This window comes from Colletotrichum fioriniae (genome assembly GCF_027942845.1).
Source record: "Colletotrichum fioriniae strain IMI 355084 chromosome Unknown scaffold_6, whole genome shotgun sequence".
Classification (NCBI taxonomy): Eukaryota; Fungi; Ascomycota; class Sordariomycetes; order Glomerellales; family Glomerellaceae; genus Colletotrichum; species Colletotrichum fioriniae.
Genome location: NW_027076842.1, coordinates 1,908,381 through 2,038,499, shown reverse-complemented (window position 1 = coordinate 2,038,499; position 130,119 = coordinate 1,908,381). Strand labels below are relative to the sequence as shown.

Sequence of the window (130,119 nt, the reverse complement as noted above, 5' to 3'; positions counted from 1 at the left end):
ACAATGCTGCCTAGGGAAACCCAATGCTCGATTGCGTCTCTTATAGAGCCAATTTCCAGGGCTACCGTAGTGGCAATGGTCCAGAGACAAGAAGTCACAAAAAGAATAGCGAGGTCTAGAACGTCGTCTGAAAACACAGACTGTTGCATCCGGATCAGCGAGACTTGCGGCCGGGGCAAATCAGTCGACGCCATTTTGGGGTGTGGTTGTGCCGACGTAGTACTCAACGCGGGATAGACTTTCTATTCGCGCTTCTAGGTCGTCTTAACACAGGGAATAACGCGGTATACACCCGTACAGCAAATGAAACATCGTTGAAGCCCGACCTTGTGACAAGCCAGGTTGGAGGAGCCTAGGAATAAATCGAGATTCGCCTGTTGCAGTTATCAAGCTTGTAGACTCTGGTATATCGCTGGGAACTTTCTCTCCAGGGAAACCAGACACGCATTTGCCGTCGCGAGACAGCGTATATCTCAGCCTGCAGAGTGGCAATACCACTAGATATCTTGCCTTTGATCTGGAAAGATCGACATTGGTAATAAGCGCCGCAATGGCAGCTAATAGGCGCGCGTGCGGATAGATGACTGTCTTTCAGCTCAGAGTTCATGTCCGGCCGAGGACTGACTATCCTCGTACACAAGCTAGGTGTATAGAGTGCGTACATCGCCACATTGCGATGTACGCATTTCCATCGCACGCCCAGCTGTCGGTCAAGACGTCCTTAAGACCGACCAGTCAACGTGCCATTACGACGACATAGCATAGACGATCGTTGGCAAATACCGCGAAGACGGGCAACCGGGGAGGTTTTGAGATGCTGCTCCTTCAGTGCGTGTTTCCAGGGGACAAATTGCGCTTGTAAGGCATCATTGCGTCAATGGCGAAGAATATAGCCACCATACAGTCGTAGATGCTGTATGACAACCCCGGCTTCGGACGCTTGCATATTGGACGCACGTTGCCCTCTCTAAGTTCAACGGGTGATGAGGTCACCCATTCCGTTCCAGACTTACTCTACGACATGCTGTATGTACCATGCTGGAGTACATCTTCCAGACCCGACAGTCAGGCCCAAAATGCGGCACGTAGGGACACATCGGTACTGCAGCGAGTGAGTCATCCAGTAAATGTTCAAAGCCAGTTCCACAGAATCTTGAGCACAACCGAACCGCTGAACGACAACGGTGATCCATCCCCACGTTGATGAGATGTTCCGTATAATCTGCCATTCCTGGTAAGGTCTGCCGACGGCCAAGCGCCGGGTAGTGGCCCGAGAAGAACGCCGATCAAGGAACGCGTACGAGGAAGTCAGAGGAAGTATCGCTGCCGCACTGATCGGCAGTAACTACTGATTGATAGTTTCCCAAAGATTGATATTGCCTATGATACCTTTAGAAACCATGTGCAGACACTGATAGAATCCTTGCAATATGACTTTAAGAGTATGAGGCGCCGCATAATCTGGGCCGCAGGGTGAGGTCGATTAAGCACAAAAACTGTGTGGTAGACCAACAGTCCCCATGGCGCCGGAGTCGATGCCATCTGGTCGCCTGTCCCATAAACGAGATGGAATCTGGATGCCTGATTGTTCGCCCTGCACCGTATCACGGTGAAGTGCGCGTTGGGCCGCCACTAGACCCTGAAAACGCAGCAGCAGTAGATAGGGGCGGGACTTTGCGCCGTCCTACGGAGTACAGCATCACTTGAACAGACTTGTCAGAGAAGACCCAGAGCAACAATGAGATAGCACGTGTTGGGTGCTCAAGATCTGTCGTGAGCAGGGCCGATTCTCGGAAGTGGTGAAGCAGTAGATCCAGCGAATCATCATCTGACACACGGCGGTGGTCCGGAGCCAAGATGACAGCAACCCGCTTAAGCGAAGGTACAAATGAATTTGGCAGAAACGGTCTCTGCGCAGACGCAGGTTCGGTCATTCTGCTGCAAGTTCGTAAGACAAGCGTGTCTCAAACGCCTGCAGATGGGGTTGCAGGCGCTGGATACTCTGCACTCTGAATTGGGATATTTGACTTCGTCATACTGAGCTGTCAAGCCGCACAATGAATCGAGCATTGTGGGATTTCCATCGCAAGGCCATGAGTACTGATAATTGCAACCGCATAGCCTCAGGACTGCCTTGTAGCCTTTGCAAATCGACGCAAATCAACGCCAGAGCTGGCATTGGCCTCTAGATCAGATGCATGCCGAGTAAATAGGGGTTTGAAAGTCTTTGTGCCCCAGACAAAGATGCAAACTAGGCAGCATGCACGTTGTTACCAGGTCCCAAATCCCAAGAACGCCTGCCGAGTCGGAACTGCAGGAACTCGAGCCTGGTACCAGAGGACAGCGAAGCGAGAGCGGGCTCTGGGGCTTTGATCGTGACCGCCTGCTCCAATGAATCAAGTGCAGCATGCAGCCTCGACTCTGACCAATTCGTGGGGCTGACTCGGCCGTTGGGCATCAGCAAGGGCGCTCAAAAGAAGAAGAGGCAGTAAATGATGCGTCACGATGTTGTTATTGGAGCATCGAACAGGGCTTTTGAGATGAAATGCGGTTCTCAACGCCGCGGCCGCTGTAGGCGAAAGGGAAGTCGGTGTCGAAGAGGGCCGTTTCGCAATCCTGAAGCGTTACGCAAGAGCCATCGGCACGTCTTCGTAGCACGATGAAGGCAGCCCTAGAAGCTCCCAAAGATCCCACCGCCATCGTCATCCCAGGCCAGCTGAGGACGAGGTTGCGGTGTGTGAAGCGGCAGCATCGTGGGGAAAGACGGCGTAACAATGGCGGCTGGCTGTGGCTGACGAAGGAGGGAGCTAAATTAAGCGCAAAAGACCAGGCGGCCAACAAAGCTGGTGGGGTTCGTCAAAGATGGTCCCTGACTCTCTGGGACTGCGGCGTGCCTCGTGCTCCGTATCGAAATGGAGACGACGCAAAACTAAAGTAGGATAGATTGACCTTTGTCAGACGCCATGGCAGCAGCCACAGTCTATCCGTACATACAGACTCAGGCGTCCAAGTGCGGGCCGGTCTGAGGGCTGTGTACGCGGTAAGCGTTGCTTGTGAACCGTGGGGTACAGAGCAGCACGATGTGTCATCCGTTCCTTCTGTGATCAACAGGTTGTATACCTGAGCTGGACTGGACTGGCTGACGCATGGATACGGCTATGCAGTGCAGTGGCTATCGACGGGAATTCTAGAAGGCCTGTTTAGTCTACACGTGTTGATGGGGTCGTATGGGGCGCTTGAGGGTGGCATCGCGGATGTGACGACGGGAGGCTGTCGTCAATTGGGTGGCGGGTCAGAGGGGCAAGTCGAACGTTGCGCCGCGATGAATTCATTGCGTGAGACGGAGTTGGACGGAGTATTGCGTAGTAAGACGAAGGTCGCTGGTGGCACGTCACCTAGTAACTATCTGGAAATCCAGTGAGTGGTGCGGCGTGGAGTTTGAGGGGAAGACGAAGGGGTATTACACAGAGATAACGGCGTTGCCAGCGAATGAGGAGAATATGACGGAGAGAAGGGGGGGAGGTGAGGGAAAAGAGGACGTTCTAGATGCAGGTCGAAGTCTCGGGAAGTTGGCAGGCAGGGAATCATTTCCAAGCCGGAGGGACGAAGAGATCCAGGAGGCAAGGAGGGTACGCTGCCTTGACTGCAAGTCGACGAGTCCAGACTGGCAGACGGTGACCAAGAAAACGGGAAGCGATCCGGGAAGGCCCTCGCGTGCCGATCGTTGAAGCAACGGATCAATCAGATGGGCAGAAAAGAACAAGCCAGCAGGAGGAAATTCTCCCTGGTGGACGGACGATCCTCGCAAGATGATTTGGTCATTTTGCATTCTTTTTGGGCGAGTAACAGCTTGACTCTGCCGGCGATTCCCTCTTTCCCTTCTTCCGTATTCTTCCCGCTGTACTAGTTAGGTCATCAGGTATGACATTTTCCCATCAGCCGCGCGAGCAAGCACTTTTGATGACTGGGGATGGACTTATTCGGATAAGGTCCCTCCCTAAGGTAATATTTGATGACACGACACGTTCATTCAGGCTTTAGTCGCCGCCCAAGCCACAGCAGGCGGCCCGCGAGGTATTGGATCATTGGCGGCCGAGAAAAGAGACCAGCTCCGTGAGGGTCCGGCCAAGCAGGCACGCAGGCAGGAGTGAATGTTTTCGGTCACTGCTGGGATATCTAGTGGCCTGGAGACCATCCGAAAGACCGCCTTGACTTTTGGGACCCAAGCCAGCCTGTGTGCCTGTTTCCAGCCGTGAGTTTCAATAGCGATGACTGTGACTTTCCACTCAGCCACGAGAGGCGCCAGCTGGTCCAAGAAGAAGTGACTGTATTCGTAGTTGTGAACATGGGGGAACGTGGGTTAGACGTGGCGGTCGTCGGGCTGGAATCGTTAGCTTACAAACAGAGTTTTGGGGGGCTTTTCGATCAAAATTGGTGGGCAAGCCGCAAACCGAATGTTCCCGGCCTGTCTTGCGGCCTGCCTGCGTCTCCAGCGGGAACGATACCAGGAATAAGCTCCAAAGCAGGTCTCCATTCCGACCATCCCAGCGGGACACTTCCCAAGACTCCCTCGGTCCCTCTAAGGTATCCTTGAAGTGAAGAATCTGGGTGTGACTGTGGGCTCCGACCCTTACTGCGTAGAAGTTAGCGGGCAGACGGACAGGGTCAAGGTCTCTAGGAAACATGCCACCGGAAGCTAAAACCGCGAGACCTGTCGTGCCACCCTGGCTCCCTTTCGAGCAATGCTGCGAGACGTATTCGCTGTCGGGTGTCTTTGAAATCTTCAGTGTTGGAGTCGCAAAAATGGTGACAGCGAGAAATTTGCAAATGCGACACGGCGCCTTATTCGTGGGACATTGTTGCTCCCCTAAATCTTCCTTCGACCAGGCCAGAATCAAAAAAAGCCTACTCACTACGTAAGTACGAAGTAGAGGTCACAGGCAATTCGTACCGTATCGGGCAGGGAACATCCCACGGCGGGCCCCCGTTCCTGCTTTCCCCGTTTCTTGCCCAAGACATCCGTACCTTCCATACCTTACGGACACCTTATTATTACTGAGAGTCTGAAGAAGGAGGACTGAGAAGGCCGAGAGACCGCTGGCTCCTTCCCGGTGTTTCTTTGCCCTCGCTCGGCCGGGTGACTTGTCTGCATTGCAAAGCCAAGCCCTGCGAGACTTCCTCCCATCTTTTCCCCCCCACACATGCAGTGCCTTCGTGTCTCGTTGTCGCCAAAAATGGGGGAGGGAATAAGAAAAAGAGCAAGATAACATGGTACATGACAGAGTAAAGGTTTGTGAGGGTTTGTGTACTTGTTGCCATGTCACTACTTGACCGTTCCAAGCCCTCCTTCACGCCAACTCGCTCGAGGATGAGGCACAGAATGACTTGTCGATGACTTGTAACTCATCGTCGCCTTCGTTCACGCATCCACATTCCCCAAGAGGCAGACCGTCCGTCCATTTGGGCGACTCACGCCTCTGGCGGCGACCTACCCTCTCGCCAGCCATACGGAAAACCCTGTCGCTCTTCTCCCCTCTCCAACCCATCCATCCCGTCTTGTCCAATCTTTTGGGGTTTCTGAGGGAGAAGACCACACAGCAGCTGGCAGTGGGCACCGTAAGGCATCTCGGGTCAAGCAGGGGGGATGGCAAGTACTTCTGAGTTGTACCCAAGGGAAGGTAGCAGTGCAGGGCCTGTAGTTCCAATTCCAGTCGTGTGGTGTCGTACCGTCTGGGGTCCCTCTGCCGCAGTACTTCACTACGTACCTCAGGTACCCAAGTACCTTACCCTGAACTGGACGACTTTCCCCGTCTCTGCCGTCGCTGCCTCTGCCATCTCCGATCCCCGTCCTACGTCTTCCCTGCCCGTCCGCGCCAGAGCTGCCCACCCTCCGTTAAGAAGCAAACCACCTCCCACCCGTCGCGCCCCGACCCCCAGCATCACGTATTACTCTTTCCGTCTCTGCACTTTTTTTAATTGCTCTCATCGGATTGCTCTCCTGCCTGATGGCTATATTCTTGCACTTGTAACATATCCACCATCTCTCGACCATACTCACTTTTTAATCACTCTCACATCTCAACTCCTTTCTGCTCCCAACCGCCTCGGAATCATACACCCCCTGCTTTATCCAACCGGCCCCATCGCCTCAGGTCCTCATCGGAAACCAACACCCTGGCTTCACGTCAAACACACGTTATTGCCCAATCCTTCACCAACCTGCACAATACTTCACGCCCTCTTCCCCCAATCTCTAGAGCCCAATCTTCCAACTCACTTTCTCAGAGGCCTTGGTCCATTTGGATTATATGAAGCCTTGCTCCCTCCCCTAGCAATCCTGGCATACAGACACAGCTCTACTACATTGTATAACTCCAACAACACTCCTCTCTCAACCTCGAGTCTCCCCTCCGGCTCATCCATCACAACACACAATCATACATCACCATGTCACATTCATATCGGAAAAACAGCTCCAAGAGCTCGACAAGTAGTCGAGACTTTCGCAGGAGTAGCGAATCTTGCGACTCGTACGAGACGTATGAATCACAGAGCACAACACCTACTTCTTACTATGCGAGCACCGAAGCGTCGTCAGTCAAAGAAGCTAGAACCGTCTCTAACAAGATCCCGCCTGTCTACGAGGAAGACATATCCCCTTCCACCAGTAACTGTTTGAGATCTTCCGTCGACACTTTCGACTCAAGTTTGGCTTCGGACGACGAAGATGAGCTTGAGCTTCAACGGGAAGCCGAACTAGACAACTTCGACAAGCACCGCGATATCCCGCCTTTGCCCACCTACTACCGCGATATCATCGACACCGATGTCCGGCCATCCACACCCCAGGACTTTGGCAAACTGTTCCCGTCCATGAACAGGTTATCTATTTGCCACGACGAATTTACCCCGGACGGCAATATGAATCTCAGAGTAGACACCGTCGCCCCCGGTCGCCGCCCCTTCAACATCCAGCTCTTCCACCTGCGCATGTACGACCTCAGCAAGCGTGAGTTCTCGCTTCGACGTTACTGCCGCGACTCTGGCCGCGAAGTCTGCAACTCCAAGCGCAAGTACGTTGAGGAAAACAACCAAGAGCGACCAACCCTCCAGCGATCCGTCTCAAGCGCCATCAAGACCCTCTCCATGAGAAGACCTCCTCTATCGCGCACCAACTCGGGCGGCTCAATCTTCGGAGGCAAGGGCAAGAACGGAGCTTCGCAACGCCCACAGTCCAGCTCCTCGTCTATGCGCACTTTTGGCGACGAGGCGGCAAGTTTCAAGCGTTCAGCCTCGTTTGAAACGAAATCCAAAGCTCAACCGGTTCCCAGCAACACCATGAAGCTCGAGTTCTCCAACTATGCGCGCGTCGACGTGTCACGCCGCGGCGGTGCCAACAACAAGCGCTACGAGTTTGACTGGTGGGGCCACAAATACCAGTGGAAGCGTGTCACTGACAAGAACCTCGGTGTTGTCTCTTTCCACCTCGTAAAAGACGGCAACAACGACGCCCGCGATGCCGTTGCGCACATTGTCCCCGAGACACGATCGCCAAACCAGGTCATTGAGGATGAAAGTGCCGGTGGCTGGGTGCCCCCATGCCACATGTGGATCAGTGACCGCAGCGTTCTCGATGCCGTCACCGACGTCGCCGATGTGATCATCGCCACTGGCCTCATGGCCCTTGTTGACGACTGCATCAAGACCCGCTGGCAAACGAAGAAGTTTACTCGCATTCCAGTACCCATGACCTCCCGGTCTGTCGACGTCGAGCATGTAGGCCCAAAGGCCTTTATGCAGCACCTTTTCCAGCGCCGCCCTTCTGATCAAGCTTCAAGTCCGTTGCGACAACGTCCGATTTCGACTTATTGAGATGAAAGCAGGAGGCGTCATTTTCTGATCAACTCTTTTTTCATTATTGGAAACCAAAAAACCACCACTTTATTACGGAATTTCCATTCATCTCTTGCGGGGGAGAAAAAAGAACCAAAAACAAGCACATTTTCGGATGGAAGCTCCAAATCGACTTGAGATCGAATTACACAGACTCCAAGAAGGGAGCAAAACACGAGCAGCGGATTATGCGCAGCACATACAGAACAGAATAGCACACAACACACAGATGACAGCAATGTGGATATGATGGGCAGGATACGGTACCATGGGGACAATTCCTCCCGCTCACAGCATGGACTGGAATTGCGTTTTGGACTCCCCCTTTTTTGTTTCTTTTTTTCTTTTTTCCCTTTGGAGTGTGTGCATTTATCTCTCTGTATGTATTTCCTTACTTTTTTTCCTTCCATGGAAGATGCATCAAACAGGCGCTGGATTGGAAACCCCCCAAGAGCTGGGATGGAATGGATGAATTGGATGAATTGCGAAAGCAAGCAAGCAAGCCCTGTACGAATTGAAACGACTACCTTCGAAACCTCATCCTTTCTGGATTAGGTATTTCGAAAATATGAATGAAGGCACAAAGATGCATCATTGCCCCGATTTTGATCTGCTCAAACTACCTCATTGTGCATGGCTGAAGACCAACAATGACCATGGACTATTTTCAACGCCCAGTGCTAATGCTCGATGCTAAGGAAACATGGGAGAAGGAAGAAACCACCCTCACGCAAGCCTGATTACACGATGGACAAGAACCCTGAAGCTTTTTCGTCGTGAGTGAACGAGTGGTACCTATCGTCAATGTCACACCACACAACTCCACTCCCCATCGTGAGATTTCGGTACGACGCCAAGTCCCAGCTGGGGGGAAGTGACCCGAGAAAACCCCCCCACGCAAACTACCTCACGACACCGGACCTGGCGACACCAGCTCCGCTCTGGCGTGGCCCATGACGTTCCCCCCGGTCCGTCCCGCCGGTAACCAAAAAGTGCTGGCTGGGCCCCGTTCGGCCGGCCGACTGACTGAAATCACCCCACCTCACCCCACAACCGCTGCACGAAACACGGTTCTTTTTGTCAAGGTGAGAAGGGGAAAGAGAAGAGAGAATGGGAAAAAGAAAGGCGTATTGTGGAAAAGCTCGCTCTTCCTCGCTTGACGAGCCGAAGAGGAGTGACATCTCACCACCACCATCGTAGTTTTGCAAATGTCCCCCCCTTTCTCCCCGCGCAGTGCGATGAATGGGTGTTTTGTGTTCCCCGTTTTTCTAGGGCGATTTGCAAGATTCGGATTTATGACGGTATGTCCCTTTCCATCGTCGTGCTACTCCTCCCATGCTTTGACACCCTCGTTTGGTGATCCTCATCGGATTAGGGGTATCTCGAGGAGCCTGAAAGGTTCCACGAAACCTGCTGCCCTTTGCTAGGGTGGCACTAGGCTCCATTCATCCCATACGTGCATGTGTGTGTGTGTGTGTGTGTGTAGGTGCGCATGTTGTTGCAAATGCTCGCTCTTTCTGCCAATATCCATCCGCCGCGTTCAGTACTCACTAAACACGAACCCAAAATCATCCTTCCTCTCACCAAACCACCCCGCCAAATCAAGCTTCATCAACAACCTCTCCACGCCACCGACCCTTCGCGGGACATACTCCCCTTCCTCCCTCAGGACCCCTTCCTCGCCGCCCTCCTCCTCGTCCGCAAATGCCGCCGGGTCCGCCTCCAGGCTCCGCAACGCGGCAATCACGTCGCGGATGCCGTCCTTGACATGCTTCTCCACATCGCGGATGGCGGCACGGACCTCCTTCTCCTCAATCTCGAGGTCCACGAAGGCGTCGACGACGCCCGCGTCCGCTTCGAGGTCCATCGAGGTCCAGACGGCGTGGAGACGCTGCGTCAGGGCGACGAGGTGGTCCGTGTGCGTGAGGAGGTTGTACAGCGGGTCCGTGTAGGTGGGAAAGGTGAGGAGAAGGCGGGTGGAGAGGGCGCGGAGGTAGGCTCTGTGGGCCGTGGCGAGACTCTGGGGGTCGTGAGTCGTGGTGGGTTCTGTTGGTTTTGGTGACTTGGTTGTTGGTGTGCTCTTTGCTAGCCAGATATCGTCGTCGTCTTCGTCTTCTGCCTCGACTTCTGCTGTAGGTTTCGATGCCGCCTTGGTTAACGAACCAGGAGGCCCCATCTCAATGCCGTCCGTCTCTTTCTTGGGAGCCAGCCAGTCGTGAAAGCCGTCCCATAGCCCAGCCACTACTTCTGTTTGCAAGTATGCCTCCGTCTCGGAGAGAAAGAATAACGCAGAGCTGCATGTCACCCAGGCGCTGCGCAAGGCATTGGACCGCTGCGTATAGCGCTGACGCAGTAGTATCACCTTAGAGCGCCCTGCTCGGGTGCTTCCGGCGGGTGGTCCCGGGGGTGCCGGATGATGGCGGCGTAAGGATGTGATCTTCCACAGCTCAGTGAGACGAATATGCGCTCGGCGGATAGAGAGGAGGTATGAGTTGATGGTGGAATAGATCTGCAAGTCGGAAGGGGTAAGGAACATGTCCATGGGCGAGGGAATCTGCATAGTCAAGACGACGGGGACTGATAAAAGGAGGTTGCGGAAAGGGGTCGTGGCCAGGGTCTTCGTCGTGGGCCGTGACACGCTTGCTTCGAGCTTGAGAGGCACTGCCGGCTTGGACTTTGTGAGAGTCAACCGCAGAAGCTCCCGCGCTATCTCCAACCCCTCGTCTTCGTCAGCGTGTTGCCCCTGCATCAAGCCCATGGCCGCCCAGGTCTTGGCCAGCACGGCGGCGACCTCGCCCTCTTTGACAGCAAAGGTGCCAAGACCTTCTCGCTTCTCGTACGCGAGATTGTCGGATCTCTTCCATCGGCTCCGCAGCTTCTCATCAGCCTGCTGCGTCAGAGCCATGGCGAATTCGCCCCGGCCAAGGAGGAAGAACTCTCGCAAGACCTGGAGCGCCTCAACAACTTTGGTGAGAGGCAGGAGCTTGAGCAAGATCGTCCGTGAGAGTGTGAGGCGAATCGAGGTAATGGCGCGCGAGAAGCTCGCCGTGTGGAGAGGGTAGGTTAAAGCGGATAGCTCTTTTAGTTGTGAAGACAGGTGATCGAGGCCTTGTAGGCCAGATTCGACGCTGCCCTTGACACGGACGTGGTTGAGGGACCTGCCGATGAAGAGCATTGACGATGCCGTTGGTAGGGTTACAAAGTTGGGTAGAAAAGCCGGCACCGAGATGTATTCCTGTCGCGGTCAGTCACGAACCTCACATTGATCCATTGCCGATGACATACCTGGTCACCTCCCTCCGACTTCTGCACGAAAAAGTCCTCCCCTCCAAAGGTCGGCAATCGTCCGTAGAGGATCCAAGCAGAAACTTGCTTCAGCCACGCCGTCTCTGCCACGGACACGAGGCTCATAGCCGTCCTTTCGATGTCGACATAACCGCTCTGCAGCTCACTCCTCAGCCTGTCAATCAGCTGTGCGCCGCGACACGTTTGCCCTTGCTGCTTCTTCAGCATGAACTGTACAATCTCCCACAACCATTCCATCCGTCTCGTCCACTCGGAAAACTCCCCCACAACGGCCGTCAATGGCACAATGTTGTAGGCACCGACAAGACTCGAGTCCTTGCGCAGTATCGTCTCCTCGACATCGAGGACCTTGCGCTGGAAAGCGGCTAGGTGGACGGACTGTATCGCGGTGGCCGTGGCGCGGCATATCGTAGATGGGTGCTCCGCGGCGATGGGGGCGGTGTAGCTCTGCAGTTTGACGTGGAGGTTGCTCAGGTGGGCGGCGGTGACTAGGAGTTCGCGCTCCGGTGGTGAGATTGCCGTTGATAGCGCATTGGGATCTGAGTTGTCGGTTCGGAGGAGAGGGGAGGGGTGCCCAGAGAGGGCGAGGAGGATTTCGTGGAGCATGCCGGCTGTTTGCTTCTAGCGAGGGAAGAGAATCGAGGTGTTAGTCGAGGGCCAGGTACAGACAGGGGTTCGATCATGAGTTGAAAGCAAGAGACAAAGGAGAGGAGGATGTGGCACATTTCACGTGGTTGCGGCGGCTTCTTGGACTTTGACTTTTCGCCAAAGTCACGGAGAAGTAAGATGAAAGCGCCTAATAGCTCGAAGCGACACATTTACTCGTTTCTCGGTGAATGGAGGTTGGCAACACGGCGGAGAGGAAAATCGCCGGGTGGGTGTCGTCCAGGATCTGGCGGGATGGCGGGGCAGGTCGGCGGGAGGAAGCAAAAGACGGGGAGAGTTGGGCTGCGTTGCAACAACAGGTGATGTATGGTTGGCAAATGGATAAATTACCTGATCTGTTTGAGCTGCATAGAACTAAGGTATCGTAGCACGAACCCAAAAGGAAATCCAATATCTCTCACTTTCTCAGACGGGAACAGGAGAGCGCGAGCCACAACAAAACAGCACCGACGTCAAGGAGGCTCCATGCTGAAGGACTGATCCCTTCCAATATCACAGTAGTCGCATTGATGGAAGTGGGCGTCGGGAGGAAAGCGCGATTTGACGCGACCGGACGGGCTAAAGTGGCTACACTGAGACAGTGAGACCCGGCAAGGCGTTTGCGGGTCCACGTGACCAGATGTTTATGGTTATGTAATCGCCGATGGCTTCCGGCACACCAGCACCTGGCGGCATTGAATGTGTACTCCGTCTTACCCGTCCAAGGCTTATCCCGAACGAACACTCTTCAGCCAGGGTGGGAATTCTCTAATTTGCAAACGCGGCCAGTACACTCTAATAATGGCTTGTAGTTTCTTTGATTGGGCTACCTAGGTTTCGTTTACTCGTATTGAATACGCACTGGTTGGACAAAACTGCACTGTGGCCCACCATCCATCCCTTCGTTCCAAGTCTTTCAACACTGCACCCAGTACCTCTTAAATGTCCTCGAGTCCCATCTATTTCATTCAGAACAATTATCTTCCAATGCACACTCACGGCCTTTTGCCAGCTGGCTGCTTGCCATTGCCCTCATACGCCGTGTACATACTGGCCGTATCACTCTGGTCGTCTTTGCGAGTTTTCTGGTCCTCCAGGTAACCCACTGCTCCGCCATCGCCGCCTCCGACGATGATCTGTCCACCACCCTTTACCTTACCGACGACCATACCCTTTGCTACGCTCTTCAGGATTGCTCTGCGGGATACACCAGTCACATCGATGTACACCAAGCCAACGTTCTTGAAGCCGCCGCCAATGTTCCTGGATACTTGGCCAGCTTCGGAGCCCCAACGGTGCTCCACCATCTGTGACACACTAGACGAGGTGCCAGTCAGCAGATTACGTCCTGCTTGATCGATGCCGTCCGCAACAGTGTTGAACGCCATCAAGCTTCTGTTCAGCAGGCCAGGCTTGTAACCCTCAATGGGGTTGCCATCCTTATCGTATCCTCTTCCACTGCCATCCTTCTTTCTAGCCAGGGTGGCGCCCAGATTTTGGGCCACTTTGCCCACCGCACCAACCGTGGTCGCCGACAGACCAGCCGCCTTGGTGGAAAACTGGTTGATGCGTCGTACACGGTCGTGCGCGGCAGGAGTAAATGTCACGGGTTCGGTCGTCGCCTTGGTCTTCTTTGTGAAATTGTCGGCCGAGGACTGCAAACCCTTTGTGATCAGATCCGACGATGTCACAATGAGTCGGGACGCTTTTGAAGCGTTCGACACCAAGAACGACTTCTTGTACGATGGGTGCATGATCATCTCGCGATATTCCTGCGACACGGGCTGAACGGTAATGGCTTGGCTGTTGTCGGCAGGGAGTGTAATCTCCACCGGATCTAGCATGCCATGTGAGTCAAGCTCGGCCGAGGTGCCGCCAAACTTACCTTTTGTTCCAGGCTTGACGCCCAGCTCCTCTACAACTTGGTAGTTCTCAGTCAGCTCCCCAATGACACTTCCGTCTTCTTCGTCAATCAGGACAATCCGGCCGCCATTGTGCTGGGAGCTGTGGGCTCCCGGAGCATAGCCCTGTCCGGGCTGGTAGTCGGCCGGGTTGTAGGCGGGGAGGCCGTCGGTGGCGGCAGCTCTGGACTTGGCAGAGGGACGATCGGTAACGGGGTCATCATAGGGGTATGCGGAGGCCGCGGCGGCAGCTTTGGCCGATTTGGATGAGGTCTTTGGTGGCGGGGCTCGCTCGAGGAAAGCGGTGCATTGCGCAAGGATCGTTTCGAAGGTGTCGACATCCTCCTGCAGTCCTTTCCGGCTACCAGTGTCGGGGAACTCGATACGAGTGAAAGCACCACTGTCTGGTCCCAGATCCCATCTTGGAATGAGGTAGCTTGTCGGCGGCTGGTGGTAGATCTGTGTCGTCGCGGGAAGAGGAAGGTCGAGCTCGGGAGGTAGATGAAGGTGCAAGTAGAAATCTTCGGCGGGGGAGTCTGCGTCGGTGAACGGTGAAGACGTCGGTACCATCAACAGCGACAAGGTCTGGGGCCCAGCGGGTGTGAGGGACTCCTCCTTGCCATTGGAAATGTGGAAGGCTTGGACGCCGTTGATTGCGTACAGGAGCTTGGGGTCCTGGTTTCAAGGTCAGTGAGGGCGGTCGCAGTATTGTCTCCATCTTGGAGGACATACGTTGTGTCCCGAAGCCATGGTGAAGAGGGGTGCGCAAAAGAGGCGCAGAAAGTTGAGATCTTGGTTACGTCAGGTCGGGCCTCGTACAAGATGGTTGCTTTTGGATGGTGTTGTCTCGAGATGCGACTGGCGCGTAAATGTCGTGGAGAACTTTGGTGAGAGACCGCGGGGTCCAGAGAGTCTAAGGGGCTCGGTTTGCAAGTGGGAGAGAGCGTCTGCTAGGGAAGTTGTTGAAGCGAGTTGCGGTCCGGAGGATTAAAGGTCTGGTTGGTAGGTGGACGCCAGCGATCAGACAAAGTGACGACTGCGTAGGGGAACTGCAATAGCTATTCGCCAGCAGGAAACCTCTAAGCAGGAATCGCAAGGAACGGTAAAGGTGAGTGGCACTTCGGATGGTGCTCTGAGACTTTGTGACGACGAGCCGGGTTCTGTCTATTCAAGGACCGGGGGTGTAGTGAGGGCGAATATGGTTGGATTGCAGGTGTGTCGCAACAGCTTGCATGGCGCTTAAAGCAGCTGTTGGTGGTGGTGCGCCGTGCTTTAGCTTGGTGATGGCGCTGGTGCGTGCCCGAGAGGCCTCTGGGCGGCGAGCGACGTCATTGGCCACTGTTGACTTTCAAGGTGTTCCCAGTCCTTGCACCCAACGACACCTTGTTTGATGGGAGACTCGACGACAAGTGATGGACCCCTTTTCGCCCCCCATCCACTCTCTCTTCAGTGGATTCGTCACTTGAAGTTTGATTGTTCAGTAAGAGGGGTTGAAGTGTCGATTGCTTGCACAGCCACCTTGGATGCTGCAAAAGAGGCGGGCATGGCGGGGTTCCAGGTGCTTGGAGGAGGAGGTGCAAGACTTGGCAGAGGGAACCAGCGACTTGGGAAGCTCTGACCACCTTTTGATGCTCCTTCCAGCGGCTGTCACACGCACTGACACACCCCCATGTGCTTTCTGGCGCGCCCCACCCGCTCATGGTTGATTGTACTGCAATGACGAATAGTCAAAGAGAAGCAACCCATGGTGAAGGAGACAGTGGCGGCATCAACACCTTCGACACAGCTCCAGCAGTATGCGTCACCTGATTGGCCAAGACTTCCAGAGCCTCAAATTCTTGTCAGCTGTGTTGAACAGAGAGACTCAGGAACTTGACCTACCCGTAGAGCATGTGACCCGAACCACCACCACCAGCTACGGAGAACAGCTTCACCCAACATGAACTGAGCCATACTGGAAAACAGACATAATCTGAGAGGGCCAGAACCTGCAGAAGACGTTAGCTGCGTATTCAGGTAACCAAGAGCAAAGGTAAGGAAGCCATACCACTGTCTTGGTGTGCCAGCTTGCAGATAGCCATCCTCAGACTTAGACTTCAAGAGCACGGATGAAGAGACGACTTCTCGTCCCGAAGTCCAGTCTGGCCCGGGGTATTCGACGATGATCCTGATGTTGGCAGGCTTTCTGGAGACAGTCCGGGAGGGACCGACACCACGACAGCCAGTAAGGATAGTCATCCTACAGCGTCCCATAGATGACAAATCTTCGTGTTCAGACTCTTGACAAGGAAGTTGTTGAGACGAAGTGATCAGTCGGTCATCTGGTGGAAGACAGGCTCGTGGGTCAAAGTCATGACGGATAGCTTTGGCAATGACCTTGGACAAGCCGAATAGAGTACAATGACTTCGTCACGACACATGGGCCGATGACATGAGAAAAGCCAGTGTAGACGTCTTGGTAGAAGACATCATGTCGTGAGATGTTGTGACAGGAAGCGTCATGATAGGAGACGGCAATGACGAAAGATGTTGTGAGAGAAAACGTCGTGATGGAAGACCCATGATGGAAGATGCTGTTGTGCGAGATGCCGTGATGTGTGTGTTTCGATAAGAGACAGCCATGACGAAGAATGCTTCTTTGAGAGACGGCGTGATAGGGGATCCAGGCTGAGAGATGATAATGTACAAGATGCCGGGAAGACGCAGTGATGGGAAAATTCGTGATAGGGGATAACCATGGCAGGCGATGTCTTGACCAAAGACGTCGTCCTAGAAGATCCTGTGATGGAAGGACATACGGTAAGAGATCCATGATGGAAGAGGCTGTCATATAAGATGCCAATGCGGAGGATGTCGTGAAGCAAGATGTCGTGAAGCAAGATGTCGTGAAGCAAGATGCCGTGATGTAAGATGTCGTAAGAAAACATGTCGTCAAGGAAGCTCCCGAGAGAGCACATAATTTGTAAGGTCCCCCGCTGGAGCCCAAGGACCGGGGCGTCGGAGATTGTCGGGTGAAGGTACCGTCGGGTAAGACACCTTCTGTGAACCACGAAGGGTTCATCAGGGCAACGTCCACCTGCACCGCCCTGAGCGGCACAAGGCTTCGGAAAGCCCGTCATTTCTCGTAGAATTGTCAAGATAATCCCCTTGAAGACCTCCTTCAGGGCGTCCTCAATGCCCTTCTTGAAGGCCTCCAGAAGCGCGACCATGGCCAGACTTGCCCATTCGTTGACTTGGGGGCGGAGTCTTGTCCAGCCACGTCGGAGAGATTTTTGAAGTATGATGAGAAAACAGAAGGCGACCGCGACCGGTACCGCGAGGATGACGTAAAGGGGGTCCATGTTGTAAGTATAGGTGTAAGTGTGTATCGCTATGCGGCTCGCTTGTTGTATTCGGTAGTGAATGATAGACGACCTCCCTGGAGAAGAAAAGAAGAAAAAGAGAAGAGAAGAGAGGGGGGGAGAGGATGGGTAAATATACTGGTCAAGGGCTTCGTGGAACAGAATCAGACCTTCCGACTTTGAGACCCAGGGATGCCGCTCCCTACTTCCAATATTCTGAACTGATACAGTCTGGCTGGTACTGCTGCTGGGTCCTGCTGTTTTGACGCGGACATTGCAGGTATCTAGCCGTTAGAGGCAGTGACTGACCATGTCATCCCTTCCGCGACTTCTTCTCAACATGCCTGATGGAGCAAACATTCGGCAAGGACTCATCGAAAGGTATGTATTTTTGCTCAATATCTGCACATTCATTCCGGATGCATATAACTAAAGCATGGTAGTTGCCTAAACCTCTGGCTATGATCATCTGGAGACGACTGCTACTTCCACGGTCCGCAGACGTCTGCGACAACTGCGATTTGCGACATGTTGACACCTCTTTCCCAGCTCCTCGTGTCCGACACGGTTCAGCTGGCATTCGTGCCGAGCCTCATCATGGTGAACGAAAGGTATACAGTACCTTCCCTCTCGTCGACCCCGGCAACAGCATCCCTATCTTCATCTGGGCAGTGACGTCTCGGCAATGGCTATTATATCGACGAATATCACTGATAGGTCATGCACGCGATCCCAATTTATGGAAGCAGGGACTTTATCACACAAACTAGAAGAAGCTTCTCATTCATCATAACGTTATTTGATCTTCCTATTACTTTGATCCGCATGAAATCTTCGTAACTCTTTGGTCTTCCCCAGAAGTTGTGAGTGCAGAACAGCCGCAAGTCACAAGCGAATGGAGTACTTCGTTTTCTTGTTCAACCCCTTTCCCTGTAGTGTTGGTGATATCGCCCCTTTATCAGTCCCTTCCATCCCTCGCATGATGTCCCTCCATCAGCGGGCTTTCGTTGCCCTTATTGTTTTACCATTCGTCCTCTTCTTCCTCTTCCAATCGCGAGCGAGCTAACACGGCGAACGCCTGTATGATACATTCCAGCAGGATCAGCCAAACTATTGATTGCACTGGATTATCGTAGTAAGACTGCCCGCTGAAGAACGTGGGAACGAGCGACAAAGCCCATATGATGCAATGCTCCAAGGCGGTTTCCGAGTCTTCAATGCCTCTTTCTCTTAGAGCGAATCTCGTAGAGGCTAGAGCGCGAAAATCATGTATGGCATAGTGTAGAAAGAATCCAAAGATTTTCCACCCATCATACTGCCCAAGGATACCTCCACAACACCCCTTGCCGTATCTGCGCAGGACCAGCCTATAGTTTGGCTCTTGACCAGGCGTTGTGCCGTTCAGAAGATCCAAGCCGTGGATGGTTCCGTTGTTGCCAGCCTGTTGCGTGCCAAAATCTTCAATACTGCCGACGTCGTAGACCTGGGTGTATTTGGACCAGATAAATCCGTAGGGGTCGTGGCCGAGTGTGCGCCACGGCTGCTCCTCGGCGTCGAATCGAAGCACGAGGAGCACGAGGGAATAGTCCATGATGCCGAGGAGAACCATTCCGTATAGCTCGCAAATGATACGCATGCATTGGTTGATGAAGTAGTAGTCTGATAGTTTGCCGTCGTATGCATCGATGGCACTCTCTATCGCGTCGAAAACATTGTATATGTACATTTTGTAGGCGATATAACTGTATTTTGCGAACTGAAGAGTGAGGGGGCGATGTGTTCTAGGATTGGTATGTGTTTTGAAGATAGGGTGATTGAGAGAAAGGACGACGAGGACAAGATGAACGAGTAGAAGTTGGGTGATGAGACGGTGGGTTGGATGTTTAATAGCTGTCAAAGCAGGAGAAAGACCATAACGGTTCACTAGGGTAAACTTATAAGAACAGCTTGACTCGACACATTCTGGCTGGTTGACATCTTGTTATAGGTATCAAAAACATTATCTCCGAAAAGGTTTGAGTACCTGTTTGGCCGGATTTCATCGTTGTCATCGAACCTTGGTAATTACACTTTCTTGTCATCAACGGTCACATAATCACCCCTGAGGGGCCCATCTATTGAGACAACCATCGCGGTGAGGATGTTCAAACCATCGGTCACGAAGTATCGGAGCAATCTTTCCTATTCCACAAGATATGGCACGGCATAGAAATGTGCGTCCCGGTGCCTAGGCGTGGGGGCTGAAGACGGCAATTCTTACGAACCGAAACGCGGCTGCTAGACGAACATCTTGTTTGTAGCGGTTCAGTTTGGTGTAGAGAATAAGGCGGTTTTACTCCTGTTGGACAATCTACTTCGCTATACACGGGGTATCTTGCCAGCATCGAGCTGGGATCCATCTATGAAATTTTTCGTGTGTATGGAAAGCACGGAGAGCACTCGCCCTCACTCTGATGTTTGTCGTTAATGCTCGTACTGTTTACGAATAGCTCCTAGATAGCGATGTGTTGGGTTTCACGGCACTTGAGAGCTAGATCGTTTAGAGTTTCCAGTGAAGCCACCCACCGGGAGAAAAGAGCCATGAGGTCGAAGCCGCAAAGGAAAGCAGAAGGCCTAAAGGTTAAAGGCTTTGCTGGAGTTCCTGGAGCTTCAAACGATGAGTCACTAGCGCAAGATCATTGGTCGCTCGGTAGGGCGTCCTCTTGGTGAAGGTGCCGGACCGAGACCCTGGTCCCCCGTGAAATCTGGGCCGGTTCTAGCGGGAGACGTGGACCACCAATTCATCCCGGACAGGCCATGGATTATGCCATTGGATTTCGATGTTGTTGATATCTGTGCAGTTAAACAAATAGATGCTACGCGTATGCTATTTCATGAAGATACAACATGGCGCACAGAAATTTTGGCACTTTGAACGAGAGTGAAGAGGCAGCATGGACACGGACATAGCCAATGTGCCCTCGTTCTCTCGCACCGTTCCCAAAACTTCAACGGGGATGCTTTACCAGACTCATCGAGATCAATTGGAGACAAAACACACAATTCACAGAGCTTCGAGGAGCGTACCATACCTGAATCACGGAGCGACGTCAGAACTCACCCAAAAAGCTCGGTGACACTGACACCCGCTTCTACTCCCACATCCCGAAGAGCAAGATGCAACCTCCCCAGCAAATCAGGACCCGTCACTTCCCAAGCATTACCCATCTCCCGTCAGTGCTCAAAACATTTCGCAGCAGCATTGGGCCAAACAGGGTCCTGCATTTGCTCTTTCTTTCCCACGAAGCTGAAGAGGGAATGTCGTTTACGCGGCAAGTGGTGGTGATGGAAAGTGGAAACGATCAACCGACCCGTCCGGGTACTCGAAACCCTCGGGAGCCCCCAGCTCTTTCCCAGTACCAAGAGCTTAGTCCCAATTCTTGTACCTTAAGGGTCCAAGCAGGAAGGAGGTTGAGGAAAATAAATAAATGCTTCGAGGACCCCCTTCCTTCTGCGTTTCTGTTTTCAAATGTCTTTGGCAACTTTGACCCGTGGTCTTGGACCAAATTTCCAACCCATATCGATTATTGGGTAAGTCGTATAGACGAGTTATCCTGCCAATTCCAACATCGGACGCAGAACTTGCACAACAAGTCCTGGAAATGGCCTAGCGGCATTTTTATGCTCCCCAGCTTGCATACAGCTCGCATTACCCCCTCCATTGAGCAGCACCCTCACAATCAGCGGCACGCGACCCTCTCAGCAGCTCCTCTAGGCTCCAGCGACCTGGAAAGGCACAGCTCGCACCGGTCATCGGCACAAGCGTTCCCCGGCCGAGCGAGAAATGGTCGGAATTACAGTGTCTCCCTCGGCCGGCACTGCAGCGGCAGCGGCAGCGGACGTGCTCGCCAAGGTTTGGAAGAGGGAATGAGATGACAGCTTATCCAGGGAGGAGAGGGGGGTTTTCTGCACTATTCGGAAATTGGAGTAAACGAGATAGAGGGAGATCTCAACAAGTGTTAGGATCACCGCCACAGCTTTCTTCGCCTCTCTCGACAATTCCTCGTAGTGCAATCGAGAGCTTCCACTCGTTTTTTCTTCCACACCCATCCCCGCCTCGGCAATCGTTCAACCTCGGAGAAATTGAACATAACACACATCGAAGAACGGAGAGATAAGCTCAAAGTCAAATTCCGAACTTGACAAGCAACTGTAGCGACAATGGCTCGTTCATGGAAGCCAGCCTTCTGGGCTCTCTTCCTGCTCGTGCAGCTCGGCCTCGCCTCCACCGTCGCCGAGAAGATTGGTCTCACGAGCAACCCCGTGGCATCACTCAGCCTCGAGGAGATTGACGAGCAGCTGCAGGTAAGTGCGATGAGAAGAAGATGAAGACGAAGCCAACCCGATTGGAACGCACGGGAGAGCTCAGAGCACCGAAAACCATCAGCCTAGAGCTTCACAACTGACGATACCATCCCAGCAATGCTCAATAGTCCAATCCCTAACCGCCTCCAAACTCGCCTCCCTCTCCGAAACCCCATCTCTCCTCTCCCGCGCCTTCGGAACCCTCTTCCCCGGCTCCCCCGCCGTAAACGCCCTCCTCGCAACCCTCTACATCTCCGGACCCCCCAACTTCCTCCTCGCCCTCTGCCCGACAGACATTGACCCCTCCTCCCTCTCCGTCATGGTCGCCTTCGCCGTCGGCGGCCTCATGGGCGACACCTTATTCCACCTCCTCCCCGAGATATTCCTCGGCGAGGACGAGCCCGAGCGCGCGCGTCTCGTGCTCGTCGAACCGAACCGCAACCTGCTGCTCGGCGTCGCGATCCTCGTCGGCTTCATGACGTTCGTGGCCATGGACAAGGGCTTGCGGATCGCTACGGGCGGGGAGGGCCATTCGCACGATCACGGTGGACACGGGCACTCGCATGCGCAGGAGCATGGTGAGGCGAAAGCCGAGGGCGTGTCGTCTGCCGTGGAGAAGGCGGGCGAGGTCACCTCGCGCAAGAAGAAGGCTGGGACCGACTCCGGATCTGGAGCCGACGGCGCCATGGACAAGGCGGAGAAGGAGATGAACCCCAGCGTGAGACTCGGAGGCTACCTGAACCTGATGTACGGCATTCCCTAACCTACTACTCGGCCTTCGGGTGCGACTCTGCTAATAATTAATTATGTACTGACTTATATTCCACAGCGCCGACTTCACGCACAACATCACAGACGGCCTCGCCATGTCCGCTAGCTTCTACGCTTCCCCGACCATCGGCGCAACCACCACGGTGGCCGTCTTCTTCCACGAGATCCCCCACGAGGTCGGCGACTTTGCCCTCCTCGTGCAATCCGGCTTCAGCAAGCGCGCCGCCATGGGCGCACAGTTCGTCACGGCCCTCGGCGCCCTCCTCGGCACCCTCATCGGTATCGCCGTCCAGGAGCTCGGCGGCAGCGGCTCCGGCTCCGGCGAGGGCGGCATGCCGCGTAACGCGGGGCTCTGGGGTACCAGCTTGGTGAGTAAAACCTGCTCTTCTCTCTCGTGCAGCTAATGTCAGTTTGGCGTGACGAATTACAAAGTGCTGACGATGATCTGATAGACCTGGGGCGATTTGCTTCTGCCCTTCACCGCGGGCACGTTCCTCTACGTGGGCACCGTCGCCGTTATCCCCGAGCTGCTCGAGACGGGCCCGAACAAGATGGCCGAGCTTCGCAAGACCCTCGTTCAGTTTGCCGCCATCGCTGTCGGTGCCGGTATCATGCTGTACATCTCGTGGCATGACTAGATGATGCACCCTTTAAATCGTGCTTGAGATTTGCCCCGTGCACACGTGAACATGCTCATGTTAGATGAGCCCTGGTTGCTGGAAAAAGCCAAAAAAGCCATGTAGACTATATAAAGACAATAGACAGAGCAAGATGCTCTGCCACTGTTAGATGAGTGGGATTTCTCGAGCCAGAAGTGATGTGAAACCAGCCGTCGCCATGACTGGGTTAAGCTTACCTCTAGAGATAATTCAAGCGGTAATCTGGGTATAAGGTAAAGTAAGCTGGACAAAGGGGGGATGACCAACTCCAACCAAAAACGGCGCATTCATGGACAGAGACTGTCCCAAACGCCATTTCCAACAACTCGGTTGACGGATCGTCTAGTCCTGACCGCCACCTGACCGTCTTTGGTAGAAGTGCGGGCGCAAGAGAAAGCATGTGGCGTCGTCGCAAAGCTGGGGTAAAGAGAAAGTAGATAATGTAGAGGAACATGTCGTCTTCGACTACATACCTACTGAAGCAGAAGGGGAAGCTGAATAATACACATACACACAGTTCCCCACGAAGGAATAAGCTTGCTTAAACCGGGGTAAGAACTACCAGTGTTTGCAGTCTAAGCTTACCTGACCACTTTGCCATCTCCCTTTCACAGGTAGAAAGTGGTCAGTGGAGGCGTGCATGATGCAATTCCTGGGCGGTCTGAAAGTTTGCGACTGTAGAGAGCACGTAATGAGCTTGGTGAGCAAATGCCACGAAGGTTGACGCAATACAGTCCCAGTGATGGTGTCTTGGGTCACCTCAGCCCCGAGGATTATAATTTCCGGTATAGCAAAGACGGGAATTATTCATCATGGAGCTTGGTCAGCTCTCATCGTCTGGATTGGTTGCCAATAAACCGGGAGATGCCCAAGTGATATGTGTGTTTGTCTACGGCCTGTCCACCAGCCTACTAGTGCAATAGCGACTTTGACATGAGGCGCTGTACAGGGCGCGGTGTACATTAGTGGTAGGGCGCCTTGGGCGCGCGAGTCAATAAGAGTCTTGGGCTTGGCCTCCAAAGTTTCTACTGCGTAGACCTGCGTGTGGGTGCATGGCCATGTGTGCATGACGCCTTTTCGTGGTCCGGGAATGACCTGGAATCGAAAAAGGCTGTCCCAAAGCCGTCGTCTGAAGCATCTCCCCGTCCCGATTGGAGGCGGAATCCCATCATCGTTGGCCCGCTGGGTTCTGGCCATAGACGTTTGGCGATGAGGCCATGTGCGGAAGGGCGGTTAACGGGAGTGTTAGGTAATACTTCCGGACTCTCGTTCCGGAGCGTGGGATGTCTCCAGTGCTGTCCATTCAAAGGCGCATCGTGGGTCCTTTTCCCTTGGACAGATGGCGCTTGTGGCACTCCACTCTGCGCAAAAGAGGCAACAAATTACTCGTAAAATTTTTCTCGAAAAAAACTTCAACCACACTGTCCGACTGTCGACATCGCAAATACCCATGTGCCATCGTAGACCGCGGCCATCCACGGCTCGTTTGCCGTCGGCTCAAAGTGGATATTGTGCTTGGGATATTCGTGGTATTGCACCATCGTCACAAACACCCATAATCCACATCAAACGAACCCACAGTTGTCTCCCGTTGTTCTCAAGCATGCCCGTCCAACATTGGCCTGCTTCCCGTATGCACCCCTGATTTGGGTCAGTCGATCAGAACCTCACGGCGGCTCTACACTAGCTGCTGCTCACAAAGGAGCCGCACAGCATGGCCATGCAGCATTGCAGGTAGTGATGCGCCGCAGGCTGTAACCTGAAGAGCCCCATTCTGTTCCGCGATGGAGCCCCAAGTTGTCCTGTCTCAACCTTTTCAAGATCCGCTTGCTCCCGTGCCTTGGCCTGACGTACTTGGCTCGTTCCAGCCTTCCATCCAGGCGTTCCATGCATTCTAGCGTCATCGCCCCGATGGATCTCATCAGTCATAAGCTCACCATCGTCGTGCGGCTGTTGTTGCTTGACATCCAATTGTGCTCCTGGTAGGCCGCAACGTGGCCAGCTGTACTCTTCGGGGCCTCTCCTGCAGTTCCCGAACTGGTTGACGATTCGTGATGTGACAGTAATGGCTTCTCTCTGTTTGTTCTTTTGCATGTTCCATATGTGTGTGCATGTGTGCCATCCAATGGTCAATGCGGCCACTACCTTGGCGAGGCCGCGAGTGGCCATTCGAGACCTTTGAAACTTTGAAGGCGTGGGATCGAGTGTAAAATTTTCACTTCACGATGGTCATGGTCGTAGCTCTGATGGATCTCATTACTTTCGGCGTCCCCTAACGTTAAGAACTCGCGAGGCACGCCCCCATAAGCGCACCCTTGGGATGGATCAGGGCAACCTCCAGGGCCCCAGACCACCGGGGGATCCACCGGCTTGACAGAGCGCATCGACCGCTAACGGGAGGCCGAACCGGGTGGCCGATGTGCCTCCGCCGCGGGAGTCCACTTTCGACCGTGTACGTCAAGGGGACCCGATGGCATGGATCTCGTGTAATGCCAGCAACAGCCGCCAGGCACCTAAAGGCAAAGCGCCGCGCCCCTGGATGGATCTCATTAGACATCGATTCCGTGTACGTAAAGCCCAGCCGGTTGTCGTGTGTTTTTGCGAACTTTGCAATTGAATTAGTTTTTTTTTCTCATCCACGTCGTTTGTCCACTGGATTGCGATATCCACCTCGCGTGTGTTTGAGGGTGAAAACGACTGATTCGAGGTAGAGGTACTTGCGATACTTGTCGTACCTGTTGTGTGTTCGTACCCTTTGTCAGTCTACCCAGGCCGCCCTTGTTTATTCGACAGGCTTGTAATTTTCAACCAACGGCACACCTGCTTCCATGCTTGAAAATACGCCTGGTGCGTGTGACTGGGTATTGCAGCCATGACGAAGTGAAGTGCTAGGGGAGGAAATTTCCCACCCTTGCCTGCAGTCATCGTGGAGGGTGGTAGAGCGAGTTCAAGCTGTTGATTGGGACAGCGGTGTCGGACTGGCGACGCGATTGGGGTTGATCATTGAAGACCAGCGAACTTGACAAGACTTCTCCTCGGCAGCAGGTTGAAAAGTGTACCAGTGGCTGCCCGGCTGTGGTTCTCCTGCTGTCTCGTGCGTCTTATCACAGCTTGGTGTTGAAGGAACCTAGTGGCAGGCCGCAGGGAGGCAGATAACAGTGTGACAGTTTGGACGTTGGCTCGCTGCAGCCGTTGGCAGATTGCTGGGGTCGCGGATCTTGAATCCCATGATTGCTCCCCGCGTGCCCGCATCATCCTCGGTTTGAGTTGCTTCTTGCGTGGTGTCGCGGGGGCGGCTCTCTTAGCTCTATTCTGATTCCCCATTCCCCAGTCTGGAGATGGCAACGGCTGGAGTCTGGCACGGCTCCGATTGAGCTCCGAGAGCAGTGGTCCGCGACATTGCAAGTAAACATTGTTGTGAACAGATGCTAGTGCGGTCTTTGTCTTTTGCGTTAATGTCATCCGGTAGGGCGATGGGAGATTCGGCTGACAATCTCTTGGTGTCGGACGACAGCGTGACGGCAGTAGGGCGTATCGAGCCATGTCAGTGGTCTGAGTATGCATGAGGGTACCGGAAGCACGATAGGTTCTCGGCCAAGGTTGCAGCCAAGTGCTTGGGCGGGCTGCGGGTTGTTTACACTGTTTTTGCACAGACGTTGCCCGTTGTCAATTCGAGTGTGGGATCGGCGAGAGACTTGAGCTTTCACTAGCTGGCTGGCGCTGGCGTCACAGTCATCAGGGTCGAAATCGATCCGTCATGTCAGCAGACTGACTGTACCAGAGGCTTGACCCGGGTTCCGTTGGCGATGGTCGGGAATCCGAGTGGGTAGAGATGCATGTCAGAAGCATCGGCCGGCAAGATGAAGGTTTCCCTTGATTCAGAAACTATTGAGGTGCTTCTTCTCGTGCCTTACCACCTTACCAAGCATCAGAAAGTTAGCACCAGGCGGGAACTGCTGTGTCGTTCTTGCCAAAGTACCTTAAGGTAAGGAGCACCTGCCGATCATCGGCGCCGTGTTGTAGTGGAGGAAGGTCCAGTCAAAGGGTCTTGCTCGGTTCTCGTCATTTTAAAGCGGGTCCTGCGCCTTTCCACGACGTCCAAGTTGACATGATGACTCTTTTGGCGACCAAGTGCGACACGCTAGCAAAGTTGAATCTGAGATTCCCAGTCTTGGATTACCAATCTCAAAGAATTCTAAGCAGCCTTTAATTTTGAAACGGCAGGGAGAGACAACATAGACACTGCTGTTTAATGTACCTTAACTTGTGAGCCTGGGGTTGGATGCGTCTTGCATGATCTTCATGGCATCATTTGGGGCATTGGAAATCAGGGTCTGTTGCAGTTGAATCCTTCTCTGTGCAACAATGGATTTTAATGTCGAAACATTAGTGAGCTGAGGTAGGTAACATACTTTCAAGAGGTATTCAGTACTAAGGTACCTAAGTTCTAATGAGAAACGGTGACAAGAAACCTGGATGGCCCAGAGAAGTTGCGGAGCAAAAGACGGAGTCATAGCTGCCATTCACGCCTTTCACGCCGTTCTGTCGCAGCTGGCGACGTTTTGAGGGTCGGAGTCTCGGAGTCTCCACCGACCTTACCTACCTTAGTTTACAGTCACACAGTCCACAGAGGAGTCTACAGAGGGAATGGAAGTCGGAGGATGCCCTGCAACACCGCTGGGGATCTCTTTAGCGTATTGTTGTATAAGGTAAGCTCGACAGGAAGGGCGTCACTTGTCGAGACCAAGCACCCAAGCTCGTCTTTGGGAGCGCCAGTCATCCGCCATGCCATCCACCATTCTAGTGGATCCCATCCTTCAGATTTTGTCTTTCTGCTGTCCTCTTCTCCACTTTTCCACCTTCCTTTGCACGCTGAACACACTGAACAACCGGTCAACAGCAGGTTCAAGTTCCCGTCTCGGCCACTGCCCGCCCATGCAACTGCAAGTCTCCCGCCCGGGCACCTACCTGCCACCCACCACCCACTCTCAAAATGTCGGTACCTCATCCGAGTACCTCGTGTACCTTGGCCAGGTACCGGTACGTTTCCCACCTCCCTCCATCACGCAGGCTGAGGATGAGGAGCCCGCCCTTTGCAAGTGCGAGAGGAAGACGTCGACGGTGGAGGGTTTACAGGTTGTTTCCGGCCCTGGCGTCTGCTGCCATGGATCTGCTCAAGTCGACAGGAGTCGAGTCAAACAAACACGCTGCATTGCACTCCTGCCCATCCATCTACTCCCTTCCCATCCTTGACTTTGACCCGACCTTTAAAGAGACACGCCTCGCCCACCCTTTTGTCATGGAAATGTCTATATATCTCCGTACCACTCACAGGCTTTCAACTTGGTTTCATTACCATATCGTCACTCACAAGACTCCATTTGGTTCCCATCTAATACCTGGGGGATATTCACTCAAGCCTTCGTCTACATACATATAAGCTACACCCCACCTCGGGGACACTTCCCACCATCGTCATCGTCACACCCAACCAGCTCCATTTACCATCAATCAGCCAAAATGTCGAGCCACAGTGACATGAGCTCGGTCATCTCCTTTGCCCGACAGCCTGCTTCCACCAGGAAGCAGAGCATCGAGGTCAAGATCAACGACCACTATAGCTCCAAGGTCTACACCTCGGGCAACCCCATTTCTGGAGAGGTCACAATCACGCCTAGCCATGATAGCCGATTCGATTTCGTTCAGATCATCCTCATCGGCATCTCAAGGACTCGCCTCGATGCTGTTCAGATCCCTCAGCTCTCTTCTCATACCTTTCTGAAGCTCGAGATGCCCATTCCCGCTTCCACCTACCCCGTACCTCGGATTTTCGAGGCCGGCAGGGCTTACACCATTCCCTTCAACTTTGTCATCCCCCACCAACTGACAATGAGCGCCTGCACTCACAAGGCTCAGTCCGATTACATCCAAGACTACCACATGCGTCTGCCCCCGACCATGGGCGGCTGGGAGAGGGACGACATGGCCCCTGACATGGCTCAGATCCAGTATGTCATCAAGGCCCGCGTTGTGCGACAGGACGAGCTTGGTGGAAAGCCGATTAAGGTCATGGAGGACGCCCACCACATCAAAGTCCTCCCTCGATCCCCCGAGGACCCGCCTCTGAACATTACCAAGCAGGACAAGAACTACGCCCTCAGCAAGACCAAGACCATTCGCAAGAACATCTTTTCCTCCAAACAGGGCACTGTCACAGCTGCAACTGCTCAGCCTGGTGCCGTTTACCTGACTGCCGACGGCCGCGGAGCCTCCGAGGGCTCGGTCTTGGTCAACCTCAACTTTGAGCCTACCTCTGCCGATATCCTGCCTCCCAAGGTCAGCACTGTCTCGGCCAAGATCCAAGCTCAGACCTGGTATGGCGCAACGCCCATGTCGTCGCTCCCCAACATGGGAAACAGCCAAGAGGCATACGCCATGACCCAGCAGCTCGCATACCAAACCTCCGTTTCCCTCTTCTCGACATCGGTCGACAAGGTTGCTTGGCGCCAGCAGCTGGCCTCCACCGCCCGCCGCGATTCCGGATACTCCAGCGATGGCATGCGCGAAGGCAGCCCCTCCGACTCGGACAGTCAGCGCCAGGGCAACAGCCGCCGCTCGAGCAAGGACCGCTCGTCTCCCATCTTCCACAAGGCCGCTCTCCAGATCCCTTTCAAGCTGCCCACAGCCCGAAAGACCTTTATTCCGACCTTCCACGCCTGCCTCATCTCTCGCACCTACACGCTGCAGTTGACAATAGTCGTTGGCGATTCCAAGATCAACTTGAACATTCCTCTGCAAGTCGCCCTCGAGCCGCCCATGCAGCTCGATTCGCTTGACATGGGCCTTCCCACCTTTGAAGCTGTGATGGCACAGCAAGAGGAGGCGGATGCGGACGCTTTCCTCCAGCCGAGATTGTTGCAGCAGCCCGCACCCGAATTCCAGGGCACTTCTGTGCTGCCTAGCTATGGAGACTTGTCTGCAAGGGGGCGGGGCGAGGTCTCTGCGGCTTGAGCTCTTGTTCTGCGTTGACGAATTACGACTTATTTTGGATTTGCGTGCGATATCCCTTTTCATCAATTTCCTTTGTTCCTTTGTTTCGAGGGCGACGATACCAGTAGAGAATCGAGCTGGCTGGCAACCGGAGTCTTGGGCACTAAAATTTGGGACACTTTGACTTGGAGATTTTTGTTGTTGACTAGGAAATTTTGTCTGTTGGAATTGAAGATACCCAAAGAGCAAGAGGCAAATTGGATAAACACATCAATACTTAGTAATAATTTGACAGAATCACTCAAATCTGGGCCCTTCTTTGATAACCTAAGTCAATTGTTTCTCCTACAACTTCATGAGGCCTGACAACATTATTTCATACTGACTTCTTGAAGAAAGAAGCTTGTCTTCTCGCGTATAAGAGAACCACACATAGACTAAGGAAATCAATTAGGAGATTGAAACTGACCTCAACGCATAGGGCCTGATTTTATTCGGATCCGAATAATGCCTTAGCCTCACACGGCGTGTTTGCCACGGGTCGTACAGTCCGTACGAAGAGGTCAAACCCCGTCTTCAGACCGAAATGCCAAGTGAAGGCTGTCCGGGGCAGTGTGGCACCCGGAAGGCGGGGCGGGATGATGGGGCGGAGGTAAAGGGGCCCGGCACGGAAGGACACGGGGCCGGAAGATATGAAGGGGCGGAGACGAAGAGGGGAGAAAGGTGCCGCCGTGCCGTGCTGGACACCCAGAAAGTTCTAGGCCCATTGAATCGTTTTCCATTTTCCCCTGTTGCTTCTGGTGGTAAGATTGCGGTGGAGTTTTTGGCTGCTATCCCGCTTTTGTCCTGCTTTTTTGCCCCAGACTCTCAGCATGATTTTCCCAAGAAGCTCGGACTGGAAGGTCACTGGCCAAATGAGGGGATTGGGGATTTGGCGAGGAAAGGTGGGGGGTTGATTATCCGGCACAAGCTGGCAAACTGACTGGCAAGCTGCATCATTGCATGCTATAACCCCGTGACATTGGGAATGGAGAAAGATGACGATATATGGGTGGTCTTAACATCCGGCCTGTCACTGCTCAACAGCCCACTCTCCCGATGCTGTTTGTTCGAGAGAGGGAGCGATCGTCTACGAGACAGAAAGTGGTTTGTTCTTGTGTTTCTATTGATAGTATCTTGACTAAGGGGAGCGGTAGCCGCGTAAACTGTCCACACTAAATAAGATCGATCGTCTGCTCCCACATGGCATCGTTTCTAGTGCGGTGACTCCGCGATTCGGAGGCTTGCAAAGCTGAGGGTGAGGCTCAGGCGTAAGTTCTGGGGGGAGGTAAGCTGTGCACAAATTATAACCACCATCCCTCTTCTTGAGTATGAATATCCTATTCTGTAGAATACTACGGATAGTAATGCACGAATCACAACTACACGTGACGACGCCGACACCCCTTTCATCTTGGTTGCGACCTGCCCCAAAGAGTGAACACCCCCCTCGTGTCGGTTGGATTTAGCTTCCCCCAACAGCAGATGTTGATTGGTGCGGCGGGACAGCGGGCGGCGGCAGATATAGGGGTTGGGGCGCACTTCCGTGAGCAACCTACATATCTACCTGCAGAAATGTCTGTACTACCGCTTGCGATTGTGGGATTGGGCAAAGAGTCTTGGAAAGAATTTCAAGGTACGCATACGGATGGGGTATTGGTGAATTGCGATAAGCCTTCCCGCTCATGTCTTGCGCTTCCCATTGAGAGACATGTTGGTCTTGGCAGGCGCGAGATAGGAACTGAAGCGCGTAGGAGAGCGTGCCTACCTTACCTTACTTTACATTAGAAGTACATAGCTACAGATATCCAATGTAAGGCGAGGCAAGTACCGTCTGTGGAAGAGAAGAGAGGGGAAGAGAGGTTTCCCCCCCAGATGCCGCATGGGGACTCCAGTGAGGGATGGATGGCACTCGACGGCCGCGATGCTACGCTGGAAGACGGCATCTCAGATTGAGGTTGAATGATTAAAAGCAATTTATGAATTACTCCGGGCCTCTCTCTGATCGATGCTTCACATCACCTCTCAGTGGACTCGTAGAAGTGGTCTTGAACCGTGCGCCCATCATCGATCCCCAAAAGACCCCCATCCTGACCATCCCGACCATCCATCCCCATGCTCGCAGCCCGTGTGCTTGCTCATGCCATGCAATCCCAGTGAATCTCCCATTTCCATTCCCATTCCCATGCTCTCTTCATCTCCTCCCCCCTTGTGAACTGGTCTTATTTCCCGCCGATTCCGTCCCGTCCTCCATCCGCCAGCTGCATCCCGTCAACGTCCTCGGTTTCTTCCAATTGCCTCTTCATCCCCTCCCATCCCCCCTTCCATCTGGAGTGTGTCTTTGTATTCCTCTTGTCCCCTTTCCCCCCCGTGCTGCGTGCATCATTTACCGCCACTCAACCTGCCTACTTCCAACAACAACAACACCTCAACTCGCCCTCTCATCCTCATCCTTTCTTCCAAGGTTGGACCCCGTTTCGAAACAAAAACGATAACGGCCGACGGCGGGCTCGCTTGCGTCATTTCTCAACAAGACGGGAGAGTTCTAGATTTCGAAGCTTGATACTTGACCATTTACCTTTAGACTTCTTTCTTGGGTACTTGGTACCGATTCCACTCGTTTCCACCTCAGCTTACCTCACCTCACGTTACCTTTTACCACCCCGAGATTCCTCCTCTTGCGATCCTTCGGGGCCGGCACATCTGCGCAGCCCAGTCCGATCCAGTTTATTTTTTGGATTCCGCCCTCCCACCCATTTGCGGCGGCGGCGTGGCGCGGAGAGAGACACCGTGCAGCCACGGACCCTCGACTGAACCTGAACGCGACCGGACTCGTCTTACCTTGATTGCGTTCCTGACTTGGCTAATTTTATCCTCCATTGCCCTTCAATGCCCTCCAAGCCGGAAAGGTACCCCAATTAAACCACAACCACCATCACAGAGGACAGGTCGCCCATCTTACAAGGACACCTCTCTTACCACTTACACAAGCTTCGCCGAGACGGTCTATGCGGATATAATTCGTCGACGACGACGACAAACTCGCAAAGGCCGAACTAAATCACGATGCGACAGGTGCTCAAGGCCGGCTTGGGGTGCCTCGTCTCCCTGTTGCTCGCCGCACCAGCCGACGCATTCTACATTCCAGGTTTGCCGCCCTCAGAAAGAAGCCTCCCAGCTCATGATCTCAAACACATCTCTCTTGCTCGAGCAATTGCCCGCTGACTATACCTCGGAATTAAACTATAGGCTGGTCGATTAAGAGCTATAAGGACGGCGAGCAGGTCCCCTTACTCGTGAACAAGGTCTACTCCGACAACACCCAGCTGCAGTATGCCTACTACGACCTCCCCTTCGTGTGCCCGCCGACGGGCCAGCGCAAGCCCGGCACGGGACTGCTTAGCGGACAAAGCATCCCCTTGAACCTAGGCGAGGTCCTCCGTGGCGACAGGATTAAGACATCCGACATTGACCTGGTTGTCGGACAGGACAAGCCGTGCAACTTGCTGTGCAACCGTGAGATGAGCCGCAAGGACATGCGCCGCGCAAAGGACATGGTGCACGACGGCTACGTTACCGAGTGGATCGTCGATAATCTCCCCGGCGCCACGAGCTTCGTCACCGTCGATAAGAGCCGCAAGTACTATGCTGCCGGCTTCAAGCTCGGCTTCACGGATTACTCGGCCAGCAGCGGCAAGCCGCGCTACTTCCTCAACAATCACCACACCATTGTCATTCGCTGGCGCAGAGCCCCCGGGAAGGCGGGTGAGCGCGGCGGCAAAGTCGTTGTCGGCTTCGAGGTGTACCCCAAGAGCATCGGTCCCAATAACAAGCGCGACGAGAATGGGTGCCCTGCGGATTTGCAGAATATTGACCAGAATTTTGAGCTCTACCTCGCCCCGAATAAGTCCTCCGAGACGCCGAAGCAACAGCAGAACCTCGACTCCTCCTCGTACCACCCCGCTACCGACGACGACGAAGACCTCGCCGACGACGGCGCCAAGCTGACCGTACCCTACACCTATTCCGTCTATTTCCGCGAGGATAACAACGTCGAGTGGTCGCGCCGCTGGGATCTGTACTTTGTCAACCAAGAAGAGGGCCAGAAAATCCACTGGCTGGCCATTGTCAACTCGCTCATTATCTGCGGTCTGCTCACGGGCATCGTCCTAATGATCCTTGCGAGGACGATCCGCTCCGATATCAAGGGCTACAAGGAGGTGCCCCTCGAGGATGGCAAGCCAAAGCTGAAGCGCAAGAAGACGGCCGGCAACAAATCCCCTAGACTCTCCGAGAAGACCGGCGGACTGCTCGACCAGGGCGCCGGAATTGACGCCGAAAACGACGCCGACGTGTCGTCCGACGAAGAGGCTCTCGAGGATGTCACAGGCTGGAAGCTGCTGCACGCCGACGTCTTCCGAACGCCCCTGCACGGCTACCTGCTGGCCCCGCTCGTCGGCTCCGGCATGCAGCTGCTCTTCATGGCCATCGGTCTCGTCTTGCTAAGCGCCCTCGGCGTCCTTAACCCTAGCTTCCGCGGCGGCTTCATCAGCGTAGGCGTCGGCCTCTTCGTCTTTGCCGGCCTCTTCTCGGGCTACTTCTCCGCGCGCGTCTACAAAACGTTTGACGGCCAGGACTTCCGCAAGAACGCGCTGGTCACCGCCGTCCTCTTCCCCGGTCTCCTCTTCGGCATCGTCTTCATTCTCAACCTATTCGTCTGGGCGCAGGCCTCGAGCACGGCCATCCCCTTTGGCACCCTCGTCGCCATCATCTTCCTCTGGCTCTGCATCCAGGTGCCCCTCGTCTACGCCGGCTCCTGGTTCGGCTTCGTCCGCAGCGCCAAATGGGAGCATCCGACCAAGACGAGCGTTGCGCCACGCCAGGTGCCCCGGCAGGCGTGGTACATCAAGTCGTGGCAGTCCGTCCTGCTCGCGGGGCTGATCCCTTTCGCGGTCATCTTCATCGAGCTGCTGTTCGTGTTCCAGTCCGTCTGGCAGGATAAGAGCGGCTACTACTACGTCTTTGGGTTCCTGGCCGTGGTGTCGGTGATATTGATTGTGACGATTGCCGAGGTGACGGTCGTGACAATTTACGTCCGGCTGTGCGCCGAGAACTACAACTGGTGGTGGCAGTCGTTTGCCGTCGGCGGCGGAAGCGCCGTTTGGGTTTTCTTGTACTGCGTGTGGTACTACTTTTTCAAGCTGCACATTACCGGTTTCGTGAGTAGTATGCTGTTCTTCAGCTACAGCTTCATGGCGTGCTGTGTGTACGGCCTCCTGACGGGGACGGTCGGATTCCTGAGCGCGTACGCGTTTGTTCGGAGGATTTATGGGTAAGCTTTCTTCCTTAATTCACTTCCCGGATTTTTACGTTGAAAACGAAGCTGACATCGTGTGGACAGAGCAATCAAAGCAGACTAAACCCCGTGGAGGGTTCGTCATCGTCAGTTTAATGTTTTATTTTGGACAGCGAGGTTCCCTTAATGTTTTGATTCTCGACACGAACGAGAGAAAGAATGGAAAGGGAAGGAAAGGAAAGGAAAGACGAAACGGTGGGGAAGGCGCTCATTAATTGCATTGCCTGGCGGCGTCAAAACAAGTTTTTGGGGAAGGGGAAACAAAGAAGCCCAATGGGGTTGCGTTGAGGCTTTGGCTTTGGGAGGCGTTTTTATACTGGGTGGTTTAGTGTGTTCGTTTTTCCATCGGTCTCTCTGTCTCTATTTCTCCCGTACCATCATGTGGAAAACATTAGGCGAGAGAGGCCGTTGGAAGACGTTTTATCGCACATGAAGGACACATCAAGAACAGATTACCACGGCCAGGAGGCTAAAGTGCGTTTTGTGTTTGAAAGAGTTTGCATGGTTTTGGGGCAGAGGTTATCAAAGTATAATTATATTCCGCTCCGTATGAAAATATGCTCTTTGCTAGTTCTGTGTGAGTGGACTCGTGAAGTGGGAGTTGGTGTTATTGTTGAGTCTTGAAAAGAAGAAATCGGTGCCAAATCGTAAAGTCGCCCCCTCCAGTTTCGAACCGATACCTCCGCTGATAGTTGAGACTGGAAAACAGAAAGGCTGGGTGGTACGCGTGCGACGTTAAATTCTGAAATTGATTAGCGATGAAAGAACTGGTAGAAAAGAGAGAAATGGTATTCGATCTGGAAGGGAAAAAAAAAGATTATTTGGAAAGCGAGCATGGCTTCGTCTTCTTCTTCTTCTTCTTCTTCTTTTCTCACGGCCCACCAAAATAGAGATCAGTCTTGGGGAATCTTGTAAGTAATATCTACGGGATTGCTGCCTGGTCTCGTTCCCTTATGATACCTACGTGGTACACACAAATCAAGGCTAAAACGGCTGGGGAAAAATGGAAGGCAAACAAGAAAAGGATGCATATGACACGATTGCCATGTCCAGACTCCGTAGAGGCCGATGAGCTCTCTTGAAGGTGCCGGTCATGATCCAATGAGACGTGATGAGGGGAACTGGACCTGCCATTTTGAGCGACGAGATGCCGATGGTGTCAGGCAGGCTGACAGGCGCCCGGGGGAGGGGGCGTTAAGTAGGGATAAATGGTGTAGGGGTGGTTATTTGATGCGGCGGCCGCTGCTTTGCTTTGTTTTGATGCTGGGACCGATGGATGTGATTCAAGTCCATCCATGGCTACACTTCAACGACGGCGTCTTGTAGGATAGTAGGCTAAGTACCTGCATAGCACCGCAGGTAGTGAAATGAGTCGATATAAGGTTACTCATGTGATGCAGAGAAAAGATGCGGTTCATACACGACAGTCAGCGACAGGGGTCTCTAATAAACAGATATGCCCCCAAGACGGGTGATTTTAAGCAAGTGGGATAAACTAGACATGGCCCTTCCCATGAAAGTGAGAAGCTTGGTTCCTTAAAACGCCAAGCTTCTACAAGGGACAGGGAACTAGATGGGCGGGATGCAATGGGGGAGGCGGCTCATATTACTACCCTTGGGACCGCATGGATATGAAACTTGGAAGACGTCTTTAACGAATTCTCTTTTGGATTCTCTTATCAGGAAGGCCATTTCATGGTAATTTGGTCTTCATATCTAAAAGGAACTTTGGTACATTGAAGTTTGGGACTTTGGTTTAAATTCGACCTGAACCGACGAGGTACTGACGGGAGTGGCGTCAATAGGTAAGGTGCTTAGGATGATTTACTGGGCTGCTTGCTTCGGCCGGCAACCCCATTCCGCATCCGCTCCCGACGTTTGGAAAGGTCAATTTGGAGTCCCCACTTTCCGGTCCCGAGACCGGCAAAGTTGTCCGAGAGCTCGCTCTGTTGCTTGGGACTTGATTCTTATGCATCTTACAAAAGTGCGGCCTTGTGAAAAGGCAATGCCCAAGAGAGAGAAACCCTTTTGAAGGGTATTGAGCTAACAATGACGATCATTTGGGCTAGGCCTCGGATTTAGTTATCTTACCTGATAAATGTGTCAGTCCACGGGCCGGCATGCAAAACCCATGTCGGATTGAATTGCAACACTCTGGATGCCGCTTTCGCAACCGGTGACCCTTCCCACATACGGTGCCCCCATCTTATTAGCTGCTAGCATTCTTGCCAGTCCAGTCATCATTCCCGCATTCTCAGCAATCGGCCCCTCCCCGTCACAAACCACACACCCCCGGATGGATGGACGAAACGAACATTTGAACAATAAGGATGAACGCATCCCAACTAGGCCCTGGCTGCCTAGCTGGGGTGCCCCCCCGCTCAGCGGAAGGCCTCAATTGACCGTTTCCCATTTGCTCGAGAGCTGGTGCACAGCCTAGAAGACTAGGGATCCCCCCTGTCTCGCCGTATCTTATCGACCTTTCTTACGAATACAACGTCTCGGGATTCTCTTTCGTCCTTCTTGCTACGAATACCTTCTTGACAATGTTTTGATATATTTCTCTGCTCCCTTCACTCTTTTTCTGTTGACTTTTTTGGTCTTGGCTTGCATACTGGCTTACTTGTCAGAAGGGAGACGAAATCCTCTAGCGAATTGCAATCCTTCATTTCAAACGACCATTTTCGTCAGGCTTTCACTCATGACACGCGGTGGTGCTTGCAGTAGTCGTCACGAATTATACATCGAGAGAAGCGCCAACAGAGACGAAGTTGAGGTGGCGACAACACCTCTCTTGCTGCGCCCTCCCCGACGATGATGGATCTCATACCTCAGCGGGTCTTTGCGCTCGCGGCTGAGGCGCGACTGCGGTCCCAGACTTTGCTGGCGACTGCTCAGAGGTGAGTTTCACACAGAATGCTTGACCGCTACATGGCCATGGAAAGGGAAACGTTGCGGGTTTAGATATGGGATGCAAAGACTACTACCAAACAAGTCTTATGAGGTTCTTTTCCCGAGCTCAATTCCAAAGCCTGCTGAATCTATGTCATCAAATGCTTTTTGCAAATATCTTGCGTGAGGGCGCGTAAGAGCGTGTGGTTGACAATTCCAGTCTATCATCCATTGCTCCAATGTATGAGTAGACGTTGAGAAAAGAAACATGACTAACAAACCCCCAATAGCCATGCAGAACTACCATGGATCAACGACGTGACCCAGCTCGCCGACTCAGGATACCCCCAAGCCCTCGTCGTCATCATCTCTGCGCTCTGGACTGCTTCACGCCTCATCCAGCGCCGCAACAAGCTCTCGTCATCATCTCAAACCACCACAACAACCACCACTGTCCGCGCCGCCAGCATCAGATGGCCCTGGGAAATCCTCGCCCAGCTCGTCCGCGCCGCTACTCTAGCCTTCCTCGCCCTGGCGGCCGCCCACGGCCAGACAACCTGGCTCAACGCCCTGGTCGCTGCCTACGCCCTAGTCCTCGGCCTCTCGAGGCTCGTCAACAACCTCGAGTGGCGGCACGTCGCCCTACACCAAGTCAACTTCGCTCTCGGCCTCGAGCTGCTCATCTTCGCCGCTTCGTCCGCCCTGCCCTGCATCGAAGTCTCGTCCGAGTGCGCCCTCGCGGCGGCGCCTGTCAAGGGGGGCCTCGCGAGCTTGGCCGCCGCCGTGATTCTCTCCGTCATCACGCCTAGGGAATGGGTCCCTCCCTCGTTCGCGAACGACGTGCCCATGCCTGAGGACTACGAGAAGCGCGGGCCCGCGCCCGAGGAGACGTGCAGCTGGGCAAACTACTACCTCACGTTCGAGTGGCTCACCCCCGTCATGTGGAAGGGCGCCCGCACCGGCGAGGTCGTCCTCGAGGACCTGCCCCAGCTGCCCTGGTACGATGAGCCGCTGCTGCTCCTCGCGCGGATCAAGAAGGCGAGGGCCAAGGGCGTCACGACGACGTGGACGCTCTTTTACCTGCTGCGCAAGGAGGTCAAGCTCATGGCCTTTTACATCTCCTCGGCCTACGCCTCCGAGCTCGTCGCCCCCTACGGCCTGTACCACCTCCTTGGCTACCTTGCGGACCCCCAAGGCGCGTCCGTCAAGCCATGGCTCTGGCTCGTGCTCATGTTCTGCGGCCCGCTGTCGCGCTCCGTCCTGTTCCAGCAGTACGTCTTCACGTCGACCCGTCTGGTCGTCCGTCTGCGTTCCGCGCTGACGCAGGAGCTGTACCACCGCGCCATGGGGTCCATGGAGCTCGAGGAGGATATTTTCGCGCCCAAGCCCGACGGCGCCGGGGACAAGAACAAGGACAAGGATAAGAAGAAGAACAAGAAGGATGAGGAGGCCGGGCGGTCCACGACGTCCGCCGGTCGTCTGGCGAACCTCATGGCGGCTGACGTGCAAGCCATCTTTGGCGCGCGCGACGTTGTCATGGCCGGGACAGGCGTGCCCGTGGGCACTATTCTCTCCGTCATCGGTCTGTACAGGATGCTCGGATGGCCTGCCCTCGTGGGCACGCTGATCCTCCTTCTCGCCGCGCCTGTGTCCGTCACCATCTCGCGGCTCATGGGCCGGCTGACGCGGAAGGCTCGGCGCGCGCAGGACGCCCGCATCTCCCTCGTCTCCGAGTACCTCGCCTCCATCCGCGCCGTCAAGTACTTTGCGTGGGAAGACGCCATCATCGAGACCATCGAGGACGCGCGCGCCAGCGAGCAGCGCGACCTCTGGCGCGTGTCGCTGTCCTTTGTCATGCTCAACCAGATTAGCGCCCTCGTGCCCTACATCTCCATGATTACAATGTTCTCCCTCTACGTCGGCGTCTGCGGGCAGCCCATGACGGCCGCCACGGCCTTCACGACGACGTACCTCGTCAAGCAGATCCGCCGTAACGTCGGCCAGGTCGCCTTCATGTCGCGCCAGATCACCGGCGCCGCCATCGCCATCAGCCGCCTCGACAGGTATTTTGCCACCACGACGCCGCTCGACGAGTACCCCGAGGGCCCCCTCCGCATCCAGGACGCCACCTTCCGCCGCAACAAGACGGCCTCATTCCAGCTCAAGGACCTCTCCATCGACTTTGCCCAGGGCGGGCTCAACGTGGTCTCGGGCGTCAGCGGCAGCGGCAAGACGACGCTCCTGCTTGCGATTCTAGGCGAGACGGTCAAGGAGAGCGGCACGATCACGCGGCCCAAAGACGTCGCTTTCGCGTCGCAGACGTCGTGGCTGCAAAACGACACCATCAAGGAGAACATCCTCTTCAACAGCCCCCTCGAGCCCGTGCGCTACGACGTCGTCGTCAACGCATGCTGTCTCCCCGTCGACCTGCGGGAGCTGGACGCCGGCGACCAGACCGTCGTCGGCGAGAACGGCGCGTCCCTCTCGGGCGGCCAGAAGGCGCGCGTCGCGCTGGCTAGGGCGCTGTACTCCAAGGCGCCCCTTCTGCTCCTCGACGACATCTTTTCGGCGCTCGACGCCAAGACGGCGGCCTCACTTTGGGAGCGGTGTTTCTGCTCCGATCTGTTGAAGGGTCGTACCGTGGTCCTCGTGGCGCAGCAGCCGTGGGTTGCGGCTCAGGCTGACGTCGCCTTGACTCTCGAGGATGGTGCCGTCAAGCACGTCGAGCAGAATATTGGTGTCGTCAGGCACCCGGTCGCTGTCGCCAAGGATATTGAAGGTGAGAGCAGCACCGAAGTTTCCGACAACTCGGACACCGAAGTCGAGACGCAGACGGATCCGCTCAACGACACCAGAAAGGTCGCAGTCGATAAGGGGACCAAGGATGTGGTTGCTCAGGAGATGAAGGCCAGTGGCAAGAGCGCTCGTTTGATGTGTAAGTGTAATCCCCTTACAGCCCTCAAAGGGGTAAAAGCTGACAAAGTTACGAAATACAGTCTTCAAGTACATGACCTACTTTGGAGGCCCAGGCTACGCCGTGTTCTGCATGTTCCTGATGCTCCTCTCCCAGCTCTCCGTCATGGGCGGCACCCTCTGGCTCTCGGTCTGGGTAGACGCCTACGACAGGCAGACGGCCGTCGACATCGCCTTCTACCTCGGCGTCTACGCCGCCGTCACCGTCACCGAGTCGGTCCTCTACGCCGCCGTCTTCCTCGTCTTCGAGAACGGCGCCTGGCACGCCGCCCGCAAGCTGCACAACGACTTCATCCGCGCCGTGATGCGCGTCTCCCTAAGCTGGTACAAGCAGACGCCCGTCGGCCGCATCATCAACCGCTTCTCAAGCGACATGTCCTCGCTCGACCTCAGCGTCAGCCCGCAGCTCCGCGCCTTCCTCGAGAGCTCGTTGGCGCTCGTCATCCGCATCTTCGCCATCAGCTCCATCATGCCGATCTTCATCGTGCCCGCCGCCGTTGCGTCCACGTGCGGCCTTGTCGTCGGCGAGATCTACACCCGCACCGCCGTCACCATCAAGCGCCTCGTCGCGAGCTCGCAGTCGCCCATCTTTTCGCAGTTTGCCGACACCCTCGCGGGTCTGCCCATCATTCGCGCGCGGGCCGGGATGCCGGATACCTTTGGCGACAACCTCGCGGACAAGCTCCGCGTCTGGTCTCGGGCGGCGGAGGCGCACTTCAACTGCAACCGGTGGGTGGCGATGCGCGTGGATGTCATCACGGCGCTGGTCGGCTTGAGCGCGGGCATCATTGCCGTGTCCAAGGCCGGCCTTGTGGGCGCCGGCCTCGTGGGTTTCTCGCTGCATAATGCGACCGGTTTGAGTCAGACTATCCTGGGTCTCGTCCGTAGTATGAACGATCTCGAGGTTGAGCTGCAGAGTGTAAGTTGCGCGCGTCCCCTTTGCCCCCTTTTCTTTGCAATTATGAAGCCCTGGTGGCTAACATCAAAGAACAGTTCGTACGTATCAAAGAATACGCCGGTCTCGACACCGAAGAAAAGGATGACGAATCCTACCCGGAAGAAGGCCAGGTTGAATACACCGACACCCCGACCCAGGTCATCCCCAAAACCTGGCCCGCGACGGGCGAAATCGAGTTCCGCAACGTCACCATCCGCTACGACCAAGACGGGCCCAACATCCTCACAGACGTCAACCTCAAATTCCGCGCCGGCGAGCGCGTCGCCATCGTCGGCCGCACGGGCAGCGGCAAATCCACGCTCGTCCTCTCCCTCCTCCGCTTCACGCACATCGTGTCGGGTCAAATCCTCTACGACGGCATCGACATTACCAAGATCCCGCGCCGCCGCCTCCGCGAGGCGCTGACCATCATCCCGCAGGAGGCCGTCCTCTTCAACGGCACGCTGAGAACGAACCTCGACCCCACGGGCAAGATTGCCGAGCCGGTGCTCGAGAGGGCTCTTGAGTCGTGTCAGGGGATCGCCTCGTTCCAGTACCAGCCTTCTTCGGACGTGGATACCGACGCGGACGCCGACACGGCGTCAGTGGCGGTGCGGGACGATGACTCTTCGAAGTTGGCGCTGTCGACGGTGGTGAATGCCAAGGGTGAGAACTTCTCTCACGGGCAGCGCCAGGTTCTCTCGCTGTGTCGCGCGCTGGTGCGGGGCAGTAGGCTGATGCTGCTGGATGAGGCGACGGCGAGTATGGATTATGAGACGGATAGGGGCATTCAGGCTGTGCTGCGGAGGGAGGTCAATGGCGATGGTGACGGCGATGATCGTACGCTGGTCACGATTGCCCACCGCTTGCGGACGATTGCGGACTATGATACGGTTGTTGTCATGGGGGCTGGACGGGTCGTTGAGGCGGGCCGGCCGGTGGAGTTGTATAAGGCGAGGGGCGTATTTTATGACATGGTTCACCATAGTGGTGAGAGGAAGGATTTGGAGGAGCTTTTCGAGGGTGGGAAATGAGTGAAAAGGGGCTGATGGAGGTCGTTCCGCATCTGGGCGCTTGGAGACGCCAGTCAGAGACTCGGATATTGATGTATTAGAACAGCATGTTATAGATTGTGTGCCAGCCTGCGTGTACTTTTGACATCTGTATTAGAATCCTGTACACAAACACATAGAAAGAAGCCGTTACTTGTGTTTCGTATCTGCTGGTAGAAGGGTGAGATCAATAGAGATCGAATATGTTGGATGGTTCATTTGATCACTTACTTGGACCTCCGACATGAATGGCATTGTTAGCCTATGCCTAGGGCCTGAGTCCAAGAGATCAGACTGTACTCGAGCTCGTGATTCGTGGGTATTTCATAGCACCATCTGTCTCGGTTCTCCATGGGCTGCGTCAGCGCCCACTTCATTGACTGGAGCTTGACCAGTCTGACCATCTTCTCTGTTTGTTCTGTAGACCGCGGATGGGAGGTAGACCCTAATTACCTATTGAGTTTTCCGTTGCTGTTCTCTTCTATACTGGACGTACCCGTATAACGAATAACCAGGACGGAATCAAAACTGACAAAGAAGGAAAAACTACTTTGAATTATAACGCCAGACGATATTCCAAGACGCGAGGCTTAGATCCTTTCTACACTCTATCAACCCATTTTATCCTTTATCGTAGTAAGAGTAGTGCGAAATATCGCAACTAAACCGGCGGCTCTTATAAATGGCATTATCGCAATCCTTCTGTATGAGCACAACTCATTGGAAGGGTGGTACGACCCAGATGGAAATGCCTGGTTCTACACATCTTCAAGTAAGAGAACAACCTTCCGAGTTGGGACCTTAGCATAGCACTCAAGTTAGGAGAGGCCACTCCTATCTATGACATTCTAGCCGATGACCTGAACATTCTTGAGGAGGGGAACTGAGGCTTTCTAGATTGGTAGGTCTGGGAGGGTAACCTCGTAAATCGTCATGGTTTCCTTCAAGATGGGGCCACGTGTTGTCCTTATCCGATACGTTGAATATTAGAATCGTTTCCCAGTTCGATTCCCAGTCCGAAAGAATAACTAACAGTTCGAGAGAATAACTAATGACTTAGAGTACGCCCAAGACCCAAATCTAGAAGCTTGATACGTCCTCAGCTTTTGTCTCGCATTTAGAGAGCGCAGCAAGATTATCATAGTTGATATATGTGTTAAGTCGAAGTCATTCTAGACACCCTTGTTCCCATCCCGTCATTCTTTAGGCCGAACGTAGTATACAAAGAATACGTGGGGAGGCACGTCAGGACGGGCGGATCGCTGGATATCTCTTTGATGCGAAGGCTGAGGAGTTCGGTCCCATGTACCTTACCTTAGGCTAGCCACCAAAGCCGGACTATATGATGCTTCAGACAAAAGACCGTTCAGGCTACATACCCCACTCAGTCCTGAAGAGGCACAATTCACTGTGGCATGGCCTCTCTTTTGTAAACGTACCTACCTGTGGCTATAGGTAAACTTCACATGTCAAATTTATCAAAATTTGTTAGTGGTAATCAGCATCAAAGCTACTCATTCTGCTTGGCATTTCCATAATCATTGGCCCTGCCACCTCCATCACTCTCACATCTTATAAGCCACACCCGACTCATGCTCCATCATGTCAAAAGTAGGCTTCCCCGAAAACCACCCGGCCACGTCGGACCCGATAGACTTGTACGTAAACTCGGCATCCTCCTGATCAATCTTGACCGTCTCGTGGCCCCTACCCCCCGCCGCGGCGTCGGCGAGCAGCTGCTGGTGACAGCATCGCTCAAGGCTGAGGAACCAGTAGACGCAGCTCTCGACGCTCTTGCCGCAGGTGATGAGACCGTGGTTCTGTAGGATGGCGGCCTTCTTGTCGCCCAGGGCGGCGGCGATGCGCAGGCCTTCCTCTTTGCCGAGGACGATACCGCCGAAGGAGTTGTAGAGAACGACGTCGTTGTAGAAGGCGCAGGTGTCCTGGGTGGTGATGTCGAGGTTGCGGCCGAGGGCGGAGAAGGCTTGGCCGTAGAGGGAGTGGGAGTGGGCTACGCAGTTTATTTCGGGGCGGGCTTCATGGACTGCGTGGTGGATCATGTATGCTGCGAGTTTACGTTGTCAGCTAGATTCGTCGAGAAGCGACTTAGGAAGTCGGTCTGTCCTTGAGGGGACGAACCGGCGGTGTTTAAGAGCCTGACGGGGCCACCCTCGACTACTTCACCATTCTCATCTACGCGGATGAGATCTGACGCTTTGAGTAGTGGCCAGGGAACGCCAAATGGGTTTAGCCAGAATGTTTGCGGCTCAACGGGGTCCTGTACTCAGGTTTTTGTTAGTCTACGATACAGGACTATTACCAGTGTTTTCTTATACGGGAAGAGGCGTACCCTGACTGTGATGTGGCCAGCGACGCCAGCGTCGAAGCCGTTCTTTGCGAAGATGCGGAAGCCTAGGGCCAGACGCTCCTTGAGGTGCTGGCGCTGCTGGTACGGATCGTCAAACTTTTGAGGGCGGGGGAAGCCCTTGGTCTCTATGGTCTTGGACTTGTCTTGCCCGGGCTTCTTTTCAGGCGCAATGGTTGAGCTGGGCAGGACGCCGTTGCCGTTTGTGTGTTTGACGGCGGAGGCGTCCGCGTGGGGGATCTGGCTGACTGAGGTTGATGGTGCCATGGTTTTCTTCTATTGATGAGGGATCACTTTACGGAATATGTACGTGTTGTGTTCTTTCAATGGGGATAGGCGACACTGCCGGAGATCGCGGACGTGGGTTTGAGCTTTATATGAGTGAGATGATGTGTGAGAGATGAGTGTAAACTCGCCACGCGAATGTCCATCCGAAAGGTTCGCATATAAGCTTTAATGCGGGATAGCTAAAGCTTCGGTTGCCGATACCCCAACCCCAACTGGCATATTTGGGGGATTAACCTCCACATCACTAACAGAATGGAACAGCAATCTGCAGTTATCAAGAGGGAAATCAAGACCGAAGCTGCTAAGAGTTGGCCACGCCCTCCCCCCCTCGACTACCGGTACTCGGGTCCCGAGGCAAACCCCGCATTATACGATGCATGCCTCGGTGCCCACCTCCATGTAGCTAAGGTATCCAATAGTAGTTGAGATATTAATACGTCGGAGAGGACCACTTGGTTGTTTAGTGGGAGAGAGCGGAATGGGCTCCGCGACGGTGATTAGAGGCCCTTGAAAGCGATGAAAGGCGCACGATTTACTTTTTGCTGTTAGGCCCTGTGGATGTCACGGATCTACGAGGTGCAGACTTTCAAGGATTAAGCTTGGGCTCTCGGGTGTAGAGTAATCGGCGCCGCGTTTGCGGTCTCATTCCGTGGAGGTGGACTGGTTGTGTTCACATGGAAAGCAGCCGATATCGCAGAAAATACAAATAGCATCCCAAATGCCGACGATGGGAGGATGATGAGATGAATGGTAACCTCCTTAGGTATCTTGAAAGACTTGTAGGCACACTGATGATGAATGCGGGACGCTTCTCAGCGTGCTCCAGCGGGCTTCAGCGGATACAGGCCGAGCGGGGGCCGGGGCGGACCCCTGAGGCTGCAGGGGTGCGATGCGGGGTGATTAGATGCTCCCCATACGTGCCCTCTGATTGGCCAATCATCTCTCATCGAGGGGCTGGCCGCATGTTGGCGCATTCCGCCCGAACCTCCAACGTTTTTTTTTCCCTCTGTTGCTCTTTTTCTGGTGACGGCAAAATTTCACACCGCGCGACACCCTACCCACCAACGCTGATAGGATTGGATTGCGAGTCTCACCTCTGAATTTCCCTTCCTTCCAAACAACCCACGCCGTTCGCAACCCATATCCCTCCACGCACGTTTATTTTAATTCCTTTCCTCTCCGCGACGCATCATGGGTCGCAAGTTCAGAGTAAGTTTTCCGGTGGCTTTCGATTGACTGCTGTTGCCTGTTCGCGCGTGCTGACAATCATTCCATCAGGGAGGCAAGAAGGGCAAGTCCCGCGGCGGCAGCAACGCTGAAGGCGGCGGTGATCGCGGTCGCCAGCCTCGCAGCGAGTCGTGGCAGAACTACCCTGCCGTCAAGAAGGAGAATGAGAGACTCCAGCGCTACTACAACACCATTTTTGGTCTCTCCGAGGAGGAGCAGGGCCCCTTCTGGGATGCCCTGCGCAGAGATCTGCCCAACAGCTTCCGCTTCTGCGGCTCCAAAGGGTAAGGCACCAGTCACTTGATGGGAATCAAGCATGTCTTCTAGTCTCGCGCGACCTCAACTGACCCGAAATCCAGCCACGCCTTGGCCGTGAAGAAGCTGCTGCAAACCCGATACATGCCCGAGATCCAGAACATCCAGCACGCCGATGGACGCACCGTCGAGCCCCCCAAGCCCTTGTCTTGGTACCCCAACGAGCTCGCCTGGTGGATGACCACCCCGAAGAACATTATTCGCAAATACCCCCCTTTTGCCGCCTTCCAGAAGTTCCTCGTCTCCGAGACGACCGTTGGCAACATCAGCAGACAGGAGGTCGTCAGCATGATTCCTCCCCTCTTGATGGACGTCTGCCCCGGCATGACCGTGTTGGACATGTGCGCCGCGCCCGGCAGCAAGGCCGGTCAGCTTCTCGAGATGATTCACCAGGGCGAGGAGGCGAGAGTCAGAAAGGTTCTGCGCGCCTTTGCCAAGGAGGACGGCCTCGACCTCGGCGACGAGACGGAGGAGGAGCGCCAGGCTGACCTCTCGGCCGACCCCTCGGACTCTGGCCGCACCACCGGCCTCCTCATCGCCAACGACTCCGATTATAAGCGCGGCCACATGCTTGTCCACCAGCTTAAGCGTCTCGGATCTCCCAACCTGCTCGTCACCAACCACGACGCCACTCAGTACCCCGCGATCAGGCTTCCCCCGAGCCCCGAGACCCCGACCAAGCCTCGATACCTCAAGTTCGACCGAATCCTCGCCGATGTGCCGTGCTCGGGCGATGGCACCTTAAGAAAGAACATGAATCTGTGGAAGGACTGGCAGCCCGGCAGTGCGCTGGGTCTTCACGTCACCCAGGTCAGAATCCTGCTGCGGGCGCTCGCCATGCTCAAGGTCGGAGGCCGCGTCGTCTACTCCACCTGCAGTATGAACCCCGTCGAGAACGAGTCCGTCGTCGCGGCCGCCATCGATCGCGCCGGTGGCCCGGACAAGGTCGAGATTGTCGACTGCAGCAACGAGCTGCAGGGTCTTGTTCGCGCTCCCGGTATGAAGAAGTGGCAGATCATGGACAAGTCTGGCAGGCTGTGGAGCTCCCAGGCTGAGGTCGATGAGTGGACCAAGAACAGCACCGAGGGCGTTGCTCCCGGAAGACTCGTCGAGACCATGTTCCCGCCGTTGGAGGGCAGCGTCTGCACTGACCTGCCTCTCGAGCGCTGCATGCGTGTCTACGCTCACCAGCAGGACACTGGAGGCTTCTTCATAACCGTTCTGCAGAAGAAGGCCGAGGTCAAGATCCGCCCTGAGGACCAGAAGCAAGGTGACGAGTCTACCAAGTCAAACGGAGCGACCGCAGCCGCTACACCCGCCGAGGCCACGCCTGCGACTGAAACTGACAACGCCGAGACGAACATGGAGGTTGATGTCCCTGTGAAGACCGAAGAGGCGGTCGAGGCAGCCCCCGAGGCAGCTCTGGAGACGGCCCCTGAGACCACCACCGAGGCCACCGAAGAAGTAAAAAGTGAGGAAAAGGCCGAGGAGGCAGAGCAGGATGCTACGAACGGTGTCAAGCGACCGAGAGAAGACGAGACGGCTGATGGCGAGACCCAAGAGACCAAGAAGGCCAAGCTCGAGACGACAACACAGGAGAAGCCCAAGAACTCGAACCGCAACATCCACGGCCGCGTCGAGGAGCCGTTCAAGTACCTGAACCCTAAGCACGAGGTCATCAAGAACATTCGCGACTTCTACCACATCTCATCGCGCTTCCCCGACGACCGCTACATGGTCCGCAACGCCACGGGCGAGCCCGCCAAGGCTGTCTACTACACCTCGGCGCTGGCGCGCGACATCCTCACGGAGAACGAGGGCCGCGGCATCAAGGTCATCCACGGCGGCGTAAAGATGTTTATGAAGCAGGACGCCCCCTCGGCCGAGATCTGCCGCTGGCGCATCCAGTCCGAGGGCATGCCCATCCTCCAGGGCTACGTCGGCGAGCAGCGCGTCGTCCGCCTGACCAAGAAGGAGACGCTGCGCCGTCTGCTGATCGAGATGTTCCCCCGCATCGCTGACGGTGAGTGGGAGCAGATGGGCGAGATTGGCGAGCGCGTGCGCGACATCGGCATGGGCTGCTGCGTGCTCCGCGTCGAGCCCGACGGCTCCGACCCGGCCTTTAGCGAGCGCATGGCTCTCCCCTTGTGGAAGAGCATCCACTCGCTCAACCTCATGTTGCCCAAGGAGGACCGGACGGCCATGCTGCTCCGCATCTTTGACGACACCACCCCGCTCATCAACAACAGCCTGCAGAAGCAGAGGGCGATTGACGAGGCTGCCAGGAAGAAGGCGGCGGCGGAGGACGCCTATGTCGCGGAGAAGGAACTCATTGACATTGAGGACGCCCCCACGCCCGAGGAGATGGATCTCGAGCCTGCGCCTGCTGCTGCTGCTGCTGCTGCTGCCGAGGCTGAGGATGCCGACGCCGCTGCTGTCGCTGCTGCTCCTACCACCGAGGAGGCTTAGAAGGCGAACTCGGATTCGAGCGAGTTGGACCTGGACGCCCTGTTGGAAAGAAAGGGCAAGCGTGCGGCGAAGCGTGCGAGAGCCAAGCGCCGGGGCGTGGCGGATTATGCGCAGAAGAGCGTGGGTTTGGTCATGCGCGCTGCGGTGGAGGGAGGATGGCTTGTCGCCGATGACGACTGTGAGCCTGTCCGTGGATGTCCTGCCTAGAATCACTGAAGTATCACGACACCTGAAATCAAGGGTAGAGAGTACTCGGGGATCATATAAGATGGGAAGATGGAGAGAAGCAGAAGAAGGGAAAAAAATGTATGAGTACATGAAAAAATTCATCGAGATGGGCGTTTTGCATTTTGCACAGTCTAGAGAAAAAAACAGAGAAGTCAAATCACAGAACCCAAGGGTTGCCTTTTTTTACTCGTTACGCATTTCGGAAGTTGATGGAAACCAGTCACTCTATGTGCAAATTGACTTTCGAAATTTTCCAGTTCCATCTGCTACGTTACGATACTTACAACTATTACAGTACCCGCACTCGAATAACCACACAGAAACACAAGTTGGATTAAAACCTGGACAAGAGCAATAACAAAAGACCAACCTTTCGACCACAATTAAATCTCTAAATACTATAACAAAAAATGTATGAGTGCGCTTCAATCGCGGACGGGAATTGAGCCCGACGTGGCTGACTGGGAGTTAGTGACGATGTTCGAATGACGAACCATCTTCCGATGATGGTAGAAACTGTAAACTTACGGGTCGAACCCACAACCTTGAGATTAAGAGTCTCACGCTCTACCGATTGAGCTAGCCGGGCAGGCTTTGTATTTCTGGTTGGTGACGAGGAGGGACGATGGGAAGGTCTATGATGCGGGTCGAAGGAAGGCGAGGAGGTGGATATGATTATGGTTTGTGGGTTCGGGAGTTGGATCTCTATATTTTTTTTTATCGGAGGGGGAGGAGAGAAAGTAAGGGCACAATGGATTGAATACAAAATGTGTTGGGGAATCTTAATATAATAAGAGAAGCATGTGAGTACCCGGGTTTGGGGGGGCTGACGTTGTCAGTTGCTTTTAAACATGGAAATGTTATCACTTGTATAAATCGATATCGTCTTGCGAGACTTGTGCACGCGCGCGTGGCTTACATTGTGATTGAAAGTGAATCCATTCAAGTTCCCTCAAGAGCTATGCTCGAGTTTTTAATGACCCCTGAGTTGATGCAAATATACTGACAGTATTTGTTTCGCCGCTTTACAAAAGAAAACTTTTCGGTATGCAGATGATCTAGCAACACTCCTCATCAACGTGGACCTTGCCACGTGTGCTGGAGCTCTTCATCTCCTCGGCATTAAGCTTCTTAAGGATCTCGGGCTCGAAGCCGGCAGCGGCATAGGTAGCATTATCCTGGTCCAAGTTCTTGCCATTTGACAAGCCATACTCTGGTGTCGACGAGCCGTTGGACGAGATAGTGTCGTCGCGGGTAACGGTCTGCTCGACGCCGTTCATGTGCTTGCGAGATTCGTCCTCCACGGAGGAGCCATTGATCGTGTAGCCAGTATCGCTTGCGTCAACGTAGGCCTCGAGCCCAGCACCCTGACGAGGATACTCCTTCATAAGGTCCTTGTGCACCTTGAGGGCGGCGCACATGTCTTCGTGGGAGACATCGTTGAGGAACTCGCAGTTGCCCAGAGGTGAGGGGACGGCAGCGCGCAGCTTACCGTCACGGGTCTTGAGGATGGCAGAGGTGGCCTTCTCAAGCATGTCCTCGTCAAACAGCGGGTGGTCCATGGAGAGACCGGCGCGGGAGAAGAGGTTCAGCAGGCGGCGGTGCTCATCCGAGGAGAGCTTTCCGAGGACGTGAGCGAGAGTTGCGGAGTAGGCCATGTCAATAGAGATAGCGTGGCCGTGGCGCAGGGGCACATCAGGGGAGAGCTCGTGGAGAGGTGACCAACTGCGCGTGGGGGGTTAACTTCTAGTCCACTCGTGACGTATGCAGGGCAAAAAGTTGACTTACGTGTGGCCGTATGCAATGACACGATCAAGCATAATCTCGTGCAGGTTGGGGGTCTCAAGCTTCAGCATCTCGTGGATACCATTGCGATTGATCTTGTCAGCTGCATCCCTGACCTCCTTGCTAGCTCCATCTGTGCGACCGAAACCAGTCTTGATCAGCTCCTCACAGAAGCGATCCAGCAGGTCAAATGTCTCCAGATGGGCGCAAGTAGAGATCTTGATCAGCTCGGCAAAGCCATTGCGGATCTGTGCGGTGGGAAGAGTTCGCAAGAAAGTGAAGTCGAGGAATGTGTGGGTTGGTGCGTGGTATGCGCCCAGACGGTTCTTGTAGTTGCCGTAGTTGACAGCGACCTTGATGGATACGGAAGCATCGATCAGGCCAATGACTGTTGTGGGAATGCGGATGAATGGCGTGTTGCGGCGGTAGGCAGCGCATGCGAAGCTGGGTTGTGTTAGAAGTCAAGCAAGTCAGAGGACCTCCTGTAAGGAGACATACCCAGCAACATCTGTGACCAGACCACCCCCAACAACAAGAACAGGCTCCTTCAATTGGTGTTAGGCAGCTTCGATAGCTCGAATGAAGACGAGACACTAACCTTGCGGTAAACACCAAACTCAGTCATAGAATCGACGATGCTCAGTAACGTCTCCATAGACTTGGCCTTCTCACCAATCATGGTCTTGTGGATCTTGAGCTCAATGTTGTGGTGGTCAAAGTACTCCTTCATCTCCTTGCCGTAGATGTTGAAGATGTTGAGGTCCATGACAGCCAAGCATCGCTTCCAGCGCGAGTAACAGTCGGCCAGCTGGCTGTTCTGCTTGTTGAAAACGCCATCGAGGAACTCGAAGTCATACTCGATCTTCTCGTAACCGCAGACGGAGAAACCCTTCTTGGTGGGCTCAACCGTTGCCTTCATGTCTGATGCCATCTTATGAAAAGGGAGAATAGGTATTGATTCAGTCGCGCGATTGCACAATGGGAAGGAAGAAAGTGCGCTTGTCAAGATAAAAGACCTCGAGAGTTGTTCAGTGAGATGAGAGTGAGGATGAAAGAAATGTGCCAGAGAGGTGCTTCCAACATCAGGCTTTTGAATGAATTAAGCTCCCCATAGCAAGAACTACGAGACAAGACCGCAGCCGTATGAGATACTTCTGGTTCCAGTATTCAATACTCTTTCGGCGAATGTCAAAGCCCGGAGAAATGTCGACGAATTGTCGACATCATCACTTGCGCCTCCAACGCTCACCTAGGCCCACTCCAGCTTGACCGACTCCTCAAAAGAGGATCAAGTTACACAATCCCAAGGTAGACGAAAGCAAGTCATCGGGAGACGACCAGCAAGGGTAGGAGTCAAAAGGCAAGACCCCGGCTTGTCCCGGGCGCCTAAGCTTAGAGCTACGCTGCTTTACCTTTGGGTACAGCAAGCTGGCGCAACGCGGTAGTTGACAAGAGAGGAGAAACGGTGACAAGTACATTCGACTCGATGTTGCCGTCAAACTTTGGTGGCACAAGCGAGTTACTAGTACGGACAAGCTTTGATGGGATCGTCCTCGTTTGATGCGCGGTTTTTTCCACACAGATCTCTTCGTTCCTCTCGTATTACGGTTGCTGCGTGACGGCAACGTGCAGAGGGAGTGTCGTGATGCTCATGACATTTGCCAATGGAGCTACAGCTTCTGGCCCCGGAGACGTCTAGAAACGAGGCCTGGCGTCCGTTCTGGCGTTAGTTCCGCATGCCACAGGCTCTCTGCGTGCTTGTTGTGTCACAAACCAATGCGGTCCGCGGGGCGGGAAGATGGCGTGCTATTGTCGGAGCGCCTTCCGATGTTCCCCATTTGCCGCTTGTCATGTCAAGCAAAACGGCAAACAGGACGAGAGCTAGAGAAATCCCATGTTTCAGTCCGAAAAGTCGATTCCGTCATCGACATTCGATAATTCTGTTCTGCGGTAGGAACGCGAAGCCAAGCGTAGCTAGAGCAGGCTAGCTACGTTGGCCATCAGAGACAAGCCCAGGCCCCAAAATGCTGATTGCCTTTGCTCCCAGGAGATGATCGACACGAGTCGTGAGATCTAGATCTCGCACGTGGGGAAGAGGGGGGAGGACAGACCAGGGGGAGACAACCCTCCGGCGAGCCGCATCGGGACCTCGACAGCTTCTCGTTGGCTGGGGGAAGAAGAGCATGCGTTGAGGACATGGATGCAGTTTGCATTTCTGGTTCATCGGATTTGTTCAAATGCTGTCAAGCGTGGGAGCCTTGGATCGGATGAAAGCATCAAGTCGCATGCTGGTGTTGGATCAGCGGCGTCCCTCGCCTCGCCTTGCCCCCTCTGGATTCGCGCTACCGTTGGCTTGACGCACCTTGATTGAGAAAAAGGCCAAAGGCAGTTAAGACGTTTGGGAAAACCCCGCAGTCGGCCGAGAAAAGCTGGCATGAGCTGAGAAAAGGCTGCAGTTGGTGTGCAGTCGAGAAAGCTCGAAAGCAAAACTCAATTACATCGTCGACGCGGTTGATGAGGTGGTATGCGCGTCATGACTTACCGTGCCCAGCCAACTGCCCCTCTCCGCGTACCACTACCCGCAATCGTCGCGAAAGCACATGATTTTGTATTCCCGTACTCCCGTTCTCCTGTACTGATGAGGTACCTTTGTATCTGTCCAGTATAAGGTAGGTAGACACGTACCGCTTCTGCCATTTCCAGGAAAAGGTAGGTACATACCGCATTCTCCCTCAACACATTACGGAAGCTGCGAATCACGATCTCGCGGGATGGCAAGGTCCAGCCAGTTACCCCGCCATGACCCGATTCATGTCTCTCTCTTCCTTCTTCGGCCTGAGCTACATAGGTACCATGTGGCGCCTTGCCTCAAGGCAGCTTTTCAAAGAGCCAAAGGCATGTCATGGATGATGGCTGAGCCTTCTTCCTGCTGCTGCTGCTCCTGATGCTGCTGTGCTTTTGCCCGGCAATTTTTGCCTGGCCAATTCGATTTGGAAAGATCGGAGGAGGGAGGGGCAGCTCCACAGGGGTGGAGGGGGAAACGAGAAAGTTGGGGGTAGGAGGGTGTGGAAAAGGTGGTCAAGCTCGCCGAGAGCTACGGTTCCCGTCAAATGTACCTGCTATGCTCGGAATTCCTTGCTTGCGCGCGACGGAGGCGGCGTTTGATGGTTTAGGTGGTGGGAAGGTCTGTTTCATCCATCGTGATGATAACTAGACCAGCGGCCCTTGGATGAGCTGCCTGGGCACGCGTTCTGTTTTGTTTTCCCTTCCTTCTCGCATTCTTCCTAGTACTTTGTCTACATAGATCTTCCTTTCCAATTGTGGTGTACCAAGTGCCCAATAACTGCAAACGATCGGTGATTCTCGTTCCTGTTGGCAAGCACAAAACTCCAAGATGCCTCACTTTGACGAAAGCAAGGCATACGCCGTCCAGGAGGAAGTATTCTTCGACGACGGCCGCGAAATCGAACTCCTACACTTTGTCTACAGCCAGCCCAATCTCGATGAGATCCGCGGCTCGCCCGAGGGCGTGTTGAAGGCGATTGACGACTTTGGCCGGACCAAGAAATACCTGATGAACGTGGGCGAGGACAAGGGCAAGATTGTGACAGACTTGATCGCCGAGGTCAAGCCCAAGGTAATGGTAAGAGAAAAAGCTTCATTTCTACATGCGGGTTTCCGTCGCAAGTTGAGCAGACTTTGAGATGGAAATCGCACATGCAACCATCCGAACGCTCTTTCTAGCCATGCATGATCTGAACATATCTGAAAACCTTTTCATCCAATCTCGCTCTCTCTCATCTCTAACACCCACCAACAGGTCGAATTAGGAGGCTACGTAGGCTACTCCTGCATCCTCTTCGGCGCCGCCGTGCGCAAAGCCTCCCCGGGAGGCGGAGCGCAATACTTCTCCCTCGAGCGCAACCCCGAATTCGCCGCCGTCATCGGCTCCCTCGTCGACCTCGCCGGCCTCACCGACACGGTCAAAGTCGTCGTCGGCCCCAGCGACGCCTCCATCGCCCGGCTGCACTCCGTCGGCGCCTTTTCCAAAATCGACCTCATGTTCCTGGACCACTACAAACCCGCCTACACCACGGACCTCAAACTCGCCGAACAACTAAGCCTCGTCGGCCCCGGTTCCGTCCTCGCCGCCGACAACGTCATCAAGCCGGGCAACCCCCCTTACCTCGAGTACGTCCGCAGCTCGGTGGCTGAGAAGCGCGCCGCGGCGAAAGACGTCGGCGCCGCGAGGAAGGCGGCCGGGTGGCATGACGAGCGCACGGCGAAGCAGTACGAGAAGCGGGAGGGTGAGGAGAGGTTGGACCTGTCGCGCATCGGGAACCCGAATCTGCGATATGAGAGCAAGCTCATCAACAGCTTTGAGCCGACTGGTGTGCCTGTAAGTTCTCGGTCTCTGGATTGACTGCTCTCGCTTATATCAGTGCTGACAAAAATCTCTCGCTAGGATGGTGTTGAGATTACAAGATGTGTTGGTGAGGAGAAGGAATGAGTTTACGAATTACGAGCTTAGAATACCATGCCCCTACGTTGTCTCAGTCACATCAAATAAAGCGATTCAAAACCTCCCATCTTCCACATCGCGCAATGAAGTCAAGGTATTGGCGTGTAGCGCAATAAATCCATAAATGGATTGGATGATTGGCATGTGCAGAACAGCCGCCATTCTAGTGCTCCTTCTTACTCCTTTGGTTTGGTCCCAAGAGAACTGCTCCTCTAGCCCGCGTATTTCATGAAAAAGAAAGAAAATTCTCCCAAAAAATGCTTGTTTGTCCCAGTGTTCCAACAACGCCAAACTCAAACAGCAACCCATACAACAGAGGATAGACAGTCTAAATTCCCAGCCAGATCTTGGATCTCTCGTACGTGTAAAAGGCGACAGCTGCCATGGGCACAACCTTGACGTAGCCAATAGTCAAGCCTACGAAGAACCCCTGCATACCCCTCTCCCGGAAAATCATGGCGGCCGTCTCCCCGATTCGCAGTCGGTGGCCGTCGCCTACGGCACCGCCGACCTGCATTCTCCGGCGAATGACCTCCAAGGGGTACGATGCAGTCTGGGAGATGAGGCCGGCAACACCACCGGCGAGCAGTTCGGCCCACGATCGCAGCGGTGTGGGCTTGCCCGCAGGCAAGTTCTCGGGCCGCGGAAGCGTTGTCCATTTTGCGAGCTTGGGGTGGCGGAGGACGTCACCGGCCGTGTCGTGCGTCAAGAAGGACATGCCGGCGTAAGGAAGCATGCCCAGCATGGTCGGGGTGAAGCCTCTGTAAAAGTTGATCAGACCCGAGCGTGGGGCAACGGCGGTGACGGCGGAGGCGGCCGCCTCAGTTGCCGAGGTGCCGGCTGCTTGCGAGGCGGGGGACGTCCGCACAAAACGCTCGTTGTAGATCCGCCGGCAAATCGCGGATAACGAGGAACCGCCGTGTTTTGTCTCAAACGCTAACCGGACCCGAATGACCTCCAAGGGATATGTGAAAAAGACGGATGTGATGCCCGCCAGGGAGCCGCTGATAAGACGGCGCCAGGGCGTCTCTTGATCTTGCCTCCTGATAATCATGGAGCGGATCTGCTCGTATGCAAGAAACTTAATTCCGGCGTAGGGGAAGATTCGGAGGAGGGTGGCCGAATGCCCTCTGTACAACCCCGTGAAGCCTTCGTGGGAGCGAATATCCTTCATTGCCGTCACGACACCGAACCACGACCCAGTGTACTTTGCGAATTGCGGACTGCTCGCCTGGAACAGAATCTTGACTCGGTCAAGAGGTGCGACAACCGTCTTTGCCTGTGGTACAAATCTGCGTCAGCATGACGGATATCCTCTCTACGCCGATTCGTTCCTATTGCTACTTACAGCACATCCTGCCAGGCCTCCCGCGACACCGGAACGCCAGACATAGTCGAACGTCCGCGTCTGCTTCCTCACGGCTACCGTCTCGTCGTCGTCGGTAGGGCACACGGGAGGGGCCCTCGTGTCTGGCTTCGCTCGCGCAGCATTTCGTTGGTTGTTTGGTGCTACCTCCGACATGGAGGCATGTTCCAGCAGCGCTGACGGCATCACCTAGTCAGCGCAACCCCGCGAGCGCGCTCTTTCGCTTTGGCTGTTTGTGAGGTTGTTGGGCCCGGCGTTACTCGAGAAGCATTCCGCAAGTCGTTCTTTCGAGAGATGTGTGTTTCTAGGTTTTCGGGGTCAAAGATTCGAAGACTGATAAAGAAAGATTAAAAGGAGCCCGACGTACGAGCTGGCACGCGAGGAGGGTAAGGATCGTGGGGGAGAGTGGTGATCGTGGAGAAGGTTCAAGGAGGCAGAGTGCGGGAAGGGAAGGGAAGGGTCTAAAGCCGAAATGCGACGGGGCGGGACGTCATAAAGGCGAGATTTTAAAAAGGCTCCTTCTCATTGCACAAAACTGTTGCTCTACGGGGGAGGAGCGTGGCGCACGAGCGGTAAATTGGGGGTTGCCCGCTGAGAGTTCTAGTACGGAGTACAGGGGTCTGGGCCACGAGCCGAAGATTGCCGAGCGACGACGCGGGCGGATGGTCATTTTCAACTTCTTGACCTCTCCAGCGAGCTGTCTCTCCAGGATCTTCTCTGCTTTTACTCACTTCCGGTCCGGGGTTAGACCTTTGATACCCACGATACCTCCGCTGTTTCACTCCATGTGGGCAGTCAAATCGGGGACTGACCGCAAAAACTTTTCTCACACACAGAAACTAACTAACACACCAGACCGCTTGTCCAAGGGGAAACCACACCAACGCAGGAGGGCCTCGGTAGGATTGGGGACTACAAGCACCGGACTATTTTCTCCCACGGCCACCACAGTCAAGCCCCCACCCGGGTCCGGTCGAGGGGCACTTGGACTGCGCCGGGCCTCAAATCAAGCCTCCGGGGAAGACGCCCCGGGTCAAAGCCACAGGGGCAAGGCACGCTGGTCCTGGTTATACTAAGGTGAAGAATGAGAAGAAGATACGATTCTAGTCATGACCTCTACTAGTCTTCCATCAAAGTCCTCCCAGGCATGCTCGTCGCCGAGATGCATCTTGTTCCAAATAAAGACCGCTCCGTGTGTCTCGTCGATATCCCCGCCTCGTTAGAGGAGAGCCAGCTCTTACCGGACCAAGGTGCCGAGACAATAGGACAACCACCACAGAGACGGCTCCTCTCGGTCGACCCCGTCTCCGCGCCATTTACACTACCAGAGCCCCGGGACCCTCAAACCAACAACCAGACGCCGGCCAGCCAACTCGCAGACCTCATGATCGAGGCGGCGGTGAAAGTCGCCCTCAATACGCTAAGACGGGGCTACGACGCGCCGTTTTGTCTTCCTCGTGTAACGGGCGGCGGGAGCAGCAGCAACGTCAGCACCGCCGGTCGTGAAAGCAGCGTAAGCCCGCAGGATCATCCCGCACGCAAACGTAACGGCGACAATGCTGCCGCTGCCACTACCGCTGTCGCTTCTGGGCAGGCTGCGGCTGCGGCTGCGGCGCACTTTATCCCCCAAGAATCTACGTACCTGAACGGCTCGATCCAGGAGACTAGAGAATCATTCCTCTCGACGGCGCCCAAGTTTGACCTCATCGTCATGGACCCTCCCTGGCCGAACAAGTCCGCGAGAAGAAAGAAGAAGACGACTGGCGGCTACGACACCGTCTACGGTCTCAAGGAGACGCGCGCGCTGCTGGGTCGAATCCCCGTCGCCGCCCATCTCGCGGACGGCGGTCTCGTCGCTGTCTGGGTGACGAACAAGGCGACGCTGGTAGACTTGCTCACCTCGCCCAAGGGCGTCCTCGCGTCGTGGGGCCTCGAAGTCGCTGCCGAGTGGCAATGGGTCAAGATTACGTCGCAAGGCGATGCCATCTTTGACACGGAATCTGCGTGGAGGAAACCCTGGGAGAGGCTCATCGTCGCGAGGAAACGGGGTGACAATATAAAGGTGCCCGGGAGGGTCATTGCCGCGGTCCCTGACGTTCACTCGCGGAAGCCAAATCTCCGCTGCATGTTTGACGACCTGCTGCCCCGAGGATATCGCGGCCTAGAGGTGTTTGCGCGTAATCTGACTGCTGGCTGGTGGGGATGGGGCAACGAAGCTCTTCGCTTTCAAGAGTCCCATCACTGGGTCACATCATCTGAAGAATCGAGGCAGAGCGTGACTGAGAAATCCGAACCCAAAGATACCAAAACCAATTGACACTTTTTCTCTATCTCATGTCGTCCTTGTTGTGTATTGTACAAGACATGCCGATCCGCATGCTCACTATGGTTCTTTCGATTTTTGTACACGTGAATATCTCTCACCCTTCCTGTCGCTGCCCCCTCATCCATGAACTTCCCCGACGGGAGAAAGAAAAAAAATAAGACTCATTTTCTCCATTTTCTCCACGATCATTTCGGTTGTCTCTTGATCCACCGCCAGTTCTTCTTGCCCTTCTTCTTCTTGGGCGGATCCCACTTGCTATCCAGCTCAACCTCCTTCGTACCCTGATCCCACTTGCCAGACGCCGCCCCGCGCAAGATCCTGCCGGCCTGCTTGCGCAAAAACTTCCTCTCGGCGCTCTCCTTGTCCTTGCTCGGGTACGCCAGCTTGCCGAGCTGCTTGCGGATGTCGCCGCGGTACTGCTCGCGCGAGACGCTCTCGCGCGCCTCCCACAGCTTCTTGTTCCAAGGCTCGAGGTCCGCGGGCGGGGAAGGCCAGACGAAGGGTTTCGTCAGCTGCACCGTCATGACCTTGGTGCTCTGCGGGCGGAAGTAGCCGGAGCCCGTCGACCGCCGTTCGATGGCCGACTGCTTGACTTGCGAGCGCACCGCCGTCGTCTCGACGTTGTAGAGGTTCCAGAGGTAGTCGCGGATGTCGAACTTTGTAAAGGTCAGGGGCACGTTGAAGGTGGCCATGTTGGCTGGAGATTTGTCCTTGCGGACAAAGGTGACGACATGGTTCGGCCTGGAGGAGAAAGGTCAGCTTTCTATGATCGATAACTTCGAGGTAAGTGGCGCCAAAGGGGGAAGGGAGGTGATCTCGGGTGAAGGTATCTGTGCTTTGGGAAAGTGAACATACAAATACACTGCCTTCGTTCCAAGCTTGAAGGATGCCGGCCCTTGGCGGGCTACCGCTTGTGCCAATGCCTCCGCCATCTTGTCGTCGTTGGTTTGGCTGAGCTTAATCGACCGTGGAGCTTCTGCGATGCGAGAATCCAAAAAGTTGACCGTCAGGATTGATCTGATTGCTGATTGGTTGAGTCGGGGTCACGTATTTCCGCTCTCTCTAGTGGGTCCAGATTTGCTGGTGCCGGGCGTACCTAGGTGCGGGAAAATTGGGTCACCGATAGCTCCCTCAAGGTGTCCCCACAGGAGGTCAATACCACTTCCGACCGGGTCTGCTCCCCGGGCCTTGACTTCTCGGCTTCAGGTCCAATGGACCCCTTAGCTTGATCCCAAGCATCATCAGTCAAATGGGAAATCTAATGAGTGGCAGACAAAGTATATCAACTCATGTTTCTTCTTGCGAGCTTATTACCCAGTTGTATAGCCCGGCAGAAACGGCAAGGATGTGTTGCTTGTGTGTCAAGCAGAGGTGGAGTCAAGGCATGTCACGCGACGTCCTGCGATGCGTAGATCTCGGACTCCGAAAGTTTGAGCCGGACAGCTCGATACTCGCTCTCGCCAATTCAGTAATTAGTACTGCCAATAAAGTAATCCATCATGAGAATCAGCCGAGCTGCTCCCCTCATATTTACAAACAAAGACGAACGTTGAGTCCAAGCCACCTCGGTCCAAGATAGCTTCGACCGCATCGAGATGTGTAGGACAGGACATGAAGATCATTGGACTACTTTGTACACACACCTACAATATCCGATGTTTTACCTGGCACGAGAAAGCAGCCGGTGAGGCAAGAGGCAGTGCCCATCAAGGAATGGCCTTGTCCGTCAGAGCTCCAACCCCAGATTCCAAGACCAGACGGGTTATGTAAGGCCGCGCACAAACCTGAGTCTAATCTCCACTGGTTTATGAGGGGAATTGGAAGCACCAACGCTGGTGGGTTTTTGGCATTCCCCCCCCTCCCTCGTTGCGATGCCATTCTAGCACATTGAGAAGGCATGTACGACTACCGTGGGACATGGAGTCGACTGCAAGTGGACTAGTGACTCAAATTCGACTCACATATGGTAGACTGCACAATTTGTTTCCCACAAGGAGTAAAATTGGATTGTACTAATAAACACAGCATTGCTAGCAATATGGAGACGCAACTATCCCGTACACATCTGGAAGGCTTTTCCCGTCCTTCTTACAGATCTTCATGAATCATGATGAACTTTTACCATCCATCTATCATGGCTATTGGTGTCTGACTTAAACATCAAGGCCGTCAACAACCACACCCTTGTTCCAGGTCCAGTTCATGTAGCGAGCGGTCTCCTCGGCCGAAGCGTCGTCGACGAGGGCGCTAATAAGGTACAGAGCGGCATCGATACCGGCGCTGACTCCAGCGGCGGTAATGACGCGGAGGCCGCCGAGGCGCATCGCGGCACGGCGGGTAATGGACTCGCGGCGGCCGGAGCTCTTGAAGGACATGCTGCCCTTTCTATTTCAAAGAGTTAGTTTTACTCGTAGCACTAAAGATGGGGTGTAGGTCTGGCCACGTACCTAGCGTTAGAGGGTCGGCGACCGGAGTCGGACTTGCGGCGGACGTAGGGGTTCTCGTCCTCATCTCCGAGCTCGAAGCGGAGGTTGTTGACGACGTAGCGGGCATCGTCAATGACATCAGTTCTCTCAGTGAGGTTGCGGGTAGCGGCCTCGCTGCAAAGGATTTCGAACTTGGTAATGTAGTCTGAGTGGGTAGTGGCAGAGAGGCCAGCGAGGACACCCTGCTTGGCAAGGAAGAGAGAACCGGTGCAGATGGAGAGGAGGGTACGCTCGTGGGAGGGGTCCTTCTGCTGCAGCTCAGAGAAGGCCTGGATGAGAGGAAGGGGCTCGGCGTTGTTCTTGAGAATGTTCTCACTGTCGCCGCCAACAATGACGAGAACGTCAAAGTCGCTGAGGCGCTCATAGGCCTCCTTGAAGGGGATTTGGGTGCCAATTGTAACACCAGAGTCGGAGACGACCTTGGGCTCTGCGGCCGCAATGGTACACTCGAAGGCCTTGGAGTCTGCGGGGTTGGGTACTGATTAGCATGGCTGCATCACAGCGGCGTGCGTGGCGGAAGGAGCGGGGAAGGCAGTGAGGAGGAGCTGCCCAGAAGCTTCCAGGAAGGTAAATAAGGTAGGTACTCACTCTTGTCCTTCTGGTCATGAAGGGCAGTAGACAAAGCCTCCATGGGGCCTGCCATGTCAAGAAGGTCGAAGTTGGGTTGCAGGGCGAACAGAACCTCAATGGGCTCGTCCGCCACTGCAGAGCTCTTGTTTGCCATCGTGCCGGTTGTTAATGGGGTGGTTCAAGGGGGGAAGAGTAAGTAATACAGCTTGTGCTAGCTGTAGGGTTGTGTTGGAGTAATTGGGGTACCGAGATGAGTTCTCGGAGAAGGTCGTTGCTTGGAATTGGCGATTGATTGATGAGATTGGGATGTTCGTTGGTGATGATGGAAGAAGAAGAGGAAGTGGAAGTGGAAGGAGAAGAGGGAAGCTCTGAGCTATTTGGATGGAAGGAGGGAGGGGAAGGAAGTAATAAGGGTCGAGTCATCTGGTCAAAGGTGGTCAAAGGAGGGGTTGGCAGTTGCACCACCAACCGACCAGACCTTTTCTTCTCCTTGCCTCGTTACGGTTTACCTGACCTTAGGTTAGCTGACTTCCGGAATGTCTACCTCCTCACGCATCACCTTGAGGTGGACGTTGAGGTACCTCTTCTCGTGGTATGTCCCCTTCCCCCCTTGGATCTGCGCAGTTGGCCGGCTTCAAACCAAAGCAACCCCTCCTGCCCACGCGTGCTACCTACGGTACGCTTGCCCTCGTCCAGCTCAGCTGAGTCAACTGGCCATTGAGTGACTGATCAGGTGCGTTTCTGGAAAAGGCCACAACCCACAACAGCTTCAAGTGGTCCAATGGCCCCACTGTCTCCCGTACGTTTTCTGGGGTCGGGTGCATCGGTGGCCCACGGTGCATGGCGCTCTTTCGCGGATTGCGGGGTTAGTCTCCCCGTGAGGTCACTGGTGGGTCCCGGTACATGCCTGCAGGGCACCCGGAACACCGAGATCCAAGTATCTCCACTTTGAACTCTCTTTTCTTGCGGCGTCGCCCGCCCTTGGAGGTGTCGCACTGGCAATGAATTGAGCCCTGCGAGTTGCGACAGAGCACTGTGAGACCTAGCAGGTAATGCCCCACAGCAAGACTAAGCGAGACCAACCACAAGCTGTGCTGCAAAGCTGTTTGGCCGTGTCCTGCCGAGCAGTGGTCTTTCGTCAGGCCCCTCCCATGCCTTGTAGCGTGCCGTCCAATGATCCAACCTATCTTATCGGCCTTCTACAGCGTTCCCGGCCTTGTTCGAGAGAGGGTCCCCAGCAAAGCTTGTACCTTGCATCAGCAGATTCCGTTGCCGTTGCCTGACAGTTGCATGATCTCGACTTACCCACCTGCGCCCACAGACGGACCTTGCCTTGCTTTTTCCACAAGCGAAGAACATCGTGAGGCTCGATGAAGAGTCACCGCTAAGAAAATGGCGTCGTCAGCGTAAGTGGCCAGATTTCCTCTGCGACTTTTCCCTCATTTCCCTCCAACCTTGGTCGCTGCGTCATGTGGTGCGCGATATACCATCTCGCAACTAACCCGCACTTGCGACTTGCGACAACGCGCACGATAGGGCTAATACCAAACTCTTTAGGTCTCTCAAGGACCTGTCCAAAGCCTTGACGTTCTTCTTTGCTTCGCCTTCCCTCCCGCTACCCGACGATGTCGCCCAAGTCATCGATGCCTACCTGAACAAGCACGAGAAATACGATGATTCGAGTGCCGAGAGACTACAAGATGACTTCCTCGGCATCTGGGACAAGCATGTCAAGGGCGCACCACCCAAGTATGCCGCCTTCATCCACGTCTTCCGACTCCTGGTACCTGCGATCCGTACACCGGCCCGCCTTCTCAAGTGGTGGGATCTACTCAACGACCCGATCCTGGAGAACTTTACTCGGGAGAAGGGCTTGATGGAAGAGTCTCACCATGCGACGCTAGAGGTTCTGATGCTGGACGCGCACGAAGAAGACGATTCAAATGAAGAGCGAGTTGTGAATCCTTTCGCCAAGAGGCTATTGTCATCATGGCTAGAAAAATACTACAAGATACAGTCTGAAAGTGACTTGACTGTACAATCCAGCGAGCGCGCAATACGCCAGGCCTTGATTACGTATGGCAGGAGGAAGCCCAAGGTAAGTCAAAATCGTTTTTATCGTGGGTGCGACCACTTGTCTCATGGCATGGCAGGATTTCCTTTTCACCTTGGATACGTGCTTCGTGCGGAGTGAATTCCGCGCGAGGGCGGCCAAACTGCTGTGCGAATTTGTCCAGAGCCAACCACCACACCTACACCTGATACTGCAGACGCCGCTGTTCAATAATCTGCTGCGATGCCTGCAACAAGACACATCGACTACTGCCATTTCGATGGCCATTACCGCCCTCATCATGATATTGCCACATATGCCCAGCTCCCTGGTGCCACATCTCCCCAATCTGTTCAACATCTATGCGCGGTTGCTCTTCTGGGACAGCGAACGGACGGGTATCATCGAGGCAACATCAGATGAAAGCGAGCAAAAGAGCCTTGCTTCGCCTTCAGGGTGGGAAACATGCCAGTACTCTCCTGAGACCGACGACATCGAGGTTCCTCACCTCGCCAACTACTTTACCGTTCTCTACGGCTTGTATCCCATCAATTTCATGGACTATATCCGGAAGCCGCAGCGTTATCTTCGGCATGCTAACGCGGCTAATGCGGATGAGGTGGAAGTTCAACCAACAGAGATTAGGTACAAGTCTGAGCGGTACAGGCAAAACCATCTTCTGCATCCCAACTTCTATACTCTTACAATCGAGTCTGAAAAGACTGATTTTGGGCGATGGATGACGAGCGAACCAGCAGAAGTCGTGGCCGAGTGCATGGCGCTGCGGTTTTCGCCAGAAGGCTTCGCGGCTGTCGAGCCGGACAGTATGCAGTCTGCTGAAGGCGACATCTCCCTTCTCAGTGATGAATATGATCGAGACGGTCTCGGGCCCGCCTTGCTCAGCGGATCCAGCTTGGAACCTGGCGCCGAGAGCTGGAGAAGCAACCGAGATCTCGACCAAAACTCGAGAGCAAGCAGCCGTGTGCATTCGACCAGCCAACGTCAAAGCTCGCTTTCCAGTCAGCCCTCGCACAGAAACTCCTTGGAAGCCCCCAAGATAGACATCGCTGGGGATAGTCCGACGTTGCCACCTCAGCTAGTTCCGTCGACCTCCCACACACATTTGCAGGATATGATCCAATCGAACAAAGCTATCAAGTCAGGACTTCATCAGTCTTTGGCTAATGACAGTGTGCCATCACTCGCGTTGAGCCATCCAGACTCGGCAGCAGAGAAGGCTCCAACTGGGCACATGCCTCCATCTCTGCCAGTCATTTCTACACCGACGTCTGTTGCTGAAGGACAATCTCAAGTTGCACATTTGCAGAGGCAGATTCTGCTACTCCACAATGATTTGAACTTTGAAAGGTATCTCAAGCAGCAACACATGGCGCATATCGGCGAGTTGCGCCGCAAACAAGTTCGGGAAGCTGCAAGTGAAGCCGAAACCCAAAATCTTATCTTGACGAACCGGACGCTGAGGAAGCGATTGGAAGACTCAAAGAAGGCCGAGAATCAAATCAGGAAAGAATCGGAAAAGAGCCGAACGTTGGCCAAGAAGTGGGAGTCCGACTTGTCCGCAAAACTGCGAACTCTGCGTGAGGAGTCGAGGAAGACCAAGACAGAAATTCAGTCTCTTCAGCAAGAGCTGCAGGGTGCACGCGAAGAGAGCGAGAAACTTAAGAAGCTGGTGTGCGACGCCGAGGTCAAGGAGCTAAACTCGAAGCAGACCATGCAGTCCGTCGAAATCAATGCTGCCGAGAATGACCGCTTGAAGGCTGATGTAGAGCGGCTGTCGATCTCTGAAAGAAACCTGCAAGCCAAGGAGGCAGAAAGACAGGCGGCAATCACAACTGCTGCGGAAGCGGAAAACCGAGCCGAGATCCTGGAATTGAAGCTTCAAGCGCGCGAGGGCGAGCTTCAAAAGACGAAGAAGCTCTTCCAGACGCAGATTGGTGTGCTAAACTCGAAACTCTTGGAGGCGCATGAAGGCATTCATAGCAGAAGGAATGCCGAAACCAAGGCGGCAGTCGAAACCGCGCTGGCTGCGAGTCGGGCGAAGCAGGCTGAGCTTCAAAAGCAATACACGAGCCTGATGAGGAAGTACACGGTGCTGCAGTCGCAACTAGAGGAGAACCGGTTCTCGGTAGGATCTTCGAACTCTCACGGCCGGGGTGATTTCGTCTTCCGCATGGACGGTGACGGAGAAGGTTCGACGCACTCGAGCAGTCCGGTCACGACGAGAGGTAGTCACTCGGGGATCCACAGGGTCTTATCAGAGCACGACTTCCTCAACCCGACGTCGTACAATGCGACACCGCCGATCATGTCGAAGCCGTCGACTCCGGTCCCCTCGAGCGCTCATCTCCCGCCCGTACCTTCCAGTCCAATTGAGACGGACGAGGCCATTAGCCCGACCACGACAGATCCGAGATATTTCGGCAGAGGTGAGTCTGGAACATCGGCCCGGCTTCGGCTCCGAGATGGGTTCTGGCGGATCAACTAATCGAAACTTGTTTTTCTTTTTCTTTCCAGGTGGAGTACAGAACCGACGGAAAGATGAAAAGGGGAAGAAGAAGGAGGAGGGTGGCAGTGGCAGTGGCAGTGGTGGGAGTGGAGGTGGCGGCGGCAGCGGCAGCGGCGACAAGAAGGAGAAAAAGTCGGGTGTGATACGGGGTATACGTGGATACATGTGATCAGCAAAACATAAGCGAGTCGTTGGTCTGGTCGAGAGAGGATGGAAACACGGCTCATGAAGAGAGATACCCAATGACTAAAAGTTCTGCCAGATTTGTGGCCAAGATGCAATCACGTTCGCGTATGACACCCATCGTTCTTCTGGGAGAAATCGCCACAGACCATCTGCTGAGAGCTGATGTCTTTTAGCAATCAGTGAGGCAGCATGCAATTGGGGCACATTAAGACAGCAAGATGCTAAAGAGCCCTTGACCACCATAACAGGATCCAGTTACTGAGCTAAGGTGCTCCCGACTTCCTAGAGCAGTGGCGTTCTTCAAGATATCAACTCCCGGTGTACAAGATCTGTCCGAGCTGACAAAGCAGATGGAACACACCGGAGCAGACGACATCGGCTAAAGACCTCTCCTGCTACAAGAATCCGCCTCGACGATTGGAAACCAGTCAGTGGTGCGCAGCCTCATTATGCAGGAGCGCCCACGGACACGGTGGAAGCGGTTTGCTCTCTCTGAAGCTTAACACCCAGCCTGCCATGAGTCTCTGACTCTATCTCTTCCAGACAAACTTTAGATCGTCAACTGAATTCAGTCACCTGAACTCGTGTGCCTTTAGAAATAGGACGGGAGCGGAACTATGCTCAAGGGATCAAGTGAGGCTTGCAAAAAGGCTCACCTTGTCGTGAGGCACATTCCGATGAACAGCAGCTTTGGTCAATAGTTCCCGAGACCGATGGCCTCAGTTTCTCGGCTTTGACTCCTTGCCTAGGTAACTGGTCAAAGGCACTATCACACTGTGAGAAGAGGAATGAAGCTTGGAAATCGCCTTCCGTCAAGCGCAAGCGCAAGCGCAAAGACTTTGACGCAGCAGGTCCGCCTCACAGAATTCCATGCCTTAGAGTCGAAAGAGGAAGAAGGGGGAAGCGATAGCTTCCGTCCTCACGTTGGTACACTCTGCAGCTTGCAGCATCGCCACCCGTATCAGTATCGGTCTTGCAAGCGCAATTCCGAGCCCCGAGGACGTGTTTCCCACCTTTCACCGATGCATAAGTCTTTGCTTTGGGCTGCTTACCCTAGTCTTACTTGAACGATGTCTACGGACAGTCGGGTATGAGAAGACTACCGTGATTGGTCCAAAGTCGCCTGTTGTCTCTTGGATCGAACCCGGGCTCCCGAGCGCACGGCTCTACGCCTTCCAAAAACGGTTATTAGTGAGGCCCTTGCAGTAGTTTGCATTCTGTCAAGTGCCCGTCTGAGACAGCTTCAAGCGTAGGACGAGCTTTCCAGAGACGAACTGTGGAAAGAGGTACGAAAATGGAAGGGAGATATCGCATCGGGCTTTCATCAAGTCCCGTGTCTATGGGAGACTGAGAGATTTCACATCTACTCATCATCAGACTTTTATGGTTTTTCCACCTCGGTCTCGCCGTCGCGAAAGAAATAGTCTCATCATGTAGTAGCTCTCGGCTCGTTTTTTTTCTAAAATTCTCGGACCTCCACTTACACGGCCTATCGACAGCAGTGCCTCGTTTCGATTTGCTGCATGCACATTGCCGTCAAGAGGGAAGACAAGATAAGGCAAAAAAAAGAGGCCCAAGAACCAGAGGAAAAGGACGTCCGTCGCCTTGAAGCACGAGGTCGGACCTTCTGACGTCAAAACATCAATGGGACAAAAGGTCATCAGGATGGATGAAGCAAGCAGGAAAGCAATCCGGACGGACGGATTTCTCACATCCCCAAAAGTAACCTTCAATTTCCTTCTCCTGTCAAAGTCTGGAAGGAAACTGTCAGACTAACACACGGAAGGCAAAAAAGGGGGCACTAATCTGGGACGGAAAGCCTCTTTGCACGACATTGATATCTCAACGCCAGAAAGAAGATCAAGACTAAGAGACACGACGACACCTACGAAGGTGGTGCCTCAACATGGCGAAGATTCCAGTCCGAACCGACGAGACCATCTCGACGGCGGGTACACAGGCTCCTGTGCGAAAGCCAAAGTTTGCGGATTATCTCAGGGTCTTCACCTACGCAACGAAATGGGACTTCTTCGTCTATGTGGTTGCGGCGTTCGCGTCCATCGCCGCGGGCGTGACGCTACCTCTGATGAACATCATCTTTGGCCAGCTCGTCGGCCAGTTTACAGGCTACTTCGCCGACGGCTCGACCGTGACCACGGCGCAGTTTGAGAGCCTCCTGAACCGCCAGGCTCTGTACATCACGGCGCTCTTCCTCGGCCGCTGGTTCCTCAACGCTATCAACAAGTTCTGTTTCCGAATGATTGGGATCCGGCTCTCGTCCGCTATCCGCCTACACTACCTGCGCTCGCTATTTGACCAGTCGATCCACGTCATTGACTCGATGCCGCCCGGCGCCGCCGCGACGGCCATCACTGGCACGTCTGCCACCTTGCAGATCGGCATTTCTGATCGTCTAGGGACATTCTTGCAGTTCAACGGCACGATCTGGGCTGCCCTGGTCATTGCCTTCATTTGGAGCTGGGATCTCACCTTGGTCACTTCGTCGCTGATCCTGTACATTCTCCTAGTTCTGTCCTTCTGCTTACCGGTGATTGTCAAGGGAGAGACTGAAACGACGGAAGCTGATGCCCAGGGCACCGCAATCGCCAGTGAGGCTCTCGGCGGAGTGCGGTTGGTCATGGCTTGCGGTGCGCAGAAGCACATTATCTCTCGCTACGAGGCATGGGTGCACGAAGCCAGGAGGCGGGCTCAGAAAACTGCTCCCGTTGTTGCAATTCAGTTTGGCCTTATCGTACGTTTACTCCCCTTTTTCAGTCGAGTTCCTAAATCGTAAGCGAGAGCTAACTTGATTTTAGTTCTTTGGCGTATTTGGCGCTTTCGGCCTGGCCTTCTGGTACGGCACGCAGAGATACATTGCTGGCGCCCTCAGCGATGCTGGCGTGGTTGTCGTGGTTCTCATGTCCGTTATGATGATTCTGACCTCGTTGGAGAGAATTTCAACGCCGGTCATCGCCGTAAGCAAGGCAATGGTCGCGGCCTGTGAGCTTTTTACAGTCATTGACGCTCCTTTGCCTCCTTCTGGTACCCTCAAGCCTGAAATCGACGCAGAGGATATTGTCTTCGAGGACGTGACGTTCGAGTACCCCAGCCGAGTTGGAGTCAAGGTTCTCAATTCGCTGAGCTTCCGCATACAGCCAGGTCAGAATGTCGCCCTCGTCGGTCCATCCGGATCGGGAAAGAGTACCATTGTCGGCTTGCTGGAGCGGTGGTACAGTCTAAGAGAGCAGCACGCATTGCCCCGGGTCGTTGACGATGCATCGTCTGAGAAGCCAGGAGCCGAGAGGGTTGAGAGCGTCACTGACGAGTCAAAGTCACTCATTCGACCCGAGTTGGCCGGCACAATCACCGTCGGCGGCGTAAACCTCGAGGATCTTGACCTCAAGTGGTGGAGATCGCAAGTCGGTCTAGTCCAGCAGGAGCCCTTCCTCTTCAACAACACCATCTTCAGCAACGTCGCGAATGGTCTCATCGGTACCGAGTGGGAGAAGGAACCCGAGACGGTGAAGCGAGAGCTTGTTCGTGACGCGTGTCAGGAGTCGTACGCCCATGAGTTTATCAGCCGACTACCTGATGTGAGTAAAACACAATTGTTTCTATCTAGCAGCTGATTGCGCTAGAGAACATTTGACTGACTTTTGACTTTTTCACAGGGCTATGATACCCGAGTTGGCGACGGCGGAGCGAAGCTTTCAGGTGGCCAAAAACAACGACTTGCCATTGCCAGAAGTATTATCAAGAAGCCGCGCATCATCATTCTCGACGAAGCGACCAGTGCTATCGATGCCAAGAGCGAGAAGATAGTCCAGGCAGCGCTCGACAGAGTGACGCAGGGTCGAACTACCATTACCATCGCCCATCGGCTTTCAACCATCAAGAAAGCAGACAATATTGTGGTCCTACAGAAGGGCCAAGCAGTCGAGCAAGGAACACATCAAAGTCTCCTGAGCGACCCATCCAGTGTCTACAGCTCCCTGGTAAGAGCTCAAGCACTGAACTTGTCAACGCCTGGGAAGTCATTGTCCGAGGCATCTACCTCTGGGCTTGATTCGGAAACAGAGGAGAAGGTTAATGGTCATGAGCACTTCAGAAGTGCTGCCTTTAGCGACACTGCTGAGGGCGATTCGTCTCATGAGCCTCGAGGCCTGGTCCGCAGCTTTGGTAAACTCCTCTTTGAGAGGCGAGCAAAGTGGACGTCCTACGCCGCCGTCATCTTGTCTTGCATGGCGACCGCGGCCGGGACGCCGATACAAGCATGGCTATTTTCCAAAGTCATTGCCGTATTTTTACTAAGCGGCGACGAGCTGAGGAGACAGGCGAGCTTTTGGGGTCTGATGTGGCTCGCCCTCGCTGGGGGCGTCGGCCTCGCGTACGTCGCCCAGGGCTGGGTCGGCCTGCGGCTGCAGTACTTCGTCAGCGCCGAGTACAAGAGGCAATATTTGACCGACATGCTTCACCAGAAGATTAGCTTTTTCGACCAGGACAAGAACTCTCACGGCGCTCTCAGCGCCAGGGTTTCGGGCGATGCGAAGCTGCTGGAGGAACTCCTCGGGCTGAACCTGGCCATGTTGCTCTCTGGCGTCTTTACCGTTCTCGGATGTGTCATCATCGCTCTCATCTTTGGCTGGAAGCTCGGTCTGGTTGCCATGTTCATCACCATGCCAATCATGTTGGGCGCAGGTCTCTGGAAGTACAGACATGAGGTCCAATTCGACAAAATGAACATGGCTGTCTTCGGAGAGAGCTCGCAGTTTGCAACGGAGGCCATTGGAGCAATCAGGACGGTCTCTTCCCTCGGCATGGAGTCCACCATCAACGCGCGGTACGAGAAGCTCCTAAATGGTCACATCCTCGAGGCTCGCCGAAAAGCACAGTGGACAGCTGCGCTGTATGGCTTTGCCGACAGCGTGAGTCTCGGTTGCCAGGCGTTGGTATTCTACTACGGCGGCAGGCTTCTTGCCACTGGCGAGTACTCCATGGAGGCATTCTTCGTCTGCTTCATGGCCATCATCCAGGGCGCCGAAGCGGCGAGTCAAACGCTAGCTGTGGCGCCCAGCGCCGCCCAGGCAGCCGCGGCGGCGGACCGGATTCTCGACGTGCGGGAGTCGGCAGACGTCGGCCAGAGCGCGACGAGAGGGGTGGAAGACATTGCCGACTCCGAAGGCGGCGTGCGGATCGAACTGCAAGACGTCCACTTCAAGTACCCAACGCGCGACGTTGTCGTGTTCGAGGGCTTGAATTTGACCATCGAAAAGGGCCAGTACGCGGCCTTTGTTGGACCCTCGGGGTGCGGTAAGACGACAATCATCTCGCTGCTGGAACGCTTCTACGACCTGAACCGGAACCACGGCTCCATCTTCTGCAACGGCGTCGACATCAACGAGCTTGACGTCTACAACTACCGGCGAAACCTCTCCCTCGTACCGCAAGAGCCCATCATGTTCCGCGGCACGGTCCCGGGACAACATCCTCTTCGGCATCGACGACCCCAGCAGCATATCGGACGAGAGGATCCACGAGGTCTGCATCGACGCCTTCATCCACGACTTCATCATCTCGCTACCCGAGGGGGTACGACACGGACGTCGGCGCAAAGGGCGTCTCCATGTCGGGCGGCCAGAAGCAGCGCATCGCCATCGCGCGCGCCCTCATCCGCGAGCCGAAGCTCCTGCTTCTGGACGAGGCCACGTCGGCGCTCGACTCCGAGTCGGAGAAGATTGTGCAGGCGGCTTTCGAGAGGGCGCGCGACGGCCGTACCGTCGTCGCCGTGGCCCACCGGCTGTCGACGATTCAGAACGCAGACGTGATTTTCGTGTTTAGCGAGGGGCGGGTGGTGGAGAAGGGAAGCCACGGCGAGCTTATTAGGAAACAGGGCGTATACTGGGAAATGGTGAGCTTGCTCCATGCTTTCTTGGTTCTGTTGGACCTCTCTTTTGATCTTGCTTTGCTAACATGATTCGTGACAGTGTCAAAGTCAGGCATTGGACCAATAGCTTTGGTCCACGGTAGGGGGAAGGGCGTTGAATTGTTGTAGTCGAAAGTAAACGAAGTGTATAAGTAGAAGTCTCAAACCATACTCATCAAACAGACAGCGTTGTTGGAAATGTACTGCGTTATTGTTCGGATTCATTATCGGGGGTATCAAACTAGCATATTTAGAGACGTCACTTGAATCGCATCTAGAAACATGCCTCTCTCTCTCTCTCTCGCTCCAACTTCTCAGCACGGCCTGCCAATCGGTAACCTCGTGTCCATGTCACCCTGAGTCACGGCATTAAACAAGTCCAAGATGAGTAGTCCGCTGTGTATCGTGAGAGGTTGCCGCTTCCACTGGGCCTCTCTGCCGTCTCTGGGGATATCGGCCGCCTCTTCCACCAGCTGCCACTTTCCCGCCGCCTCATCTCTCTCCATGTACCGCAACACGACACGGTCGCCGCTGTCCTCGAAGACGAACTCGCGGCGCCACAACCGGCGCCACTGTTCGTCGGGCGTGCCCATCGCGTTCACTCGCTCGACGTGGCGGTTCCGCAGGGCCAGGGCGTACAGGGCGCGGATGCTCCATATGCCGTCCTGGCCCGGGTACTCCTTCAAGATCCACATGGCTTCGTCGCGCACGAGGGGATCGCGGCAGAAGAGGGAGATGATGAGGAGGCACCAGCTCAGGCTGCACTGCAGCGAGAGGTGGTGGGCCGGGTTCGTCTCGAACTCCTTCTTGGCGGCCCTCGTGGCGATGTGCGCGAGGGAGATGTACTCGCGGTACAGCGGCGTCAGGGCGCGGGCACTCGCGTCTTCGATAAAGGACGGCGCGTTGCTAAAAAGGTAGACGCCCATGAACTCGATGCGCAGGAGGATGGCGCGGAGGTAGGTGGGAGATCCGACGTCGGTTTGCATGATTTGGTTGAAGAGGGGCTGGAAGCCCATGTTGAGCTTGACCATAGACTTGTGGAAGTTTTCGCAGAAGCTAATGATGCGAGGGTTCCCAAAGAGCTCGAAGTGGAGCTCGGTGATGGCGACGTCGTCGTCCGCGCCGCGGAGGCCAGACTTCTTGAATATGTCCTCCATGACGGCGCCCATGGCGGCCTGGTGACGTCGTATGGCGGGCCAAATCTGCTCAAATTGTTCGAGGGTATCGAAAGAGTCGGGATAAGACTCTGGTGAGTTGGCGGCTTCGCTCTGCGTCTGGTTGAGGAGCATCATGAAGGTCTCCATTGTCTGATTCGTACTCTGTAGGCGCTTTGCGAGGTTTGGGAGGGGCGGACCATCGAGGATACGACCCCTGAAGACGGTGCGAGCCTGCTTTGCCAGGTGGTTGAAGACATCTGCCACAGCGCTGATTACGGGCATCGGGTTGGGCGCCAGATCGGCTAGGCGATGCTGGGCATCTGTGTCCGTCACGAGGGCGAGGAGAAGGGACAGAGCGTGGTTGACGTGATCGAGGGCGGCTTTTCTGTTGCCCCGAAGAGTCTCGAAGAAGAGGAGGAGGACAGATAGGAAGACGGCGTCCTGGGCGGAGGCCCGTCTACACTGCATCTTGAGAGAGTCGCAGTAGTGGGCTACAGCCTGGAAGTAATGGGTGTCCCCTTGAACGGTTGGCTGGTCGGGTACGGTGATGGCATGGAGAGAGACATGGGCAGACTGGCGGTACCACACGCTCAAGGCGCCGATGGCCATGGCGGCGGAGCGGAGAGTGCCATTGTTGCGGGACAGCTGGGGCAGCATGACTTCCCATAGATCGCCGGTAGAGGCAGCTCTCATCCAGGGGCCTCGGACCAGGCCGACGAACTCCTTGAAGTATGACATGCTGTTGTCATTGCGGAAGTCGACCGTGTTGGTGTTCAGTTTCGTCTGCGCCGTGGGCGATGCTGCTGCTGCTACTCGAGGGATGATGGCCTGGGTAGAATCCCAACAGAGTTCTGCGGGCCCGGACGACTTTTTGTTCTTCTTCTGATCCGGGAGGTAACCTTCACAGTGACCGCGGGTCTGGAGGCAGTTGCCGCAATGTGGTTTGGACTCGTCACATTTGATGTGGCGTTTCTTACAGGTAATGCATCCGGTGCGTACCTTGCGTGTGCTTGTACGCGATAGCTTCACTTTAGAGACGCGGACAACTGGCTTTTGCTCGGGGGCCGTGTTGGAGTCCGAGACGATGGACCTGAGGATGTCAGCTCAATCCTTATGACTGATCCCGTTGCCTTCGTTTCCCTTCTTACCCTTGAGGGCTGATGGGTAGTATTGCCTTGTATTCTGCCATGGCGATACGTCCCCGCGATAAGCGTTGGTTGGCATCTTTTGAGAACGTAAGTTGATTGATTCTATGCCGGTACGATGACAACGTGAAGATGCCTAGTTCCCTGTCCCACTTTTACCCGTCTGACAACGTTCGGTGAACCAGATTGGGCTCTTGATTCTACGACTTTGACTAAGAAACGTGATATGTCACCAGGTGCTGCCAGCTGTGCATCAAGAGATGCAAAAGTCCATTCGGCTCTCATATCCATCGGCTTTCTGTCGGTTTTCACAGTTGGAGATGCCCATCCACTTAGGCTAGGTGTGGGCAGTTGCTACTAGGTGGGATGACATTGAGCATTGAGATCCATCCCAATGGTTTTGTTATAGCAAAAAAGCTCTGTATCGCCAGGAGGCAATGTTCCGGCAATAGCTGCCCGGGCGCCAAGACTGTTCGACTGGTATTCGTATACTGAGACTGCAATGCCAGAAGTTTCTCAACAGAGCCTAAGGAGAATGTCGGGTTTTCGTTGCCGGAATGATCAATAAGAAGAAACGTGATGATGATGTTTGCAGAATTAAGGTCCTGGAATGCAGGCAAGAATCAACGCCGGCGCCTACTACCCAGGGCCCCTGCATAGTAGGCGGGGAGGCAGGCGCCTTGCTTGCATTGGTACCTGCAGATGTCACGCCGGTTCCCTGCTCTATGGCTTTCCCCTCAGGTCCTCAAGACTTCTTTCCGCCGTCAAGACTCAGGTCAATACTTCCTCAGCCGACTTCTCCTGCAGCTTGAGACCTTCTTCCGAGGCATACCTAGATGCGTGTGTGCCTGAGTTTTGCTCTTGTTCGCTCTCGCTCGCTCTGTGGGCAATAGTTGTCAGCGCCACTGCAACATGTCTGGAACAAGATGAACAAATCCAGAGGTTGCTGATCATTGACACATCAAAGCCTCGCTCGTATTTGTGTAGAATAACCCCGCGGGAAAACGGCACCAAAACAACTCGGTAAGCAGTTATAGTGAGTGACAGTGTGGTGGCCCGAATGGAATGTCCCGCATAGAAATGAGGTGTTTGTGTTGGTCATCCGGGAGGGGCCATCGATGATGGTGGTTGCTGGAAAATACGGGGGAGGGGCGCCACGGCCTGGCCGGACGACAGCGACAGGGGCATGGGAGCAGGAAATAGTGGGTGTAGACTGCTAAATATGGCAAGCCAGCAGGGACCCGGCCGTCCCAGTTGGGAGCGATTGGAAGGGCCGGGACGCCGGTAAAATGGGATGGCAGCCGTGATTGGGTCGGTGTTTCGACCGGGCCTGCCCCGAATGCCTTACCCTGTGCCCGGCGTGACCTCATCGCCACCATCGTTCCAGGGGCAAGACCATACCTTATAGCATACTTTTGTATGGTGCTAAAGTGGTTGTTGAGAGAATACGGGCCACACCAGTGACCTCACCTTGGCTCGTTCCTGCATGAGACTGTCACGACTGTGTGTTGTTGTTGTTGTTGTTTCTTAGGAACCTATGGTGGCGCCCTCGATGTTGTTTTGATGGAGGTAGGGCATGAGGAAGAGACACACTAGTGCTGTCAAGTTGGTGTGGTGGCACCACTCAACTGGCTTCTTTACTTGCCTCTTTCAGACTTTTACACCCGTCCCGTCCTTCAAGGTTCTTCTTGTTGAGAACTGAGAGTATGTGGTACGCGTAGGAAACCCCAAAGAGCCGAAGAGCTTTCCCAAGAACAGAAGACGGGGAGGTCCAAAGAACAGGGAACCCTGTAGGACACCACCCCAACTTCCCAAGCTTGTGATGTGATCTGAACAAGCATCCCGCCTACTGTCTGGGGAATCCCTCCTTGCCTGGTCTGCCCTACCCCGTCACTTGCTTTTTTCCTTTTCTATCCTTTCATCGCCCGGCCGACTTCATCACTCTTCTTCCTCCCTACCTTCACTGTCACTCACGATACCTTACCTGTCCCTCATCCTGCTCTGTACCTACGGGACTCTGGGACAACTTCACCCATCCGTCTCTCGTTTTTTTGGAATACCTTGGACCTACCTGCCTGACTCTTGTATATTTACCCGTATTCAACACTCTTCCCAGAGTGCTCTGTCTCTCCTCCGACGGTAGCTTTCGACCTTGCCGGCAATCTTGGACCGAAGCCCAATTTCATCATCCCGCCTACCTTGCATCACATCGTCGCTGTTGCAACATCTCAAAACCTCCTCCAGCATCACAAACATGCGCGCCTCTTTGAATTTGGCGGCTGTATATGCCGCAGCTACAGCCAGCGCCTTCCAGGGCTTCAACTACGGATCTACCTTCACCGACGGTAAAGCAAAGGCACAGTCAGACTTCGAATCCGAGTTCAAGACCGCAGCTAGCCTCGAGGGCACCAATGGCGCCTTCACCTCCGCTCGTCTTTACACCATGGTTCAGGGAGGAAGCACTAACGACCCCATCTCTGCCATTCCCGCCGCCATTTCCACAAAGACAACCCTTCTGCTCGGGTTGTGGGCCTCTGCAGGTGATGCTGCATTTGCCAACGAGCTTGAGGCCCTGAAGAAGACTGTCTCTCAGTACGGCAGTCAGCTCAATGGCCTGGTTGCCGGCATCTCCGTCGGCAGCGAGGATCTTTACCGCCACTCGCCTACCGGCATTGCCAACGGCGAATTCTCTGGCGCCGAGCCCAACACTCTCGTCAAGTACTTTGAGCAAGTTCGAGAAGTCATCAAGAACTCGCCTCTGAGCAGTGCTCCTATCGGTCACGTCGACACATGGACCGCCTGGGTTAATGGCAGCAACAAGGCGGTCATCGATGCATGCGACTGGATTGGAATGGACGCTTACCCCTACTTCGAGGACACCAAGCCCAACTCCATTTCGGACGGCAAGGACCGCTGGGCCGAAGCTTTGGCTGCCACTCAGGGAGCTGTTGGTGGAAAGCCCGTTTGGGTTACTGAGACTGGTTGGCCCGTCAGCGGCAAGACTGTCGGTGCTGCTGTCCCATCTCTCGAGAACGCAAAGAAGTTCTGGAATGACGTCGGCTGCCCCATGTTTGGTAAGACCAATGTGTGGTGGTACACATTCCAGGACTCTTCTCCAACAACACCCAACCCCAGCTTCGGTGTCATTGGCTCGACCTTGACTACCAAGCCTCTCTACGACCTCTCATGCGACAACATCAGCTCTAGTTCATCAGCATCGGCCTCGGTCTCCTCCACAAACACTGCGTCTGCTAGCGCCTCTACCCAGGTCAGCAGCGCAGTCTCAGCATCCGCTACCGCAACGGGCACTGCTACTGCTACCGGAGGCGGATCCGGCTCGGGCTCAAGTCAGCAGAGTTCTGCCGCTGGTACCGCTACGACTCTCTCGACTGTGGTGCCTACTACAGATGGTGGCTCGGGTGGAAGTGGTGGTGGAGGTGCTACTGTTACGGGCACTGCTACCGGCGGTGCTTCGCCGTCTGCCTCTCAGAGTTCCGGCTCCGGAGGTGGTTCCGGCACCGGCCGTCCCGGTACTAATGGAACCGTCAGCGTCCCAACGACGGGACCGACGGTTGTCCCCGGCAGCAGTGCAACCACGACGACCTTCAGCGTTGCAGTTCTGGCTGGTGCGATCGTTCTCGCTATGTTGTAAGAATTTGGTGTAGAGGAGAAGAGGATTTGGTCTCAGCATGATCACCATTGACCCTATAATATTGTAATGGTTGTTTGGGTTGACTTGGGACTTGGGGACGGACTCGTGGGAAGCAGAAGTGGATTAGAAGGCCGACTTCTTACGATTGAACAGCAATTCCTACTTTTGCATGGCCTGGGGTTTACAAGCACATAGGCAACCCCTGGATAATGAGTTGGATGGAAGGGCCTCCGCACCATCAAGGCGACTAGAGTCGCCCTAAACGGAATAGTCATTACGAATGAATGCCAAAAAGTTTCTTGTTAACATCTGAGTGCGAGTTCCCTCAGTAACTGCTTATTGACTGCAACCAAAGAACCTTGCCCGATTTATGACTCAAGCCCTTCAGTGCTCCCGACGTCTTGGAGATGCCTTACTTTATCCAACCATGATGAGTCTGGCAATTTTGCAACATGCTGTTGTTGGCTTTTCCCGTACACAATTTTCATCTCATTTAGGCACTTGCATGCCGATATCAGGGGTTGGACCAAGTGGAGGCAAGTTCTCAGGAAGGGCACAGCACGTTTCTTCCATAAAGCGGCATTATACAGTGGTGGTGATACAGAATGATATAGTACATTTTCTTTTTTCTTTGTCTTTCCCCCCATTTACTCGTCAAGTAGTCCCACAGTCCAGTGGACAATCCGATCGACGCCCTGGCCATTGATGGCACTGACGGGGATAGCGGCGACGTTGTCTGTCCACGCGTTTTCGATTCCGCTCGGATGCGGCGCGGTGCCCTGCTTGATCTCGTCGAGGTAGGCCTTGAGGTCTTTGAAATTCTGTTGGGTCTCGGGCAGGTCGGCCTTGGTGGCAACGACGTACCACGGCTTGGCCGCGATGTGCAGGCCCGACTCGTGCCGGGGCGCCGGCGGCGCGTCGGCCACCATCATGGTGCCGTGCGTTCCTCGCAGAGCGGCCTCGCTGCTGGTGGTGGTGCCCGAGTTGAGGTCCCAGTCAACGCGGGCGTCAATCTCGCGGGCGCGCTCTTCCTCCTCGCGCATCTGCGCGTAGAGACCGACTTCGTTCCAGAGAGCCTCGAGAGCCTTGACGGCGGGACCGGCGGAGAGGTCGACGACGAAGGCGAGGACGCCAGCACGCTCGACGTGGCGCAGGAACGCGATGCCGAGGCCGCGGTCTAGGTGGGCACCTTCGATGAGACCGGGGATGTCGGCGACCGTGAATCGGGTCCGCTGCTCGACCAGGACCTCCTCCTCCGCGCCGGGTGATCCGCTGCCGCCGTATGCGGGGTCCGCGGCGGGATACCGCTTGTAGCTCTTGATGACGGGCCGGCCCTTGTAGCTGTCCAAGACAACGGTGCCAATATTCGGCTGCAGCGTCGTGAAAGCCCAGTTACCGACGCGGGTGCGCGAGTTCGTGATGGCGCGCAGCAGGGTGCTCTTGCCGGCATTCGGTAGTCCCACGAGCCCGACGTCGGCCAGGAGCTTGAGCTCGAGCTCAATCTCCATGGTCACGGCGCGCTCGCCCCTTGTGGCGAAGATGGGCCGCGGGAACTCGCGCGATGTGAAGTGCGGGTTGCCAAGTCCGCCGATGCCGCCGACGGCAAGCAGAATGGGCTGCGGAGACGGGCGCGACAGGTCGAGCTGGATCGGGCCGGGCGGCTGGTGGTAGAGACGCTGGCGGGCTGGGGCTTTGGGGAGGGATATCGTCTTCAGGTCCGACTTTGAGAGGCCGGGATACAGAAGGAACTTGCTGCGATCGGGATCTTCAGGCTCGTCGAATTCGTCCTCGGCCTGCTTTTTCGCTTTCGCCTCCCTTTCCGCCGCCATCTCTTCATCCTCCTCTTCAATTCCGTCCTCCAACTCTCGCCTCGCCTGCTCCGCCAACTCAGCCTGACGCGCTAATTTGGCCCTTTTCTCGGCCTTCCTTTGCGCTTTCATAGCGCGCTGCATTATCGCATCCTCGGCAATGGGGTCTTCTCTGGCCAGCTCGCGGACGACAGTACCAACCGGCACAGTGATGATGACGTCCTCGCCTCGTTGACCACCCTTGGAGCTGCCCTGACCAGATTTTCCTTTCCCTGCTCGAATGAAGCGCCGCCTAGCTAACTTGTGTAGTGACGTCTCGCCGTGTACAGCCTGAATGTAGATGTTGCCTCCATGGCCACCGTCGCCACCGTTGGGGGGTCCGTCCGGGAGGTATGCGTCGCGGAAGAAGGAGATGCAGCCGTGGCCCCCGGGGCCCGCGTAAAGTGTTACTGAGGCTTTATCGGCGAAGATGGGTTGGGAATAGTCGTCGGGAGCTGGGTTAAGTCTGGTGGATTTTGATTCTTGAGCTACCTGGGTGGAGCTATAGCGGCGATTTGCGACCGCTCTCGCAGCAAGACGAGGCGCAGTGGTGGTCTTGGAAAAAAATAACGAGGGGTACAGAAACGGGAGCAATACCGTATGCCCACCCGAACATCTTGTTGCCATGTTCGTCTCTCGTTCGGCACCGTATGATGCCAATCGTCGTCGTCGTCGTCGTCGTTGTAGTCGTTGTAGTCGCAGCCGTTATGGTCGTCGCCGAGTGCCCGCGACTCGATGAGATGAGACGAGCTCGAAATTTTGAATGCTTCCATCCCATCTGAGGTAAGGTAAGGTACCTAGGTACGTGCTCACCTTACCTAGGTTACCTACCTTATCCGTAGCTGCGACGATAAGATAAGAAGACGGGATTACATAATGTGGCAGGGGCGGGAGCAACCGTTGTGAGACCAGGATCAACGACCGAACGGGTGTTGTCAAATGGGCCAGTGCCCAAATCATCGGGAAACAAACTGGGGCTGACATAGGTATGAAATCCGGCGGCGTGCACTGCCTCGTAAGCTCCCCTCGAGTTGGCTGGGGAAGATGGGAAGACTGAAAGGGGAAAAGGGAGCTCGCTTGTCTTTTCAGCCTCTTCAACGTCACTCCTTCATGTCTCGACTTTGAGATGCGGCTCCAAGAGGGGCCAACTGTGAGGCAAATTATTTCGACCGACCCAGACAGAGAGGCATGGTAATGTTACTGCAGCTTACCAATGACGGCTTGCCACAGCTTCTTTGCGAATCCATAATCTGACAGAAAGAGGATTGTTCGGTTACGTTTTGCGCGCATGCAGCGGGCTCTAATCGAGACGCGAGGTGCATAAGGTAGGGCAAGATGCGGTGAGCCAACCAGCCTAATCCCATGACCCAATATATTGGAGGAGCATCAGAAGAGCAGCGTCTATCGTCGGAGCAAAGAGCATCTTGCTGAAAGCAACCGTCGTAAATGGCGATTTGATGGAGGGATGCCAATATGGCGCTGAGAGCAGTCCATACCTGTGGCAGGTGAGGTAAGTTAAGGTACCTAGAGTTGGGCCGGATCTTGGACAGGCGTTCGTTGGCGTTCTGGAAGCGAACGTTCGGACGTTGCATCAGATGGAACCAAGTGGTTCCCAGCTGATCAGTTCAGTCACCTCACCTTACCTTACCTTAGTACACGGAGTACAGTGGTGACTCGCCCCCTCCTTCCTATACTGTAGTGTGGACTGGTTCGTCCCTTGTGCATCAAACTTTCCCTCAATGAGGTGGGTGGTGGTGTTGCTGGTCTGGTGTCTCTCAAGTTGGGTGATGAGGAGCATTGGAAGGTGCAGACCAGCCACCCCACCCCGCCGGTCGTTTCGGCCTGCAAACGCTGACCCGCCCGACTTCTCCTGCCCCTCTCCGCTTTCTTTCCTCTTCGGTGTTTCCCGTTGGACCATCGGCGGTGTCTTACTTCCTCAGTGGTTGTATCCGTAGAGTAGGTAGGGACAGAGTACAGGTACCTGAGGTAATGGAAGCGGTTCACCCAACCTCCTATCCTGTACAGTACCCCCGCTTCACTGCAAACCGCCCCGCGGCTTCTTTTGGCTGCAGCTCTCCTACTTGCGGCCTGTCCTTGCCCGTTCTTCTCCCTCTGCCCCCTTCCCCTGGCCCTTGACCGCCTTGAAGCCCAAAGCTAAAGGCGGGAACAGCACCGGAAGTACAAACGAGGGGCGGCGACAACGCACACACATAATCTGCCCCTCCACTCATTGACCTGAGGTGCTTCTCGTTGCTCTCTCTCTCTCCTCTCGCCTGCCGACTGACTGCAATTTTTCAACATTTTTCTCTCGTCTTCTACCGTCCATCCCTTCTCTTCCGGCCCGTCACCTTTGGCAGACAGACCTACCTTGCCTACCTTACGGATACCTCAAGAAACAAAAGCCCACCTCTCACTGGGTCCCTGATCGAAGCTCATTGGGACTTGGTCGGGCAGACGACCTCTCTCGCTTGGCGTCCCCTTCATTGGGCCATCGTCGGACCCCCCAAGACTTGCATATCGAGAGCTGCTGGCATTCGAGCCACGACACTCACGCTGCAGTCAAAACCCCCCTTCCCATTCGATCCTCTCTTCATCTACCTGCGTTCTCGTGGATCAAGCTATCTCTCTCCCCACGTCTCCTCCGCATCCTCTGCTTCTGCTTCTGCTCCTCGTTGAATGAGAGCCCGACGTTTGTCTACCTCGACTGCAACTACGATTTCGTTACCGTCGATTCGACTCTCTCTACTGCTTGCACGCTTAGGAAGCCTACCTTAGTCTGCTGCTTGCTGCTCGCCTGCTCACTTGCTTGCTTGCCTTATTGTTTCATGCTTCGATGCTGCAGGATACATAGCACCAACACACAGGAGCAACTCGCTTTATTCGTCCTAGTTTTGTTTATTCCCAACTACCTTACGGATATTCTCTCTATCTCTCTCGCTCTCACCCTGCCACCGACGCTTTGCCGGGCTGTAACCATCCGCCCCCTCTTAATAATCTCTTAAGTCAGGTCTGTCCATCACCGCTTTCCTCTCTCTTCTCTTCTTCCACTCCCTCTGCCCGGCTGCCGAGCCTCATCCCCAACCCCAATCTCTCCAAACACTCTCCATGAGATCCCAGCTCAGGGTCTCGAGAGGAATAATGACATTTGTACTAGTAATAGATGACCCATCTTGACCTCCTTGTACAATATCCTCTCATCTTCACCTCCTCTCCACCTCCACTAGAGACAGACCACCCGTGTCCCATCTGGTGATCCCTTCGCTAAGATGTATTCATATTCCCACAGAGACTACAGGCCGCGCACTCCACGCACTCCGCGTACGCGCAAGACCACCACAAGGATGGATCCGGACTGCGCTATATGTCACGCTCCTGCCTCTGCAGCTTGCGACTGCGAGGCCAAGGGACTTGATGTTGCCATAAAACAGGCTGAGCAGCGCATGATGCAGTCCATATACACCGACATTCGGTAAGTCTGATTTTTCCATATTTGTTTACCTATGGAGGACATCTCTTGCTAACCAGATACATAGAAGCTGGGTTCGGGCTCACGCACAAGACTACATCCTGGAATATTTCCGTCTACTCACCGAGCGTCGAAAGACAGCTCACGCCGCTAACCTTGAACGCATCAACGCCACCGCATACCATTACTACCACGCCCCTCCTCATCCTAGCGAGCTTGCTCAGGCGCAGGCTGCATTGAAGCACGGCATTGACGAGGATTGGCAATCTAGTGTCCAGCGATATCCCGAAGTCCTCGAGTATTTCTTCAGTCTGGTCGAGCTGAACGTGCCTCCCGATGATGACCCTTTCGTCAAGGATCCCCCATTGAGCGCTCTTAGTGGCGGGTCCAAGAATAGATCTGGAAGAAGAATCGGGGGAGGTGGACCTCCTTCAGGCGGGCCTCCGGCCATTGCCGCGCCTAGCAGTCATGACAGAGATCCATTTGGAAGAAGAACATCACCACCCAGCATGGACCTGCCACCGATGCCTAGTAGAATGGGCGGGAGAACGCCAGCCTTGAGGGAAAGAGAAAGAAGGTCAATGCCGCCCATGCCGCCGCATATGGGACCGCCCATGGGACACCCTGGACACCCCGGACACCCCGGACACCCCGGAGGGCCACCGCCTGGATATGGACGACCCGCACCTCCGGGTGCGGGTGCATACTATGGATGGGCTGGGCCGCCATGAATGCCGAGGTCGACGAAACACACCATCCAGAGTTTGGAGCTCCTGAAGTTCGAATATCACTTGGTACGAAGCACGGCGTCTTTGCAATTTTCCTATGATATTTATTTTGATGAGACCCACGAACTGCATTAGCGGTCTTTTTGGTGTATTGACGCGGGACAAGCAGGCATATTTGCATTGCAAAGCGTAGCGGTAGCCTTAGAGACCTCCGTCTTTTTGCGCATTTGCTCTTTACTATGTTCGAGACAACCCGGAATTTGTGATCAAGTCTCGTGCGTTTGTATCCTTTTTTTTTGGGGGGGGTTTCATCCTGTTCCAGTTTCTTTGGTTGGGTACCTAAGCACCGGAGTACGGATCACGGAAAGAGGGCATTATTTGGCATTTGCGACGGCGCAGGCCGGGTATTATTTGATTTTCCTCTTCTTGGATGTTACGGGAGGAATTCTCTACAGGATCAACAGCCCTCAAACCAGTGGCCGCTAGAGCAATAATCCATTAACCATATAAGATATTGTCTAACGTATCATGCGATTTCGTGCCCGGGTAGATCCGTGGTGAAGGAAAGTGAGGTGAGGCAAAGAAGATCGATCGATGATGATCATTCTGTACGCAAAAAAGGACGTCATAAGATTGCACCATGGGACCTCGAAGCGTTACTACCGAGGCTACACGCGCACCACTTGTCTCGTGCCATGATACCTCTCCGACGTGTCTGTTCAAAGTCCCCCTCGGGGAATCGTTTCCAGCATGTCACGTCATGACATGCCTCGCTTGCTGCACAAGCACATCGGCCCGACGAGGACAGCCCGAGAGCAACGGGCCAATGGGCGTTGATGGCTGCTGGTTTACCTTGAGCTTGTTGATATGGGGATGGACCTACCGGATGGGATGAATACGATGGGCGGGCTGACAATGCATAGAAACGAGGGACGTTTGTGTTTTTACAAAAATCGGAAAAAAGCTTTTCTCTCTTTTTTACCTCTCATCTTTTCAAAGTGTATGGCTGGAACTACAAACGGTACAAGGGGGGAAAGAAGCTGCTAAGTACAAGAAAGCCACTTTGCCTCGAGGGACAATTTTGGCTAGGAAGACGCAAAAACAGGCCAGAGAGTTTATAAAAAGGTTTTGCAATCTTCCCCCCCCTTGGTTTTAGTTTCGAAAGTTGCCTTTTGTCCTCTTTTTTTAATATGCCAAGTTTGGTGGTTTTTGTGAGAAAGGAGGGTGTCGTATGCGTGTATCGGTTGGGGGGGGGGGGTGTGTTGACAAAGAGGCAGAGAGGTGAGAGAGTTCACGTTCCCCCTAGTCCATAATATCTGCGAGAGGACGTCAGGCAGATAAAACAAACTAAAGAGTCAATGGGTTTCAGTCAGGCAAGAATTGTAGACGGAGTCAGTGAGTGAGAAGACTATGCCTTCTCCTCGACGGAGGTCTCCTTGAGGTCCTTGGTGACCTCCTCGACCGAGTCGCCGTTGCTGACACCGTTGGCCTCGTCGGCCTCGAGCTTCTCGAGCTGCTTCTTCGCCTTCTCAATGTTCTGAAAGTCGGGTCAGTATGGAAATTGGAGAGAAAAATAGGAAATTATTGCACGGAAGAACTTACGCGCTGGGTCTGGGCCTCCTGATCGCTCTTCCAGTGGTCGAGCTTGGCCTTGACCTTCTCGGCAACGGCGGGGACGTCGGAAGCGGCCATGGGGGGGTCAATGCCCATGAAGGCACAGTCCTCGACAACGGAGGGCGGGCAGTTGAACTTGCCGGCCTTGTCCTCGGTGGCACCACCCTTCTTGCCCTTCTTTCCCTTCTTGACGGCAGGGAAGAAGTCCTCGTCGCGGTCCTTTTTGGAGACGACCTTCATACCCTTAATTCCCGAGTCATCAACAGTACGCGAAGCCTGAGCGGTGAGGCCGCTGGCGGCCTGCAGAGGAGCCTTCTCGACCTTGTGGGTGGGGTCGAGGAACTGGAGGAGGCTGTTGGCGCGGCGAATCTCCTCGAGGTAGGCGGGGTCACTGGCGTCGGCGAGGAACTTCTCAGCATCGGCCTTCTTGCGCTCCTTCTGGTAGCGCTCGGCCTCGTTCTTCCTTCTCTCGCGGGCCTTCTCGCGAGCCTCGCGCTCGTGGGCCTGAGCAGCCTTACGCTGCTGCCAGTACTCATCCTTGATGGTCTTAAGGGCGGCGTACTTCTCGTTCTGGAGGTTATGCAGTCTTGTGCGCTCGTCGCGAAGGGAAGAGAGGTTCTTGTAGGCCTCGTCGCCCTCGGCCTTGATGGTGTCCAGCTCGGCCTGGATCTTGTTGTACTGTTCAGACATGGCCTTGGCCTCGGGGTCTTCCATCGAGTCCTTGATCTCCTTGATCTTGGCCTTCAGGTCGTCAATCGACTTCTGGGAGTCGTCGAACTGGGAGAAGTTCTTCTTGAGCTTGCGAAGCGAGGAGATCTCGGCGAGAGCCTTCTTCTCGTCGACAATCTTCATGCGGCCAGAGTTGACCTCGGAGTCGAGCTTCTCGATCTGGCGGTCGACCTCCTCGACGCTCTTGAAGTTGACCTTGGAGCGGGCGGTCTTCTGCTCGTTGATGCGGGAGCGCATCTGCTCGTCGAGGCGCTTGATCTGGTCCAGCTTGGAGGTGCGGGCGTTCTTGCCGGCGCCCTGCTTTTGGCGAATCTCGTTGGCCTGAGCAATGAGCTCGGCGCGACGCTTCTGGGTGGGGGATTGCTGCTCCTTGTTCTTGTTGGGCATGGCAATCTCGATCTTGGCCTTGATGGCACTCTGGAAAAGCAATTGTATGAGCCATTTGCGATCCAACGGCAATGTGTCATTTTCGGGTATCTGGGGCTCGATTGCGACTCTCCCAGTCGGAAAAGGTATTCGAGGAGCAAGTCGTCAATGGAATTGGAGATGAAACTTACCAGCTGGTCGAGGGCCTCCTTATGCTCCTTCTCAGCAACCTTGAGCTTCTTCTGGTACTCGGCCTCGTCGGGCATGGTGGGACGAGCCGACTTGGTCTCGGTCTTGGTCTCTGCTGCCGCAGGAGCAGCAGCAGGTGCCTGCTTGGTGTCGGCCATTGTGAAGGTAGGGAGGAGCTTGTTAACTGATGCAAAAGAAGATCAATTAAACAAAGCTGGCGAATGCGCACACTGCCGTAGTCGGGGTGGACAGCAAAGTCGGGTTGTGATGTGGAGGATGGAGGATAGAGAAGTGGAATCGGAATTAACCACCACGCGAAGGGTGAACTTTTCGTCAGAAGGATCCCCCAATTTTTGTTGAAATTCACTCTTTTGGGTTCCGTGGCAGGTACCTTCTCCAGAAGGTAAGGCCACCTGCCATCCTGGACTTTGATTGTGGGGTTTACCTCAAAGGTGGCACGTGCGTGCACTGTGATTCTGGACCCTTGAAAGGCCCGTGGCAGCCGTGGCTGGAGCATGCACCTTGCACCTGCCACCTGGTCAACGGGGGTCTGTCAATCAAAAAGTGAGGTACGTACCTCACATTCGAGGTCAGAATGTTCCGGGCTGCCTCTGTCTCGGATTAACTCCTTCCGAATTATTCCAGAAGAACTGCCCGGGACCGAACCAGGATTAAGCAACCGTAGTCCAAGGCCCCACTCAAACTTTTGCTCTGGCCTGCAAGGCTGATTCCGCCGCCAGAACTTTTTGGCTGAACCCGTTTTGCGACGCCAATCTTTTTTGATGTTCTCGAACTTTTCGTCGCGACAAGAACCAATCCACCACCGACGCCCTCATCTCGATCTACCCACATATCCGCGACGACAGAGGCATCGCTTCTGACCCACGAATTCGACGGAAGAGTTTTCAACGACGCAGCATCGCGAAGATGTCGGACCAGAAGGACGTCAACAAGGAGGTTACCAGACTGTGGAGAGCATGGAGGACAGCCCACGAGATGGCTGCGGACCGCGTACGGACCCCCTGATCTTCCATCGATAAGGAAGAGCATATGAATGATGCTCTTCTTAGCCCGGCGGATGATGTATTTCTTGGCGACATCTGTGCTGATGACGGATCGCAGGGCTATGAACTCGCCGAGGACGAACTCACAATCTCTCTCGACCGCTTCAAGATGGAGTACACCAGCGCCGACGGCAGTGTCAAGTACGTTCACCTTTGATCTATCCAAGCCTCCATTACTAATGCCATGGCCCCCCTAGCCGCGGCAAGCTCCAGTTCTCCGCGAACCCCTCCGCCGACATGATCCGCAAATTCACACCCCCCGCGACGCCCAACAACCCGAGCCCGACGCCCGACTGCGGCACCCTCTGGGTCGAGTTCCTCGCCGACACGACGTTCGGCATCAAGGAGATCAAGAAATTCATCCACCATCTCATCAGCAACAAGTACTCGTCCGGCATCATGGTCACCCACGTGCCCCTCTCCCCCGCCGCCCGCAAGATGCTCGTCACCATCGAGTCCTTTGCCAAGGTCGAGTGCTTCCTCGAGGACGACCTGCTCGTCAACATCACCCAGCACGAGCTCGTGCCCAAGCACATCCTCCTCAGCCGTGAGGAGAAGATTGCCCTCCTCAAGCGCTATCGCCTCAAGGAGACGCAGCTGCCGCGCATCTTGCAAAAGGACCCCGTCGCGAAGTACCTCGGCCTCAAGCGCGGGCACGTCGTCAAGATTATCCGTACCTCGGAGACGGCCGGCCGTTACGCCAGTTACAGATTGTGCGTGTAAAGGATAGGGCCTTGCGCGTGTGGTTGGTTGAAGAAGGCAAGATATGAGAAAGAAGGAAAAGCCGGGAGGGAAGGGGTCAACGTGGGGGCTGGGATTGGGACTCACCTTTCCGGCAGGATAACTTGACGCCCTGGTAGACGGGGGGAAGGGAGTTCTCAGTATACTCTTTGCATCACTCTTGAGTCTGGCGTTGAGGGTACGGCTACGGTCTGCTGTTTTGTGTACGACAACCAAAAAAAAGAGATGGAGGGCTTCCTCTAGATGGATAACATAACTAACTTATATTTTTTTTTTTACATTACTTTGCTCCTTGGGAGTTACGTCTTGTTCCCTTTGATCAATTGAGTGACATACGGTATGAGCTAACTACAGTCGTCACTCTTCCAGCTTTTCGGGGCGGGAGAGTTGGGGGAAGGAGGACAAGAACGAAAGCAGTGTTATTATGGCCGATTTCTCAGCCACGTCCTCATCAGCACATGCGAGGAACCCGATCAACTCACAATGGAAAAGAGAACATGCTCCTTCTACCTCTTCTTCCTCTTCTCAAAGTCTATCCCCTGCGTTGGGTGGAAGTCCATCCACCATCAGAGACTCTGAGCTCGGGTTTGATGACAGACACGTCTGCATTGTATAAAGTCAGCCGAGTTTTCACAAATCCGGCACACGCTCCATAACTATTATTGGGGACATTCTGTCTTGTCAAAATTTGACCGACAGTCTTGAGATGGAAGTAGATGCAAGAAAGAAACTCAGGACACGAAGTTTACCTCGTGCCTCTATCTCCATCCACTTCAAAGATCCCGATATCTTCATCAATCGCAGATTCCACGGGATGGTTGAAGTATCTCTGGTTTGCATGCATTTTTAGACGCGGAAATATCTCAGGGTACATCATGCTGTCGACTGTTTCCTGTACCCGAACTGACGTCTCGTTTCAATAGTCGTGGAACACATAGCTAGATAGGACGTGGGCGAGATATCCCCTGCTGGCCGCCGACTATAACCAAGCAGGGTCATCACGGCCGTAGATCATCATGGGATTCTCTTGATCTCGGCCACTCATATGATGCATCTTCGTATCCTGTGATACAAACAGTCTACTCGGGGGGACACGAAAGTCTAGAGTATAAGACCCCATAAGACCGACACATTCGAAAACAGAAAGAACAGGGACCAACACACGAGACGAGCATCCCACGCATCACCACCAGATAAGCTCCCATATCTTATTGAATAACTGATCACAGCCTAGGAATTACTAAATATCCCCCCTCCTCCCTTTATCCACCGTGTATAGTGTAAAGCAGATACCCTCCACAACGCTGGGGATATATATAGATAGCGAGATGCTAATACACGGGATGAACACCTCTGTAGAATCTCCAAATTCCCCTTGTCCTATTCATATCCAACACGTGCGGTGTGGGTTACCGCGTACCGTATATATCAACAACAACAACAACAACAACCCCCTCAACCCCCTTTTCCCTCCTCCCCTGATCTTCTCAGTTAGGTACGCTGAACCTCGACACCAACCAAACTCCTTACCAAACAGGGCTCCTCAACATACAAAGTAATTTTGTGCTTCTCCTCTCCCGAATCCCCGCAACGTATTCGGATCCTCGGGTCAGCTCTGAACCCAGCTCGATAAACCAGGGATGAAAGTGTATGAAGTGTGAAATCTGAGGTGTGGGGGTTCCTAAACCTCGAAAAAAGGGGAGAGAGTCAGGCGCCCGGCGTCAAGCGGCCACCATTGAGTCAGGCAAACACAGATAGATAGATAGATAGCCACGATAGAACAGTTGATACGTCGGGACTTGAGACGACTGTCGAAAAGCAGGGAAGAGAAAGGAAAGACTAAGAGAAATCAAAAAGAAAAGAAAAAAAACGTAATTGGCCAAGAAAACTCTAAAGAAGCAAAAGAGAGAGATGGAAGAACTATTACCACAGTACACCAATACCTCGGGGTGATTGAAGAAAGGATTCTGCTGGCAGCGGGCAGAATGCGACAAGAGTCAGTCGTTGAAATTTCTGTAGGGAACAGGGTCGTCGGCCGATATGCGAACAAACGTTATGCAGGGACCGGGCATCATGGAAAACGCCTTCCGGGACCGAGCTCCTCGCATCGCTGCGAACGTGGGAAAAGTAAGCGGATAGGACAAGAAGGGGGAGGAAATGGTACCCATAGTATAGTCATTCGTCATTTATAGATGGTGATGGTATTGGAACAAGTTGTTCAGGTACAAAACATGACGGCTATTTGCGCCGGGGTATATAGAACGATAAACAACGAAGCAAAAAAACGACGGCGTTCAGTTATCATTGTGAAGGCCGCTCCCGGGAGTTTGTTTCCTCCAACGCCCATTTCCCCTTGGTCGTAAATAGTTCCTCCCTTCCAAAATTCCAAAACGTAAAGTATGGTCGTATCCGGTCCCCCATTGACCCATAGAAACGCCGGCCAAAGGCTCTAAACCTCTATAACTCCGCATGTCCAAAAAAGAGCCCTCAGCAATGTCGCTGAGATCGTCAATATACATATACATATACTGTCTCATAAAATATAGTCGTAGTTTCGTAGTCGTGATATGTTGTGATAGGTGATTGTGTGGTAGATCACAGGTTGGCTTCTGCGCAATTGTTGCCAAACTACTTCAGTAAGCCACCAGGATCAATAAGTGTCGGCTCGCCGGGGCGAGGGTTGTAAGATGGATGGTCATCGTGTTGCGATTGAGGAATGGGTTGTAATTCGGTGCCGGTCCTGGATCTTTGCCGTGACGGTTTCGTGGGCCCCAGAAGTCCGCCAAGATCTTGCAAGAGTGCTGTTGATCCGCGACGTAAACCATTCGATCCAGCGGGCAGAGTGGGCGACGGGACGCCGTGGACGCTAGATGCCATAGGATCCACGCTTGAGACGATGCTGTCCCTGCGGAATGTCTGGCCGACTCCAACCTGTTCCTCTGATAACAAACCCCCGACGTCGAAAAAGGAGACCCTGCGCGGTGTCGTGGTCGAGTTGCTCCTCGAGGAAGAGAGGTCATGGGGCAAGAGAGAGGCGTCGCTGCGTTCGGCATTGCTTCTTTGCCGCTGAGGGAATTGCCACTGTCTTAGCTCCTCGCCAAACGGTTTGGCCATGGGTGCGGGAGTGTATCGTTGATGTTCGTTGTCGAACTCGTCCCGTTCCTCATCGCGTTCTCGTAGGTCAGGGTCGATATTGAGGCCAACATCTCGAACGAGATCCTCATCGCTTCCCCAGTGACGATGGAGTGTGGGACGGCGCGAGTCGGAACCTCTGCGATCTATTGAATCTTCTGCCACAGAGCCGTACTTGAATTTTGCTTCTTCAAGCCGCGATCACGAACAAACGAGCCCAAGACTAGGGCATTTGCGGCCGTTGTTGCGAACAGGAGCTCAACGGATGCCAGCACGGAACGCAGCTGCTGTTTGCCATGTGCCCTCATGACGTGGGGGACACGATAAATTGTAACACCAACAACGGCCAGGCTGAGCGAGAACAGTAGGGTGAGCTGAATCTTTCTCTTCGCATTCATCTGACTGCGCAGAATAATGGGAATCGGGAAGAAGACCAGTAACAAGTCGGTGATGATGTTGCATGTCGCCATGGTGAGAAGGTGAGCGAACCCTTGGCGACATTGACCACCCGGGTCAGGAGTCACCTGCCAGTAGTGATTGAAAGGCCGACATTCCGCCAAATCACTAATGATGATGGCGATGAAGGTTGCGACCAAGGTGCACCTGATGAACACCAGCGTCTGTTCGTAGGAACGTGCCCAAGTGACGCCAGTCAGACGCTTGAAGAACTCTAAAATAGTGTTCTTGAGAATCCACAGTCTGCACAGACAAAGCGTTAGCAAGCCATCCTACCGTCCCACTGGATCCAGTGATGAAATTGCTGCACAGAGTGTTGCGGGCGCAAGGCGCAAAAAAAACAAAACAAAAAAAAGGAGTTCATGAAGGGGATTCCGTGACGTACGTTGCTGCGTAGAAGATTCGGCTGGCAAGCACGAGACCACTTGCGATTTCCTTCCTGCGCTCGACTTCCGCGGATAACGTGATGCCGTCAAATTCGGCATTGTTAGTCCCGTAGAGCAAGACAAAATGCACGCAAACCATGCGGAGCCATAGAGGGATCAGGGCGAGTGCTGCGACTTTGTCCTCTTGAAATAGTTTCTCGGTTCGAATGAAGCGGCCGGCAACCCGCAGTAGAATAATAACAGTGCAGAATGACGTTATCCACCAACAAACCAATAGCGAAGGCTTGTCCTGCGAGGAACTGCGCAACTCGGGTGGCTCAGTATAGAGGCTCATGATGGAATGGAGCAATCCACGCCCGTCGACCTCCGCGGAGGGCACGACGAGCGAGGAAAAAGATGCGTCGTCGAAAGTCGAGACGTGACGTAGCGGGCGGGTCGAATTTCGTGCAAGGAATCGGCCCGGCTAACTGTCCCAATGGCAAAGACGTTGATGACTATTTCGAGGCTGAAGCAGCGCAATTTATCGGTTGATCGAAGAGTAGCACAACGGTGCTAGGGAGGTTGATGAGGGTATTGTAGCGTTTGTTGTTGCGTCTGATGCATGAACTTTGCGATTGTGAAGGGACGAACGGTGCTACATGAAGCGGGCCGGATCCGGGCGTGATTAGAAGCGGTGATGGAGGCGAGTGCATAACCGTGTCGGTCACGGTAAAAGCGAACAAGAAACGCTTCCTCTTCCTGTAAACCTCTGTGCCGACTGGATGGCGAAGTAGAAAAGGCGGACAGATGTCGAATGTGGTGGAAGGAGAACGTGGAATGGAGCCTGGTCTAGATACTGCGGAGGAGTGGGTGGAAGTAATAAGCTGCACCGCCGAGTAGACGCAGATAGAGGCAGGCCTCTGGTGAGCATACCGCCGCTCTCCTAGTGGCTTCCAGGATGAGATGGGCAATGGGATAGGCTGGGCCGGGATGGCCAAGTTGGGGGGCAGTCAAGGATACCTGGTGAAGGTCCCTTTGCGCGCTAGGGATGAATGGGGGATTCGGGCCCTTGGGAGTACCTAAAAGTTCGGGGGGTGTGGGACGGAGTGACAAGGGACTGGGCGAGGGTGTGCCGTCAGGGACTTGGTGGTGTGCATCACCAGCTTTTCTTGGCTGGCTAATCCTGATCCTGTCGGCTGGAGGGCGACAGGTGAGAGGTTGTGAGGAGGTCGGGTGGGTGAACGGATTGGCGGCGCACTCGACGAGAGAGCACAGGGGCATCAGACAAGGCCGGCCGTGTCCTTTGCCCCAGGAGAGAGATTTCCCAAGTCTGTGGCGGGCCAAGATGCTGTCAGTCATTGGCATGGGTATTGGCACTGTCGTTTGTCGTTTGTTGTTGTCTTGCGTTCCTCGGTCCTTTCCCAGAGCCATGTATACGTGTCTCTAGTCTAGTAGGTGTTCGTACCGACAGAGAGATACGGCGGTCAGCCGTCACAGAACTGCCAACGCTCATTGGAATGACGCTAATCCGCGTTCAAGATGTAACCGATTCGTTCATCTGGTGGGGGTGATTCGGAGTTGGCTGGGAAGCTAGGAGCTAAGGTGGTAAAGACAAGTAGCTTTGAGCCTTGAATCGTTCGCCTCGACCGACTATGTCCCGCGACAATGTCTCACTCGCTGCGGCACCCGGGCCCAAGGTAAGGTGAGTTGAAGCAAGAATAGTACTCTGTACTCCGTAGCTCGTCTTCGCTTTACGGTCAGCATGGCTTCTTCGCATACTTTGGCCGGCTCCATTTTGAACGCGACAGTAGTCTTTTGGGGCCTCGGCGCTTGCTGCGCAGACACTGCGGCTGGACGGGCAAAGAGTCGAGACCCGATGAAAAACGGGTATCGAACCGGCGCTGCTGCGCTTAATGCAGCATGCGCGAAAAAGCTCACAGAATTGCCTCCCCATCTCTTCGTACAGCATTTCCCACCTGCATCTTGTTGCCCTTCTGCGAATCCGGCAACGTTCTTTTCGACGACACAGTGATACTCGAAGAACCTTTCGTCTGACCGATTCTGGTCGGCTATGTTGACGGCGTGGCCTACTCGATAAGCAGGGAACACATGCCCTAGCCGTCGGCGTCGGAGCTGACCGCGTGCTCATCCAAGGCCTTGGCCGCAGTCTCTCACGTCGTCGATGTCCCACTATCAACCTCAATTCGTGGTGTCCGTACTCCGTAGGAAGCAAAAGTATCTGTTATCCCAAGAAACCGTACATGGCCCTAGAGCCATTGGATGCATTGACAAGCCACTCCGTTATCGTATACCGGCATACACACAGAGCGCCAACCAAAACCCCTCTCCACTTGTCTTGTCTTGTCTTGACTGCCTGGGAGCCTGGAGGTGGTCTTGATTTCCCAGTCGTGTGCGCCTCTCCACTTAGATAAGGCGACGGCAGACGAGAGGCCAGCCTTTCTTCGCAGGATTGGTGGACCGGCCGTTGAACGGCCGTGTTGCGCACGCCCCCTCCTTGACTGACATGGATGGGAAAGTCGCGAATTCAGTGCCTTGGCTCATCGAATCAGTAATTCAGTATACACAATAGCCCGCATGCTGACTCCCTCTTCGGAGTCAATCATTGCATGGACTGACCGAACCGAGTACAAAAGAAAACCATACTGCGTAGTGTACGAATACTGTCTACTCCGTGCATACTGAGCGAATTCGAGGGCCCTACGCAGGCGCGCGGAGACGATGCGGAGGCGATTTGGCCCTTGCCCTCTTTCTTTACCGGGGAAGAGTCGCCCACAAGGATGTCCAGACTCCAATGGCTGTCAGGTTAAATTGACAGGGGTTGGCTTTCATGGCTGTGGAGGGTCAAAGTGTCTTTGGGTTGCTGATGGCCTTGCTCTGCTCTGCACTGTCCTGCCGACTGAAGAAAGGACGGTGGCATGGTCCGACACGTTGGTAAGCTTTGCAACTTTATTAGTAGATCAGGGCATACCGGTTTTGGCACTTGATAATACCAATGGTCGCCGACAGGATGCATGTCTTCTCGGTTGCTTCGATGCAGTTGACGGCCGCCATGGCCTGATGGCGCTGCACGGCTGAGGGTTGGGAATCCTGGAGAAGGAGAGACATAGATAACCGCGGTTTGTTTAATTGGACTTGGCCAGGCGGCCGAGCCTGGGCTTATGGTCTGATAATCTGATATTGACCATGTGGTAGGTTTCTTGGTGGTGTTGGGTACACTGCCAGGATTTCTTGGTAGACCGGAGGTGAATTAAAGGCCCCATTGATTGCCGCTGCGGCGTAGACAGGCAAAAGGTTGCCGCAGGTGGTGATAGAGCGAGAAGGGTGATAGGATTGAGGCGATGGTGGGCTCGGCCGGCCGACTTGAGCATGTGGAATTGGATAGCGCAGCAGGAGCTGGAGAGGAGCGCAATCGCGTCTCGGCTGTCGTCCTGAAGCGGACAGCTGCATTACCTCGTGTGGCCCCGTATTTTATCATTGCTTTCTGGGAAGGGTCATGTAATAGACAGCCGCCCAGTCGAGTATGTATACTCTAGCGTTGGCGTGACGCAAAGTACACGATTATCGGCCTCGTGTGCCTGGGTAGCTGTGCTGTTGAGCTGGCGCGTGGGGGAGGCAACAGCCGATGCGGAGGAGACAAATGGTCGGCGAGGAATGTCGGCGAGGAATACCGGCAAGCGGATGACACAAAACCACGGCGGACAGCTGCGAGATCGAGGGGGTGAAGGTTCATGATTTGCCAAGCCGTTCAGGTGGCTGACGCAGGAGACGGAAGCCTTGGCCGCTGCGTTGCCGCCGGGTGAGGTGAGTCAACTCTTTTCATCGAAAAGCTTTCGTCGAAAAGAAGTACCATAACAGAGCGTCGTCCGATGCCTCGAGGTCAAGGCTGTTTATTTCTCCCTTGGGTATCAGCATCTAACGATCGCAGCCAAGTACACTACCTAACAAGGAGGGATGTGCACAACATCGGCCGACCATGGCACAGACCAGGCATCGACCGCGGTCCGATAGCGCTGGAAGTTGTAAATCAACGATACCAGTAAACAGTCACGGGGTCTTCTTCCCTGCCTGATCAGAAGCTGTCTGTCTCAGTCTCGCCAGGGAAAGATCTCCGAGGAGGAGGGTTGCCGCGTGGGAAAGTCGAGACTCGAGCTTGAGAGCATGGTTGACATGAGACTAGGCCGTTCCTGAATTGAGAGTATGTTCAAGCGCTGGGTAACTTGGGTCCCGAAGAATTTAGCGGTGCTAAGGCGAGATAGTCGACAGTCCAGCTGAAATTTGAGTTCAATCAATGGCAGGTAAAAAATAAAATAAAAAAAATTGCAGGGTACATGCGCGCGATGAGAATAGTTAGGATAAGGCGGTGGTGGGGGAGGATTTGGAGATCGGAGAACTTAGAAGAGGAGAGCTGCGATCCAGGACTGAGGGTGAGGGTGAGGGAGAAGAGGGTACTGAGACGGTGGGACGTGGAGGATGAGGAGGAGGGGAGGGGGCTGGGCGTGGGGGTAAAGAGGGGGGCGTGTATTGAGCAAGGGCTTGGTCGGGAGGAAGGAAGGAAAGCAACGCAGATTGCAGGCAGGAAGCAGGCACGGCAGGCTGGCAGGTACGGAGAGCAGGAGCAAAGTCGAACAAGTGCAAGAGCAGTCAGTCGGGAGTGGACCTGCTGCGTTTGTCTATCAATCCTTTCCTCACATTTACGGGTACTGATGCCCTTTTTCTTTTCCCACCCTCGGCCGGAGCCCTATTTCTGGGCATTTGTACTTATTCGTACGGCAAACGAGAGATACGGGCAACGAGCTGATATCTGTCAGTTTCCGAGTCAGGTGTGAGGAAACCATCTGTGTGTCTTTTTCCCTCTTCAGTCTGAGACCAGACTAACCGACTATGGCGGGTAGTGAGAAACCTACTTTGGTGGTGTGCGTCGCACCAAGCCCGCCATGGGGATTTGGAGTAATATCTGTACAATCTTTACACAATGTACGGATACAGAGACAGTACTCCTCCGTATCTGAGATACCATGACATTCACCCCATGAGTTCGGGATACATTGCCTTGAGCACCAGAACGCCATTGCCGTCTTCGTCCTTACGACCGCAGGGGGAGAATCGCAACGGCCACTGCAAGTCGCAGTCCACTCAAGGCACATCATGTCTTGCCCTGCGATGCAGCGATGCACCCGTGTCTCTGCCGTATCCGTACCTTGCTTGCGATTTACCCTGCCTTGCCTCTGTCATGCCCTGCTCTGGAGCCTGCTCCCCTGCGTGCGGCCCCAACAGTGGACAGCGCGGGAGAGGCCATCTCGTCATCTGTTGGCCAAGGCCCCCGTCAGCAACAAGTGGATGACACCCGCCGCCGAACCACCACTGACCATTTACACTACCAGAATGGCACAGAACGGATACCACTCTGGGGAGAAGAAGGGGCAAGGCACGCACGGGTGGGAACTTGGGAAGAAGCACACACATTGAAAGTCCTGAACATCGGGGGGAAAAGCATGGGCCACCGCTTAGGTTGCCATTTCCCGCCTCCCACTGGCCAGACCCATCCAGTTTCCTGTCACCGGGAACCACGATGGAGTCCACGGCTTGCACGGGGTCCCGTAAGTGGCCCGATTCGGCTGTGACAATCGAGATGGATCAATGGAGATGGGTTGCTTGCTTGCTCTGTTTTTACATACGGATACCTACTCATCATGCTTCAGCTACCACTTACCTTATTACGGCCCGGATACAGCACCCTTTTGCCTTATGGATGCCATGTATTTGTATGTAAGCCGTACAAGGCCATCTCATCCGTCTCACGCACCTCACTACCTTACCTTGCCACGCCGTGCGGGTCAGATCCGGTCCCGCCCGTAGTCACGGGCAGTAGCGGCGCTCAAAGGTTCCCGTCCTTTTTGTGCAATCTGCCATCCAGTGTTGCAGCGGCTGTCAGCATCGAGCAAGAGGGTGCCTTGCGGGTTCAATCTGCTTCCCCAGCGCAAGGCAAGGGCAAAGGTACCTACCTCATGTGCATCTGCACCTGCTGCTTAGCACTGACACTGGCACTTCCTATCTCCGCCTCGACATATTACCGCGCCGCCTGTGCCATGTCATGTCATGCCATGCCATGCCACGCCACTGATGATGGCTATCTCAACACCTTACCTAAGATATGCATACGTACGGAGTACTGCGTAGTAAGTACCTTCTACTGTGTAGGTGCCTACCTCCCCAGCCATGCATTCCCAATCATATCTCTGCCGGCTTACACCAGCTTCGGCCATATGGTTGGAACAGACAACTGCCATCTTGACCAAGATCTCTTCCCGGTTATCAAGGCCACAATCGTCGTCCGCTTGATTTATCTTTTTTCGACGCCCAGAGCTCGCGAAAATGATTGGGATGCACGAGACAACACCAACCAACAGGCAGCGTGGCGTGGCGTTCCCGAGTCTGCCTCTTCACACCGCTGTCGCTCACGCGACACCGCTCCGAGCCTCGATTCGGGCCAATAATGTCAATTCCAAAGTCGGAGGACAAGAGAACCCCACACAACCAACAGATACGATACCAATGGCGCCCGGGTATTTAACTAGCAACTAGTAACCGTCTAGTAACCGCTTGTCCGGCATACAAACCTTCAGACACCCAGCACCTTAGGTTACCAGAGTAATTGTTTCCAACCCAACAACATCCTTCCTTAGCCCGTCCCTGTGGCTGAATTCTCGCAATCTTCGTGCGGAATCGGCCGCATCGGCGCACCTCCTGAAAGTATCTTACATGGGCTGGTTTTACTTGTCAAAGAACAACCACTCGGTCCCTTGGAGACATGTTGAAGAGTTTCACTGCATATCTGCCAACTTGCCCGACTGAGCAGGTCCTTTGAATGATACCATTTGGGCCCTTGGGGGAAGTTCCACGCTAACCTGACGCCCGCCAATCGACCAATCCCAGCCTCTCTCTCCGTCAAAAGTAGCTCAAGATAATACTCTGTACTTATCAAAAATCCCACATCGATGCCCGCACCCCCATCCGTCTGTTGCTCTACACCTCCGACTTACCCCTCGCCATATTCGGTCGCCTACTGCCACTCGTCTTTCCTTCTTCGGGCTTGGTCTTTCACCCGTCCATCTCCTAGCGCCCACCTGACAAGCCCTCAATCCGGGGGGAGAAAGGGCACTTACTTTGGTACTTACAGGCGTACTTACTTTTGTCTCACCAGTTTGCGCCTTGGGGAATCCGAGGTCAACCTCGTCCGCCACACCATGGCTAAATCGAGACTAACCCCCCCGGCACCCATCATCTTGTGTCCCTCGAAGCTGAAATTGCTTTCCAGGGTTCTTTGTGTCAAATCCACGTGGAAGAGCAGAGAACCGCCAGGGAGAAACGAACGGCGAGCCAGTTCCAGACTATCGAAGAATGGCATCAGATACAACAGCAAGTTGACACAGGGATCATCAAGCCATGCTTGGGTTATCAACACGGCGATTTTGTCTGTTACGTGTGCAAAACGGCCTTGGATAAGGTGCTCCAGAACAAGTCTGCAGGGCGTCGCTGCCACTTGCGTGTCGATGGCGTCGCCAAAACGCGGCGCAGGCTACCTCAATCTCCCAGCTTCTACGGATTACTGGCAAAAACAAATTCCCGCAGGAATTTCGTATCACCTAGGAGCGTGTCCGCTGTACCAGACATTACATTATCTTGAGACATGAAAGGATCCGATCGCATCCTCCCAAAGACACTCCCACGGCTCCTATGCCGTTGTTGACTGGCACACTGCTTGGAATATGGCACGGTCACAACGGCCCGATTCTGCGCATTGAACGATCCTCAGAGTCTTTCGAAGGAGCCCCAGCCTCAATCGTCATACTCTGTAGTCTGCTAGCATAGCAGTTGGCCACGGCTGTTGACTTTTGCCTGTGTGCCTGTGCACCTGTCTCTTATGATCCGCTTCGGCATCTGATACGGGCGGCTTGCTCACCAGGCAGAATTACTCTACGCCTTACGGTTCTCACTAGCCGTGCGTTGTCATCCGATCGACAAAACGTCACCAACGTCCGTGAGCAAGACGTGTACGCAGTACTTCCCCAGCTTACACGACGTAAAGGACATGAAGGGGAAAAGGGCACACTGGCCATGAAACGCGAATGTCGGATCCGATTTGTTTTTGTGGGATGCTTGGCTCACATTCGTAAACAGGAGGCATCTGAAAGTACAACGGTGCCCTCTCTCTTTCTCTCTCACTACTACTAGAACATCGAAAACTCGGTTTCGGGTCTGGAGTTTCTGCTGAAGGATTACTCCAACCCAAGGATTTCCAAAGCTAAAAAGCTATAGTTGGACCAGGCATTTGTATACGTACGGTACAGTCCGAGATCGACCGACCATTGCGGCCTTCTGCACGAAGAGTTTGAAGAGTTTGCGATTAGGTAGGTGCCTGGGGTCATCGGGGGAAGGGGGCTTGGCATTATTCAACAACATTTCTACTGGTTTTTGTTTCGGACCCAGCATCTCGTTTCCGCAGGATAGCGGAAGTCAAAAAAAGCTGATCGACATGAAAAATGTCAAAAACTGACATTACTAGTGTTTTTTTTTTCCTTTCTGCTTTTGCTGCTCTCCCCGAGGGAGCGATTGATTTCCATCGGTACTCTGTCGGTAGCAGAAGCCCGGCGAGATGTCCGTCTAACCTCGGTGACCGGCGGCCGCGCGCGAGAGACGGGTGGTCCACGCATCATTATAGCATTGAGGGCTTTGATGACACCGGGTTCTTGGCGCTTTTCGTGAAGTTTCGGTCTCACAAAACCGAAGTTGTATACGGCCGCATCGAAACCCCCCACCACGGGTATTTAGATTGTAGTCTGTACGTGTTGATTCACTGCCGTACCAGCAACGGTGAGGAAACATCTTGCAAATGCTGTACACTACACTGCAGCAAAGTCGGGGCATGAAGGTTCGACCCTCTCATCAGCGAAAAGCTTCCCGCCTGTCTTTGTATGCAACCCTTTTTCTCTCCCCCCAACACTCTCACCTTCCTTGCCCGGTAACACACCGTCTGGGAGCGGGCAAATCAACCCCCCTTCCCCACCGGACGATGAAGGCGTGCTTTGGATAGGTATGCTGCCAACACACGTGGTTTTTGTCTGAGCTTCTACTTTTGAGTTCTATCCCGACTTGGTATCGTTTTCTTGGACATGATTGCCGGCCGAAAGGACAAAAGGTTTCCAAGGATGAGCCGAACCTTGAAAATCTGAGCGGGAGCGGGAAGGGAACGGAAGTTCTGTGACAGCTCGCCAACCCCCCCCCTTCCTTTCCCACACTTCTTTCCCGCGAAAAAGCGTCAAAGTTCGGCAGATGAACCACCATCTTCTCGAAGAGATGGACCGCACTGACTGGAAAGGCAACTGTTCTTTCAGTTGGGACGGAAAGAAAAAAAAATCTCTCGTCACAGCGTCTTCCAAAACGCTCGCATTGGTGCTAGTGTATGCCCTGACTACGCTGCCCGAGACAATGCAAACTGCTCCAAGACGCGATTGATGGAGGCCTTGTCGGCTTTACTCCAGTCGACGCTCTTGAGCGACTCGCCGCCGCCGCCGCCGCCATTCTCATCCTGTTCCCCAAACAGCTTCCACAGCTCGTCGACGACAAGGCCCCTCACCCTCGGCCAGGGATGAAACATCAACGCGCCGAGCCGCTTCCTGGCCTCTGAGATGCCGTCCCGTCTCTTACCCTGGAGTATCTCCTCCTCCTCCTTTCCGAGGTGCTCCTTATCCACACGGGCACACGCCTCGTCGAACCCAGCCACGCAGCCGTACACCTTGATACAAGCCTCCAGCTTCCTCACATTACCCGTCTTGTAACCCGCCTTCTGGACCTGCAGGCACAGGTGCCGCAAGTCGACCTCGCGACACTTCTGGAAGAGGCCGATGTGGCAGAGGAACGCCACGATCTCCAGCGTCGGCACCACCACGCGGTCCCCTTGGCTCTGGCCCGGCGTCTGCCTGGTCTTGACGTTCCTCACCAGCGCCACGCAGACGGCATCCAGGTTCCGCGGCGACGCGGCGCAAAAGTCGGCCAGCGCCGCGCGGGAGGCGATGACCAGGTCCTCGTTGCCCGTGTCGGCTGATGTGACGTAGCCCGCCAGCAGCTCTGCCATCCAGGCCCCGGCATCGGCCCTGGCCGGCTCCGCGATGGGCGGCTGCAGGCTGTTTTCTGTCGCGTAGAGGTTGAGCAGCGTTTGGAAGTAGGTTTTGGATGAAAATGTGAGCTTTGTGAAGGTTGTCGCGAAGCTATTGTGTGTTTTCTTTGTTAGCCGGGGTCCTTTTTGTTCTTCGTTCCCTCGCCGTTCGTGAGACGACTGTCAAGATAGTCAAAAGAAAGGGGGAAGGGTGTTCCTTTACCTAGGCTCAACAGTCAAAGCAAGGACCGCATGCGCTTCAGTCCGTACGCGATCCAGCTTCTCCGCAGCTAGACGCAGCGTACGTAGGAAGAGCTTCGAGACCGCCGCGGGAAGCCATTCCATCTTCTTGACGTTGTCGGTTCCCCTGGTAATGCCCTCATTATCATGCTCCGTAGAGTGAGAGCGATTCACGCCAAGAGCCATAGTCCACAAAGACCTACTCGCCCTGAGCGCCTCCAACCTGACGTGCGACCCGACGTCGCCCCTCGCGTTCGTCGTGTAATCGTTCAGGCCCTCCGCCAGCAGGTCGAGGAACAGGAGCGCCTGGTCCCGTAGCAAACCGCTCTGCGAGAGGGTCTGCAGGATCGCCACGCGCGTGTCAATGTCGTTGTCGCCGGCCCATCGCGCGAGGATCGTGTCGCAGACGACGCTGTTGCTGCCGTCGCCGTCGCCGTCGCCGCCGCCAAAGGTGGTCGTGACGGGGTACGCCATCGTCAGCGCAAAAAGCGTGCCCGTGTCGCTGGCTGCGCGCGACGTCGGCCGCTGCCGCACGGCGCCGGCCCATTCCGTGACGATGCGCCTGCGCTCTCGCACGGGCGAGAAGACGAGGAGGACAAGCGCCGCTTCCGAGGACGCGGCGACGGCCTCCTTTTCTGTGCGGGCGAGGCCTGCGCTGACGATGGGGGTAAATGTCGAGACTAGACTCACTACCCCGTCGGGGTTGTTGTTGATGTCCTGGGCGTTGTCGATTGTCCTGACGGTTTTGAGTAGGGTTTCGGTGTTGTCTGTTGATACGACCTTGTAGCCTGGCTCTAGATTGATGATTGCGTCTTTTGGTGATAAAGTAGCCTGTAGGATAGGAAATGACGAAATGAGTAAACGGTTGTACGCTTCGGCGACTAGCTCTGGTCGACGATACGTCGTTGTCTGGAATTCCTTGAAGAGTGCCTCCAGTTCACCGATGATGCGGTGAGCGATCACAGTGACGCTATCGACCGGCTTGCCGGCGAACAGCTCGGGGAACTTATCCATGACGGAGGCGAGGCAGAGCACGAGACCATGTCGTTCGTCGACCTGGCGCGTCTGGAGCGTACGCAGGCGCGCGAGCACCCTCTCGATGGACGCCGTAAATTGCGCAACGTCATCGCCGCCAGACTCGCCAGACTCGCCAGAACCGATTCCGGTCTGCCGCGCGAGCTCCAGCGTGAGCGTACCAAACGAGGCGCCAGCCACGCGCCGCGAGACAACGTCGGCGTCGCCTATCCCCCGCCAGCCGAGCAGGCCGTCCAGCAGAGCGGCGCCGTACTGCGAGGAAAGTTTGGTGGCGCTAAGCGCGACGTCGTGCACCGCACGCGAGCGCAGGGCGACGGTGTGGTAGTCTACGGCCTGCACGACCCATATGCCCTTTTCGACGGTATCCGGGTGCCGCCCGATGAGCTCCTGCAGGGCGGCCGAGGCGCCGCGGCGGATGTTGCCTGCTGGGTCGAGGGAGGCTGTCACGGTGAGCTCTGTGGCAAGGACTTGTAGGATGGAGACGTTGGATGCGGCCCCATGGTAGCTGCGTGCCGCGACGACGGCGGCGGTGGGGACGTCGAGGAGTTCCGGGGTGGTGTAGCGGCGTGCGAGGGCCCAGATGCCGAAGCAGGCTGCGTCGCGGACGTTTGTACCGATGGAGCCGCCCGAGGTGCTGCGTTTCTCAAACGAGAGGCCGAGGAGGAGGCCGTGGACGATGGCGGGGAGTTGAGAGGCGGGCGGGGAGCGGCGGTAGAGGAGATGGGAGAGAGTGAGCATTAAGCCGTGCCATTCTAGGGGGTCGACGGCTGTGAGATCGCGGGTGGTGGTGGCAGCAGAAGAGGCTCCTTTGGAGGTGCCCGGGTCGCGGGTCCAAAAGACGTTGCGGTTGAGGGAGTCCAGGACGGCGTCGACGACTTGAGAGGCCATGTCCGGGTCGAGCTTGAGTGTAACGATGCTGAGGGCTTTGGAGGCGGCCAGGCGGACGGGGGTGTCGTTGTCGGCGAGGGATTCTAGGAGGTAGCCTATGGACATTTCGACCAGCTCATCGGTGCTCTGCTGGGCTGACGGGGACCTGTTGCTGCGCAGGAGGAGGACGGTGACGGAGCGGATGACTTTGATGAGCATCTTGCGCGCTACAGCGACGGAGCGAATGGCGGTTGAGACGGACGGGGTGTCCGTGGTGTCCTGGGCGTCTTCAGCGGAGGCGACTGCATGCGCAGTGAGGAAGATGGGCGATAGGTAGGCGTCCATGTCGGAGGTGTTTATGGAGGAGCGGAGGACGCCGGCGAGGAAGGACAGGACGCCGATGTAGAAGTAGGACGGCTGCGGCGGTGCCGGTGTCGTGGCGTCGGAGGATGGTGAAGGTTTGAGGGAGGCGAGGGACCAGCGGACGAGGGCGGAGAGGACGCCTTGGGATTGCATGTCGCGGCGCATGGCGATGCGGACGAGCAGGGCGCGGGCGCCATCACGCTCTTTGCCAGAGGTGGCGAGGTACTTGATGGCGAGGGGTAGGATGCGGACGGTGATTCCCGGAAGACCATCGGGCCAGTCAAAGTCTGGGATCGTGGGGAGGGTGAGGTCCGGGTCGGCGGAGGCGGAGGAGATGGTCGAAAGGTCAAAAGGAGCGAGGAGGAGGTGGGAGAGCCAGAGGAGGACGAGGTAGCGCTCTTCCCAGGACCACTGTGCGGTGGCACCCGATGACGATGTCGCCGCTGGGGAGGATGACTGGGGTGAAGAAAGAGGGTTGAGTGCGGGGCGTGTGGTCGACGAGGCGCGCTCTGAGACCTCAAGAGCCGAGAGGAGGGGCTCGATGTGGCGGGACTCGACGTTGAGGAATCGAACGATGACCTTTTCGCCGCGGATCTTGGTGAAGGTGTAGATGATTTTGGCGATGGCGAGGCTCAGGGGCTCCAGGAGCTGGGAGCGGGTTGAAGCCGATGGCCGGGCCCGGGCCCGGGAGCGGGTGTTGAGGTGTTCCAGATACGTGGATGCAAGGAGGGGAAGCCATTCTGGGAGATGAGGATCCAGTAGTTGAGGGAGTTCTTGGAACGGGTCAAGGAGCTATGAGATGTGTCAGTATCATGGATTCAATGTGTTTTGACGTGGAAGGAAATGAGATTGAGTGCAGGGGGTATTTACGCTTGAAGTCAGACGTGAGGTCTCCGACACCCTGACGCGGGCGCGGAGGGTCTTGCCATCGGGTTTGCGGAGGAAGAGCGGAAGCGAGCGAGAGAACTCTGCGATGAGTTCTGATGAGGCCTTTTGCAACTTGATGTCGCCATCGTCTTCATGGGCATCCATGTTGGCTGACCGCCGGTCTTCGAAGTATGCTGAGAGGTTCGTAGATAATCGGCTGGGCTTTCATTCCATGTCTTGTAACGGGGTGGCTAAGGCGAGAATGCCCGAAGATCCCTGGACACTGACTTCAGAATTTTGATCTGAACTCCAACAGTGAGTTTCCTGTTTCAATCTTCAGTATATCTGGGTGAGGAACGTTACGCACCAGACCTCGGATGAGAAATTGATCTGATGAATGGGTGAGGTTGAAGTTGTGGATACCTCGAATTCAGGCAGTGTAGTTGGGACAGTGCCGGTCGCTGGTGTACCCGAGTCATCCGCACTGTATACGACCGGGAATTGTACCTCCTCAATTCCACGTCCAGTTGCTTTCGATACTTCTCTCCGATCCCATCGTCAATTATCAAATGACAGATTCTATTCAAGAAAAATCTTTGCACTTGATCTTTAAAATTCCCCAGTCGGACTTCTCTACCCACATGAGTTGCCTCCAATCTCAGCGTCCTTTGTAAACTCACGACAGACTCTGCGAGTAAAGGGGCGGTCTGCGTATATGGTGTCCATCAACACCTGTGTATAATTCAGGACAACAAACAATCTGTCCGTTATCTGTGCTAGATTTTATCCGAAAACCAACCTAGTCATATCTTAAAATGATTCAAGAATCAAATCAATCATCCAGCGGAGACGGATCTACGGAACGAACTATACAATTCGACGACAACCCACCCCCAAAACATCGTCAGATCCATCGTCCAACCTTCACCCACTCAAATGACACTGTTCTCTGCACCGCATGCAAGAATGCTTTCAGCAAAGACGCAGTCAAGGCCGACGACTTCCGTCGAAGACGTCGCAATCAGCATCACGAATCATCAGAGGATCTCGCCAAGGCAGTCGAAAAGGGATGTTATTTCTGTAAACGCTTTGCGCGCCACTCTGCGGGCCCGAGCATTTCGACTGTTCTGAATGAGGATCTCATTCTTCATCCGAGATCCGATCCCGTAAGGTTGTTCTTCGCCAGTGCTGAACAGTATACGGAACGCGCGTGGAGAGAGGATGATCTGGATGACTTGGTTTGTTTTAATCTGCACAAACGTAGCCCCGGTAAGTTATATTGTCCCGATTGAAATTCAGTACGGGGACTCGGAACTCGACAGCCTACTACTGACATGACTGATGAGATATTAGATGACGAGCCACCTGCGCGGTTGAGCCCACGCATGGACTCTCGAAAAACCTTTGGAACAATGATTAGGTGGCTCAACGACTGCGTCCGAAACCACCCCGAATGCAGAGTCTTTTACAGCCATTCGACCTGGCTACCTTCAAGGCTAGTTGATATTGGAGACCCAGGCAGTTACTTGTGGAAGATCATTGCCACCGAGAGGCTTAAAACTCCTCCCAATTGTGGAGGCTATCTCACGCTGAGTCACCGCTGGGGCTCTTCACCATTCGTACAGCTTACATCGGACACGCTCCCCGGATTCCAGAACTACACAGCTATAGAGAGTCTCCCCAAGACTTTCCGCGATGCGATTGCGCTAGCTTATCACTTCAATATTCGCCACATCTGGATCGACTCGCTATGCATCCTTCAAGATAGCCCATTAGACTGGAAGAGAGAATCTTCCAGAATGGACGACGTGTACTCCAACTCCACCTGCAACATCGTTGCAGCACACTCTGAGGGACCCGACGGTGGGCTCTTTAGAGTGAGAGACCCATCCGTCTTGGAATCCTTTGTTGTTTACTCAGAGAGGACGGATATCCCGTCTGGCGAATACACCGTCTGGGATCACACGTCCATCCTGAACGACTACAACAGAGCTCCGCTGTACAAGCGCGGCTGGGTCTTTCAAGAACGCCTACTGCCCAAAAGGACTCTTCATTTCGGTAAAGACCAAGTCTTTTGGAAATGCAGACGGCGTCTTGCCTGTGAGAGCTTGCCCGACGGCATACCGGTGGCACCAGACGACGAAGTGGTCGAGCTCGAGAAAGGCGTCACTCGAATTCGCAGAATGCGCCCCCAAGAGGAAGAGGATTCGCCAGAGAATGAAGAAACTTTTGCAACTGTCTGGGAGCACCTGGTTGAGGAGTACTCGGACTGTAGCTTGACCTACGACAAGGACAAGCTTGCGGCCTTGAATGGAATGGCAAGCATCTTTTCTAATGCCTCTTTGAGTAGATATATTTCCGGTATCTGGAACACACACATCGCCCGACAAATCTGCTGGAGCTTGAACCCTGTGGCGGAAAAGAAGCCCCGACCTAGTCATCCCGCGCCATCTTGGTCGTGGGCTTCCGTGCAAGGCAAGGTCTCGTTCAAGGCCATAATGAACAGCGATGAGAGTATCTTACATCTCGCGCGTCATTTCTACCATAGTGCCCACAGCGATACTCCCGCAGGACACCGCATACCACTCGGAGGCTATATCGGCATGAGCGGCAGCGTCTATAATCTCAAAGTATCAGACATGTCCAACGACGAGGTTTCGCTGAGTCTTGATGGAAAGTCGGAGCGACTGGATTATAATCCTTTCGTCTTCGACTTTCATCAGGACGGTTCACCCCCGACGGAGCTGTTCATTCTACCACTGATGTGTACCCAGGAACCTCCCGTCAATGCAAAGGGCGTCGAGATTGCCGGTCTGATACTGAAACCTTTGGGCGACTTCATCGAGTATTTTGGAGACATGGAACTTCGAAAATCCTACACGTACGAACGTGTGGGATTCTTCAATTTCAGGCCAAGTGACGGGGAAGGGCAACGATTGCTCTATGGGTCACCGTTCTCCGAGGCAGAGAAAATCAAAGGTCTGTACTTTAGCGACAAGAGCAATCAACGTATACTTTTAGAGTAGCGTATCTTTCGCAATGATAACAGGCTCATCAAAATCCGAGTTGTACAAGTGAATACGATTGTTTCTGTCCAACTCGGGTCTTGTAAAGTAGATAGATCTTTCCTTGGCTTGCAGATACTGCGAATTCACTGCAACTGAAACCGAGCCCGTAGTGTTCCAGTCGCATCATTAAATACCCGTTACAGATATCGATGGTATAGACTTGACCAGAGTCATTACTCATTTAGGTTCATTCCGCTCATCCCCAATCACGCAGGCTGAGCTCGACAATCATCGACAAATAAGCCAAAACAATTTCGAGGTTTATCGAGAGCCTCAAGATTCATGCCTTGTCCTTCTTTTCCCTCCTTTGCTCAACTTACCGCCCATGGTCCTGACGCTGTCCGAGAGAGATGAAGGGTAAGTTAATCATCTACAAGTGACATCAAGGATGGGCAATTGGGTCTCCCAAGTCCGGCTGTCGGCTTAGAGGGAAGTTGAACCAAGTCTGAGCCCTGGAGGCAAGCCCTGAAATGATTACAAAGAGGATATATGTCCAATATATCCTGTTTGGCAGAAATTCATCAAACGGCAATAGGAATGATAGGCCCAGATATGACACACACACAACAAAAGTGATAATTCTATAAAGTCTAAAAAAAAGAGGATAAAATATATAAAGGCGTATCAAAGAAATACACCTGTATTAGGATGATAAGGATGATGATGGCGTTGATAAGGATGCAGAGTGATAATGATGCTGAAGTGGGTTAATAATACCAATCGAATCCCCCTTTTTCGATCCCCCTTCCCCCTTGTGACAGAACCCAGCAAAAAACAAGATTCTACAAAGGAGATCCTTCATTCGTCCCCTTTTCATCCACTGAAGCAGTGTCATCCCGCCCTTCCCCCAGTCTTTCACCCGGGTTCTAGCGGGATACTGCCATAAGAAATGCTGCTGCTGTCTCTACTCTCCCATCCCCCCTCCCGTCTAAGTTCCCCAATGCAAGATTTAAGAAGTATCCTCATCTCTGGGCGTAATCGGCGTGATACAATAACGGGGCGTGATAACAATGATGACGATGATGATGATGATGATGATAAAAGAACAAAAACAAGAAAAACGCACACACTAAACAATAACGATGTTGGATCCACACACTTTTCCAAAGCTTGGATCAGCAAGTTTTCCAAACCAAACCCATGGATTCCAGAACTGCAAAAGTTTCTTTCTTTTCTCGAAACCCGTCCGCAAGGAAGAGATGACGATTGTAAGAGGAGAAAACGAAAGAACCCTTTCAACTCAGATGAAGAAGACGGAAAAGAAACAGGGGAGGGGTACAGGAGTGCAGAAGGCGCAGGCGAATCTGGCTTCACTTCACCCCCCCTCCTCCTCTGCCCTTTTTCCCCCTCAACAACACAGAGTCTTTGAAGTTTCTCCCTGCTCTCCGCTTTTGGAAGTCTCCCCCATTACCAAAACGGTTCGACCAAAAAAGAAAGAAAAAAAACGGTTGCAAGTCGAGTTTCTAGGAAGGAAGGGGAAAAGCCTTGAAAGGTTGTTGGGGAATGTTTTGCCAACCATGAAAAGAAAATTTCCCCTTTTACAGGGCCAGAACGGCAACGACACCAGCGACAAAGAGCAACGCCAGCAGCAGCGGCGTTCTTCTCGGCGCCAGCAACGACGACGGTCGTAGGCTTGGTGCCGTTGGTGCCAGCGGTGCCGGTGGCGGGGCAGTTGGGGCTGCCGGGGCAGACGAGGGCGCCGGTCTGGCTGGGGGTAGCACCGCCGGCACCGCCAGCACCGCCAGAGGCACCACCAGCACCACCAGCACCGCCAGCGCCACCGGATCCGCCAGCACCGCCGGAAGCAGCAGGAGGGCAGTTGGGGCTACCGGGGCAGACGACACCGGCGGAGCCGGTCTGCGCGGGCGGGAGGACGGCGACGGATCCCGAGGCGCCGGGCGGGCAGTTGGGGCTGCCGGGGCAGGTGATGAGGCCGGTCTGGGTGGGGACGGCGGGGGGCACGTCGGTCTGGGTGGGCGGGGCGGGGACGACGTAGCCGGTTGGGTGTTGGCACTCGGAGCACTTGTTGGTGGTCTTTTTGGTGGTAACATGTTAGCTATTAAGGCTCAGGGCTTTTTTTTGCAAGAAATATAGAGAAATGCGGGGTTGGGTTTACTCACGTAGGTCTGGGTGCAAGGGCAGTCGGGGATGATGAAGGTGGTGGGCTTCTCAATGGTGTAGGTGCGGTTGTTGAAGCAGAGGGTGGTGGGCTGGGGGCAGTATGTCGTGACGGCGTCCCAGACCTTGGTGATGGTGTAGGTGCCGTTGGTGTAGACGTGCTCGTAGGCCGAGGCCGTGCCGGCGACGAGGGCGAGGGAGACGAGGGCGGACTGGATCTGCATCTTGACTGTTGGTTGGTTGGTTGGTCGGTGTGAAGTGTGTGTGTGTGTGAGTTGTAGTTGTTGATTGTTGTCGGTTATCGAGTTACTTGCTGAGCGAGAGAGAGAGAGAGAGGGAGAGAGCGTGTGAAGATGTCCGGAGAGCAACAGAGCTAGTTAATGATTGTTTAAAAGTTTTTTGGTTTTCTTGTTGGTTAAGGAGAGTGAGTTGCAATGTTTGGATTTTTTCAAGAGAGTGACTGAGGCCAATTGAAGCAAATTAAACGAAAGGGGGGGGAACCTCCGAACAAACGAAAGAGTTCTTTAGCGGGATGGTTATATGTGAGATGTGTGTGTGTGAGGGATGAAAGGGAAAGAGAGGTGTCACAAGAAACGGTTCAAGAGCCTCCTTCTTATGTTAATCCCATGCCACTACAAACAACCCATCAAAACACACCAAAATAACTCTGGATATCTGGATATCCACCGGAACGGCACGCTCAGGGGGTCGGCGATACCCAGACAAGCTGACGAAAAGGCTTAGCCTTGCAAGACGGAGGAAAGGGAGAAGAAAATGCTAAGCCGGGAACCAAACGAAAATGTCTCAGGAACACGACGACTACTTTCACTTTTCCATTCGAAAAAGGAGAGCCTCTGGAACACGGCAAGATTAAGAGGTTGTGAAATTTGGTTCTTCGGGGCCAATGAGAGGCTCCGGACTCGCGGCCGGGAATGTTGGTGGAGTCGTCCCGGGCCCGTGTTTGTTGTGGTCCGCTGAGTTCGCCAAGAATGTTTCCACCGGCCGCCGGTAATGTGGCGCATTCCAGTCGTTCAGGTCCAGAAGGGGAGAAAACTCGGCAAAGACGGAGACTAGAGATAGATGGGATCAGTTGAACAAGCACACGGAAGGGGGACCAGGAGTAAACACATCTTCCTGTCTGAACTCCTTTCTCTCATCCTATTTCGAGCTCTGCAGATTTCATCATTGAAGCATTCCTATCACATAGGGGAGAGCATGGCAAGGTTTTGTGGTAGCGCTTTCATTTGCTTTCCTTTCATTCGGAGGCGAGTTGGAAGGTCGAGCGTTGTGTGCCCCCACTCGGTTCGCGGAGCTTTGAGATATGTACAGTTGGGCCAGAATTGCTCCTCGACCACTCGTCTCCCTTTTTGTCCTCCCCCTTATCCCACAACAAGTTACTCGCTTCGTAATGTCCACACGACATTCACTTCCGGCATACCAATTGGCAGCGGAATCGCCCTCGTCCTCCACTCTGTGACGAACAAAATCGTTCATCCGTCGCCGTGAGCTCGTCTCGGGGGTCGTGGTTGAGACTGTGCTCTTTCATGCCGTCCTTCTATGATCGTCCGCCCCACCCAGCCAGTTATGATTGAAACAAAATGAGAAATTAGAAGAGAAGAAGAAAACAAAAAACGGAGGAATCAAAAAAAGTCGAGTCCGCAAGTGATGATGACGACGTGGTCATGCGCAAGCGGAGTCAGTTTAGCCGACTCATGGGGTCTCTCCCTCTAAGAATAGTTCCATCCCTAACGCCTTTATTTCCAAAATAATCAAGATGGCGGCCAAGATCAACCCTGGTCGGGGGCCACTCTTTTGGAAAAACTGAAAAATCTTGCCCACCGCCCGTTAATGGATCAAAGACCATCCACCACGTATGCAAAAGCTTATGGTTCGAGGAAAGTGCCGAGAACTGCCAAACGGCCTGCGTGTGCCGGTATCGATGGAGTCGATCCTAGGAACGCGATCGGTCTTGTTGTGACGAGATTGTGCAAAAAACATGCCGTCTCATATTGAGTTTGGGGAAGAAGAGTTGCATAATGTCAAAAATCTGTTCATTTGCGGTTCGATCGGCTCGTGCTTCGCTCCAAGCCGCGGCCGCCACCGGTGACTGAGTCGAAGTCGTAGTTCTTCAGGGTGTGTTCGTACTTGGGGCTTCTCAGGAATTTGGGTACAGAGTCCTGCAAAAACAAGTTGGGTTAGTATGAAAATTTCTCACATTCCACGGTTCATCAGTCGGAACAATAAACATACGCTTGCCATCAGTTTAAAAACTGCGTTCTGAGCATCCTCAAACAAAGACATGACCTCTTGCAAAGTGTCGATCATGGCTACGTCCTGTCCGACAGCCTTGGTCATCCGAGTCGCCAGGTTATTGCGAAGCTGATGGTCAATGTTCAACTCGCAGGGAGAGCCGGGGGCAAGGAATGCGTTATAAATCCCGTACGCCTGGGCCATGATCTCCTTGATGCCGTCCATTGAGCTCGCGTTGGGGTTCTTCTGCGCGACCCGTATCGCCTGCCTGCAGCTCCGAACAAAGTCGTCGACGTCGAGGTAAAAGGAAAGATTCTCCTCGCAATGTGTCTCGCGCAGGTTTTCTCTGAAAAGCAGACGGAGTGCTGCGTCGTTGAGAATCTTGTCGAGCCGTTGGGTGTTGGAGTCTCGCGCGATAGCATTACGAGAGGGTGTGACGACCTCGCTTTCTGACGTTCTTCCCCGCGAACCGAGACCGTTGATCAAATCCTTGCCCTTTGCCGTCAATTGGTAAATGGCATGCTTTGTGGGCTGGAACAGGTTGTTGCTGGGATATTGTGCCATATGAGCACGGTCTTGTACCACGGGCTCCATCAAGTCGTACTCCACGAACAGGGACGCGATGTCGTACGTCTCCCGCCTGTCTACGGTTGTGCAGCAGTCCATCAACCAATCAGTGGCGGCCTTGCCAGTAAAAGTATCTTTGTACGTCTTGCCGTTCACCTTACGCTCGCTAGCCATCTTGACACCAGTCAAGCCATCCTTGTAGTCGCTAAGTGAGTCCGAATCGGCTGAGCTGACGCTCGACTTGACGTTGGGGCCGTGTGTTCCAATGAATCTCCTGAAAATGACCTCAATCGTGCCGCGATCCGTGATGAGCTTGTCCGTCTGGCCGTCCCGCTCGAGAATGACTAGTTGCGACAGGGTTGCGCCGACCAAGTCGGATATCGACTTTTGTTGAATACCGTTGCGTGAGCAGAAGCGATCCAACACGGTCACGCCCTTGGGCGTCAATTGCCAAACGGAGCCCTTCATGTTGTACACCTGCTGGTACTTTCCATCGGCCGACTCGATAAATCTCGCTTCGAGGAACTTTTGGCAAATGGAGCGTGCCATATCCTTGGCCATGGAGAAAGTCGTCGTTGTGGTCGTCGTCACTATCCTAGAGGGGTCTTTGGGGTCGGGCATGCGGTTGGATTGAGAAAACTTGAGGGATCCCAGGTTGTTGATCGCATCTTCGGACAAGAACGTGTTTTCCACACGCGTAAGACGTACTCGGTGTGCAGACAAAGGCAAAAGGCTGACAATCAGTGTTGAGTAGAGATCCTTGAAGTCCTGTCATTGTTCCACGTTAGCCACCTGTAAATCGCGGGGTTCGATCGAAGCGACCGGGCATGCGACCGGGCACTGGGTGGGCGATTCTCGTCGAGCAGATCAGAAATTGAGAGAAATGAGACTGACCTTTGTGAATGGCCGGTCATCATCCGTCATGCGGAGAAGCCGCGAGGAGGTTTGGTGCATTTTGCTTTCGATACTCGGCAATCGAATGGGAAGTGGCCTGGTCGGATCGGTCTCGCTATATGGCTGAGAGGGGATATCCTGTACCAGCGACACCTGGCTTGGATACTTGCCCTCTATGTTGTTCAGGGTGCTGCTGGAAGAGGACGAGTAATTGGAAGGGCTCGTATATCGTGGGTATTTGTCTTGGGAACCCAGATTGGCAGAGAAGTCGGAGGCAGAGTCGGGGGTCAAAGAGGCGCGGCCCAATGCGGAACTGGAGGCGCGCTGGCGGACAGACTGGTCTGAGGAGAAGGTAGCGAGTGCAGATTGGGTCTTGTCAAAGGCGGCAGCAGCGAAGCCGAAAATACCACCAGAACGCTGAAGTTTGTAAAGGGAACTGGTAGAAGGCGAGTGGTGATGAGAGCGATAATGCGGACGGTTCACTGAGGGCGCCAGTTGTTGTTGGAGTTGTTGGTGTTGATGAGCGTGGTAAGGATCGGTCGATGATGATGTAGTGGTGGTGGCAGTGGCAGTTGCAGCAGCAGCAGCAGCAGCAGCAGCAGCAGCAGAAGGAAGAGGAGTGCTGGAAGTAGTGGTGGTGGTAGTAGCGGTGGATCGTGGATTAGCACTGGTAGGGTTGGGGTTGGCTTTGTGTGTGAGAGGTTGAGAGCTGGCCTCGTTTGACAATGGCTCGTGGTTCGGAGGTCGGGATGTCTTGGAGACAGCGGCCATCTAATGGGAGGAAGAGGGTTAGAAGAGGCGCGAACGGCAAGACGGGTGTTCAAATAAAAGGCACGGCGCAGAAACTGGAGAGGGAGAAAAAAAAAAAAAAACTGAAGAGAAAGCGGGTGATTTGGTGAGGCAGGGCGTGAAGGAGGAGAGGAGAGGAGGTGTGTGGTAGTGGTAATGGTGGAGGAGAAGGAGAATAAGGGACAAGGGCTGTGAATGGAGCGAGGAGGGAAAAAAAAGGTACTTGGCCGAGACGAGGTACAGTACGGAGTACACAGGCCTCAAGGGGCTGATGTACATGTAGACGGCGGAACCCTGTAAGTAAAAGATACAAGGGGGGGCAGGCTAGTGGGAGTGGGCAGAGCGTGGGAGTGAGACTTCTGGCTGGCAAGGGGAGTGTGGGAGTGTAAATGGAAGTGAGGTGGGAGGAGGGTAAGGTACGGGAGTACATGGGACTTTGCTTGGCCTGACGCTCCACGCTACGGCTACGACAAGCAGAAAGAGAGAGAGAGAGAGAGAGCGGCGGGTAGGCGGGCAGAACTAAGGCACCTTCAAGTACCCAAGTCAGGGCCAGCAAGAGAGCAGAGCAGCCGCAGAGCAGAGCCCGGGGCAGCAGTTGTTTGAACCACCTCTTGCATAATTGACTAAGGTAGATGAATACGGAGTACAGAATCGTGTAGTGTAGGTAATCAGAAGGGGAGAGGGAATGGAAGAAGGGATGAGATGCCGATGATGAAGCGAAAACCAAAAAGCGATATGATGGGATTAGACAGGGAGTCAAACCAGGTATTCCAGAGAATGAGACTGAGAAAGCCCAGAAAGAGAAACGAGATAATGTCGGACGTCGCGAACAAGGCTCTCTCTTTCTCTTCTCTCTATCCACTCCACACTTGTTTTTTTGCTGCTTGAAGCTTCCGTCGGGGACTTGCTCACCTGCTGCTGGAGTAGGAGTAGGGGGCCACCCACGCGTGGGAAACAGGCTGATTTACAAAAATAACGGGGGGGCGGTCATTTTCTCCAAGGACCACGGGAGGAGAGGTAGTTCGCACTAGGTATAGGGTAGGCGGTATGTACTCGGATGATAAAAACGGTTCAACAAGATTGGATAGAGAAAGGGAAACGAACGAAAAGTTCAAGACTTGGTAAGGACGGATGATGACTGGGAAGAACGTGGATGGGGGAGATTTGAGAAATGCGGGCTACGGATATGACCGTCGTGCCTGTGCGCCGCAGGGTAAACTAGGTAATTGGTAAAGGTACGGGATACTGACTTGACTGAAGCTGGAAGTATACGATGGTCCAACAATTCGATCTTTTTTGGCTAGAGAGTCCAGGCGTGACGTGATAGTCAAAGCTGTTCGTCTCTAGATGGCACCGGCGGACTGCGGGTTTGAAGGATTCTGTCTGCAGATTTTCACGCCGCGCTTGGTGACATGTGTGTTATGTGTGCCAGTGTGCCAGTGTGGTGGAACGGACGGGCGGCGGCGGCGCGGGCGGGCGCGGACGACGGATGACTTTTGGCGACGGTGATGTGCGAAAAGGCGACGGCGGGCCAAGGTGACAATCGAGGCGAGCAGGAGCGGGAGCAGGAGCAGGAGACGGCCCCTCAGAAAGAAGGCCGACGATGCGGATGATGCGCTCGTAGTAGGTATGTGTGTGTGTGAGAGTCTGAGAGATGAGACGGGAATAAGAGGTGTAGCAAATGGCAATAAGCCAGCCTAGCAATCCAATCCAAGCACCTTCACAGTAGATACGGATACCGCAGAGAGGAGCACGAGGGATTGGGATTGGTGTATGAATAGTGACACGTTAAGCGTGGTGGCTGACGCTGGGATGGAGTACTCCGTAGATGGGAAACGAAGGCGTTGATCTGGCGAGTGCCCTATCTCCTTTTTTTCTTTTTCTTTCCGGGTCGAGGTTTTACGGAAGTGCTGGGTCAAGGTCAAGGTGTAAGGTAAGGTAAGCCCAGCCAATGTATCTGTAGTATAGGTAGCCTGTAGGTAATAGTCGGTATCCGTAGTTCCAGGTCCAAGGTCTGAGGTCTGAGGTGTGGACGGTAAGGTCAGGCCCGGGGTGGAAGAAGAAAAAAAGGGACTGTATCCGTAGTGTAGGAAAGGAGACGACGCGGGAAGAGCGAAGACTTGAGACCGAGGCTCAGCAACGTGAGACTTGACGGTTCCCCCCCTTCTCTTTGGTTTTAGGGGTTTGCGCTTGGCTGGCGTGCGCCGTGGTGTGTTGGATGGAGGGGGAGAATAATGCGCCTTTGGAATGGTAGCCAAGTATGGGAGTGCTGGTGGTAAGAGGCTAGAGCAGGACCGGAATAGGGTCCTGTTTGATATGTTGCGACTATGCCGGCCCCGTACGATATAGGACGGGCAGTCAGTGGTAGTTCGATTAGACTGAAAATTGGCTTGCGGGTTGGGTGAACTAAATTTCCACCATCTCTTGGTCTCTCTCTCACTCTCTCTTGGGTTCCTCTCTTGTCTGCGTTTGCATGCTCCTAGGTTCTCGTAGGATTCGGGAAAGGTAAACCGAGAAAGAAGAAAAGAAAATACGCCGTAACGCAGTACAAGAAGACGGGGAAAATGAAATAAGACTGGGGTGTGGAACTCGTGGAGGCAATTTTGGCGTTTGACTGATGGATCGATGGATTGATCTAGAGTCCAAAGGTACGGGATACTAGCTGGCTTAGCTGAAATGGAAATTGCGTCGAGAGTGAGAGTTTCCCCCCTTGGTCGGAACTTGTCCAGCAACGAGTTCCCTCGACAGGCGAAAGAAAGAGTGGACGAAACGTGAAGAAGCTACGAGACTAAGAAATCCCAGGACAGGAAGTCGAACAGGCCGGCGCGGGATCAAACATGGACCAGGGGCAAGGGAAAAGGGAAGCCAGCGAACCCGATCTTTTTTAGTGGCGAACGACGGCAGCTGACGGGGAGAGAAGTAGGGAATGATGTGCAGGACGGAACAGGAATAGGAACAGGAGAGTGCGGAGTAGGAACAAGAGCAAAGAGGTGAAGTTTGGGGGGAATGGTATCCAACATGTTTTATTCTTATTTTGCCCAACTTTTTGTTTCTCTTTTTTTTTTTTTTTCTTCCTTCCTCAGACCCGGCACGTTTGTCGTACTCATAGTCTCATTCTCTGATACTCTAAAATGTTCTGTATACTTGGCTGTGTGTGTGTGTGTGAGTGACCTGAGTGGGCCTTTGGAATGGGCTGTGTGTCTGCATTTCTCATTCGATAGATCCACGAGGTAGCCATGCAAAGGCAGGCTCTTCGCCCACGCAAACCAAAAGACGGGAGCCATGCCGTGTGGCCAGCCATGCCGCAACCCCCTTCATGGATGAATACAGCTCTCTGCCACGAGGCAGATTGATAATGGTGGTGCCGCCTGCATGCATGTCCCTCCGTGGTCGTCGCTCACCGGCCGCCGTCCATCGTCCGCTAATCCACTGTCTGTAAGGTACCTTTTTTATTTTATTTTTTTAATTAACCCGATGATGATACCTTGTTAGTATGAGGTTGTTTCTTTGAGTCGTTTCTAGAACTTGAGTCCCTTCCTATCCTCCTTCCGGAAATATGCCTTTCCCTAACGGTTGACGAGGTAGGCCCATAAGGTGGATTGTCGTCGTTGTATCTGAACGGTTTCTAGTTTCTATCCGCAATAAGGGTTTTGTATCCGTATCGTACCGTACGGATACAGATATGAGAGAGCGTACCTATGAATGGACCGGTTGAGGGAGATATCCACCATCAAGTCCCGTTGGGCGGCGGCTCATTGCAGTGAAAAAAAAAAAGAAAAAAAAAAGTGTCGTGTGGGGACCCTGCCCCCAATGGAAGGACTCCATTCCACCGCACTCCCCTCTCTGGAAAGCACGCCTGCCGTTGCTCCTTCTTCACCCCTCACCATCCGGGACGGAGTGACGGAGGACGGAGGTAAGAGACAACTCTCCCACTCTCACTCTCACATGAAAGCTCCTCTCATCCTCTCATCTCGAAAGATATCCCTCATTCACTCACTCACACATATATCCGTACTCTCATACTCACACTCACAGCCATCAATACCCTACCCAATCAGCGTCGCATTCCAAACTGAACCGCCGCACATGCGAGCAATGAGATACAGTAGCGACACCTCACACCTCAAAAGTTGTATACCTTACCCTTGTTCAACACCACCACCACCACCACCCCCCTTTATTTTCCTCAACTCAACGCCCAGGGAAGGGGGGGGGGAGGCTCCTGGACCTGGCCCCCTCACTTCTGCCATGTGCCCTGCCTGCGCCTTCGCCATGAGGCACGGCGCCTCCCATTCCCATCAACTCCTCACTCAATCACACCTCACCCTACCCAAAAGGTGTGTGCCGCTCAGGCTGGGCTACCTTACCCCAGTCACGCCTTACGCAGCATGTCGTAGGGATTAATTATCATATCTCGCCGCGCTGCCGCACCTCGCCTTATTGCAGAACTCCCGACTGTGCGCCGCCGCCACCGCCGTATTGCCTTCGTCCTCCCCTCTTGGCCCCCCTGGTCGATGCCGTAGGTATCCATCGGACCATACCTCTTTTCCTAGGGCTCCTTGTCTCGACGAGACCGCCCCCCCTTGAGACCTGGCTGTGTGTGTGTGTGTGACCCCGTCTCTTATCCTTACCTCATCTTTTCGAAGAGAAAAAAGGCTCCTTTATGATATCAATGGAGTTGAGATGTGCGGTGTGCTGAGATTCGCGGCCATCGGGGCTGGACCCATGGCCTGGCTATAAAGAAAAGGTGAGGTCGTGAATGGACGACGACGGACAGGCGGTAGGGATTATCATGTGCTCTCCCCACCCTCCTTGTGGTGGAGTAGGGAACAGGGAGCCATGCAGGTGTTCCTCAACCTCCATCGCGCCTAGCTCCATCAAAAGCCGTTGCCTACAGTGTGAACTCGTAAAAGGAGACGATGTAGAGAAGAAAATGATCTTGAACAGCCGCGAGCCTTTCCGTCTTTTTTCTATTGCCGTGCGGCTGTGTACTATGTCGGTGGTTTATTTTTATTATTCAACAACCGACTGTTTACGTCCACCTTGGGGCCGGGGAACTACTGCGTTGGAAAGAATGTAAGCCGCGGTGTATACTACCAGAAATGGTTTAACTTGGTAATATGGACAGTTCCCCGACGAGATGCGAAAACCTCGCGATATAGTGGGAAAACGTCACGAAGCTTTTTTGGTTTGACAGAGATGCCATGTGGTCAACGTGATACGGACATTCCGCTGGTTTTCTTGTCGGACCAAGTGGATCACTACTCTAGCTCCCGAAGCCCGTTAAAAAAAATGACAAAATAGCTGGCCGCCGTTGCGTGCACCGACATCACATCAGCAATTATCAATCTTTACTAGCAAGAAAAACCCGTCTGCATGGTCGGCGCCGTCATCCCCTTGAACCCACATCGCTTCTGTCTCTCTCATTTGTTTGCGGCAGTACGTGGCTCGTGTTTTGACGTTAATTTGCCTCCTTCTTTTTTCTTGTCTATTCTATCCTTCCTCTTACGGGCTACGAAAGTATAATACGAATATAGATGTCAGAGAGTCATGGACCATCAGGAATCCGATAATTCTGCTCTCATGTTCTTTATCAATCTTTGCTGCCCACTGACATGTTGTCATGTACATAGAAGTCTGAGTTTCCCCTCCCGTCTTCCGATATCGACTTCCCGATATTTCGATTCGGAAGACGGACGCATGGGCGAGGTATCAAAGAGAAGACGCAAGGATGCGTCCATCCAACTCTCGTCGTTCCATTCAAGGAACGCCGTTGTTCCCCTTCTTAACCTTTTTTGTCTTTTTTTTTCTTTTCCTTCCGCCCGTTTGCATGTACCAGTCCTACTCCAACAAGAACCAGGCACGGAGAGTAGCCACCACGGCTTGGTTCCCGTTTGATCGGATGCGACGGGCAGAACATCTGCCATGTCATTACATCCGGCCGCGCCTAAGTGCGCTGAGAGGTTGCCATGCATATACCTCGCCCTTACTCCCTCATGCATCCAGCCCTCAAAAGGAACACAGGAAGGATACATACGTATGAGCAATCAAAGAATAAGGCAAATATACCTCGCAGGTACGGTGTTACAGAGCGTGTCGCAACCCATCGAGCCCTGCCAATCGAACTGTACGGATACTCCCTCACTCCCCAACGACCGGAAAGACTTGGCATTAGCATAGTCTGATAAGAAAAACACGCCGATCATGTGCTGGGACCAGAAAGTTGTCAACGACATATATCCCAGAATGGGGTTCGCAAGCAGCCGTTGAGAAGGTAAATGCTGTGGCGCATTATCAGAAAGCCTCTCCCCCTTCCCAATATGGCTTGACTCTGGCACTATATCGCAGCCTATAGTCTGCAGCATCCATCTCGCCATTGAAATGCACCAAGACAATGTGTGAATGAGTTATCACCTGCAGGCCCAATGCATCTATGAGTTCCCTTTCACGGAAGCCAGGAAGGGGCGCAACATGATACGATTTACATACCCCGTACGACCTTGCGATGTCGGAACTTTCATGCTCCAAGACCACAAGGCACGCTACCTCTGTCGGTGCCTGCCGCCGCCGCTCCATGTAATGGACGTCCATCTTATGTTGATGTGCCTTACTCTGATGTCAGAGGACTTTGGACAAGGCCTAGGCCCCCGGGTAAGGCACCTTCTGCCTTTGGGAATACTCGGAAAACGGGCGTCTGAGATGCCGATGGACTGGATGGGTGTGTGGACGGATAGGGGACCAGGGGAGCGATCTAAGCACGCACGGCACAAGGCAGCACCTGCGGGGCACCCAAGCAACCAACGGGGAAGAGATACCAAAGAAAGTTGAGAGGTTAAAAGAGGTCAACCAGGTAGGCAACTTCGGAAGACATGGCCAAGAGGGTGTGTGAGGTGCCGCGGGCATGTTACTATGTAGGTGGCCAGGCAGGCAACGTGCGGGTTCTTTCGCCGTCTGATATCTGGTTCTGAACTCTGATGACTCCCGCCATGTCGGCTCCAGGAAGGGAAGTGCTGGATAAGTGACGACTTTTGAACTCTGTGAGGATTAGCGTGGCAACATAAGAGCCGGTAAGTTGTGCTATACTAGCCCGCCCTGAACTATCTCTCACGATAGGAATACACAACGTGGGGTTAGTTTGTTTAGTTGTGAAGATGGGCGGGGCATGGGATAGAGAGAGGGAGTGAGAGAGAGAGAGAGAGAGAGAGAGAGAGAGAGAGAGAGAGAGAGAGAGAGAGAGAGAGAGAGAGAGAGAGAGAGAGAGGTAGAGAGGCGTTGTCAAAACACGTGCATCTGTGATCCGTAAAGCTTAGGTTGAGAAAAGAGACTAGGCTAGACGGGCTTGGAAATCGGGACATGAGCGTGCATTTCGAAGAAGCGAGAGAGCCCACAGCTTCGACTATATCGGGCTTGCAGATACACTACAAACCGGTCATCTAACTGGCACAGTGAGGATGGACTATGATTGCCGGTATGGAGTAAACGAACACGTCCAGACTCTATGGAGCAGGATCCAGAAAATGGGAAACGTCGTGCGGCGGGTAGTCCCACCGGTGGATGAGGCTGGGGGCCTAAGAGGGGATGTTGAAAAGGCGGTGATGATGATGTTTTGATGCGAATACGCTGTGCAGCGCCCGCCAGCCCACTTGGGCACCTGAGATCGCACGCTGCGCAGCGAGAGCGAGCGCACGAGAAGTGTCTTTGGCTGACGACGCTATCGGGTTACCGTAAAGGGTCGCGGTTGATAGTCCATGCTGCTACTAATTGTGGTGTTAATTGGATGCTTGAGGACGGGCCAAAGTGGATATTGAGTGGGAATGAGTTGAGGTCCTTGAGCATTGGGAAGAGGGCGAAAGAAGGTACTTGCGAGAGAGCGGGGGCTTCGCACTCTTGGCACTGTGTACAAACTCCTTCGGCAAAAGAAGATAAAATAAAGAGAGGAAGAGAATCGACAAGAGGCGTGCAGAAACAAAACCGGGTGGCTCCCATCTCATGGCTCCCATGTGTCGCCGGATGATCCAGGCAGGTACCCAGATCTATCGACCAATAACGGTAGGAAGAATGCCAAAGAGGTGGGTACGACAAGGGTACGAGGCAAGATGCCTTTCGAGTACAAGGTGGCGAGGCGGTGGAAGGCAGACGGTAACGAGTACCTACCTCCTGCCCCCCATGAACGCAGGGAGGTGCGGAAAGGAAAGAAGATGGAAAGAAAGACAAGCTTAACACAGCCTGGCAGGCCTGGCAGGTAGGAGCAACTGCCTCTCTCGCGCTCTCCCTCTCTCTCTCCGTTTCCTTCCCTCCCAGGCCACTATTTCCGTTACCTGCCTGTGCCTAGACTTCGCATTATCTAAGCACCAAAAAGACTGGGACCAAGATCTGGAACAAAACCGTCCGTTCCGCACTTTTATCCCACCGGCACTTCACTGCGTAGGTGGTCTGCGCCTACCAGTGATCAGACGCCTGACGTTTTTAATGTCAAATGTACCTCAAATTTCCCCCGGTTCCGTAATCCTACATACGAGAGTAGTGTAGCGAACAAAAGTGTATTTGCTGGGTCTGCGCCGTTTCTTCCCACTCCTTCGACGCAACGCGATGGTCGACATTACCTCGAGTTCCTTGTCGGCAGCGTGTTCTGAGGTACTACCTGGCTGTAAACATACAGAGAAGGTACTGGGGAACCACCTGCACTGCGCCGTCGTGCAAAAAAGAAGACCGGTGAATTATTCATACGGATGTACACCGTACAACATACCCGGTATCTGCCAATGAGGCACAGGTTATGGGGCCGCACCTGGAAGTCTCAACACCAGGCCGAACAGATCGGCGCGTGGCCTCAGGGATCCTTCCCACCGAGCCAAGCTGTTTTGGGCCCGCGCCTTCCCTGCAGCCACGCAGTGGATCCAGATGGACCCGCGTCTTTCTTTGGCGGCGTCACGTTGCTGCCACGCAGAGCCACCACACCCCCTGCTCCTTCCTGCCTTGGGGACTGGTCCTGCCACCTGCCGCCCCTCCCCTCATTTCCCCTTCAATCCTTTTGGGCTGCCATCTTACCCACTTACCAAACGCTGCTACTCCATGTTCCGTACGGATACGCAGGCTCAGCTGTTTTTATTTTTATTTTTTTCTCGACACAACCACGTTCTCGACACTCCAAGGTCGGGATGCTCGTCGCCCATTGATCGTCACCATGCAGGACATTCAAACCCAAAATCGCCCACGCCACCTCCAATCCCCCCCCGGGCCCCTCGTGTACTAACAATACCACAGTCATCGCCTTACTGCGAACATCGTGGCATCCTACGGTACCCGTTACTAACCTTTCTTTCTCACTCCTCTGCTGAATGATTGAAGGATGCCTCGGCACCCCCAGCCGACCGGCACCGTCGTACCAATCCACACGCGCTACGGATATGCCCATTGACATTCTGCCCAAGCACAGCGTCACAGCATCCTAGGACCTACACTACCGCGACTACACCTTACGTTAGTGTACGAATACTTCTTTGGCTTCCGCACCCGTCCCCTCACTTCACCTCAACGGGCTGGTGCGCAAAGCCCAATACGCATCCAACGTCATCCAATGTTTGTCTGCACTGCCATGGTCAACCGAGACTGACAGAGACTGTCGGAGTCAGAGCATCTACATTACTATGCAGTACTTACTATGCAGTACTCGTACCTGGGAGCCTCTGTTTCTTTACATACGGATACTTCACCTCGAATCCACCTCACTGGACCGCAAGGGCGGCGTTTCCCCCGTCGGCGATTCAGGACGCCTGAAACAACCTGACGGCAATCGAAAGACTCACTGTCACAATACTGAAGACGAACCATGACAAACGCAAAATATTAGAAAACACAATTCGATCGGCAATCTTCTTCGGCAATCCATCTCGGATGTTGCACTGCATTTTCTTCTTCAACACTTGTCACGGTCGCGCAACACAGCACAGGCACTCTGCTATCGGCAAAGGGGTTAACATAACAGCCTTCTTAGTCGTACCTACCGTGCTACCCCATTGGCAAACCCAACCTCACGGTACCCTATCTTGACACCATATAGAAGCTGGCTCGTACTGGCTGAGCCCGCCTATCCGTACATCTCAACGGTCCGTATGGACCATGTGCATTCGATACCTTTCCAGCCCCGCTGATACGCTTTCTTAGTCTCATACATGTTCGGATACGCTGAGCTGGCTGATGAGCGTGTACCCAGGTGTTCGCAGATGCGACCTAGAAATACCCCGTACACGTAGACTTCGGAGTCACCGTAATGATGGAGGAGCTGCCAGATGGGCCCTCCGTGGCTCGTTATTTCCGACAAAGTTGCTTTGGTGCCTTGGTCCCTGGACGCCGATCCTTACCCCCTCGGCAGTAGGAGCCGTGCATCCCCCAAAACGCCCACTCGGACGCCGACTGCCAACCAGGCCTACCTCTTCAATTGACTAACAAAGGATGGATGGAACGCTAGGCAATAAGCAGCCTCTTCAGGCTCATCCACAGCTTAGCGCTTTGCTACCAAAGTCATCTTTGACTCCACGATCTCGTCCAATCAGCATCGATAGGCTACTTGGGACACCAATGTGTCTATCATTTCACACCGCAAGCTTTAGCCTTTCCCGCCGCAGGTACTCAAGGGAATATCAATGATAACGCCCTTCAGTCTATTCGGAATTCGGCAGTGACCGGTCGATAGCTAGCTCCATCATTTCGGTCTTTATAGCCTACGGATTACAGCTATGCTGCAATGATATACGCGCTTCATCACGACCGCAGGTACAAACCCTGCTGAGCCTTGTCTACCGGCCCGCTACCTATCAGCACATCCTGTAGCAACAAGCCACGCGGTGACAGTACAGAGACAACGGATGCTACGGATAGGTTCGCTTCAGGACTGCAATAGCCTATCGTTTCTGTGATACCGGGGTTAGTGGGGTTCAAGGCTACTTGCAGTCTTGCCCCGTTGCCTGACATCCACGTTGACGTTCCGCACAAGTAACGTCCAACCTTCTAGAAGCCTTCGTGGAAACACGAGCTAAACACCCCCAGGCCATACAGGGGTCGGTGACTGCGGTTTGATTCAAGCTCGCCTCTCAAAGTCCCATAACGGAGGTGAAGGCAACCAGGCAACCTTGCTGTGGAATACCACAATGATGACGAGAAGGGAAGATGGGTCCTACTCACAATTAGCCAGTTCGACACCTTATCCCGTTCAGTCCTTTTGGGGGCCGGATCTTCTAACCTTCGCTTCATCCAACCTTGCTACCTCTCGGTTTCAAACGTCTGACGTTTCGCTCGTTGACCTCCCGCGTCTGTCCCTGATGTGGTCGCGAACCAAATTTTGGCAGCGATTGGGCAGCCAAAGCTTCTGCACTGCTGCAGTACACAAACCTTACATTCTTTTCGTGTCCACGTCAGATTTCAGATCAAACGAAAGCCCGCGGACGCCCGGCGTAACGGATCAAGTGCATTATGCTCCCAGCACACCATCAGAAGTCGAAGATGCCAAAGGCAGCCAAGCATACAAGGCATGGCAATTGCTAGACCACTAACCGATCTCGGCTTGTTTCTTCCCTCGCGGCCCATTATCGCGAGCAGTGGAATCGTGTAGAATGCACACACTCATCCGTCTGATTCATCCTATAATGGGCGGTCCAACGAATACCGCTTTGTGTGTTTCATCCACAATGAACAACGTCGCGGTGCTGCAAGATGAGCCCCGTTGCCAAGAGCATAAATCGCTGTAGCAACCCATTCACCAGACGTTGGTAGCGCACAATCAGCGACTTTGCGTCAAAGATAGGTTCACAAGCTCAAGGCTGCTAGCACGGGTCAGATTTCGTTGGGGGTATTCCCTGACCAGGGGGCTACCCATGATAGGTCACTACACAGTATACCAATCTTCGAGCAATATCGCAGCGTGAGGTGTTCGGATACCTCTAGGTATACATTTCACTGTCCCAGGCCCTATGGGTCGCGCCAGTGTGCACCAAGCTCAATCCGGAGTAGAGAAGAAGTCGACACCTGCCAAAGCACGGCTTGCGGACCGAGATTCCTGACACAGTGCCAGCGCAGTTGCTCGGTCATCGACACTTTCCGTAATATTCGTTATGGTTCGCCTATCCGACAAGCGCTCCGCATTTGAGTCCACACTCTTCGCTTCAAGGCATTTCGCACTGAAGCCTGGCGAGAACGCCATCTTTGAAGCAGGGTTTCGGCAACGAAATGGGGCCTCAAGGAGTTCGTACCATAAACTTGCATCGACGATTCGGCATACTTCCTCCCAACAGTAAGTAGCCTGGATGATGAAATGTGGAGAAATCTGGCGGCGCCATGTGGCGCTCACTCAACACGTGTCGAATCTCGTGGCTAATCAGCTGAAAGCCGTTTCAGAGGCATCTGAGACGGGCTGGCGATTGGAGGCTCGAAGAAAAAAGCAAAGAAAAAGAGACAAATCAAAGACATGGCTCGTCGTTCTCGGGGCCGACAGGGGTTGCTACGAAG

The 130,119-nt window shown here is 54.3% G+C and overlaps 29 protein-coding genes and 1 non-coding gene across 30 annotated transcripts; 14 read left to right on the top strand and 16 right to left on the bottom strand.

Annotated features, from left to right (window-relative positions):
* Positions 1–6,447: 6,447 nt before the first annotated feature.
* Positions 6,448–7,872, top strand: N0V96_005957 (uncharacterized protein; the record flags this gene model as incomplete). Its single annotated transcript, XM_053189422.2, has 1 exon — positions 6,448–7,872. The coding sequence occupies one exon, from the start codon at positions 6,448–6,450 to the stop codon at positions 7,870–7,872; it is 1,425 nt and encodes a 474-aa protein (XP_053052875.2).
* Positions 7,873–9,433: 1,561 nt separating this feature from the next.
* Positions 9,434–11,805, bottom strand: N0V96_005956 (uncharacterized protein; the record flags this gene model as incomplete). Its single annotated transcript, XM_053189423.2, has 2 exons — positions 9,434–11,128; positions 11,179–11,805. 2 exons carry the CDS (start codon positions 11,803–11,805, stop codon positions 9,434–9,436), a joined length of 2,322 nt encoding a protein of 773 aa, XP_053052876.2.
* A 1,034-nt stretch (positions 11,806–12,839) lies between these two features.
* Positions 12,840–14,495, bottom strand: N0V96_005955 (uncharacterized protein; the record flags this gene model as incomplete). The annotated part of the gene is made up of 2 exons (XM_053189424.2): positions 12,840–14,420; positions 14,478–14,495. The coding sequence occupies 2 exons, from the start codon at positions 14,493–14,495 to the stop codon at positions 12,840–12,842; spliced, it is 1,599 nt and encodes a 532-aa protein (XP_053052877.1).
* Positions 14,496–18,300: 3,805 nt separating this feature from the next.
* Positions 18,301–18,812, bottom strand: N0V96_005954 (uncharacterized protein; the record flags this gene model as incomplete). Its single annotated transcript, XM_065757537.1, has 2 exons — positions 18,301–18,337; positions 18,427–18,812. 2 exons carry the CDS (start codon positions 18,810–18,812, stop codon positions 18,301–18,303), a joined length of 423 nt encoding a protein of 140 aa, XP_065613880.1.
* Positions 18,813–21,286: 2,474 nt separating this feature from the next.
* N0V96_005953 (uncharacterized protein) lies at positions 21,287–22,839 on the top strand (the record flags this gene model as incomplete). The annotated part of the gene is made up of 4 exons (XM_053189426.1): positions 21,287–21,430; positions 21,546–22,177; positions 22,260–22,569; positions 22,654–22,839. 4 exons carry the CDS (start codon positions 21,287–21,289, stop codon positions 22,837–22,839), a joined length of 1,272 nt encoding a protein of 423 aa, XP_053052879.1.
* A 5,541-nt stretch (positions 22,840–28,380) lies between these two features.
* N0V96_005952 (uncharacterized protein) lies at positions 28,381–29,871 on the top strand (the record flags this gene model as incomplete). Its single annotated transcript, XM_053189427.1, has 1 exon — positions 28,381–29,871. The coding sequence occupies one exon, from the start codon at positions 28,381–28,383 to the stop codon at positions 29,869–29,871; it is 1,491 nt and encodes a 496-aa protein (XP_053052880.1).
* Positions 29,872–32,955: 3,084 nt separating this feature from the next.
* N0V96_005951 (uncharacterized protein) lies at positions 32,956–35,225 on the top strand (the record flags this gene model as incomplete). Its single annotated transcript, XM_053189428.2, has 2 exons — positions 32,956–33,037; positions 33,139–35,225. The coding sequence occupies 2 exons, from the start codon at positions 32,956–32,958 to the stop codon at positions 35,223–35,225; spliced, it is 2,169 nt and encodes a 722-aa protein (XP_053052881.2).
* A 2,837-nt stretch (positions 35,226–38,062) lies between these two features.
* On the top strand, positions 38,063–43,081 carry N0V96_005950 (uncharacterized protein; the record flags this gene model as incomplete). Its single annotated transcript, XM_053189429.2, has 4 exons — positions 38,063–38,145; positions 38,428–41,072; positions 41,134–42,029; positions 42,104–43,081. 4 exons carry the CDS (start codon positions 38,063–38,065, stop codon positions 43,079–43,081), a joined length of 4,602 nt encoding a protein of 1,533 aa, XP_053052882.2.
* A 1,583-nt stretch (positions 43,082–44,664) lies between these two features.
* On the bottom strand, positions 44,665–45,731 carry N0V96_005949 (uncharacterized protein; the record flags this gene model as incomplete). Its single annotated transcript, XM_053189430.2, has 3 exons — positions 44,665–45,164; positions 45,239–45,377; positions 45,450–45,731. 3 exons carry the CDS (start codon positions 45,729–45,731, stop codon positions 44,665–44,667), a joined length of 921 nt encoding a protein of 306 aa, XP_053052883.1.
* A 1,212-nt stretch (positions 45,732–46,943) lies between these two features.
* NCL1 (tRNA (cytosine-5-)-methyltransferase ncl1) lies at positions 46,944–49,763 on the top strand (the record flags this gene model as incomplete). The annotated part of the gene is made up of 3 exons (XM_053189431.2): positions 46,944–46,961; positions 47,031–47,263; positions 47,339–49,763. 3 exons carry the CDS (start codon positions 46,944–46,946, stop codon positions 49,761–49,763), a joined length of 2,676 nt encoding a protein of 891 aa, XP_053052884.2.
* Positions 49,764–50,508: 745 nt separating this feature from the next.
* N0V96_005947 lies at positions 50,509–50,575 on the bottom strand. The gene has a single exon. It is a non-coding gene; the product is annotated as a tRNA-Lys (tRNA).
* A 474-nt stretch (positions 50,576–51,049) lies between these two features.
* N0V96_005946 (uncharacterized protein) lies at positions 51,050–52,695 on the bottom strand (the record flags this gene model as incomplete). The annotated part of the gene is made up of 4 exons (XM_053189432.2): positions 51,050–51,716; positions 51,780–52,220; positions 52,275–52,321; positions 52,375–52,695. The coding sequence occupies 4 exons, from the start codon at positions 52,693–52,695 to the stop codon at positions 51,050–51,052; spliced, it is 1,476 nt and encodes a 491-aa protein (XP_053052885.2).
* Positions 52,696–55,170: 2,475 nt separating this feature from the next.
* On the top strand, positions 55,171–56,286 carry N0V96_005945 (uncharacterized protein; the record flags this gene model as incomplete). Its single annotated transcript, XM_053189433.2, has 3 exons — positions 55,171–55,419; positions 55,597–56,175; positions 56,242–56,286. 3 exons carry the CDS (start codon positions 55,171–55,173, stop codon positions 56,284–56,286), a joined length of 873 nt encoding a protein of 290 aa, XP_053052886.2.
* A 340-nt stretch (positions 56,287–56,626) lies between these two features.
* LEU5_2 (coenzyme A transporter) lies at positions 56,627–57,820 on the bottom strand (the record flags this gene model as incomplete). Its single annotated transcript, XM_053189434.1, has 2 exons — positions 56,627–57,577; positions 57,647–57,820. 2 exons carry the CDS (start codon positions 57,818–57,820, stop codon positions 56,627–56,629), a joined length of 1,125 nt encoding a protein of 374 aa, XP_053052887.1.
* A 991-nt stretch (positions 57,821–58,811) lies between these two features.
* Positions 58,812–59,981, top strand: N0V96_005943 (uncharacterized protein; the record flags this gene model as incomplete). Its single annotated transcript, XM_053189435.2, has 1 exon — positions 58,812–59,981. One exon carries the CDS (start codon positions 58,812–58,814, stop codon positions 59,979–59,981), a length of 1,170 nt encoding a protein of 389 aa, XP_053052888.2.
* A 194-nt stretch (positions 59,982–60,175) lies between these two features.
* MRP20 (mitochondrial 54S ribosomal protein uL23m) lies at positions 60,176–60,922 on the bottom strand (the record flags this gene model as incomplete). Its single annotated transcript, XM_053189436.1, has 2 exons — positions 60,176–60,731; positions 60,846–60,922. 2 exons carry the CDS (start codon positions 60,920–60,922, stop codon positions 60,176–60,178), a joined length of 633 nt encoding a protein of 210 aa, XP_053052889.1.
* Positions 60,923–62,143: 1,221 nt separating this feature from the next.
* N0V96_005941 (uncharacterized protein) lies at positions 62,144–63,200 on the bottom strand (the record flags this gene model as incomplete). Its single annotated transcript, XM_053189437.1, has 3 exons — positions 62,144–62,375; positions 62,438–62,939; positions 63,065–63,200. The coding sequence occupies 3 exons, from the start codon at positions 63,198–63,200 to the stop codon at positions 62,144–62,146; spliced, it is 870 nt and encodes a 289-aa protein (XP_053052890.1).
* Positions 63,201–64,438: 1,238 nt separating this feature from the next.
* Positions 64,439–67,605, top strand: N0V96_005940 (uncharacterized protein; the record flags this gene model as incomplete). Its single annotated transcript, XM_065757536.1, has 3 exons — positions 64,439–64,452; positions 64,604–65,144; positions 65,200–67,605. The coding sequence occupies 3 exons, from the start codon at positions 64,439–64,441 to the stop codon at positions 67,603–67,605; spliced, it is 2,961 nt and encodes a 986-aa protein (XP_065613879.1).
* Positions 67,606–69,718: 2,113 nt separating this feature from the next.
* N0V96_005939 (uncharacterized protein) lies at positions 69,719–73,823 on the top strand (the record flags this gene model as incomplete). Its single annotated transcript, XM_065757535.1, has 5 exons — positions 69,719–70,564; positions 70,629–71,405; positions 71,484–73,270; positions 73,339–73,720; positions 73,797–73,823. The coding sequence occupies 5 exons, from the start codon at positions 69,719–69,721 to the stop codon at positions 73,821–73,823; spliced, it is 3,819 nt and encodes a 1,272-aa protein (XP_065613878.1).
* A 226-nt stretch (positions 73,824–74,049) lies between these two features.
* N0V96_005938 (uncharacterized protein) lies at positions 74,050–76,081 on the bottom strand (the record flags this gene model as incomplete). The annotated part of the gene is made up of 3 exons (XM_053189440.2): positions 74,050–75,810; positions 75,892–75,982; positions 76,041–76,081. The coding sequence occupies 3 exons, from the start codon at positions 76,079–76,081 to the stop codon at positions 74,050–74,052; spliced, it is 1,893 nt and encodes a 630-aa protein (XP_053052893.2).
* A 2,210-nt stretch (positions 76,082–78,291) lies between these two features.
* N0V96_005937 (uncharacterized protein) lies at positions 78,292–79,689 on the top strand (the record flags this gene model as incomplete). The annotated part of the gene is made up of 1 exon (XM_053189441.2): positions 78,292–79,689. One exon carries the CDS (start codon positions 78,292–78,294, stop codon positions 79,687–79,689), a length of 1,398 nt encoding a protein of 465 aa, XP_053052894.2.
* A 647-nt stretch (positions 79,690–80,336) lies between these two features.
* On the bottom strand, positions 80,337–82,152 carry MTG2 (GTPase of the mitochondrial inner membrane that associates with the large ribosomal subunit; the record flags this gene model as incomplete). Its single annotated transcript, XM_065757534.1, has 2 exons — positions 80,337–82,002; positions 82,145–82,152. The coding sequence occupies 2 exons, from the start codon at positions 82,150–82,152 to the stop codon at positions 80,337–80,339; spliced, it is 1,674 nt and encodes a 557-aa protein (XP_065613877.1).
* A 2,725-nt stretch (positions 82,153–84,877) lies between these two features.
* Positions 84,878–85,733, top strand: N0V96_005935 (uncharacterized protein; the record flags this gene model as incomplete). Its single annotated transcript, XM_053189443.2, has 2 exons — positions 84,878–85,005; positions 85,070–85,733. The coding sequence occupies 2 exons, from the start codon at positions 84,878–84,880 to the stop codon at positions 85,731–85,733; spliced, it is 792 nt and encodes a 263-aa protein (XP_053052896.1).
* A 1,405-nt stretch (positions 85,734–87,138) lies between these two features.
* BFR1 (multicopy suppressor of BFA (Brefeldin A)) lies at positions 87,139–88,786 on the bottom strand (the record flags this gene model as incomplete). Its single annotated transcript, XM_053189444.1, has 3 exons — positions 87,139–87,267; positions 87,333–88,490; positions 88,631–88,786. 3 exons carry the CDS (start codon positions 88,784–88,786, stop codon positions 87,139–87,141), a joined length of 1,443 nt encoding a protein of 480 aa, XP_053052897.1.
* Positions 88,787–89,555: 769 nt separating this feature from the next.
* Positions 89,556–90,415, top strand: RPB5 (DNA-directed RNA polymerases II 24 kDa polypeptide (RNA polymerase II subunit 5); the record flags this gene model as incomplete). Its single annotated transcript, XM_053189445.1, has 3 exons — positions 89,556–89,639; positions 89,751–89,833; positions 89,890–90,415. The coding sequence occupies 3 exons, from the start codon at positions 89,556–89,558 to the stop codon at positions 90,413–90,415; spliced, it is 693 nt and encodes a 230-aa protein (XP_053052898.1).
* Positions 90,416–93,061: 2,646 nt separating this feature from the next.
* N0V96_005932 (uncharacterized protein) lies at positions 93,062–94,035 on the bottom strand (the record flags this gene model as incomplete). The annotated part of the gene is made up of 2 exons (XM_065757533.1): positions 93,062–93,739; positions 93,775–94,035. 2 exons carry the CDS (start codon positions 94,033–94,035, stop codon positions 93,062–93,064), a joined length of 939 nt encoding a protein of 312 aa, XP_065613876.1.
* Positions 94,036–103,876: 9,841 nt separating this feature from the next.
* Positions 103,877–108,097, bottom strand: N0V96_005931 (uncharacterized protein; the record flags this gene model as incomplete). The annotated part of the gene is made up of 3 exons (XM_053189447.2): positions 103,877–104,672; positions 104,784–107,857; positions 107,936–108,097. 3 exons carry the CDS (start codon positions 108,095–108,097, stop codon positions 103,877–103,879), a joined length of 4,032 nt encoding a protein of 1,343 aa, XP_053052900.2.
* A 1,247-nt stretch (positions 108,098–109,344) lies between these two features.
* On the top strand, positions 109,345–110,958 carry N0V96_005930 (uncharacterized protein; the record flags this gene model as incomplete). The annotated part of the gene is made up of 2 exons (XM_065757532.1): positions 109,345–109,352; positions 109,428–110,958. The coding sequence occupies 2 exons, from the start codon at positions 109,345–109,347 to the stop codon at positions 110,956–110,958; spliced, it is 1,539 nt and encodes a 512-aa protein (XP_065613875.1).
* Positions 110,959–112,463: 1,505 nt separating this feature from the next.
* On the bottom strand, positions 112,464–113,342 carry N0V96_005929 (uncharacterized protein; the record flags this gene model as incomplete). The annotated part of the gene is made up of 3 exons (XM_065757531.1): positions 112,464–112,484; positions 112,543–113,034; positions 113,121–113,342. The coding sequence occupies 3 exons, from the start codon at positions 113,340–113,342 to the stop codon at positions 112,464–112,466; spliced, it is 735 nt and encodes a 244-aa protein (XP_065613874.1).
* A 1,827-nt stretch (positions 113,343–115,169) lies between these two features.
* On the bottom strand, positions 115,170–117,600 carry SST2 (AMSH/STAMBP protein ubiquitin specific-protease; the record flags this gene model as incomplete). Its single annotated transcript, XM_053189450.2, has 3 exons — positions 115,170–115,295; positions 115,369–116,703; positions 116,830–117,600. 3 exons carry the CDS (start codon positions 117,598–117,600, stop codon positions 115,170–115,172), a joined length of 2,232 nt encoding a protein of 743 aa, XP_053052903.2.
* Positions 117,601–130,119: the final 12,519 nt, after the last annotated feature.